At 50.8% G+C, this 130575-nt stretch overlaps 2 protein-coding genes across 9 annotated transcripts; both read right to left on the bottom strand.

The window, feature by feature from the left end:
* Window positions 1-18684: 18684 nt before the first annotated feature.
* TEF (TEF transcription factor, PAR bZIP family member) lies at window positions 18685-44503 on the bottom strand. 7 transcript variants are annotated; one of them, XM_043965721.1, is made up of 5 exons: window positions 44316-44503; window positions 25006-25323; window positions 22473-22693; window positions 21350-21561; window positions 18685-21019 (listed from the first exon to the last, which is right to left on the bottom strand). In XM_043965721.1, the coding sequence occupies exons 1-5, from the start codon at window positions 44416-44418 to the stop codon at window positions 20863-20865; spliced, it is 1011 nt and encodes a 336-aa protein (XP_043821656.1). In that variant the 5' UTR covers window positions 44419-44503; the 3' UTR covers window positions 18685-20862. The 7 variants fall into 7 exon arrangements, with proteins under 7 accessions (XP_043821656.1, XP_043821654.1, XP_043821660.1 ...); XM_043965719.1 differs by lacking the exon at window positions 44316-44503 and adding an exon at window positions 29627-29885; XM_043965725.1 differs by lacking the exon at window positions 44316-44503 and adding an exon at window positions 29003-29122.
* A 5767-nt stretch (window positions 44504-50270) lies between these two features.
* ZC3H7B (zinc finger CCCH-type containing 7B) lies at window positions 50271-129895 on the bottom strand. 2 transcript variants are annotated; one of them, XM_043965404.1, is made up of 23 exons: window positions 129636-129895; window positions 105770-105828; window positions 100904-100937; window positions 100434-100631; window positions 96679-96837; window positions 92203-92283; window positions 90986-91042; window positions 86569-86611; window positions 83437-83663; window positions 82331-82661; window positions 81305-81363; window positions 80376-80538; window positions 78877-79038; window positions 76330-76535; window positions 74179-74279; window positions 69540-69721; window positions 67950-68035; window positions 62697-62830; window positions 61967-62072; window positions 59747-59855; window positions 58580-58713; window positions 56860-57023; window positions 50271-54890 (listed from the first exon to the last, which is right to left on the bottom strand). In XM_043965404.1, exons 2-23 carry the CDS (start codon window positions 105820-105822, stop codon window positions 54698-54700), a joined length of 2982 nt encoding a protein of 993 aa, XP_043821339.1. In that variant the 5' UTR covers window positions 105823-105828; window positions 129636-129895; the 3' UTR covers window positions 50271-54697. The 2 variants fall into 2 exon arrangements, with proteins under 2 accessions (XP_043821339.1, XP_043821340.1); XM_043965405.1 differs by lacking the exon at window positions 56860-57023.
* Window positions 129896-130575: the final 680 nt, after the last annotated feature.

Here is a 130575-nt window from a genome sequence, read left to right as displayed (position 1 = left end):
CAACCACCTTGTGTTCATTTTGCTGCCCCACTCTGGCCTTTCTATGCCCAGGGATAAAAGGGCCTCACAGACCAAGTGCCCAATCAATACTTCTTGGTTGACTGGTTGATTTCCAAGCTTCTTCCCAGGCCTAAATCTGTGATCCAATGGGAGGAAGACAAAGTAGACAGAAGGTTTCAGTCAGAAATATGAAGACAAAGGGGGGCTCAAAGAGATGGGGAAGTGGAAAAAGGGCTAAATTTGGAGGACTCAGAGAGGACCTGAGTTCAAATCCAGCCTCAGACACTTACAAGCTGTGCGACTCTGGACAAGTCATTTCACTCTGTTTGCCTCAGTTCCTCATCTGCACAGTGGGAGGATTGGGCTACAAGATCTCAGGGTCAGAGCTTTTGGAGCTGACCCTGGAAGGGGCCTCAGAGATCATCTGGTCCTCCCAGGGAGGTAACAGCAGAGGAGCAAAGAGGGAAGTTACAGAGGAAGGAAGATGTGCTCTGGAAGAGTCCACAGTAGAAGGAAAGAAGGAAACAAACATTTATTAAGCATTACTATTTGTCAGGCACTGTGCTAAGCGTTTTATAGAAATGACCTCATTTGAGCCCTATAAGAACCCTGGGACCTAGGTGCAATTATTACATGACAGAAGCCAAGTGACTTGACAGATAGCAATTGGCTGAGGCTGGATTTGAACTCAGGTCTTCCTGACTACGGGCCCAGATCTATAGGCACTTAGCTCTGGCTTGGGAGTAGGGACACCTGTGGCCCCTTCTTTAGCATCTCTGGGGCCTTGGTCTGTCGCAGAGAACAGCCTTTCTCTCCGGGCCCAGGGGGCAGACACTGAGTTCTGGGAGCTGTGGAGTGCTCTTGTTCTCTGGGGTAAGGTGATGGGACCACAGTGAAAATGATTTTCCAGTTTGTCAGAGATGGAGGAGGCCTTCTTGAGAACTTCTTCCCATTTTACAGGTAGACAAACTGAGGCCACACGACTGGCCGAGATTCATCACTCCGACAAAACCACAGGTCTAAAGCTGGGGCTTTAGGGATCATCTGGACCAATCTTTTCATTGCCCCAAAGTAGACATTGGAATCCAGAGAGGAAAAGGGGGCTGGTCCTTGTAAGTTGTGGGGACCCACTTGCTCCCAGCGGGGAGGACCTGGTCATCAGACCTCCATGCTTCCTTCTCCCGGTCCTTGACCCAAAGCCTTGGAGTTGCATAATCACAACGGGTGGGGGTGGGGAGAGCTAACAGATCTGTGCCCAGGGTGAGCGGGTTGCCTCAGCACTGACTTGGGGGAGGAGGAAAGAAGGCTCCCTGGGGGACCGGTGCCAATAAGGAAGCCCAGGAGGGCACTCTTCCTTCCTGAGCCTTCTGGTTCCCTGCTTTCTCCTCCCAGGAAGGGCTGCTGCCCCTGGCCCTTAACCCTCACTCTGCCCAGGCCCGGGACCCAAGGAAAGCCCACTAGATCTTGGTTCCCAAGCTTGACGGAGCCTTCGGGATCACCCAGGCCTGGGCCCTTCTCCCTCCTCCCACCCTCTGTTCTCATCTGTGTGTGAACCTATTGGTTCCCCAGGAAAGTAAGACAGGGATTCGTTCCCTTTTTTGTCTGTTTCCCAGGGCTCAGTGCACAGTAGGTGCTCCTCCAGAACGGCTATGCTTTGACTCTCTGGGGCCCTTTCTCCTAGCACTATGGTGCCCTCAGTGACAGGACCAGTCACGTGCTCTAGCCCCTGTCCCCTCAGGGCCTTCCTCCTAGCAAGACCAGGTCACTCATCTCTGAGAATTCCAGTCCTGGTGACTTCTGGGGAAACGCTCTATTTCCCAAAACCCTGCAGGAGAAATTTGCCTACCATGTGAGAAGAGTGGGGGGTTGGGCCTCCCAGCTCCAAGGCAGCAAACCGGCCTGAGCTGAGAGAGAAGCAATTAAAGTAAATCTCCCCTTGATGGAATCTCTGTCCCCCAAATTGGGAGGACAGAGGGGAAAGAGCTTCCTGGGAGACCCTGGGAGCTTCCTGGAAGTGATGTGTTCCTGGGACAGCCCTTGAGATACCAGGTTTGGGCATCCATTGGCCAGCTGGCCTTGAGCTTTCCAACCTGCTTTCACACATTCCCTGATTTGAGCCTCCCCAGGCCCTGGTGAGGGAGGCAGGAAGGAGGTGAACGTGCCTATTTAACAGGAGAGCAGCCGAGTCCCAGAGAGGCAATCCCCAAAGCATCTTTATACCCACTGGATTTCAAAACTTCAGTGCCATCCTTCACTACTTACTCTCCCTAACCCCAATATCCAAGAAACTGCCAGATGTCATCATTTCTTCCTCAATATCTCTCCAAGTCCTTCTCTTTACTCCACTCACAGACACCACCCCAATTTAAGTTCTTATTACCTCTTGGCTGGATATTACAATGGATTCATTCCTAACTGGTCTCCCTGCCTCAGATGCCTCTCTTCAGTGAATGAATGCATCCACCACCCAGCTGTCAGGGTTGTTTTCTTATAGCACAGGTCTGGCCATGTCACCCCCCCCCAAAAAAAAAAAAAAAAAACCTCAGGGCCCCCGTTCCCTCTAGGAGCAAATATAAATTCCTGTTAGGCATTCCAAGCTCCTCAGGATCTGACCCATCCCACCTTTCAGTTAGTCAATCAACATTTATTAAGCATGTGTCAATCACTGTACAAAAAGAGGAAAAAGACAGGCCCTGCCCTCAAGAAGCTTATAATCTAATTTTCCTAGACTCCTCTCTCTCTCTCTTTCTTTCTCTCCCTTTTTTTATTTTTATGGGGCAATGAGGGTTAAGTGACTTGCCCAGGGTCACACAGCTAGTACTTGTCAAGTATCTGAGGTCGGATTTGAACTCAGGTCCTCCTGAATCTAGGGCCAGTGCTTTATCCACTTCGCCATCTAGCTGCCTCCTTTAGCAGTGCTTCTTATCACCTTAGGCAAATCACATTCACTCCCTAGAACTCAGGCTCTTCAACCATAAAATGGGTGGGCCGGGCTACTTTCCTGTGGGTGCTTTCTAGTTTATCAATGTTCCCCCCACCACCACCAAAAAAAGTCACCTAGAACTGACCACAATCTTCCAGATGACGTCTAAGGCAGAGAAGAGTTGGAGTGTTCACTCTGGCTCTTAATGTAGCACAAGATTGCTTGTGGTCCACTAAAACCCTCAGATCTTTTTCTGATGACCTGCAGTCTAGCCGTACCTTTCACACTTTGTACTTGCAATATTGTTTTTTTTAAACCACGTGTAAAACTTTAACATTTATGCCTATTAAATTGCATCTTAAGGGGCAGCTAGGTGGCAGTGGATAAAGCACCAGCTGTGAATTCAGGAGGACCTGAGTTCAAATCTAGCTTCAGACACTTGACACTTACTAGCTGTGTGACCCTGGGCAAGTCACTTAATTTTCATTGTTCTGCCAAAAAAAATATTCATCTCATTAGATTCAGCCCATTGTTCTCTGTATTTATTGTTCTAGCCTATTAGGGCAATGATTATGGGTTGATTATGGATCCAGAGCTAGAGGAACCTCAGGGTTCATTAAATCCAGCCTTCTTGTTTTACACATAAGAGAACTGAGATCCAGAGAAGGGGGTCATGTAGGTAGTAAGTGGAAAATCTAGGATTATAATCCATGACTCAAATTTAGGGTATCATCATATTGATCTCACCAAAGACAATCTATTCAGATCTTTTTGAATTTTGATTCTGTCCTTCAGTGTTTTTGCTTTCCTTCCCCAGCCTTGTGGTCATCTGAAAACTGGATAAGCATGTTGCCTCTTCTTTTATCCAGGTCATTGGTAAAAATGTGAAACACAAACAGAGACAAGCACAGATGCCTGTGGCATTCCACTGGAGACCTCCTTCCAAACTGACATCAAACCATGAGTCACTATTGAGGACAAAGAAGTTGGCATCTCTTTGAAAGTCACCAATGGATATGCTCAAAGGGCTATAAAACTGTGCATCCCCTTTGACCCAGCAATACCACGGCTAGGTCTGTATCCCCAAGAGATCAAAGGAAAAGGACCCACACGAACAAAATATTTACAGCGATTCTTTTTATAGTGGCAAAGAAATGGAAATTCAGGAGATGCCCATCAACTGGGGAATGGCTGAACAAGTTGTGGTATATGAATGTAATGGAATACTATTGTGCTACAAGAAATGATGAACAGGCAGATTCCAGAAAAACTTGAGATGACTTACATCAACTGATACAAAGTGAGGTGAGCAGAACCAGGAGAACATTATACATAGTAGCAGCAATATTGTGTGATCAGCTGTGAGTGATTTGACTACCATTGGTCCAAGACAATTCCAAAGGACCCATGATAGAAAATGCTATCCACCTCCAGAGAAAGATCTAATGGCGTCTGAATGCATATCGAAGCCTATTTTTTCACTTTATTTTTCTTACTTTGTTTTTGCAGCATGGCTAATATGGAAATATGTTTTGTACAATTTCAAACTGGTATCACATTTCTTGCCTTCTCAATGGATGGGAGAGGAGCCGGAGGAAGAAAACTGGGAACTCAAAAATTCTTTTAAATGAATGTTAAAAATGAATAAATGGGGGCAGCTAGGTGGCGCAGTGGATAAAGCACCGGCCCTGGATTCAGGAGTACCTGAGTTCAAATCCAGCCTCAGACACTTGACACTTACTAGCTGTGTGACCCTGGGCAAGTCACTTAACCCCCATTGCCCCGCAAACAAACAACAAACAAATGAATAAATGCTCAACAACACAATGATCCAAGACAATCCCAAAGGACTAATGATGAAGCATACTATCCACCTCCAAAGAAAGAACTGATATTGATGGAACACAGATTGAAGCAGGCTATTTTTAACTTTCTTTCATTTTTTTCTTTTATTCAAGTTTTCTTATAGAAAATGACTAATATGGTCATGTTTTATATAAAAATGAATAAATTATAACTTTACTTCTTTAAAAAGTCTAGGGTAAGCAGTTCCCAGGTACCTCTGACTGCACCAAACAGGAGTAGGCTAGGTAAGGACAAATGAGGGCTTAACAAAATTCCTTTGGTGTTAGGGATCAAACCATGGATTCCTCGGCCATTGTCATTTTCCTGTCTCCCTGCCCCCCTTCTTCTAGGGGAAGGATTCTGTTTAACCAGACTGCATCAAGCACCTACGAGGTGCAAAGCCCTAGGCTCCATTCTTCAGTCCCCACAGTCCCTGCCCTCAAGGAGTTTACTGTCAATGGGGGGAGGGGGAGAGTACTCCCCAAGTAAGGATGATGCTAGATAGTGTGGGATGTGATTATGGGAGAGGTAGATCCGTGCTTCTGCCCAGTTAACTATCCCTACCCTTCCCCCCCCCCCCCCTCGGGTTCAAGTGACACAGGTGTAAGCCAAAGGAAAGAGTGTCTAGTAGAGGAATTTCAGGCACTGCCCAATCAGTGAGCAAGAGTTATTTTGGGTACATCACAGGCAGTCTCCGAAGGCAGCCTGTCCCGCGAAAAGCCAACCCTGGTGTCCTGGCAAGGTCACAGGGCTGTCCCAGACAAGAAAGACGAGGAATCCCCTTCCCGGGTCACTGGTCTCACAGTCTCTGCCCTCCAACCCCACAGGGTCTAGCCCTGGGTCTATATTAGTTCCGAAATCTGAGCATGGGGTGAAAAGAGCACAGCAGTGACAGACCCTTGGCAACCTAGCTTCTGGTTTCTCCATCCACTCACTCTCTTTGAGACCTTGGCCATGTCCCATAAACTTTGGGGGACTCATTTTTCTTGTTTGTTTAAAAAAATGGGTCGGATTAAACGATCCCGAGCTTTCTAGCTCCGGTGTTCTGCTGTCGGCGGTGTCTCCACGGTAGCCCCCTCCCTGGGCACCTGCTCCTGAAAAACCTGTCCTCCACCAAGGATCCCCTAGCGGGTCCCTCCGGAGCCCAGGGAAGCCCTGTTTTTAGGAGTCAGGGAAGAGGTGAGTGTGTGAGTGTGTGTGTGTGTGTGTGTGTGTGTGTGTGTGTGTGCGCGCGCGCGCAGGGGGGCAGGGCAAACAGGGAGCGTCCCTTCCTCCCCACCCCCCTCAGCTGTGTTCCTTCTGGCTTCTCCCTCCTCCCCCATCCCCTACCAGCCAGGGACACCCAGTGATTTCCATGACGTCATTCTCAGGACCTAAGTGGGGAAGGGGGTGGGGTGGGCAGGCATCTAGTGTGAAGACCGACTGACTAGGACAACATCCAGGAGTATTTTTAAATCCCGTCTCGGCTTCAGGCTCTGCCCTTGCCAATGGCTCTCTCCGGCTTCTTGGCTCCTCTTGCCCCAGTCGATCCCCCTTCCCCACCCCCATCTAGGCAGCTGCCGGCTCAGTCTGAGAACAGAATGTGCTTCCCTTACAGGACAGCCCCCACCCCATCATGCACCGAGACTCTCAGCTATCCCCAGGATCAGGTGGGCAGAGGCCAGGGCACCAGCCAAGTCTCCAGAAAAGTCCCGAATCCCAGAACCCCAAAGTCGGCGAAGCGTAGTCTTCCATTCACAGAATGGGGGGATTTACTGGAGAGGAGATTCTTAGATCTAAGGAGGGAGCTGCCCTGGAAAGTCCACCCGCTCCGAGTCCCAGGGCTTGGGTTCTAATGTGCACTTGGTTACTTTCTGCCTGCAAGACCTTGGTGAAGTCCTTAAACTCACGGGGCCTCCTTTTCTCATCTGTACAATATGAACGCTGGGCTAGATGGGTTCTTTGGGCCCTGCCAGGTCTACATCTTTGCCCCAAAACATTCACACCTCTCTCTCTCTCTCTCTGTCTCTCTCTCTCCCCCTCCCTTCTCTCTCCTCTCTCTCACTTCCTCTCATAAAAATCTCTATGTATCAAGTGCCTAATCTCCTAGACTTAAGTAAACATCAGAGTTAATGGCTATATAATGTATCAATAATGTAAGAAACCAAAGCAAAGACAACCACGGCAGACTTAGAACGACCCTGGGAGGCTTCCTCTCCTTCCTTCCCTCAGCACCCTTTCCCTTGAGGCACCATCCTCCTGGGCTCCCAGGGTCCCAGCCTCAGGACCATCTCTTCACTCCCCCCACTATCTGAACAGTGGCCAAGGCTCATATTGTACCTTCTGGACGAGCCTCGAGTGTGCCCCCTTTTCTCCACCCCCACAATCACGACCAAAGCTCTGGTCCCAATGGAACGTCCAGCAGTAGCCTCCTCCCTGTCTCCCTCCCTCCAGTCTCTCCCCACTCCAGCCCACCCTCCAGTCAGCTGCCACAGTCATTTTCCTAGAACACAAATCCATGTCACTCCCCTGCTCAAACGCTTGCTGAGGCTCCCAATTGTTTCTAGGATAAAATACCAACCTCTGAGCCTGGCATCGAAGACTGCCTGTGATTTGGCTCCACAGAGTCTTTTCAGCCTCATTCCAGGGCAGTGCTGAAATCAGCTGGAATGGGGCCGAGAGCAGATTGTTAAATTTTCAGTATGAGCATTTATACCTGGTGTAAGGTTGGTTGTTAAATATTTACCAGCACACCTTCGCTTATTTCACATTACTCCTTCTCACGCTTGATATATTTTGGCCAAACTGGAATTCTGGTCAGTCTCTCTGACCTTGGCAAGCCATTGCTTTGGCTCAGGCTTGCAATGTTTCTCATCCCCAGTTTTTGTCATTTTGTTGTGTTCAACTCTTCATGACCCCATATAGGGTTTTCTTGGCAAAGATATTGGAGTGGGGCAGCTAGGTGGCACAGTGAATAAAGCATCAGCCCTGAATTCAGGACTCCCTGAGTTCAAATCCTGCCTAAGACACTTGACACTTAACTAGCTGTGTGACCCTGGGCAAGTCACTTAACCCTCATTGCCCTACAAAAAAAAAAAAAGATATTGGAGTGGTTTGCCATTTCCTTCTCCAGTGGATTAAGGCAAACAGAGGTTAAGTGACTTGCCCAGGGTCACATACCTAGTAAGTGTCCAGGGCTGGATTTGAATTCAGGTCTTCCTGACTCCAGGCCCAGTGCTTTATTCACTGAGCCATCTAGCTGCCCCCCTCATCTCCCATAATTCTAACAAGACTGAAGCATGCTATTTTCCACTTTCTTTCATTTTTTTCTTTTATCTGAGTCTTCTTGTACAAAATGACTAATATTGAAATGTTTTCTGTGATGATTATCTCAGGGAGGGAGGGATAGAATTTGGAACTCAAAACTTAAAGAAAAAAATGTAAAAGATCGTTTTAACATTAATTGAGGAAATAAATACAATATATTAAATTAAAACAGTCATTAGATTCTTCTGAGGCCCACCTCAGGCTCTTTATCCTCCATGAAGTCCTCCTTGGTCCCCACCCCCACCCCAGCCTCCCCCTCAAATGATTTTGTAGTTCCTTATTTAGGTTCGTGTCTCTCCAGTCCAGTAAAATGTAAGCACTTCTTGCCTTTTGTCACTTTGGCCCAAGTCTACCACCGGACATAGCAGGTGCTTCATAAATGTTGAATTGAGCTTTAATCATGATAGAGAAGATGGGGGCTTTCAGTGAGTGAATGAATGGTGCATTCAGCCCAACCCCCTTTGGGTAGGATTCCCTCTGCAAATTCCCAACGAGTGGTCATCTACTCTCTCTATGTAAATCACTTCCCTGGTGATGGGGAGCTCACTACCTGTTTAATTTTTGGACTTCACTGATTGCACACGAAACCCGATCCCCTTCCTCGATTGCACTGCAGCTTGTCTCGGCTCCCGAAGGGAACATGGTGTTCCAGTTGAGGTCGCCCCAGGGCAAAGTAGGACTGTCATTGTCTTGTGCCCCTGGCACACTCCTCGGCTACCCGGATTTCCTTTTCTTGTCCTTCGGTCGTGGGGAACCGTGAAGACAGAGCCACGCCCATGGATCAGGAAAAGGAGGTAGGCTCCCCGGGGAAGGCCCCATCCTCTCCTCCCGCTGCCCCACACCCTGGGCCTCCTCTGGGTCTCATCTCTGAGCTATGGTTTGAAGATCTCAGAGCACCAGGACTCATTGCTTAGCTTTTATATGAACCTCATTTCCAGGGAGATGAGGCCTCGCAATTAATTAACTGCTGAGCCTGGGCCTTGAACCTGGGCCTTTTGGCTTTGGCCTGATAAAACTGCTTCTTGTCTGAGCTAGCGCTGTTTTCTCTCCTGATTCGGGCCCCCTGATTTCCATATGCAAATATATGCCAACCATACACAAATGGGTTTGCTGCCAGGTGCAGACCAGGGAGGGTCCCTGCTCAGGAGCTTAGCCGCAGGCCAGCAGCTCCCATTCGGGAAAGGCACTAGAATCTAGAAAGAAGGCACTAGAAACTAGAATCCCCTGTTTGTTTCAAAGCCCAGCTCAGCCCCACCTCCTCCAGGAAGCCCTCCATTTTGCCCCCAGGTGAACTCCATCTTTCCCTTGGTTCACTGTGGAGAGGGGAGGGGTGGCATTGAGGGAAGAAGGTGCACTCCTGAGCAGTGACTGTGATGTAAAGACAAGAGGCATCAATAAAACACATTTTAAAAAATAAATAAGCAGGGGCGGCTAGGTGGTGCAGTGGATAAGCACCGGCCCTGGATTCAGGAGGACCTGAGTTCAAATCCGATCTCAGACACTTGACAACTACTAGCTGTGTGACCCTGGGCAAGTCACTTAACCCCCATTGCCCCGCCAAAAACAAAAACAAAAATAAAATAAAATAAATAAAATAAATAAGCAAATAAATAAATAAATACGCTGTTCACTCCCTCCCTCCCCTCCTCGGATTTCTCTTCTGCGCCTGCCTGGATCTCTCCTTCGCACTTATCTCAGTCTCTCTTGTATCATAGTTATTTGTGTCCATGTTTCTTCTCCCCTTTTAGGTTGTACACTCCTCCCTCGTGAGGTGAGTGTATGTCAGAGCTATCTTTGTAGCTGTCCTGGCCAGAGGGGGCACAGGGCCTGCCTGGGGCATTCCCAGAAATGGTGCTGAATTTGGGGGGGTTGACTAGACACAGACACAGATGGCCTTAGATGTTGGAGCTGGAAAGGACGTCAGAGATGCCATTTTATGCCTGGATTTGGAAGGAATCCGAATACTCTTAAGAGCTACCTGGCATTTATCTGGGGTTGGGAGATTGGCCAAGTTCTTTACATACATGTAGAAATCGGAGGTTTAGAGCTAAAAGTGTCCTGAGGTTCCATCTAGTCCAGTCCATCATTTTATGGTGGAGGAAGCTGAGGCCCCAAAACATCGTAGGCTCAGAGATCCAGAGCTGGAGTCCCCCACCCCCACCCCAGGCCATCTCATCTAACCTGCTCATTTTACAAAGGAGGAGCCAAGGTGCAGGGATTTGGCCAAGGTCACCCGTAGCTCTGGGGCTGGAACGCACCTCAGAGGCATCTAGTCTAACCCTTTCTTCTTACAGATGAGGAAACAGCATAACAAGGTTAAAGGCCATGTCCAAGATCAGGGGACAGCTATGTGGAGCAGTGGTTGGAGCACTGGGTCTGGAGTCAGGAGGACCTGAGTTCAAATCAGATCTCGGACACTTCCTAGCTGTGTGACCCTGGGCAAGTCACTTCACCCTGTTTGCCTTAGTTTCTTCTTCTGTAAAATGAGCTGGAGAAGGAAATGGCAAAACACTCTGGTATCTTTGCCAAGAAAACCCCAGACTTGGCTGAAAGAACTGAACAACAATAACCAAAATCACAGGGGCGGGTTAAGAGACAGGATTTGAACACAGACACAGACAGACACACACACACTAGCTCTCCACACACCAACCACTCCATACCAGGCCTTGGTGCACACAGGTCTACTGGAAAGAGCTTTGGCATCAAAAGAACTGAGTTCAAACCTAATCCTTACTCCGTCTTTAAGCAAGTCAGTCTAGACCTCAGCTTTCCTATTTGATGGGTCGCTAGCTCTTATTCCTACTGCTTTTCCCACCTCTCCACCTTAGCCTGCCTCCAGGGCCTGGGACTGGGTGATGAGGTGGAAAGGGGGGAGGGGAAGCCCTCTCTGTTCTGGTGATGAAACCTGCTCCTTCCTGCCTCAGATGGGTCCCACTAAGCTGGGTGTAGCTCAGGGCAGTCCCACAGCCGCGCCAGGGCCAGCCCAGGAACATCTGCCCCAGCACATCCTTCCAAGTCTGACTTGTGGCTGTCCTATCCCGTGTACTGGGACTCACTGCCAAATTCAGTCCCATCCGGCCCCGAGGTACCATTCGCACAAAATGAGCTTATGGCGCCACCTTGTGGTAGCTCTTAGGTATTGCCTCAGGTACCATCTGGTCTAGCCCCCTGCCTTCCTTAGGGAAATTCCTGCACTTTCATTCTCCTTGAGTGAGTTTTTTGGGCTTCATGACCTCAAGGGATCCTCTATTTCCCACCTCCTTAAATTTGTCCTCCATTTATTGAGTCTGCTGGCCTCTCCCTTTCTTCTCACGGACTATTCCCATTTCACAGCTAGAGAAACGGAGACAAATCAATAGCTTGCTCTGTAGCCTTGACGGATACAATTGCCCTTTCTGGGCTGCTGTTTTCATGCCGAGACCCTCTCGGTTCTGACATTCTGGGTTATCAGGACCCTTTGGGCCCTGACAGGTCATGGTATAAGACTCTTCTAATTCTGACAAGCTATGTTCTATGGCCAACACCTCACGCGGATAAAAGTACAGATCACAAGATCTAGCAGGCTGGACTCGGAAAAGACCTTACAAATAATCTAGCCATAGGGTCACGGATACGAGGTTGGAGGGGACTGGAGAAGCCGTGGAGTTCAACCCCTTTATAATACAGATGAAGAACCTGAGCCCTGGGGTGGCAAGAATCCAAGGTCCCACAGGCAGGAAATAGCAGCATTTGGATTGGAACCTAGATTTTCTGTTACTAGAGCTGGTACTCTCCCCACTGAACCACACTGCCTCCAACTGCCACATTTACAGATGGAGACATCAAAGCCCAGAGAAGGGGAAATGACTTTCCCCAAGGTCTCATAGGTATTTTTGGAAGGAGCAGAATTGGTACCTCACGATGATTTCACCTGACTCAGAGACAGTGGACTAAATTGGAATTGTTTTTTCATCATAAAAGAATTTAATTTTTTTGTGTGTTGCTTTGCTATTATTTTCTAGTTACATGTAGAGATAGTTTTCAACATTTGTTTTTATAAGATTTCTAGTTTCAAATTTTTCTCCCTCCCTCCTCTCCCTTCCCCTCCCCAAGACAGCAAGCGATCTGATATAGGTTATATATGTACAATCACATTAAACATATTTCTGCAATAGTCATGCTGTGAAAGAAGAATTAGAGGCAAAGGGAAAAACCTCAAAAAACAACAAAAATAGAAACAGTATAGTATGGTTCAATCTGCATCTAGATTCCACAGGATTTTTTTTTTCTTTCTGGATTTGGAGAGAATTTTCCATCATGATGAGTCCTTTGGAACTATCCTGGACCATTGTATTGCTGAAAAGAGTCAAGTCTCTCACAGTTGATCAACACACAATGTTGTTGATACTGTCTACAATGTTCTCCTGGTTCTGCTCATCTCACTCAGCATCCGTTCATGTAAGTCCTTCCAGGTTTCTCTGAAATCCACCTGCTCATCGTTTCTTACAGCACAATAGATAAATTGGAATTTCTAGAAACAGCAAGGCTAGACAAGGAGGAGAAGAAATATTGAGTTGTTTGAGTGGGGGATGCATTCCTATTGTCCTCTCTTGTGTTGTGTCTCCATTAGACTATAATCTCCTTAAGGAGAGAGACTGTCTTGCTTGCTTTTTGGATCCCCAGTGCTTTGCAGTTCCTGGAACACAGTGAGTAGTTAATAAATTATCCATCCATCTATTCATCTTTCTATCCATTCACCCATCTAGCTCTCCATCCATTCATTCATCTATCTAGTCACATATCTAACCATCTCTCTATTTGCCTATCTATCCATCCAGTTATTCAGTTATCTGTCCATCCACCTATCCATTCATGTATCCATCCATTTGTTTATCCATCCATCTATCCCTTTCTATCCATCCCTTCTAGCCATTCACCTATCTCTCATCTATTTCTCCATCTCTCTCTACCTCTCCATCCACCCACCCACCCATCCATCTATCCATCCATCCATCATCTATCTATCTGTCTGTCTATCATTTATCTATCCATCCATCCATCTATCATCTATCTATCTAATCTATCTTTGTGTTCCCTGGACTCTGCCTGACCTTTCTCACATCTGCATGTTGGTGCACGATGCTCCCTGGTGCCTGAAATGTGGTCCCTCTTCTTCTTTGTCCCTGGAAAGCTTTCTCCTCCTTTCTAAGCTCAGCTCATTGTGTGCCCTCTCCAGTTGGGACTGCTCCCTCCCTCCCTCCTACCTCCCTCCTTCCTCTGTGACCACGTTGTATCTCCCTATAGAATAGAAGCTCCTTGGGGTTGTGGCTGCCTTGCTGCCTTCACATCCCCAGGTTCAGCGCAGTATCTTGCATGAGCTGGGAGGGATCAGATGTGGGGGCTCCCTCCCTTAGTGCATATATAGGCCGGCCCTGCATGCCCCCTTTTCCTCTTTGTCCTTCCATAAATCCTCTATGGAGTACACATTCCAGTGCTCTGGGGCTTTCTCTGCATTCTCCCCCTTGCATGGAGATGGCCGGGTGGGCTGGCCACATGTCATCATCCCTTCCTCTTGCTTCAGCATCAGCCCACGATGACCTCACACATTCCTTTTTTTTTTTTTTTTTTGGATCACTCCTGTGATTTTATTGCCTTAGGTAACGCCCAGTGAGAAAACTCCCTTGACCAATGTAGACGTGCACCTGCGTCTGGGCCCCTGGAGAAGGTCAGTGCCTATTGTAGGTGTTTCTCTCCTCTGCCAGCTGCGAGGACTAGATTCAGCTCAAACTCCTGTGATCAAACTTCCCTGAGACTTGGTTTTCTCTTCTGTAAAATGAGAGCCTTAGACCTTTGTAAGGGAGTTCTACGATCCTTCCTAAGGGTTTTAGGGAAGGACTTAGGTCAAAACTCAAAGGCCATCAGGGAGCTTCTAGTCTAACTCCTGGAATGAAGCCAGAATCCTTTGTGTAATTTTTCCAACCAAAGAGCTTGCCCTGCCCCTGCTGCTCGAATACTTCTAGTGACAGGAAACTTACTACCTACTGTGACAGTTCATTCTACTTTTTGGGGGGTGGGTGGGCAATGGGGGTTAAGTGACTTGCCCACGGTCACGCAGTTAGTAAGTGTCAAGTGTCTGAGCCTGGATTTGAACTCAGGTCCTCCTGAATCCAGGGCCAGTGCTCCATCCACTTCGCCACCTAGCTGCCCCTGACTCCATTTTTCAAATGAGGAAATTGAGGCTGAGAGGATTTGAACCAGGGTCTTTCTCTTGCCAAACTTGGTGTTCTTTCCCCCACCACACAGTGCTCTGTTTTAAGATTTGTTTTATTTTTTAAATCTATGAAAAGGAATTCCATTTCGATTTACCTTGGGCCAGTCACCTCTCGTCAGACCTCAGATTCTTTATCTGTAGAATTAGGGGTTCATTAACTCATCTCTGTGGTCCCTCCATTGCTCTAACTCCTGGAAAAAGTGAAGTGGGCTGGAGCCCTCGCTTGGGCCTGGGAGATGGGGAGCAGGAGGTAGGCATGAGACTGAGACAGGGAGAGGCTTGAGCCCGCTGGACATAGGGAGGAGACAGATTCAGATATCCTGACTTTCCTCCCACTGCGGGAGGGGTGTTTGCTCCTGGGGAGGGAGAGGGGAGAGTCCTTGGGCAAAGGTTAACCCAGGACTACAGTGAGCCCTAGGCTTTGGAGGGTGGGGCTCTGGGTTCTGTTTCCAGGACCCTCTGTGCTCTCCCCCAGACCCCACCCCCACCCCAGACAGGTGGACCCTGGCACTCACTGGCTGGAGCTGGCAGGCTTTGCTGGACTCTGCCCTTTGGGCTCTGGAGGGTGTTCAGTGACAGCGAGCAGGGTGGTGACCTCTCCTCTCTCTGGCTCTGAAGCCTCACTGGTCTTTACCCCAGTCCTGGGCCCCTAGAACTCTCACGGGCTGCCTTCTGCCAGGGAAGTCACTTATTACAGGCCTCGGTTCCCTTCTCTGTAAAATGAAGGGGGCTGGACCAGTGGATCTCAAGATAAAAATCAAAAGTCCTAGACTAGGAAGCAGGAGATCCAGGCATACGCTCAAGGTGTACTCAGTTTCCCATTCAGCCAAATGGGGATAGTAAGTCCTGTCCTGCCTCCTTCCCAGAGGTTTCCTGATGGTCAGAGAGGCATCATAACCCCCGGCTCCACCCCATCCCTTCTCCTTCCTCAACAGGAAAAGCAGAATTTTCCTTATTTTCAGAGATTCTTAGAACTTCACACTTGCAGGGATTCTCAGAGCGCTCCTAACCTAACCCTCTACCAGAATGGAGAATTATCTTAACCTGTCGGATCATTTGGTTAGGGAGTTTTTCCCTAAATCAAGCTGGGATCTATCTCCAGGCATCTTTTTTTTTTTAGGGAGGCAATTGTGACTTGCCCAGGGTCACACAGATAGTAAGTATTAAGTGTCTGAGGCCGGATTTGAACTCAGGTACTCCTGACTCCAGGGCTGGTGCTCTATCCACTGCGCCACCTAGCTGCCCCTTTTGTTTGTTTTTTAGCGGGACAATGGGGGTTAAGTGACTTGCCCAGGGTCACACAGCTAGTAAGTGTCAAGTGTCTGAGGCCGGATTTGAACTCAGGTACCCCTGAATCCAGGGACAGTGCTCTATCCACTGAGCCACCTAGCTGCCCCCTATCTCCAGGCATCTTCTCCTCACCCACTCTCCTTTCTGAAGCCAAGAAAACAGACCTAATCCCATTTCCACTCCAGTAAACCTTCAGATTTTTGAAATGATCATTGCCCTTTTCTGTCCCCCTCCCCCACTCTGTGAATGGGGTCATTGAGGAGCTGGAGAGCAGGGAGGAAAGAGGCCGTCATCCCTATGATATCTTGTCCTAGGGCTGCTCTTCAGATTAATTGGGGGGGGGCAGATGGAGGCTCAACAAGCAAGCTCCCTTGCCCCCACCAGGGAAGGGGTACCAGATTAGGCTAGGGACCCCACTTAGAACAAAGGCAGATTGAGGGCCTCGGTAGAAAGCTAAAGTGATCCCAGGGCTAGTCAATAGAAAGAAGCCTAGGGTTCAGAGGGAGGGAGGTCATGGTCAGGCCTGGGAGCCACCACTGATTTTACTTTAGGGCTAGGCCTATGAATTTGAATCAAATAGCTCAACTGAGATAATAGATGGACAGTACTTTGCAAACTGGATAGCACCATATACATGGTAGCTAGTATTACTATTAATTTCATTGTATTGGGAACCCCCCTGTCCCCAGGCAGATTAGCACCTCACTCATTAATGCCCATGGGAGGAAGGGCCTTCCCTCCTTGCCTACCTGCATCAAAGGGGGTCAGCTCATGCCCTGCCCAGTGAGGCTCACCCCTGTGGGAGTTGGCCTTGAACTCAGTCCAGCTTTGGCATGGGCGGTGAGGGGGTGGGGTGCTGGGCATCACCCTCAGGTTAAGGGAGGACATTTCCTTTTTCCTTTTTGTTGTTGTTGTTGTCGTTGAGGCAATTAGGCTTAAGTGACTTGCCCAGGGTCACACAGCTAATAAGTTTCAAGTGTCTGAGGCTGGATTTGAACTCAGGTCCTCCTGAATCCAAGGCTGGTGCTTTATCCACTGTGCCACCTAGCTGCCCCCCTTTTTAAAAATCATTTTTTATCTTTTTTTTCTTTTTTCCTTTTTTAAAAAAATCTTAATAGTATTTTATCCCCCCTACCTCCCCACCAATTACATGAAAATAGAGTTTTCAATGTTCTGGCTAATTCGTTTTCGGGGATGGGGGGGCAGGGGAAGGCAGCAGGAGCCCTTCAAGCCCTCCCTTATCGTTTGGCAGCTGCAGCTGTGCCCATCAGGCCAAGAAGTGGGCCGGCCCCCAAGGGAACTGTCCACTCAGTGGACTGGATGGAAAGCCAGGCGTCAGGCCTGCCATCCCCGCTGTGGCTGTCACTGCTTCATGGACACAAAGTACTGACGGTCAGGCCCCAGAAGCAGCTCATCAGCCTGCTCAGGGACAGCCACCTGGCGTGGCTGGGAGAGTGCTAAGGGAACGTCGCTAAAAGCTTACACTTTGAATGAAGAGAACTATTGAGAATAGATTTTAGAGGCTTTTATGGAGTTGCAGAACATCAGGGCTGGGAGGGGCTTTAGGAGAGGGAAGGTCAGGGCTGGGAGGGGCCTTCAACATTTTATAATTGAGAGGTCATTTTCTATAGCAGAGAACAATGTTCTAAAGTAGGGGGTTCTTAACCTGGGGTGCACAGATGCCCCAGAGGTCTATGTACATGTATGAGAAACAAAATCACGTCTTAATTTCAATAGAATTGCTTTCCACTGGAAGCAAACGTATTCCACTCTATGCATTTAAAACCACGATTCTGTGAAGTCCAGCACACAGACCAGGTGAAGAACTCCATCCTAAAGAGGGACTGAGGTCCCAGAACCTCCCACACCAACTGCAGGGAGTAGACCAACCCAGCAGTGTTGTTAGCGGGTCTAGGAGATGAAAGGCCCACGGAGGTGCCGAGACAAGACCCCCCCCCTTCAGCAGCACTGCCTGTGGGGAACGCAGGCTGGGCAGGGACACCAGGACCCCATTTCCTTTCCTAGGTACCCACAAGGCCCCCATTGTCTGGGGAGGACGCGTGATGAAGAGGGTGAGGAAGGGGTGCTTCCAGGAGGAGGTAGGAACAGGGCCTTTGCTTTGGTGGGGAAGGGAGGCAGGTCTTCCCCAGAGCTGGGGAGCCTGTGGGAGCCAGGACAGTCATCCATGCAGCCTGGGTTGGGTGTGTCCCAGCCTAATCAAGCGAGCAGGCTTCGCCCTTGGCTGGATGACTGTAACTCACTTTCTAGGACATGCCTACCTGTCCATGATCCCATCTAACCCTGGCGAGGAGGGTGTGTCTATCCGCACAGGGCAGATGCAGAAAGGAGATAATACAGGTCAAGGGTTAGGGCTTAGGTCACTGTGGGCAGGCCCCACCCCTGGGGGCCTCTTGTTCTGGCAGCACCCCTGGGGGCCTCTTGGTCAGCCATCCCCATGCTCCAGCTGCTCTGACAAATCCCTCAGGAGGTTCTGCCAGAGCCGTGGCAGTGCCGGCTGGAGCGAGGAGCAAGGAGCAGCCACTGAAGGAATCTGGGTCTAGGTAGAATGCCTGGCCCTTCGGGTCAACAAGCAGGGAAGGGAAAGCAGTAATACCGAAGACAAAAGAGGCAGACCAAAAATTCTCTCAAAATATTTAATTCCTTGGGTTTTTTGGAAGGTCACATGCCCACTTCCCTCCCCTCTCCCAGTCCATCCCTCTCGCCCCACAACAAGCATTAACACACACATACGAGGACACACGAGGTCAGTGGACTATCGCATTGGAAGGTCTGAGCTGGTGCCTTCTTGGGCTGAGAAGTCTTGGCTTCCTTCCTGGCTTGTCCTCAAAACCTCATGCAGAGACATGCCCACCAAACAGGGCCATCTCCCCTTTACTTGCCATCCCAGCATCCCCCAGACACTCCCAGAGGGAAGACGGGAAGCATCCTTTTCCATCCCTGCCCCAAACTCTCCAACATAGAAAAATAAACATCACGCAGCCTTCTGGCACCATAAACACAGTAAGAACAACTGCTGTCTTACAATTCTTTTTTTTTTTCTTTCCCATTTTCTAGAAAATTTCTTGTGCTACATCAGCAGAAATACGAGCAAAGTGCCCATGGGGGCGCTGCAGGGTGGTCCATGTGAGAGTAACCAGGGTGGCCCAACAAGCAGACAGCTGAGGCCAGAGGGCCCAAGCCCCCTCAGGCAACCCCTCAGCTGGCAGGGCCTCGGTGAGCTCTCTGGGCTGCAGCCTCCTCTCCCCACAGGCCACATGTCTATTTTACGTACATGCTTCTAACCCTCGAGCTCCTCCATGATTTTTCAGTTTGGAAGTATCCAAAGAGGTGCAGCTCCTCCTGAGGAAACTGGGAAACAAACAGGAGAGCCACTCCCCGCGCCCCCCCCCAGCCTCCAGTTGTCAGGCTGCCTTTGCTCTCGACTCTTCGCAGAAGATATAATTAGCCTCGTACCTCTCATGTCCTTGTCGTCAGCCCAGCAGCAGAAGGGGGACCCCTCCTGTCTCTATGAAGGACATGCCACAGCCTCCTCCTCCCTTTGGCCACAGCCAGCAGAGGTCCTATTCCTGCTGCTGGCTTGTCACAGAGCCCCTCCCTCTCAAGAAAGCTTTGGGGGATGGGGGCCCTGACCCCCCACTGTCTGAGGAGAGTGGGAGAGAAGACGACGTGAAAAGATGTCGACAACACTGTCCCACCAACCAGAATCAGAACATAAATGGTGACCAGACCCCGAGCATTAAAAAATGGTTAGCAGTGCTTACTCTTTAAAAACAAGTAGATATATACATATATACACACACAGACACACAGACACAGACACACACACACACACACACATCTATCTATGTGCCTATATATAAACCACACTGTATCTGGTCAAAGAAAACGAAGACACATTATGCTAACGCCCCCCCCCATTTCTGTCTCCCCCACCTAGAACAGCAGGATGAGACCTGCCCTGGTGGTGGGTGGCCAAGGCCGGGAGGGAAGCCCCAGAAAGGCTGCCTGCCCAGGTCAGGGAACTGACCGAACGCAACGCTCTCAAGTCCAGGGTTCTCTTAGAGGGAGAAGCCGTGTGTGTGTCTGTTGGGTTTTCAACCTCCAACCACAAGCCCCAAGACACACTGTCCTCCAGCCTCCCACAGAGGCGGGCAAGTGGGTCATTGTCACCAGACGTGGCAGGCCTCCTGGACGTCACTGTCCACTGGTTTCACGTGTGGTTTTTACCATTCAGGTTTGTTAAAAGTCTTTAGAGTGACGTTACTCGGGATCTGACAGGTCACTTTAAATAAAGCAAAGTGTTAAGTGTGACAATTGTGTCCGTCCGCTCGTTTTTCTTCAGACACATGCACCTTCCCTTTCCTCTTCCCACCCTTGAAAGAATCCCAGACGATTCGAGGGTTTGCTCAAGGGCCTCTGAAGGGTCTCATCGGTGCAGAGAAAACAGACAAACCTGCTTAGAAGGGTGAGCACCAGCTACAAAGTCAAGGGTCCCCAGGACAGCCCCAAGACAGTGGGGCTCGAGGCTACTCCACCTTGGGACAGACTTGCAAACTGCCCACGGCCTCCTGCCTCACAAGCTGTTCTTCTCTTCCAATCTGTCCGTCTCTAGCAGCCTCAGTCCCTATACTTGCACTTTTCCCATTGCTGGCCAAGAAGACAGCACTGGAAGGAGATGGTGCTGAGAGCTGATGCTCACAGCTCTTGGCAGAGATGGGCAAAGCCCTCATATGGATCACCAAGACAAGAACTAGATTTGCTCCATCCACCCAGTGTCCCTAGACCACTAACCTCAGCCTGCTTCCAAGCGGGGAGGCCTCATTTTCTAAACCAAACCACAGGCTCTGCACACCAGGACCACCTAGAAAGAAAATTCCTTCCTCCCCTGTTTATCTAAAACATCTGGAATTGGTCACAGCAGGCACCATGAATAAGTGAGTGCAATCTTAGGTGGCAAACACCTCTGACAGCCACAGGCCTTCCTGGTCCCACTGGCCATGGTGACAATGGCCAGCAGCTTCACCTAAGACAGTGGCGATTCCTAAGCCCTGGCTGCCTCAGTTTCCCCACCTCCTCCTACAATCATGCTTGGTTCTGGTTCTAATGCAGGCATTAAAGGACACACTCACAGGCTGTTGACAGCGAGGTGCCAGGAAACACCAGGCTCTGTGTTGTGCCGCTGATGGACCGCCACCTCTCTGGGGAGGATGGAAAGAGGCCTGTCCTACTCCACCAGGTCCTTCCCTTTTTCCTGGGCGGAGCTGGACAACAAGGATATCCTACCTGGCCAACACACCCTGCTATCTGATGGGATGTGAGGGCAGGAAAAACCCGGGACCATTCCAAGATGCCACAGAGAGGCAGCCCTTGTTAGCCCAGATCTAAAATGGAAGGAAAGTCAAAGAGAGAGTGAGCACTCAGTGAAAGGAGGCTGTGCGCTCCTCCAATCCAACCAGGATGTCCAAGGGTAGAGTGGAGCCCCAGGCACCCATCTCAAGAGTCCCTCCATGTCCCCACCAGCGAGGGTCAGGGGTTACCAAGTCCTCCAGATGTGCCCTCCGGGACCCCCGTGGGCAGAAGGGCCCTGGCACGAGCCAGGCAGAGAGCAGCGGACCTCCTGCTAGCTGTGGTGAGCCCCAACGCCTCCCCACACACTCGCTCTGGGAGTCCCTCGGCAGAGATGTCTAACACGGAGAGGGGGTGGTGCTTACAAGGGTCCGTATTTCGTCTCGTACTTGGAGACGATGCTCTTGCATTTGCCCACTTCCTTGCGCAACTCGGCGACCTCTGTTCTGAGGGCTGTGTTCTCTTTCTCCAGGAAGGCAGCACGGATGGTGATCTGATTCTCCTTCAGCCTGCGGGCATCCCGGGAACGCTTGGCGGCCACATTGTTCTTCTTCCGGCGCGTCCAATATTTTTCATCCTGGGTGAAACGGTTGAGAGATCTTAATGGTCTCCAGCAGAGAAGGGGCCTTCCCCCTTCCTCTGCTCCACACCTTGGCAGGCCCCCAGCCAGGGCACAGCATCGAGGGAGAGAGGCCCCTAAGCACCCAGGCTAACATGGGGAGACACTGAGACTGAAGTGACTGGCCAAGTATCCCAGGCAGTATTAAGCCACGGTCTGACCCCAGGGCCTCAGACTGGTAACCCTTAAGATACTCATGAGGATGCCTGGCTAAGGTGGCCCCCGGGGTCATAAGATAGCTTGACTGGCCTGGGGGACCAGTGGGTGATGAGTCCTCCCCATGGACCAGATGGTGGCTCGGAGGGGGTGGAATAGTCCCTCGGGGCCAAAGGCTCCAGGGCCTCTGATCTAAGGGAAGCCACCACCACATTCCGCGGGGCCATCCAGAAAGGGCTAACTCTAAGTAAGGGGGCTCAGCTTGCTGGCTATTAGAGAAGCAAGGCACAGAATCAGGAAGAGAAAAGGAAGTGGACCAGGAGCCAGGACACGGCACCTCTTAACGGCATCTCTGCCATGAACTTTACCTGGGCGACTTGACAAGTCACTTGGGCCTCCTCCGTAAAAGGAGAGGACCAGATGGCACCATCTCTGAGGTCCCTTCTGGCACTAAAAGTCCTCCTCTAATCGATCGGCCCAGGACCCAGAGAGAGCACAGACTTCCAAACCTGGGAGTCTGCCGGCTTCTCCCTCCCACTTTCTCCAGTTTTGCCTGACAGGGTACCTGTCACTGCTTACATCTTACTCCAGTGTGTCTATAAAGTGGAAGGGTCCTCCCAGCTACAAACGAACATCCCTGTGTCACTCACAGGTTACTGGCCGCACTCGGAGACTAGCCAGTCACCAGGGTCCTGTAATGGAAGCCAAATTACCTTCTGTTCATCAGGGACAAAGACCTTCTTGGCCTTTTTGATCATTGGTTGTGGTTTCAGGTCCTCTTCGGCAAACTTGTGCTTTCGAGGGTTGAAGAGTTCACCCCCTGGCACGCTGGAGAGGACCAGGTCTGCAGGATCAGGGTTAAAGTTCACATCGACCTCCACACAGTTGGGGTCAATGGGGCTGGGGGTCTCTCTCTCATTTTCCACAGAGGATTCTGAAAAAGACACACGAGGTAGGGCTCAATCAATCCTACAGATGGGAGCTCCTGCTATTCCCAAAGATGCAGGTTTTATCCCCAGACACCTAGCTCCCCACTCCTAAACACAAGGTTCTTTTCTTTTTCAAAAATGCAACATCCTGGCTCTGTAAGAACATAAAATATTGCACAAACCACTGCTGCTTGGCAAAAAAGAAAAACAAAAAAAACAACCTCCCCTAACACACCCCAACCAGTCAATGCCACGACACAGAGAGAATGAAAAAGCACAAAGCATCAGAGGGATTTTCTATTTGATGTTTTCCATAAAGCTGAGCCAAGTTCACAGTCAATGTAGCCCTGAGCTTCCTTCTGTTCTGTGGAATTCTGAAGGGATCAGGGGGGTTGATGCGCAGGACTGGCCCCAGAGCCACCCTGGCCATCCAGTCCCCCGGCTGAGATCACTAGCGAGACCAGGGGAAAACCAAGTGCCGCCTACCTGGGAGAATCACTGGTGCCTAAACAGCAGAAACCTAAACTCAGGCACATACTGCTAGAAAACATGGTGGGGGCTAACAGGGACGGCTCCAGGATGGGGAAATGTCTTGTGGGAAGTGCCTCAAGGATGGGCAAGGGATGGCTGTCTCGAAGGAGGCTACAGGCTGACCTATAGCGGGAGGAAGACGGCCAAGGTTCAAAGCCTGTCTCTGCCCCATCTCCCCCCAGGGGGCGTCTCCCCAAAGAGCTAGCCCATTTCCCCATCAGACAGCGCTCTCAGAGAGGCTCCTCTCACCATGGGCCTCAGCTGGCCTCTCTGCTCTTAGCTCTGCCCTCAGGGAGGAGCCAAACAACAGAGGCTCTCCCTGCTCCCCAGGACTTGCCCACCGCTGCCAGCTCTTCAGCATCTCCTCCCGCTCTGGCCCTGGTTGCCCTCAAGAATGATGCCCAGATGGGAAGAGACTCCTTCGTACGGGAGGTGACCAGGGTGGACCCTGTTCTGCCCATCAGCCTCTCAGCTACTTCAGCCAAACCTGGACTGTGTCCTTTTCGGTATGCTCACTAACCATCCCTTTAATAACTCATTCTAGAATTTCCCAGAAAATTCCATTGCACTTGCTGGCCTACAGTTTGCAGCTCCATTCTCTTCCCTTTTTTGAAAACCAGGGCATCTGCCCTCCGATCCACAATGCCTCTCCTCTTCGTGATCTTTCAAAACTTGTAGTGGGCTCCTCGTTACAGAAATCATTTAAGCAGGTACTAGATGTGCATTTGCCAGATGTTACTATAGGGATTTTCTTCATCCAAGCCCTGATTATTGCCTACCGTGTGCCAGGCACTGTGCTAGACAGGGCCAAACAGGGAACAGTCCCTTACCTCAAGGAGCTTTCATCCTACTGAGTGAGGACTTATACACAGAGAAGTAAATAGGAAGCAGATGCCAAGGAAGCTGACGTGGGAGGCTGAGCTAGCTAACCCACCTGAGGTCCCACAATGCTAAGCTGAGGTACAAGTGTTTGCCTCCCTTAGCCTCCCCATCAATGGCTCTTGAAGCAAGGCCACTTTCCCCAAGTCTGCAGAAGCTCCCTACATTTACAAGGGGCTTACTTCTAAATGAGATGAAGAAACAGGACAGTACCATGAACATGAAGTTTTAAAAAACTGTGAAGGGAAGGCTTCCGAATTTGCTTGTTTTCAGAGGATGTGCTTAATAAATGTTGATCGACTATGAAATTGGGAATATTTCATGCCTGTTTATGGCTCCTACTCATCCACTATCTCTGCAAAAATGCCTCATGAGGATCATGAGTGAGCTTCCAGTGAAAGACAGACAAAGTGTTTTTTTACTAAGCAAAGGCTCAGGGTAGTTCTGCTTTTCCCTATATTGTTCTGGCCATCTGTAGCACTATCAACCAACAGCAAGACTTCCATAGGGCCTAGGCGGCTACTATTTTTATCCCTTGCTGGAAGGGGATCATTCTGAAGGGTGTGAAGAAGCAGAGAAGAGAGTCCTTCTCTTAACTGAAGCTCTCCTAGGATCTTCGAGATGGAGAAAGACACTAAGGAGTGAGCAGAGCAGTGTGTAGGGGTCCCTCCAGCTCTGTTCAAGAACCCTGCTGAGGGGCAGCTAGATGGTGCAGTGGATAGAGCACCGGCCCTGGATTCAGGAGGACCTGAGTTCAAATCTGGCCTCAGACACTTAACACTTACTAGCTGTGTGACCCTGGGCAAGTCACTTAACCCCAACTGCCTTACTATAAAAAAGAAGAAGAAGAAGAAGAACCCTGCTGAGATGGGCAGGTTCGGGAGTCCCCGCCTCTCCCATGACCCACCTGTGCTGGAGGCGGTCTCCGAGGGCTGAAAGACCACAGTGGAAGAGGATGACGGGGAGGCTGTGGAGGAGCTAGTTGACTCCTTCCCCTCCAGCTCCGTCACAGGCAGCAGTGCGTTCTGAATCAGGTGAGTGGGGCTGGCAGGGATCCCGTTCTCCAGCAGGAACTCGTCCAGGTCCATGTACTCGAGGTGGAAGGATTCGCCATCGTATGGGATCGTCTTGTCCCAGATCGGGGGCATGAGAGAGGCGGACACCGCCATGGTGCTGGCGGCAGCTGACTCATCTTCTTCGAGCTTCTCCTTTTCCTTTTCTTTATCTACAGACACAAAGTTCCCTGAATGAGACACCTTGGTCACAGAGAGGGTCCGTGCATTGTACCCTACCCCTGACCCCATCCAGAAGGCCCCAGCTGATCCACCCATGTTCCACTGCTGCCCAGTGCAAACTCACATGGTTTTGAGTCTGAGGGGTGGGCCCCGTGAGCAGCACACCTCCTGGGCTGTCAGAGACAAGAAGTATGGACACCTGGTGTGGTGGCTGTGATTCTCCCACTCCCTGGATCAGTGCTCTGAACCCAGGAGGAGCTAAAGAAAACATCTGCTGAACTCAACTGAATGATGGGGTCTTTCTGAATGTCCCCAGCAACTCCTAAGACTCAGAACCATTGCACTAATCTATGACTCGGGAGCTGTTCTGGCTATACAGAGGCTTGGTGGGGAATGAGAAAATTCTGAAACATTGAAGTCAAGGGAGGAAAGATGATTCGAATCATTTTAGCACCCTTAGGGAGCAAGTGCCTTGACACTAAGAACCTCAGGATCTTCTCTACTCCCTGACTCTATCCTGGCAGCTGCTGGATGGGAAAGGCTTAGTTTTAAATGGTCCCAACGGCCCCTACCCCCATGAGAAGAAGGTGGAGCTGTTGTTTCCAAACTTTTTTTTTCTTTTCAGGGCAGTGAGGGTTAAGTGACTTGTCCAGGGTCACACAGCTAGTAAGTGTCAAGTGTCTGAGGCTGGATTTGAACTCAGGTCCTCATGAATCCAGGGCCGGTGCTTTATCCACTATACCACCTAGCTGCCCCCCAAACTTTGTAAAACTAGCACTCAGTTCAAATCGTTCTGAAGCTAGATCACCAGAAGAAGAAGTTCCAAAGAAGGGACCCTGGAGTTGGGCCAGGGAGGTTGGGGGCAGAGCTGAGGAGGAAGAGCCCTCAATCAGGGACGATTTCAGCCACACAGTGAGCCGGGGCCAGGCAGGAGGCTCAGTGTCAGAAACGAGAGGCAGACAACCCGGTCCTTCGAGATCCCCAAGTTCACCACCTCAGCCTCACCTGTGATTCCTTCCTGTCTCCACCCCCATACATAGCCAGCTGCCAAGACTTCTCTTGCCTACCTGGACACCCTTCTCACCACTGGCCTTCCTTGATTGTTTCAACCCTCTTCCAGTCTCAGGCCCATTGTCATCATCTCCTCCCTGGTCTCCCAGCCTCCAACTCACCCCCTTACCCTCACCCCCTCACAGCTGCCAAATTAATATTCCTAAAACACATTAATTACCTACTCCTCAAAAAATGTCCAAAGTCTCCCTTCTGCCTTCCACTTCAAGCCTTCCCCAATCTGGTTATCACCTAACTTTCCGGTCTTCTCATATTCCTTCCCTTCATGCACTCTGTTATAACCAAACTAGGCTGCTCAAAGTCCTGTTTGTGCCTCTCCTTTTCTGGCTACCAGCTCCTTAGCCAGAGTGTCTGCCAGGTCTGGAACGCCCTCCCACATCAACTCTACCTCTCAGAACCCCTAGCTCCTTTCAGAACCCAGTCCAGGGCCACCTCTTGGGACCTCATTAACATTAACATTCCCTCCTTGAATTATTTTTGCCTATCTGCACATGTGATGGATGTAATGCCCCAGGAAGAGGTACATTTCTTGAGAGAAGGGATCATTTTGTGGTCTTTTTATTTCCAGCAACCAGGACAGTGCTTAGTACACAGCAGGTGTTTAATAAATGTTTGTTTCATTGAATTAAGAAGGAAAGCCACAGGAACATAATCAGGGCAAAAAGGAGGTAAAATGATGGAAAATTCCCAATAGGATTTAAGATCTGAGGGAGAGAATTCCAAACCGGATCCTCTAACGAAAGGGGAAAACGAATGTGATTACACTGGAAAGAAAACTGGCCCCTAGTGGCCTAGACAACAGACAGCAGGAAAACAAATCTGTTGGCTCACTGTATACTTGCCTAGCAAGTGAGGTGGGCGGAGGTTCCTGCAAACACAGTTTGGTGTGATCAGAGGTAATTTAACGCCCAGCAAATACCTCCTCTGCTGGGTCGGTCTGAAGAACACCTATGGAAGGCTCTGCTCAGACAAGCTGCCTGCCCACGGGCAGTGAGGTCACCTGGGCCAGAAAGGAGCGGTTCTAGAGCCAGGGGCCAGGAGTCAGGGGCAAGGTGCTAGGCACAGGAAGGGCCAGCCTTGGCCTGGCCGAAGGTCAGACTAGCAGTAGGGGAAAAGAAATGGATGAGATCAAAGGAGCCCGAGTGTAGAAGGTCCCAGGCCATAGGCCCAGGGCTTCCCTTCCAGGCCTACGTCCTGCCACCCTGGGCCCGCCATCCAGGAGGCAGACAGCCCACATGTCAGTCCCTCGGGCCCAGGGGCAGCTTCGAGCCTGGCTAATCTCCAAAGCCAGCAGCCTCTCTCTACTGCCTGAGGTTCAGGATGGCCAGCCACTGGACACAGTCTCAATGAGGGATGAGGAATATTATTATTAATGTCATTATTGGCTCATGACCACCTCTGTTAGGAGGGAAAGGGACAACTGGGAAGCCTCTTCACTTCTTTTGCAAGCCTAACCAGGATGTTCACTGCCAGCGTCTGACCGGCCTGCAGCTAAACCACCTCCTAAAAACAAACCAAAGCAGTTCCTGGCCCATTTGGTATAGAGACAAAAGGAAGAGCAGGCCTCACCTGACAAGCCTGGGGTATTTATAATTCAGGAATGACAGCCATCACCGGAGGAGGAGAGGGGGCCCTCGCCCCATTGCTGATGGCATGTGGGCTTTTGGAGGCTTAAATCTGAAGTAGACCTGAAAGGACCCAAACCCCACGGCTGCCAACTTGACTTCCTACCCCACAGGATAAGCTTTTGGGGGGCAGTGGAGAACCCACTCATGGAGCCCAGGAATAGTGTCAGAACCCAGGGTTTCTCAGCCCCAGAAGAGCGGTTCACTGCAGATGCTAATTCCCAGAATTCAGCCCCCCAACCCTGAGATCCTAGAGACAAGAAGTGTCCCCCTACCCATTCTCCTTCCTCATTGACTCATACCATTAATACTGTCGACATTTAATTGAGAGATCATTCTGTGTAGGACACAATGGTCAGGCACTGGAGATACAAAGAAGTGGAAGACATCACCTCTCATTCAATCCATAAATATATTTTATGTGTAAGGGCCAGGAATAAAAGCACCTACTATGTGTCAAGTCCAGGGATAAAAACAGGCAAGTGAGACTATTCTCTGCAATCAAGGAAATGACATTTTTCTGATCACTTGCAAAAGTTTGTCATTTCTTTCAACACAGATTTATACATACCAAGAAAATTAAGAGCCCATCCCTGACGCTGGCTCACTCTCTCACCAGCTCCAGTATTATTGCTCCCTGACACCCCCCCAACCCCTGCCCCAGACCCCATTCCTCCCGTCCCTTCTAAGAAGCTTCCACTGACTCCCCACATCCCCCTCCGCACTGTACCCCCATTCTATCTTCCCACTCGATGATCCTTCCACCTATTCTACCACTAATCCTCACTGACTACCCTGAACATCTCCCCTTACTGAGCTCACCCCCAAGTTCCCTCTCCAGTGACCCCCCAAGACCCACCTCAATGCCATTTGTCACCCCACACCTTGGCTATATATGGTTAAGAGCAAGTGACTCCAATTCTCCAAGCCCCCATGTCCTCATCTGCAAAATGGGCGTAGAAATAGCTCCTACCTAGCTCAGAGACGCCAGGAGGACCAAAGGACCGTCTCGAAGGGCGCAGGGACCTAAGCTATGCTTCTCCTCTGGGGTTCTGCGACCCTCGAGGAGCCACACAGGTGAGAGCCGTCACCTGAACCCCCCCACGTGGCCCGGGAGGCCTTCGGGCCCCCTCCCCCTGCTCTTCACTGACTCTCCCACTCACCCCGCCATCCCCTCCTCCTCGGCACTCTTCCCCCCCGACCCTCTCCCCATCCCACCCACATCCTCCTCCCCAAAGTCCCACCGAGCCCCATCCTGCCGACCGCCCCCCTGCTCCTTCCCTCCCCATACTTCAAGGGGTCCCCCCATTCCCAACTGATCCCCTCTTCCCCCTCCTCTCCTCGGAGCTCCTTGCCCTCCCCCATCCCTTCCCTCTTCTCCTCTCCCCTGGTCATCCCACCCCTCTCCGTCCTCCCTCTACCTTCCCCCCATCCTATCCCCCTCCCCCTCCTCCCCATTGGTCTCCTCTAACCCCGCCCCTCTTCATCCCCTTCCCCAGTGATCCTACCTCACTCCACCCCTCCCCCACTGAGTTCCCCCCTCCCCTCTGCGCAGGCGCACTGCCGCCCCCTCCCCGTCCTGCCCCGCCCCCCTCACCGAGCCTCGCCTCGCGCGGCGGGTTCTCCATCAGCTTCTTCAGCACCAGTGGAAAGGACCCCGGTGGGCCCCGCTCTGTAGCCGCCTCCCGCCCCGACCCCGCCTCGGCCTCCAGCGGAGGCTTCTTCTCGGCCCCGCCGCTGTCGGACATGGTGGCCCGCGCCGTGCTCGGCTGCAGCTCCCGGCCGAGAGCGCCGTGAGAAGCCGCCGCTGCTGCCGTGAGGGTCTACTGCGCAGGCGCAGACAGCCCCTCTCCCCTCCCCCGGCTCCCTGAACGCTGGGGCGCATTCATTATTCAGAAGGAGAACCCCCGCGGCCCGCGGCCTGGCCTCGTGATGGGCCCGCCCCCGGAGGGAGGAACGAGCGCCGCTCGGCGCTCCGATTGGTGCAGAGGCGGGGGGGGCCGCAAGGCACGTGCGGGGCCGGGTGAGCGGCGCCTCCGGAGGCCCCGCCTCCGACCCCCGATTGGGCCACATAGACGCGGGCGTCACCAGCTGTAGCTTTCTCGGCTCCCTCCCCTCCCGCGCTCTCCTCTCCTCCCCCACTACGGTGCCTAAAGCTCCAGCCTCATAACCCTCGGGCCTCACCGCGACAGGAGAGCCGGGCAGGTCGGAGGGGGAGGAGTCGGGCTCGGGACGGGAGCCAATCAGCGAGCCCGCCGTACGGAGAGCCGCCCGGTTGGGTCACGTGGAGCTGCAGTTGTCCTCAAGAGCGCGGGTCAGGGGGGAGGAGGAAAAGAACCAGGAGCAGCCAATGGAAAGCGGGGGCGGGGCCAGGGAGCTCGTGGCGCTGCACGTGCACGAGGGGGCGGGGCGGAGGAAAGAACCGCACCCACGTGCTCCCAGCCCGAGGGGGACTGTGTTCGGCTCCGCCCCAAGGTTGAGGCCGTGGCCCCGTGCCCCGCGTGCGCCGCGCGTGCAGGCTTCCGGGAGGGCAACTAATAATAATAATTGTTAATCATTATAGCGGCGAGCATTGAATAATAATGGCTACCATTTACTGCGCTCTAAGGGTCGCTGAGCCCTCTCCATACGTTATCTCGTCCAATTCCCGAGATAACCCAATAAGCAGAGACTATACTCCCATTTCACCGAGGAGGTTGAGAATACAACTTTAAAGCGCCTCATAAACCTGGTATTGTTATGGTCGCGCTGTCCCTGCAGTCCCTTCCTGAGCCCCAGGTCCCGTTGGCTGCTGGACGTGCCCACCTGGACGCCCCATGGGCATCTCCAAAGCCACGTGGCCCAATGCCGCTCATGGACCTCCCCCGCCCTTCCGCAGACTTCTGTGTTGCTGCGGAGACCACCCACCCTCGGCTCCGCACGCTGCCATCGTTGGCTCTCCCCTCCGGCCCCCTTCCCCCCAATCCATCCCAGTGATCCATGCACCATCCCCCCCGAAGGCCGTGGCTCTGCAAGTCCGCACAGCCCGAGTCTGAGCCGCTCCTCCTAGTCTGTCATCTGCCGGTCCTCCGTCCTCTTTCATTAGCTACCACCACACACCCCAAGTCAATATGCCCCACGTGGAGCCCAGCCTCTCAGACGCGCACACCTGACGCCTACAGCGCTCCACAGCCCGTCCTGTCCTGTCCTCTTTCATTGCTGATTACTTCCTATTCCTCTTACCCATCTTACCCATCTCTCGCCTTCATGCTTTTGGTGCTAGTGGCTTCCCGGGTCTGCAAAGCAGCCCTTGCTCACGGGCCCGCGTAGGCCCTCTGACCTGCTTCCAAGCCCAGCTCAGGCTGGGCTAGCAGGGACTGTTCCGACTCTGTATCTCCAGTGGCTAGCCCAGGACCCGGCCACTGGGTAGGTGCAATTTGTAACGAAAGAGTGAATAGCGGAAATACGGTCCTAGAGGACTTGAAGGGGGGCTGCAGAGAAACCAGTGGAGGATGGACCCATGGCTCAGGATCCAGACTATGGAGAGGAGGAAGAGCAAGCGGCCCGCAACGGGGCCCATCCCTAAGGCCAGCACTCCCCCGGGGAAGCACGGAATACCACTGATGTCAAAAAAGAATTGGAAGGCCGTTGGGGAGCGGCATGGCCTGTGCTAAGTAGGCAGTGGGCAACATCAGGGCCGACTTGTAACAAGAGCCGGTGGGGGGCAGCTAGGTGGCGCAGTGGATAGAGCACCGGCCCTGGATTCAGGAGTACCTGAGTTCAAATACGGCCTCAGAAACTTAACACTTACTAGCTGTGTGACCCTGGGCAAGTCACTTAACCCCAATTGCCTCACTAAAAAAAATTAAAATAAATTAAAAAAAAATAAAAAAAATAAAGAGCCGGTGGAACAAATGTCATCTAGGAAGTAGGAAAAGGATGCCCCCCCCAACACACACACAATGGGGTGGTAAGAACTGAGGCTGACCGAGCACTGCCCGGAGAGGAAGCCAGCCCACAGGGTAGACTCTCCCCCAGAGGACCTATGGGAGGACTTGGCCAAGACTCCTGCAAGAATGCTGCCTATTGTTAACTGCCCAAGATGCTTTGCCCTCTAGAGAGAGGCAGCCCGGCTCAGACTCAGATGCTTGGAGGAGGGAGTTACTGAAGGAAGCACTCGGCCTTTGCTGCATAGCTGTAGCATAGCTGTGCCCCTGTCCTGGGCACCCCTGATCCAAGCTTTGGCCCTCTCCCTGGACTTCCTGGGCCTCTAACCCAGGTCCTTTGCCTCGGAGGCCTGTGCTCTCCTCACTGCAGGTAGAGCCAAGTCTATGGAGGCATGCTCTGTAGGAGAGATGAAAAGAAATAAACAACAACTCCTGACCTCGAGGCAGGAGACCTGGGTTCAAATCTCTCCTGTGTTGCTAGTCTGAGCAAGTCACTTCATATCTGCATCCCAGTCACATCTGTCAAAATGGGGAAAATTTAAATACTGTTTGCACTGCTTACCTCACAGGATATGTTTCTCAGGCTGCTAATAAATGCATTACTGATATTTTCCCTTCAGGATGTTACCACCCCACAAAGGTGGAACAGAGAGCCCTGAAAATCAGAATATTTGACAGCTGGAAAGCACCTTAGAAATCTAGGGGAAGAAAGGCCTAGATGGAGCGAGGTCAAGAAGTGGAATGGTGAGGTAGTTTGACTGGAAATTATCACCCTGACTGTAGGAGAGAAACAGAGACAGACAGAGAGAGAGAGAGAGAGAGAGAGAGAGAGAGAGAGAGAGAGAGAGAGAGAGAGAGAGAGAGAGAAGAGAGAGAGAGGAGAGAGAGAGAGGAGAGAGAGAGAGAGAGAGAGAGAGAGAGAGAGAGAGAGAGAGAGAAGAGAAGAGGAGAGAGAGTGAGAGAGAGTGAGAGTGAGAGAGAGAGAGAGAGAGAGAGAGAGAGAGAGAGAGAGAGAGAGAGAGAGAGAGAAAGAGAAATAGACTTTGTGTTTATGTGCCAGGCACCTTCCTAGCCTGGAGTTACAAATACAAAACAGTACCTGCCCTCGAGGGATTTACATGTACACGTGACTCCCCATGGAACTATGGGCCAATCCTTGCCCAGTGTACCTCCCCTGTACAAGGTGTCAAGGTGGGCAGGGGCGGTGGTCAGACTTGGTCTCTTCGGGCTCCGTGCAACCCTCTATCCCGTGCTTCTATGCATTGTCTCATTTCTCAGTGACCTCCTCGAGCACGCAGGTTGGGAGTTCAGCTGAGCTGAGGGAGATCTGGGCAGGGAATGCCATCCTGATTCCATTAGCAGGCCCAAGCTACACACTCGGACTAATGCCTGGCCTGGCATTGTAGTCATATAGGTCCCAGGATCGCTCACAGAGCCATCATAACAGAGAGTGGGTAGTTGACCTGACAATTAGCCACCAATGGCATCCAAGTGTCCTCAAGACTGGCAGTCTACTCCCTCCTGAATGGAGACAAAGCCAGGAAATACGCTCCACTAGGTAATAATAAGGCCAACCCGCTACAATAATCAAGCTTCCATTTGGCGATAAAGGCAGCCAATTACCTACGGCCTCTGTGCCCACAGAAAACCATGCTTTGCCCACAGTAGGGAGCTTGGAAAATATTTGTAGAAAATGTTAGTGGGAGAGTCCACAAATTAAAACTTCTCTTGTTCCAAGCCACAGGCGTTCAGCCTGCTGCAATATTAAACACAAATCTGTCTACTTGCTTTACCCTGGAAACGCCGAATAAGAGCCCCAGGCTTCTGAGGAGCAGGCCCAGCACAGTGCTGCTGGTGCAATAGCTGCCTTAGTCAGTCAGTCAATAAGCATTTGTGAAATGTCTACTATGAACAGGTCACTGAGGATACAGAGAAAAGCTGGGCAGTGCCTGGCCTCAAGGAGCTTAAATTAGGCCTTTTTAGATCCAGAACTCTAAGGGACTTCAGAAGCCATCTAATCTAAACCTCTTATATTACAGATAAGGAAACTGAGGCACATGGAGTCAGATGACTAAGCACCTCAGGTAAGATTTGAACCCAGGTTATCTGACTCCAGAACCTTCCCTGCCCCCATACTACTTCTTGGCAAAAGGTCTATGGCTATAAGGCAATCAGGTGGCACCGTAGCCAGTGTTGGACTTGGAATCAGGAAGACCTCAGTTCAAATCCTGCCTCAGACACTTAAGTGGTGTGACCTTGGGCAAGTCACTTCGCCCTGTTTTCCTCAGTTTCCTCATCTGTAAAATGAGCTGGAGAAGGAAATGACGAACCACTCCAGTGTCTCTGCCAAGGAAACCCCAGATGACATGAATGCAAAGACAAAACCAACTGGCTCCTGGCTCTGAGAAGCTTATGGTCTACCAGATAGATCTCTGGAGTCTTTAGCTGGGCACTAAATGTGAGGTTGCTTCAGGGTTTCCCTGGAAAAGGGAGCACCACTGACTCCCTCTTACTGCTTCAGCCCGATCCTAGCTTCAGTTCCATCCCCTCCCAGGGCCCCAAGTGTTCTGATGGAGTGCCGCCTTGGCACGCCAGTGCCATCCCCTAGGGCTGTTTCAAAATGGGCAGAGCTCCTTCTATGTCCCCTGCCCCTACTTGCCTTCTCTCTCCTTTGTGCCCGTGAAAGCCTCCAGGCTTACCCTGTTCTCCTCCCTGGGCTTCTCCATTTCCCCCTCCACCCTCAATGGAGTGCAGAGGGTGGGCAGGAGTCCCCCAAGGCTCTGTCCTGGCTCTCTCTCCTCACACTATGGCTACCTCATTAGCCTCCCACGGCTTCTCTTGCCATTGATGCAGAGAACATCCAGCAGGGATGTGCTGGAGCCAGCTCCTCCCGGCTCACAGAGCCTGCTGTTAAATTGTCAGCATGAATATTTACACCTTGGGATTCTGCAAATGCTTCAAATCAGGGCTTGATTTATTGTTGTGTTGGTTGTCTAGACTTAAGAAAATCATGGAGAAAATGCTACTAATGTAGGTTCAGCTTTAGAGTATGTGAGCCTGTTGTTAAACATTCACCAGGTTGTTAAACATTCACCAGGATACTCCTGCTCCCAGGTCTATAGTTTTAGCCACATCTCCTTCCTGAGCTGTAGTCCCCTGTGCCAGCTGCTTGCCAGACATTTCCACTTGGTTTTCCCATCAGTATGTCCATCTTCACATGTCTAAAATGGAACACATCGTCTTTCCAAATTTTACTACCATCTTTATACTATTCACCTACCACACCAACCTCACAGTCACCCTGGGATCCTTCCTTTCCCCCCTCACTTTCAGCATCAGAATATTGTGGGTTTGACTTCCACCACATCTCTAGTCTGTCCACCCCACGAGGACAGGCACCTCGTCACCTTTAGTTCATTACCACAGCCTCCTAATAGGTCTCTCTCCAGTCCTTCCTCTCTCCAACCAGTTAGCGAGCATGATTAAACAAACACCTAATCCAGGCACTCCCCAGAGCTGCCAAATCAACATTCCTGAGACAGAGGTCTGACCATGTCAACTATCTTCAGTAGCTCCCAGTTGCCTCTGAAATAAAATTCGAACTCTTTAGCTCAGCTTTAAAAATATTTTTCAAGGGCAGCTAGGTGGTGCAGTGGATAAGCACCAGCCCTGGATTCAGGAGGACCTGAGTCCAAATCCAGCCTCAGACACTTGACACTAGCTGTGTGACCCTGGGCAAGTCACTTAACCCTCATTGTCTTGCAAAAAACAAACAAACAAAAAAAAAAAAAATAACAAAAACAAAAAATTTTTCCGGTTGGATAACACTTTTTTTTCCCATTCCAAGCACTCTCACTTTTACTTTTTCAGACTTAATACCTTACCCCCACTCTTTGTTCCAGACAACCTGGGCAGCTCCAAACTCTGCATTTCCTCCTTGCTCCTTGCCTTTCCCAAGGATGTCCCCATACCTAGAACATGCCCCCTCTCCTCCACCCCCTCTTAGAATCAATTCCTAAGTACTTTCAAGGCTTATCTCCCGTGAAGGCTTTTTGGTCCCTCCCCCATTCTCCTCAAATCACCCGATTTGTATTTCGAAGTGGAATTGAATTCCCATTTGGGCAGGTCTAGTCTTCTTGCCTCTTTCCTACCCTAATTTGGGGTTTATTTCTCATACAGTAGGGGGGACTAACAGGACCCTCCTCAACCCTGTAGAGTGTACTTGGAAGGCTAGCCTGGCTTCAGAAGCACTCTTACCTCCCTCCCCCCCCCCCCATAACTGGTGCCTGAACATGCATACTTAGAGCTTAAGTCTTTTAGCTTAAGACTTTGCCAGCCCTGCTAACATAAAACTGAAGCCTTGTCTTTGTTCAGTGAAGACATATCAGTCGTTTCTTTTGGTTTCTCACGATAGTTCCCAGACTGGGCTAACAGGAGGAGGGATTATCGTCCTCATTTTACAGGTAGGAAACTAGAGCTCAGTCAAAGGTAGTGCCGGCTCCAAGGTCACCCAAGAAGAGCAGGTGGCGGGTCCCAGCCTGGACCTACACAAGTGGCCCTGGGATGGAAAGGTTTAGTGTGGTTAGCAATCCCTTCCACTGGAATGGTCCTTTCCTGAGAGTAGGTCCTTCCAGAGCTTCTCCTGAGGGGGGAAAGGAAGGAGAAAACATGGGTGGGTGAGGTCACAAAATGGGCGGGGGGGGGGGGGGCGGGGAGCCAAGCTTCATTTCACTCCCATTTGTGCTTTTGGCCAGCCCTAGGGAGTCGGTATCCCAGAGGAGTGAGTCACTGGCAGGGTCAGAAGGGAGATCAGAGGTCATCCAGTCCAAACAGAACTCTTCTCTGCCCTCCTTCCCCAAAGAACATTAAATATAGACTCAGAGAACTTGGGTTCAGATCCCAGCCCTGTTCCTTACTGGCTGTGCGACTTTAGAGAAGTCACTATTCTCTGGGTCTCACTTTCCTCATTTGTAAAATAAGGGGGTTGGACTCCTTTAAGTGCCTTTTAAGTGCTCAGATCCTGGGTTGTAGGGTTAGTTCTGGATTCAGGACTTTAAGGAAGACATTGACGAGCTGAAGCAAGACCACACAGCAGTTACTAGGATGGAAAGGAGAGATGGAGGTTGTCGATCAACAAGCATTTACTGAGTACCTACTATGTACCAGGCACTGTGCTAAGCACTGGACCAGGCTATAAGGGGACTATCTGAAGAAACTGCAAATATTTAGACTGGAGAAGAGAAAACTCAGGTGGGGATATGGCAGCCGTCTTCAAATATTTGAAGAGCTGTTCTGTAGAAGTGGGATTGAATATATAGTATGATAGATCATCGATTTAGAGCTTGGAGGGGCTTTAGAAGACACTGGGTCCCAGTCTTTCAAGTCAAGCCAACAAACATTTATTAAATCCCTACTATGCTAAGCTTTCGTTTTACTGAGGAAACTGAGGCCCAGAGACAATAATAGCCAGCATTTATATAATAACACTTCTCTGACGATTTTGAAGCGTCATACATACATTATCTCATCTGATTCTCACACCAAACCTATGAAGTAGGTGAGGATAAGTGACTTGTCTAAGGTCCCTAGCTGGTAGGTGGCTATGGGGGGATTTGGAACCAGGCCTTCTTGGCTCCAAGTCTAATTCTCCACACTGCTTCCAACTTGTTCTGTTTGTTCCCAGCGTGCAGAATCAGGAGCAACAGCTTGATATAAAGAAAAAAAAATGTCTATGACTAGAGGTAGTGAGTTCCCCGTGTCTTCAAGTAGAGTCTGGATGACAAATTGCCGGGGATTTTTTAGTAGGGATTCCTGCTCTGGCAGGGGCTGGGCTAGACTCCCTCTGAGGTCCTTTCTGGCTCTGAGATTCGAGCATCTCTCCCAAGGGGTCCTCAGCGCTAGGATCTGCATCTCTTTCTGAGACACTCTGTTTGCCTTTGGGGCTGCTGTGATCCTCAAGAAGTTTCTTCTACCATGAAGTGACCTCAGATCCTCTGCAGCTTCCCCCTGGCGCCCCTCTCCAAGCTGGGTTCCTTCCCTGTGCTTTACCCAAAGAGGCTCAATCCTTCTCCAGAAATGAAGTTCCCCGGGGCTGCTGACAGATGTCAGCTTGCTGCTTTCCCGGGCCCCAGGGGCTTCTGGGGCTCATTATCCCCACGATGGACCCCTCCATTTAACACACCTTCAGCCATGGAGGTGGCCAAGCAGGAATTCCCAGCACCCTAGACCTTTCTACTAAGATCCTTTAATGGGTCTCTTTCACTCCCCCTCCGTAAATTTTGTGTTTATCTTCTAAATACTTACCTCAAATATGTTGATGTTCTCAATATTGCATGGTAGCTAGAGCTCTGAATTTGGGGTCAGGATGACCTGAGTTAAGCCACTCACTCGCTGTGTGACTCCTCCCTCCGTCATCTCTTTACCTCTTTAGCTTCAGTTTCCTCATTTGTAAAATGAGCATAATAGCAACACCTGCCCCGCAGTGTTGGTGTGAGGACCAAATGAGCATTGTTATATTCTTCAAGAGGTGGCATGAGAGCAAGCTGGCCTTGAAGGGGGGAAGACTTGGACACTTCTGACACATAAGGACTGTATGACCCTGGACAAGTCACTTAACCCAGTGCTGTTAAGTAACTGCTTCCTAAGACCGTAAGTCGCACAGGAGGCAGTGGCCTACACCAGTAGAGAGAGTTTTTTTACATCTGGGAATTTTCTATGCTTAGTGGCTCTGAAAGCATGGTCTGGGACCCCAGGGGGTCCCACAAGATCAAAGCTATTTCCTAGTAATACTAAGACATTTTAACTTCTAATATGGTCAGTATTGGTAGCTATAACCCAAATAAACAAAAGCTCTTTGGGAGAGGGGTCTCCAATAATTTTAAGATTGTTAAGGGGTCCTGAGACCCAAAAGGTTGAGAACCATTGATCTTTGCTAATGAAACCATAGGTCTTCATTCTATTTCCTATGGGCTGCTTAACTGAACTGAATTGAGAAGATAAAAAATTCACCAGAAACCCAGGTTGGAAGGGAACAGAACCTGGGAAAAGCTGATGGAGAAGGGAGACTCAACTAGGCGAGGTTGGGGAAGGAGACTGAGGTCCCAGAATTAGGAAGCTGCCTGGTGGGGCAGAGGGAGCCTAGCGGAATGTCTCCAGCAGGTTGGTGGATCAGGTGACTTGCTGGGCAGCAGTTCTGACCTGGAGCCAAAGGGCCTGGGGTGGGTGGGTGGTGTCTGCCTAGAAGAGACGCCCCCTCTTTAGGGGCCTGGCAAATGGACTGAGAGCCCAGCCTGGGCTTGGAGATGGAAGTTGGGGAGACATTGGAGAGAGGGCAGACTCTAGCCTAGGAAAGGGGATTGACCCCAGGGAGTGCCCAGAAAGCAAACCTGTGCCAGGGTAACTGGGGGACGCTTGGCAGCACCTGCTCCTTATCTCAGTCACACATGGCTATGACCCTGGCCTTCCCTCACATGGCAGGAAAGCTCTGCTGTTTACTTGTCCCCACTGAGAAGACTTGGGGAGTGGACTGGGGTCAAAAGGGAAGCCGGCCACTTGCTCTCTCTGCAGTGGGAACCTATCCCCTCTTTCCTTCTGGTGGGGGGTGGGCAGCAGGGGAGAGAGGGCTCAGATGGGAGGAGCCAGAAGATTCTCCTTAATGAGTGGTCTGAGTCAGCCCAGGGATCAGTCCTCACCATCTCGGCTAGTCTTGCCCACTTTGAGTTCATGGGTCTTTGCTTGTTTACCATGCCTGTTTTAAAGATGGTAGGACCTTGGGGGCAGCTAGATGGCGCAGTGGATAGAGCACCAGCCCTGGATTCAGGAGTACCTGAGTTCAAATCCGGCCTCAGACACTTAACACTTACTAGCTGTGTGACTCTGGGCAAGTCACTTAACCCCAATTGCCCCTCAAACAAAACAAAACAAAAACAAAAGATGGTAGGACCTTGGACAAGTCATCAGAATGAGGAGGAACGAGGTCTAGATTCGGAGTCAAAGGACCTAGATTTGAACCCTGACTCAGTTTCCTCTTCTGTAGAACGAGAGAGCTGGACTGGAAGGCTTCTGAGGTTCCTAAGGCACGTCTCCTCTCGGCTTTGGGGGCCAGACTACATGAGCTCTGAGGTCTCGGGCCAAAGCTTGAAGATGAGGAGGGAGGGCTAGATGATGGGTTTTGTTGGCTTGTTCTGGAATTGTAGGAATCTGGGGCGGCCACAGCGAGCACCAGCTTGGGGTGTGCATATACTGGGCATGGGAGGAAGGGGTAAGGATCCTGATTCCAGCCCAGAGCTGCCTTTTTTTTTTCTTTTGGTGAGGCAATTGGGGTTAAGTGACTTGCCCAGGGTCACACAGCTAGTGTCAAGTGTCTGAGGTCAGATTTGAACTCAGGTCCTCCTGAATCCAGGGCTGGTGTGCCTGTGCCACCTAGCGGCCCCCAGAGCTGACTTTTGACTCAGTCACGATGCTTTTCAGGTTCGTGTTTTAATTCTTAGAAGTGGTTGTTGGGAAGTCTGGGCAATAGTAAAGTGAGAAGCAGCAGGAACAGAGCGGGGCTCCTGGGCCCCAAGTTTTCCCATCCCATTTACGCTGTGGTACAAAGTTGTTTGCATATGGTCTCCTCAATTGGAGCATAAGCCCTCAGAGAGCAAGGGTTGTGTTCCTACCTTTTGTTGTATCACTAAAGCTTAGCACAGTTCTGGGCACATAAGGGTTTAATAAATGCTTGTTGACTGACTCTCCATCAGAGTCCAATATGCCTATCTCTGGGTGATTTCCCATCCTTGGGCCTGTCCAGTGGACACAAGTGAGACTTCATGCTAGGAAAGGACTCACCAGAGCCTCAGATGCTTACTGACCGTGTGACCCTGGACCTCTGTTTGCCATAGCTTCTTTATCTGTAGAATTCAAGGGTTGGACACAGTGACCTTCAAGGTCATCTCTAGTTTTGATTAAACCAGTGATCCTAAGTTGCCAAGCAGACACCATTCTGTATTGGTGGAGACTTTCCTCATCACCCTCCACCCCAAAGAATTTATTTACGCGCACAAATATTTTCCCCCAATAGAAGGGAATCACCCAGAGGCAGGGGCTATTTCAAGTGGAGTTTCCTCATCAGGAGCATCACGAAGTAACATGGTAGATCCAGTCTCCATACCTTTTGTCTCACTACCATCCAGCAGGGTGCCTGGTATACAGTAGGCATCCAATGCATGCTTATTGAATTGAATTAGCCCATTTTATAGAGAAGGAAACTAAGGCTCAGCATGATAAACTAACAACTCACCTGAAGCTGAAGAGACAGTTAAACAGCCAAAGCGGGATAGGAAGCTTTGTCTCCTGCCATGGCCCAGGGCCCTTTCCCCTAAGGGCAATCATCTCAGCTAGGTACTCTAAAAGGGAGAGTGGTTCAAGTGTCTCTCAGTCCTGGGAAAAAGGAGGCTCCCACAAAGCACCCCATGAGGTTTGCTCAATAGCCAGAAGGAAGCGAGGCCAAATCACTGTTCTCCCTTGGGTACACAAGTGCCCATCACTGCTGGTGCGGACACAGTGGTTCCTAAATGATCCCACGGAGTCCCTTGTCCTGCCTAGTTGGGAGCAGCCTCGGGGGCCTCTAAGGGGAGCATCCTGGCACATACGTCCTTCTCCTCTTCTCCCCAGAATCCCAGCCCCTCACAGGGCATCTAGTCCAACCTGTCCCTGAACAAGTAATCCCTGGAGCAAACTCCTCAACAGAGGCCCATCCAAGCCTCGCCTCGGGGGCCTCCGGGGACAAAGAATGCGCTATCTGCCAAGCCACCCGTGCTATGCTGGGGCAGCTCTCCCTGTTAGCAGGGTCCCATTTCAAACTTGCCCAGAATTCCTCACCTGCCTTTCGGCAGATCACTCCAATGGGTCTGGAGTGCAGAAGGTGCTGACCTCTAGCCACTGGACACAGACCTTGGGGTTTCCCCCTTGGGCTGGTTTTTCCTTCTCTACAGGGACGTCTCTATGTTGGGGAGGAGACCTTCGCCTTCCTCCTTTCCCCACTCAGTTAATGGCGCCCCCCCCACCAGTTTCAGATGCCAGTTGGGTTGACAGAATCTGCCATTAGGGACACTGAGCCTGCGCCAGGTGAGAATCTGCTCAGGAGCAGGTTTGTCCCAACTTCCAGGACCCATGGGTGAGACTAGAGACAAAGACTAGTCAGATGCAATTGAGGTTAGCGCTATTGGTGGAAGAGAAGCAACAGGTACTGCCCAGATGGGTGAGGGATGGAATCCTGAGAACACTGATACAGATTTCAGAGGACCAATAACAAAGTACTGCCTGTGCTCTGGACAGGCAGGCAAGGTCAATGTTTGGCTCAACTGGACATTTTGTCACAAGGGAGGATACTTTTGGAAGCAGGGTGGTATATGACAGAGACGCTAAAAAAAAATGGTAAACTTTTTTAAAAGAAAGATTAGGGGGCAGCTAGGTGGCGCAGTGGATAGAGCACCGACCCTGGAGTCAGGAATAGCTGAGTTCAAATCCGGCCTCAGACACTTGACACTTACTAGCTGTGTGACCCTGGGCAAGTCACTTAATCCCAATTGCCTCACAAAAAGAAAGAAAGAAAGAAAGAAAGAAAGAAAGAAAGAAAGAAAGAAAGAAAGAAAGAAAGAAAGAAAGAAAGAAAGAAAGAAAGAAAGAAAGAAAGAAAGAAAAGAAAAGAAAAGAAAGATTAGGGAGGGGCAACTAGGTGGCGTGGTGGATAAAGCACCGGCCCTGGATTCAGGAGGACCTGAGTTCAAATCCAGCCTCAGACACTTGACACTCACTAGCTGTGTGACCCTGGGCAAGTCACTTAACCCTCATTGCCCCCCCCCACACACAAAAAAGAGCGAGAGAGAAAGAAAGATTAGGCCTAGATGTACAGATTGGAGAGTCATAGACCAATCAACAAGCATTTATTAAGCATCAGCTGTGTGGCAGACACTGTGCTAAGTGTTGGGGATACAAAGAAAGGCAAAAAACTTGGGCCCTGCCCTCATGGAGCTTACAGTCTAATGGGGGAGACAACTCTATTATCCATCCACCCATCATCTATCTACATGTATACATTTAAATATGTATGTGTATATGACATATATGCATTATATATATATATATAATATTGTATTAGACAAATACAAGGGGGCAGCTAGGTGGCACAGTGGATAAAACACTGGCCTTGGATTCAGGAGGACCTGAGTTCAAATTCAGCCTCAGACACTTGACACTTACTAGCTTTGTGACCCTGGGCAAGTCACTTAACCCCCATTGCCCTGCAAAAACAAATACATATCCACAGTGTCCCAAAAGTCTTAGTGTCATTTTAAACTTGAGTAGCATAGGGATGGTGATTGAGCTCACGGGACATGAGGACCTTGGGGGTCCAGGCTGCACCAGGCTAGGTTTTCTACTCTAGTATCAGCCAATAATAAGTCCCATTTCTCTGACACTGAAGGTTTGCACAGTTTGCCTCCCCCTCCCTCCGACCCTCTGAGGCAGCCTGTGGTGCTAGGAGGAGACCCACTTTACAGATGAGAAGGCTGAGATTCAGAGGGAGGGGGTTGTGCCTAGAGTCTCCCCAGCTGCTGAACTTTCCAAAGTGGGATTCTGACTCAGAGCCCTCCCGTCTCCACGGCCAAGCCTCTTTCTGATAAGCCACAATAGCCCTCAGATGCCCTGGGACTGGGGTCCTGGGAGCCCCACTCACTGACATCTCCTTACCCAGGGTGGGGTACTTGAACAGGCGCATTCTCCGGGTCACTGAGAAAGCTCTAGCTGGTCTCCAATTGGTTTCAGAGCCAGGGCTGGGCAGGCCCCTCGGGGCTGGCACTGGCCAGTGAGGCTGCGTCTCTTCCTCTCTGGCTCCCGCCCTCCCTTTTGCCCCCTCCCTCAGCCCTGTGTTTGGCTGTGGTCTCCTAGGAACGGGTACCCCAGTCCTTATGGCTCTGTTACATAACATTTATCCCATGCAGAAGTGGAGCCCATCCGAAGAGCAGGGGGCTAGGCTCAGGCACTGGGCTGCGCCCCCCCCTTCCCAACCGTCTGTGTCCAGAGGAAGAGGCCTGGCCGCCGGCTTTCCCAAGCCGGGCTTGTCTCAGCAGGGGGCCTCCCGTGCCCACTCCGGGCTCTTGTCCCCCTCTCTGATGGTGCCCCATGCCAGCAGCCCCAGGTAGCTGGTACCTCCCCAGCCTTCCTCTCTTCCCTCTTGCCAACAGAGCCGAAGTCAGGTGGGCAGTGCCAAGCAGCCAGGCAGCTCCTGCTCAGCAGTTATGCACCTGGGTACCCGCCCACCTCCTGGCACATGGCTGCAAGATGCCAGGAGACAAACGGGGGGCTCTCCAGGACTCCTACCTGTCCTCCGGTCAGCCCAGGGCAGGGAATGCTCCAGTAGCGATTTCAGGACCTCAGGCATGTCCATGGCAGGACCCACCCCAATCCGCTCACAGCTCGCCATGGTCCTCCTGGGGGGAGCAGGAGAGAGCAGCTTTCGAGAGGCAGCCCAGCCAGCCAGAGACTCAGGGTGACAGGGAGAGGGAGAGGGAGCAGGCGAGGCAGCCAATAAGCCGCAGAGGCTGCTCAGCCCTCGCCTTCCCACCCCCGCGCCAGCTTGGGCTGCCTGGCGGGCCTGGGCACTGTGCCAGGAGCAGCACGTGGCGCTAGCCATGGCCAATCCCACCGAGGAGAACAGGGCCTGTTATCTAACTTTGCAAAAGGAAGTTTGGCTGCTCACAGGTCAGAGAGCTTGGAAGCAACTCAGTCTCACACACACATACAAACACACACACACGTGCACACACACATGCACACGCTTGCACATGCACAGACACAAACACACACGCGCACACGCGTATAGATGCAAAAGTACCTGAATGCACAGCATGAATGCTCACCCACCTCACCCACTGAGTGAAAACATGCCTAGACTCACACCAGCCAAGCACACATGTGTGCCAAGGACCCCAGGGAAGCAGTTCTGACTCACACAAGGAGAAGAATTCCAGGCAAGACCCGGCACACCAGGCAACTCACAGAAGAATGAGAGACAAGTTTGCAGCCCCCCTGGGAAATTTTTGTGGCTTCCTAGTCCAAACCATTCATTTTACAGACAGGGAAACGGAAGCCCAGAAAAAGGAAAGGACTTCCCCAGGGTCCTACTGCCTTTAAGTGTCTGAAGCAGGATTAGGTTGATGATGGGGCGGCTGGGTGGCACAGTGGATAAAGTGCTGGCCCTGAAGTCGGGAGGACCTGAGTTCAAATTTCACTTCAGCCACTTACTTGCTGTGTGACCCTGGACAAGTCACTTAACCTCTGGAGACTTCAGTTCCCTCATCTGTAAAATGAAGATGACTCAGATGATTTCTGAGGTCCTTTCCAGCTCTGTGCCTCAGTTTCCCCCTCTGTAAAATGAGAAGGTTGGACTAGATGACTTCTGAGGGCACTTCTAGCTCTCACTCTCGGACTCTGGGACCTCTGGACATCACACAGCTGACTCACCTTGTGCCTAGAGTCACTTAAAATCCAGGTTGTTTTTCCCACTAACCTCCCCGTGGCCTTGTCTCCATTCCCTTGTACCCTAAAGTTGATTTCTGAAAAACAGGATTTGACGCATAAAATGCCATCTCTCTGACTTCAGGTCATCATTTCCGCCTCTCGGGTCCCGATTCTGTCCTCCAAAGTACCGGTGATCCCACCTGCCATGAACAGCTTTGTCCGAGTCATTGCTATGACTGTGGACCCCACTGGGCAGCCCCCAAGTCGCATGGGAGGGCGTAACGGAGAGGATGCTGGAGTGGCACCTGGGAGGATCTCCCTACTCCCACCGTGTCCCAAGCTCCAAAGTGGCTTCAGGAAACTCTCTCAGTGCCGTGTGACCAGGGTCTGGTCAGTTGTCTGACTGCACCTCAGTCTCCCCATCTGCAAAGTGGGGAGAACATGACTGGCCACTGCCCTGTCTTCAGGGGCCACAGTGGGACGGTTACCTCCAGAGAGGATTGTGGTGCTGGGGAGCAGAGGGGATCTCTGGGAAAGAGCAGTACCCGCTTGGGGAATGCTGCCTCTTCCCCACATCCTGCGTCCCACCATCATCACCATTGTCCAGAGAGGTCGGTTTGACATTTGGTGGCAACTTCTCCCCTCGGGGCTCTCTGGCAGAGACACTGAGACAACTGCAGGAACCGAGCTGCGGGCGTGGGAGAACAGGGCTCCAACACCCAGCACAAGGAGCTTACCCACCTGGTGGTTCTCCCGACCAAAGTGGATGGTCAGAGCCACGGCTAGGAATGTTGTGCCCCGAGTACAGTGCAGACTGTACCTCAGGTGTCCTCATCAAGGAAAGGAGGGGCAGACACCACTCTGAGGGATTGAGGCAGACACCAGAGGCTGTTGTTGGGCCAGGGGTGGGCAGTGGGGCAGGAATTGGGGGGAGCTCATTGCAGCCAACTGGTTGCTAAGTGTGTTAACAAATGATTAGGTGCTAAATTATCATTTATAACACTGTGGGAGATCCAGAAGCACCTTAAGGGTCCCTCAAGTTCAGCATTCTGGGGCAAAGTTCTTACCACTCCACTTTAGTTATGACTAACATACAGGGTGCAAACTATGCTTAAATTTCCATCTTGTGCAGGGGTTTATAATTCTTCATAAGAAACTCCAACTCCGGGGGCAGCTAGGTGGTGCAGTGGATAGAGCACCAGCCCTGGATTCAGGAGGACCTGAGTTCAAATCCGACCTCGAACCCTGTGACCCTGGGCAAGTCACTTAACCCCAATTGCCTCACCAAAAAAAACGAAAAGAAAAGAAAAGAAACTCCTTCTGTTCTTTGGGGGAATGGGGAGGGGCAGGTAGCACTGTTGCCTGAACACTGGCTCTCAAGGATGATTCTTCTGGGGAGATGAGTAGGGAGGAGGCCTCTGACTCTTAAGATAGGGACTGAGGCAGCACTGGAATAGTAGAAAAGGCACTGGGCATGGTCAGGTGAGACCTGGCTTTGAACCCCTACTTATTAGCTGTATGGCCACCATTTCATTTAACTTTTCAGAGCCTCAGTTTCTTCATCTATAAAAGAGTGATATTATCCCTACACCTCCCTCTTGGGGGGTTGTGGGAAAAGAACTTTCTTTATAGCCCTGAAAGAAGCTGATTTGTATAAAGTTTCTTAAATGCATATATATATTAGCAAACTTAAAGGTGTTAGAAAAATGTTAGCAGCCAAAGAGAAGCAAACCACAAGATTTTAACAATGTAAATGGAGAGACAAAAAAAAAAAAAAGAGGACCAGAACACTGTGGAATTCTAATGATCAGCCCTAAAGGAGAGAGAAGACAGAAGAAAGTCCTGACTTCTTGGCCCAGGTGGAGGACCATGGGTGAGGAGCACAGCATTTACTGTCTCAGGCTGGTTAATTTTGCTGAAGAGATTTTTTTCCTTCTTTTCGTTACAAGTTCTCTGGGGAGGGGGGGGGGGATAGCTTTCTTTCTTTCTTTTTTTTTTTTTTTGCGGGGCAATGGGGGTTAAGTGACTTGCCCAGGGTCACACAGCTAGTAAGTGTCAAGTGTCTGAGGCCGGATTTGAACTCAGGAATTCCTGGATCCAGGGCTGGTGCTTTATCCACTGTGCCACCTAGCTGCCCCCAGGGATAGATTTCTAAATGAGGAAAATAGAAAACAAAATAGATTGCTTGAAGGCTGATGGGAAGGATTGTAATGGTCTTCAGCTTTAGACTCTGAAATCCAAATTCAGGGTTGGGACCCCCAAACCGCCAAGCTATTCATGGACAGGCAAGGTGGAGAGCAAGGGGAGATGTGTGTTTACGTATGTGTGTACATGCAGCCGTGTACATATAAATGAATATGTGCAACCCCCCATTCAGTATAAGCCCACATGGACTGCTGGGGCAACATGTCGAATGGATTGTTTAAAAGAGATAAAGAAATTCACTGAGGGGCACCTAGGTGGCGCAGTGGATAGAGCACTGGCCCTGGAGTCAGGAGGACCTGAGTTCAAATCTGGCCTCAGACACTTAACACTTACTAGCTGTGTGACCCTGGGCAAGTCACTTAACCCCAATTGCCTCACCAAAAAAAAGAAAGAAAGGAAGAAAGAAAGAAAGAAATTCACTACTCCCTCCCCTACCCCTCCCTCCATCACTCAGTAACCTCTCCTCTGAGGTCCATGCTATTCATCCCTTCTGCCCAATCAAAATCCTGGTATCTCTTGTCTACAGACCCCCAGCTCACAACCCTCCCTCCTTCCCGCAGCGAGTTCAGTACTTGGCTCACCATTTTTCTCTCCTCCCTAATTCCTGTTCTCAGTGTTCATGTTAACTCTCCTCCCAGCACCCAAACCACTCAGCTCCTCAGCCTCCTCACTTCCCTAGAGCCGCTCCTACACCCCATCTCAGCCACACACAAAGATGGTCCCACCCTGGATTTCAAGAATTCCCGGATCCCCTTATCAGACCATCTATAAATCGTTGGCTTTCCACCTTGGCCTCTGTATTCTCTGCTCTTCAACCACATTATCACCCTCTGTTCTCTTCCCAAATACATGCTGTTGAATGAAGGTGGAGAAAATCACTCAGCCGGTTCTGACTGGGTCCAGTACAAATGCGTTGTTACTCAGCCTCAACTGGGCCCTCTCTGCTGCTTGGCAATCCTTCTCTATCTCCCTTATCAACTCCATGGGCCCCTCTGCATGGCAGCTCCTCCAAACCTTGTCATCCCTCCTCAAACCACCCAGGGCTCCCTTCCCTCACCCCCTCAGCTGAAAACGTGGCCTCACATTTTACAGAAAACAATGAGGCCATTCACCGGGAGCTCCCTCTTCTTGCCCCTGCCTCACCTCCTATCACGCCAGTGCCTTCTGCCCCTCTCTCCTCCCTTTCCTGTCTCCCATGAGGAGGTCATTCTCCCCCTCTCTAAGGCCAACCCCTCTGCCTGCACAAGCAATCGAGTTCCCTTCCCATCTCCTCCAACAGACGACCCCTTTAGTCATTCCCACTCTATCCATTATCATTAATCGCTCCCTGTCTACTGGATCCTGTCCTACCGCCTACAAAACATCCATGTCTCTCCCATCCTGAAAAACCCTCAGTTGGTCCATCCATCCCCTTTCATTTCTATGTTTATCAAGGTGTAGCTTCCGTTGGAGAGAAGCACAAGGACCTTAGAACAGGGGATGGTAGAGCTGGGGAGGAGCTAAGAAACTATCTGGTCCAAGCTCACTTTTTTACTGAGGGTAAAGCTGATTCTCAGAGTGAGGCAAACGTAGGAGTGTTACTCAGTGGAATGGAAGGCCTTGGTGGGAAGTGAGTTTCACTTCTTTTGTCTAACCCTAATGCCTGTCAGCCCTATTCTGGTGTCCAGCCTGGCCCCTGGTGGGGGCTTCCATCCTAGGAAAGCCTCCTGCCCTTTGGGCGGCTGTCCTATGCAGAATCGATGGAGGGACATTTGCAGGGGATGGTTGGATGTCTGCAGGCACCTGTGGTGAAAAGCCCCCAGTCAGTAAGACCAGCCAAAGTCTCTGGAAGCTTCATGTGCAACCACGGTGCAGTGAAGCAGCTCAATAGGCCAGGCCCTCGGGCAGCACCAGGCACTGTGTCCAGAACGCCCTTGTGAAAGGCGGTCCGCAGGAGAGAGCCCACATTTTAGGCAGGACAATGACCGGGTGGAGCACAGCAGGCAGGGGCCAGACGGGGGGGGGGGCAGAGGACACACACACACACAGATGATGAGAATAAGGCACTGAGAATATTCAGCCTGGAGAAGATTTAGAAGAGCACGGTGATCATCATCTTTAAGGACTCACAGGGCCGTCGTGTGGAAGATGCATCACCTTGTTCTTCTCGGTCTTAGAGGAAGAGCCTGGACACTCAACTTCCTAACTTAGTTCTATCCCAAAGTGGGTAGTGAGCTCCCTGTCGCCAGAGGTCTTCAAAGAGACAGGGTGCCCACTCTTCAGAAGGCAGTAGAGGGGATTGTTATTCAGGTGCTGGGTGCGGTAAGAAGCCCTCTGAGTTCCCTTCCAACAGGAGCCTGGATCGTGAAGCAGCCCTAGTGCCCAGCTCAAGGCCTGGCACATAGTAGGGACTTTATTCAGGGCTGCTGAAATGTTTGTTGAGCACACAAACTGATGGACCTCGGCAGCGTCTGGCCTTGTTTACAGTGTCCCTCGGCCTCCCTGGGCCCTTTGCCCTGGGAGGGACCATCCTTAACCCGTCTCTGCTCCCAAGAGGTGGCCACTCCAGGGGACTCAGACCGTGACCCCAGCACTTCCAGAGCTATCGAGCATACAAACAAACCACGGGGACCAGGGTTAAAGTGCACTTTTATTTTCTAGTACAAAGGCTAAAAGATGCAAGTTCTGTCTGCTTTATTTTTAAGAAGGACCAAAAAATTGTTATTAAAACATCTACAATATTATCCAGATACTAGGGTCTTATGAATATTTAATATTAAAGTGTGGTATTCTTAAAATTTTTAATACACAAACATTTTAAAGGACTATTAACCCCATCATTACCTGGCTGTGAAATGCGACATTTCCCCTCTTCATTCATTTTGAACATGTTGCCCCAGCAGTCCATGCAGACTTATACTGCTTCGGGGAGAAGGTGTGACTCCACACACGTGGGCATGTATATATACATATATGCACACACTTGTATGTACACATATATGCAGACATGCATCTCCCCTTGGTCTCACTCTTGCCTGTCTGGGAGCAGCCTGGTGGTTTTGGTTCTAACCCTGAGCTTGGATTTCAGAAACTAAAACTGAAGACCATTGCAATCCTTTCCATCACCTTCAAATTACCCTCTCGTTTATTCCTCTCCATTTACAGTTCTTTTCTGTCCAATCTTTTTCTCTCTGATCTGTATCTACCTGCTTTCTAGGTGGGTGCAAACGGCCACCCCAGGGAAGAGGCACCCCTGGCCCAAGGGGGACGTGGCCTCCTTTGGGTTGGTTTTCTTTTTTCCCATGCACGGGGGTAGGTCTGGGGCTGGGAGAGATCTCAGAGCCTGGCGGCTGGTCCAATGTCTTTGTTTGGCAGACGAGGAACCCGGCCTAGGGAGGTTTTATAATCAGCCACATGTGATAAACAGTCCAGCTAGGACTCAAACCCAAATCCTGGGCCTCTTCTCAGGACACCCATGGGCAGGATCACTTCTCTAAAGGAGACAGGCAGAGTCGGACCTCTAGGTTTCAGAAGCTTGGCAGCTCCAGCTAAACTGGGCCCTGTCCCTTTGGTTAAGAACACCTTTTCTCCACTCTTCTGCCTCCCTCAAGCTGAGTAGAGAAGGAAGACAATGGACAGAGCCAGCTACACCACCCAAATCCTGCCGGTTCCATGACCTCCAACCCTCCCCGCTGGTCTAAGGGGGCAGCAGCTCCCCCTCCCCCTGCTCCCAGAGAGAGAAGACAAATAAAACCCAGGGGTCCTGCTGCATTTCCCAGTCAAGTCCTTTATCCTTCTCCTTCCATACAAGCAATTCCTTGGATACCACACACATATGTAATATTATATAGAGTGATATATTTAATACCTGTGTATATATGCATCACGGGGCCGACATATATACACACTGAAACAAGGCTGGTGACAAGAGACAGTAATACCACAGGTCAGGTTATCGTAGCAGGGGAAACAAGTATCTACGTTCACAGCAATCCTTCCCATAGGCCCCCACTTCTGGTTTCATCCCCCAAATCAAATACCCTTCAATTCCTCTCTCCTCCCCAGGCCCCATCATCCTGGTTCACTGGGGGGAGGGGGATAGGGCAGGCTGCATGCCATAATCATAGAATAAGGGGTGGGCGGGGCTCCCAGGAGTGGGTGGTGGAGGAAAGACCCTTACCCTCTCCAGTTTCTGCGTCATTAACACTGACTTTCAAGAGGCCTGAGGAACAAAGACATCCTAGGAGCCAACACTTCCACACAGACTGAGCCCTTCCCCCTTTCCCCAAAGCCTCAGCCCCCCGCCGAGGTCCCGATCCAGTGGTGTGAAGCTTTTTGGAATGTCTGGGGGACCAATCCTGAATCTGGCAGGGCCGGACAAGGTGGGGGAGGTGGGCATAGAGAAAGGCTAAACTGAGGTGTCAGAGAAAAGGTGAAGTCTGGCGAGGCTGAAGTGGGGGTGGGGCCAGAACAGCCCACTCTGGACCCAGGGTTTTTCCAATTAGAGGAGTAAGTGCAAATTGAGTGACTCTTGTCTGCTACTATAGTGGGGGGGGGGCAACAGTTCCCCTTGGCCAGAAGGATCATGTTTTTTTTTTTTTTTATATCCTTGATTTTGTTGTTGTATTAAGTCTTTGCATTTTCTTTTCTTTTCTTTTCTTTTTTTTTTATTGAGGCAATTGGGGTTAAGTGACTTGCCCAAGGTCACACAGCTAGTAAGTGTTAAGCGTCTGAGGCCGGATTTGAACTCAGGTCCTCCTGACTCCAGGGCTGGTGCTCTATCCACTGTGCCACCTAGCTGCCCCAGGATCATGTTTTTTGAGCTGACTTGAGAGGAGGTCTAGTCCCACCCCCTCATTTTACAGATAAGGAAACTGAGGTCCAGAAAAGGGGAGGGACCGCAGACGACAGGGTCATAGATTTAAAGCTGCAAGTGCCCTGAGAGGCCATCTCGTCCAAACCCCAGATTTTACAGAGGAGGAAGCTGAGGGCCAGAACAGGGAAGTGACTTACTGAAGGTCACACAGCAAGTTTGGCAGAGGTGGGTTCAGAACTCATGTTTGTCTGTGGGGTCCTGGTGCTGCTGTCCATGGTCCCGGGAAAGGTCCTGGCTGGCTAGCAGCAGAGATGCCCGGGGAATCAAAGTGCTTTCATATTTGCTAGCTGTGTGACCAGGTGAGGGTGACTCAGTTTCTTCCTCTGTGAAATGTCCAGAATACCGCCCCACCCCCCTCACTGGGAGCGCTTCATAAATTTGAACAGGGCTGGAGAAATTGGGGCGATTTCTGTCAGAAGTGGCCCAGGAGGGTGACAGGAGAGGGGCCCCCTCACACACCAGCCCCCCCTCCATTTATGCTCAGCAGGGTCCCTTTCCCCAACTGATATCAGAGTTGTGGGTAGGGGCAGGAGTGGGAGGGGCTATATCACTCTGCCTGAGTTATTCGGACATTCAGACATCCAATGAAATCTCTTTGAACTCTGGGCAAGGCTGGCCCTGGTTAGGAAGATGTCCTGGGGATCCAGGTAAGAAAGAGCTGTCTAGGACAAGCCTGCCCTCAGCTGGCTTTCCATCTCCACTCCCCTAAACCAGGTCTAGCTCATAATCTGGGGGATTCGTGGGCTGGGGCAGGGAGAACTCAGGGTCAGTCTGCATGGTCCTGCCTCTGGAGAAGCCCCCTAACACGTCCTGGATTGGGATCACCACCCACCCCTCTTGCCCCCTGCTCCATCTGCCACCTGTCTCTTGGATTCCTGAAGGGGGAGAGAGATAGGGGACAAGAGTCAGGTTAGGAGGAGGGACAGCGGGGGCGGCTAGGTGGCGCAGTGGATTCAGGACACTTACTAGCTGTGTGACCCTGGGCAAGTCACTTAATCCCCATTGCCCCGCAAAAAAAAAAAAAAAAAAAAAAAAAGAGGAGGGACAGGAAGAGCCATAAGTTTCACAGCTGTGCAGACCCCGGGTAGGGCACAGAAGGAAAACAGAGCCACGAGAAAGGTGGGAGGGGTGTCTCCAGCCAAAAGGACAAAGGGCTGAGGGAAAGACCAGAGAAGCCGGTCTCCTTTGGCAGCAAGGGAGTGACGCCTAAGGGAACACTGAGCTCCGCCGTGTGGGCCGGGAAGGATGTCTGGGGCTTAAAGCTAAACGGGGCAGCTGGGCTCTCTGAGGTTTCCAGCTGGGCTCTGTCCCCATCTCCTGCATCCCAGAGAGAAGGGCTGAGATTAGGAGCCCAGAGGAGTGGGGAAAACCAATTCAGCCAAACCCCAGGGGGACTACCCTGGAGGGTCCCTGACGCCAGTGACCCAGGGTTTTGGAAACAAAACACAAAACTTTGGGTTGAAGCCACTAGACAGTGTCTGTCTGCCCTGTACCACCCTACTCTGGGAGACAATAGACCTACCCAATACCACAGAAGGACAATAATGACCCGGGACATGTCTAACTGATCTGGGCAGAGAGAGAGAGAGAGAGAGAGAGAGAGAGAGAGAGAGAGAGAGAGAGAGAGAGAGAGTCTGTATGTGTGTGTGTGTGTGTGTGTGTGAGCGTGTGTGCCCTCTGTCTCCAAACACTGACTGGCTGTGTAACTGTGGCCGAGCCACTTTGTCCTCTCTAAATCTCAGTTTCCCCATCTGCAAAATGGGGATGCTAATACTTAAGCTATCTACCTCCCAGGGTCACTGTGGGAAAACACTATAGAGATGTGAGCTACTGTTATTATCATTATTATTATTCTGATTATGTGCATGTATGTAGGTGCACTCCTGCCCCCACTCAGAGGGGAATGTGCATAGAGAAATGCAGGGAGAGAAAAGGTTTGTCCCAAGATCTACTTCCCAAGTCCTTCTCCATCCCCTCTGCTTTCCCCAGCCTGTTTTTTCTGATACTCATTTGAGAAGAAGGAACAAAGCCATAAGTATCAGAGGGAGCCAAAGAGCCGAGGAGGTCTCGCCCTTTGGCCCCTGGAGCAGGGATGTCTAACAAAAGGGGGACCCAAGAGGCCGCCGGGGAGGCCACGGGAACCTCATCTCACCCTCCCACCCGGAGCGCCGTCCCCGGTCCCCTATACGCCGTCCTGCCATAGGAAGTTGTATTTGCCAAAGTCATTGTCCGTCGGGCAGAGCAGCATGTCCTTGCGAGCCTTGGCCAGTTTCTGTCTCAACACCTCCCGTCGATCCAGCCACTCAGTCAGCTCCTCCTGCCCGTGGGCACAGCGACACTTCTCCCCATCTGGACAGGCCTTTTTTTTCTGGAACCTATGTGGGGGTGGAAGCAGAGAGGATGACAAACTCAGTGTGGTCCCTCAGGGGCCCATGGACTGCCCAGGCCGCCAGCCCACCCGCCCGCCTAGGAGGAAGCCCTCAGAAATCGTCAAAGACCAAAGGAGCTGAGTCTGGAGTCGGAAGGTACTTCAGAGGAGGCCTCATTGCCCTCCCAGCCCTTTGGCAAAGGCTGCCGTGCCCTAAGACTTCCAGCCGCCTGCAGTCGAGTTCTTGCAGGAGGCTCTACCTGGGAACACGGGTCCCTTAGCAGACTGCCACCCGAGGAAAGCCGTCTCGGACCTAGACGCCCCAAGGGCGCCCACCTAACCTCTTTCTTGCCCTTGCTCCTGCTCCTGACAATGCACTTGGCTCTGCGGCATGAGGACCGGTGCGAAAACACCAGTCCCCAAGTCCAGGCAAGGTGTGCCTTTGTGAGCTCGTTAGCAGCCGGTGCCCTTGTCGGGATCCTTCCTGGCCACAGCCGCTGCCTTCCTCATATCAACTGTCCAGCCTCCAGGACTGATCCAAAGCTTCGACGGCCCGGAGGTGAGAGAGCCAGCCCGGTTGGAGAGTGAAAAGGGCACTGGCTTGGGTGGCAGGGGAGCTGGCCTCCAGGTGCGGCCAGCACACGCACTAGCGGCATGACCTCGGACTAGTCCCATCCCGGAGTCTCAATTTCTCCAACTGCCAGAGAGGGAGGGACGCACCTGCCCTGCCCGCCTCCTGGGGTGTGTGGTGAGATGACGGAGGGAGAGTTTTTGGTAAGCATGAACGTCATACTTCCAGAGGCTACGGGGACCGCTGTGCCCTGCTCTGCCACAGATCCCGGCCTCACTGGGCCTGCTGCTGTGGCCGAAAGAAATCGTTATTCAGTGGCTACAGCCCTCAAGAGCCCAAGGCCCCCGCTACTCCATAAGCACACACTGCAGGAGGATTTCAGTGGGGTGGGGGCCACAATGGCCCAGTAGACCGGAAGTTCCTTAAGAGTAAGAACGGTTTCCATTGTCTTTGTCTCTCTAGCGCCTAGCGCACTTTGGCTGCTCAGCCGTCTCAGTCGTGTCTGACTCTTCGAGACCCCCTTTGGGGTTTTCTTGGTGAGATACTGGAATGGTTTGCCATTTCCTTCTCCAGCTCATCTGACAGATGAGGAAACTGAGGCAGACAGGGTGAAGTGACTTGCCCAGGGTCACACAGCTAGGAAATGGCTGAGGCTGAATTTGAACTCAGGTCTTCCAGACTCCAGCTCCACGCTCTAACCACTGCAGCGCCACCTAGTTGCCCCAGCTTAGAGGTTCGTTGAATTGGCTAGAGCATTGACGCTGTGTAGGAGAAAGGGCATCGGCCTCCCAGTCTGGACACCTTGGTCCAGGTCCTCCCTCCTACACTTAAGAGGACTTGGGCCTGGAGGGGCCCTTAGTCCATCCCTCTCCTTTCCCAGGTAGGCGGCCCTAGGCCCAGAGAAGGCCAGTGACTTGCCAAGGTCACACAGGCACTAGTTGTATGATCACAAGCAGTCACTAACTTTCTCTGAGCTCGGTTTCCTGTCCAGGGCTTTCTTTGGAAGGGGTGGGGGAGTCCTTAAGACTTGCCCCAGAGATCTGTCTCACAGGGTTATCTGCCACTTGTTCCTCCCTCTGGAGAACAGGAAGCTCCCTCAGGGCCTGGGGGCACACAGTTGGTGCTCAATGAAGGAGGAAGAGGAAGAGGAGGAGGAGGAGGAGGAGGAGGAGGAGGAGAGAGGGGGAAATCAAGGAGGAGAGAAAAGGAAGAGGAGAAAATGATGATGAAGGGAAGGACTTTGCCACATGAAAGCGAAAGCGGGATGCGCCCCAGAACCGGGATGCCATTGCCAAGGCCTGCCGTCCTCAGGGAAGTCGCCCCCGGCCTCCTGGGCATCTGCGGCCAGCCAGGGGAACCCCACGGGCTCGGAGCCCCCACCCCCGACCCGCTCCGGGAGTGGCACCTTTCACACAGCCGGAACTCGCCCATGGGGAAGCGGAAGGTCCAACAGGTGGAGTCGCTATCTGATGTGAAGACCTTCTCTTTGTGCTTCTCCGACTGGATGTGCTGCTGCCACTGCTTCTTGCTGTTGCTGTTTTTGCCACAGAGCCAGCAGTGGAATCCCATCTGTGGGGAGCGGGGGGAGGGTGCTGGGCGCGCCTTCTGAGCACTCCCACGGGCTCCAAGGCCCGGCTCTGCGGCTCTCCTTCCCAGGCGGAGGAGCTACCCACCTGGCCCCCTCTGCTTTCTGCCTAGCCTTCTCCACCCTGAGGTCCCTGAGGCAGAGGTGGCAAAGGTGATCCCCCCACCCCCACCCTGCCCCTCTCACCCAGCCTCCAGCCCCCACACTCAGCCACTCAGCATCTGTCCCGCTGGACCCCAACCCTTCCCAGCTACTTGGAGGGAGGAAGCAGGTAATGGGATGGAAGAGATGGGGGGTGGGGGAAGGAGAACAGGACACCACACAAGGCCCACAGTCGTGAAAAGGGAGACAGCATTCAAAGACTTCAGGGGTCTGATCAACGCAGATCGAATTAATGCTAATGATGAATTCCATGAAGTGGTCCCGCTTTTTTAACCTGCCCTGCTCGTTTCTATCAGGCTGGAACCAATGACCAAGTTTCCCCGAACAGCGTGAATCTGAATAGATCAGACCATTTCAAGCGATTCATTATCTGTACCCGTCAGGACCTGGTGGTAGCTAATTGTGACTTCAGAGGATTGAGAGGTGGGCTACATGTGCAGAATGAGGCAAACACTTTCAGATATGGCCAATGTGTTGATTTGTTTTTCTTAACTGTACTTATTTGTTACAAAGAAGGACTTTCGTGTTGATGGGGGTTGGAGGGATACTCATTGGGAACAAGGATGATGTTTTTAAAAGGAAAGTAAATGAAATGAAGCACGTTTTAGAAGAGAGAGAAGAGTAGGGTAGGGAAGAGGAATCGAAGAATTTAAGAACTGGAAAGAACCTCAGGGACATCTATTAAAACCCCTATACATTAAGTCCAAGGACTGAATCCCCTGCCAATATGCCCCTCCCCATAGCAGCTATCCTGCTTCTCGAATTCCTCCAGGGCTGGGGAGCTCATTACCTCTGGAGACAGCCCATTCCACTGTGGGACACTTCTGATGTTTAGGAAAGTCTACTCTCAGAAAAAGGCTCCCAGCAACTGTGCCATGAGCTCTGCTCCTCAAAAGAAAGATAAAGCCAATGCCAGGCACTTGCAGACGGGGATCACGCTGGACTCCCCTGCCCTAAATCCTTCCTTTGCAAGTCTAAGCACTTCTCTAAGTTCTTTCTATTGTTTCATAGACTTTGAAATTCCTGACCCTACCCAGAGGATAGGGGCCAGTCTGTCAATCTCCTTCCTCCAGATATGTGGCCTGCCACGTTAGGACTGCCCTGCTCCTTGCTGTGACCATCGTAACTCTCTCGCTGAGTTCCCTTTTCCTGGCTCCCCGTCCCGTATCTGTGCGGCTGGCTTTTGGTTTTTGTGGGGTTTCGTGGTGAACGGCAAGCTCAGAACTTGATAACTTTGCCATTCTATGGAACCCTGCTGGGTTTCTCTAATTGTGTTGTCCACCATACGCTCGGGGTCACCTACGAGTCAAACACTCCAGCTCTCCGTCTAAGTCACGCCTATGAGGCTTGGAAGGTGGGGCTGGGAAGGTGTCATTACCATGATGTCCGCATAGTCGGTGGGCATCTGGATCTGCTTCTCGCCCTCCCGAGAGGCCACCTGAGTGCCTTCCCCAGGCTTCCCCGAGTTGTGCTTTTTCAGCCACATGTCATAGGTCTGCTGCATGTCTAGGACTGGGAAGATCAGGGGCAGAGAAGAGAGGGAGAGGCAGACATGGGGGGCTAGAAGTCACATCCATACATACAGTCCCACTCTAGACCCCCTCCCTGTCCAAGGCTTGCCCCATCTACTTGCTAGATAGGAGAAAGGGCAGTTATTGTTGCCCTAGACACAAAGGAAGACCAGGGACCCAACACTAGTGGGGAAGTGCCTGGCTATCAATGCCCTCCTGCAAGACCTTGACCGCTGGGCAGCTTAATCCCAGCCAAAAGGCCGCACCATCCCTCCTGGTCTGGCTGAAGGTGCTTCACAGCCTCTAGCCTGGGGGTGACGAGTCCAGGACCCTCCTGACTGCTGACTGTGGAGCTGGCCTGCCCCGGAAGGTTCTGAATGAGGGGCTACCCCGCCTGTCCCAAGCATCGCCATCATGGGCACCACTCCTTCCCCTGTCCCTGGGCCACTCCCGGCAGGGGGCTAAACTGACCCTATTGGAAACATCTCATCATCCCTGGTAAGGAGTGGTCCAGCCTTTGTTGGACAGCCTCCAATGATGGGGAGCTCACTATCTCTCAAGGCTCCTTCCTTATTCCTCCTCCCGACCAAACTTAGCCTTGTGGCAGCTTCCCCCCAGGTGCCTGGTTCTGCCCTCGGGCCAAGCAGGACAAAGCTAATCCCTCTTCCACAAGAGTCCCCCCAGGACCCAAAGGGAAGGAGGCTGGGCAACTTCCTGTTCTTCAAGCAGAGAGGGAGGGAGCGGAGCCAGACGACAGCCCAGGCCATGAGAATTATGGGTAAAACTGGAAATGGGGGGGGGCGGAGGGAGAGACATCCTCTGCTCCCTCCAGCTCGGACCCGGGACATCTGAGCCCCAAACAAGCAATTCCATTCATTTCTCTTTGTTTCCTTGGAAACGGCATCTTTTGGGACCATGTCAGTTCTACCTCAGGGGTACCGTTTTCCTCAGGGTGACCCTGGCTCTGGGCTCTGAATGGAGACTCCCATTTCCTCCCCTCCCGCCCCCTCCCAAGGCACCATGGACACACTCACTCTTATTCTCTTTCATGAAGGTCCACATGTCTCTCTCCTCTGGGCTGTGGGCGAAGGAGCAGTTCCCCACATACTGACACTTGCGGCCATTCTGGGCGTGGATGCAGAGCTGTGGCACAAGGGGAGGGCCCCTGAGTCACCCCTGCCCCGGGCATCGCCCGCTGAGAGCGAGGGAGGCGCTTTCACAGTCTTTGGCCCCAGAGCCCCATCCCGGGGGCTCGGCCTGAGCCTCCTTGCCCAGACACTAGTCAGGTCTCCCTCCCCCCATCTTCCATGGCTCCCTATCGCCTCGAGGAAAAGCCCCCGGATCTGCAGCCTGGCACCTACGGCTTTCTACAATCTGACTCCCGCCCACCTTCCCAGGCTCCTCTCATCTAGCTCCCCTCACGTACTCTCTGTTCCCATCAAACCTGCCTACCCGCTCTTCCCTGCACACAGCAGCCAACTCCCACCCCCGGGCCTTTGCTTAGGCCGTCCCCCATCCCCATGCCCTCCCTCTCCAAAGCCCGGCTCAGCAGGAGCCTCCTGCTCAGGGCCTTCCCTCGAGAAACGCCTTTACAGTTTGTTTCTTTCCCTCTGAGGTCCCACACAACAGAGGCTCTTTGAGGGCAGGGCCTGGGGCTGCCCAGGCATCCCCGAGCTCACGGCAGAGCGCTCCTGGACCGGCTCTATGACCCTTTCCCAATGAGCCCTGAAGAGCTGCCCAGCGCCCCAGGATGGCCACCGGTCCTGGTCCCACAGCCCGGAGGGGTCCCCAACAGGCAGTTCCACCTCCTGGGACAGCCGGCTCCCATGGGGGTTTGCTCAGTTTGTTAACCTAACTGACAGCCTTGGACACCCTAGCCCCATCAGTATATGTGCCCCATGAGCCTAGAATGACAGTCCATTATAGGCCCCATCCTGAGAGCCTGTCCAGCTGGGCGGGGCCTGCCAGAGCTTATACTTGGCTAGCAGAGCCTTTGAGAGGTCATCTACACCAAGTGCCAAGTGAGCGGCCCAGACAAGGGAGTTCAGAGGAGGGAAGGGGTCACAGACCTCAGGGCCAGAAGGGAGCAGAAAGATTCTAACCTCTAAACTGCTCATGGGACAGAGGAGAGAACAGGGCAAGTGACTTGCTTAAGGTCACACAGTGCAACTGGATGCAACGCGTCTATTATATTTCTACTATGTGCCCAGCACTGAGCTAGGTACGAGGGATATATGGCCCCGATCTCGAGGTCCTTGCGTTCTCTTGGGGGAGATACAGAAAAATGAAACAAAGCTCTGTACAAAGAATTGGGGGGGCCCGAGGAGCTGGTGAGATAGCCCATGTGCTGAGTACCAAAGGGAGTGCACTGTGGGCCTGGGCAACAGTTGGGGTAAAGACACGGAGGTGGGAAATGGGGAAATGGCCATCTGGGGACGGTGAGCCACAAGCTGACCGCTGCAGCTGGAGTGAAGAGCATGAGAAGGGGAGGTCAGGCTTAGCTGAACTGGGATAGTCAGCAAAGATTTTATGGAGGGGGGGGGCAGTGACAGAAGGGGAAGGATTTGGGGGGCTGGTGTGAGGGGAGAGGGAAGGGGAGAGGCCAACTGGACTAAAGCTGGCTCAAACTCATGGGCTCCAGTGTCAAAGGGCTCGAGTTCAGATGCCACCACGGAGACCTGCTCCATGTGTGACCTTGGGCCAGTCACTTCCTCTCCCAAGGCTTTGGTCTCCTCTCGTGTAGAATGATGGGGTTGGACTAGACTAAATCAATGAACTGTAAGCCACTTGACCTCTCTGGACTTCAATTTCCTCATCTGTAAAATAGAGGCCTCGAGGGTCTCTCCCAGCTCTGGCCCTATGACCCCATGCTTCCATGCCTGCCTGGTGCAGACCCCAGAAGAGGCTGCCCACTCCTAATGGCAGGGAGGCTGGACCTTTCTGATAAGCAGCACACTCTCTCCCATCCCGCGGGGGTGGAAGGAAGGCCAATGCCTAGGATTTGAAATAAGAGGGATCTGAGAGCTGCGGGGTGGTCCCTAGGCCACAAGTCCCTCAACCTAACTGAGCCTCAGTTCCCTAAGCTACAAAATGGGGCAATACCCCTTACACCTGCCCTTCCTCACAGGGTTACCTGGAGCTGTTATTCGGGCATCCAGGAGCATGGATCAGAGCCCCAGGCCCGCCTGCTCTGAAGGCTCAAACGCACCCCACCACGTGTGCCCCCCCTTGCCCTGTCCCTCCCCGCTACTTACATCATACTGCTGAGGGAAGCTGCGGATGGATGGGAGCGGTCGGACGGACACCCACTTCCTCTTGACTTTGGACATCACCAGCAGGACTCGCCGCTCCTTGGTCCAGCTGCAGGCCAGAGCAGAAAAGCCAAGAGTGAGGGGGAGGGAAGAGATGAGGCTGCAGATTGGACGCAGGTTCAGGGACAGGAGCGGGACTTCAATGCACTGGAGCTCATCCCGCTTCTTCTCTTCCCAGCCCCAAAGCCTTGCTCACCACCTCCCTGTCTACCTGGCAGGGCCGCAGACGACCCTTCAGGCCAGCCCTGCCCCTCTGTGATCTGTGTGGGTCAGTCTCCGTCCAGCATAGACTGGAGGCTTTTTGAAGGCAGGGCTTTGTGCCCGAAAGAGATAGGCTTGACACTAAGGAGCTGTGGGACCACAGATGGTCTATCCCATTTTTCTGAGCCTCAGTTTCCTCATTTCACCCGGGCTCGAATGAGAAAATGGACGAAAAAGCACTTTGGAACCTTGGAAGGACCGAGAGAGACAGTGTCATTTAGTGGGTTCAGGAGTTGTGTGACCCTGAGCAAGTCACCAAAACTCTCCAGTCCTCAGTTTAGTCAGAAGGCCCCTTCCAACTCTCGGTCTATGATTCTCCGTCTGAGCCTGGGATGTGAAGGCCAGACCAGCTGCCCTCCCTGCTGGCCTCCCCCGCCCCCCCAGCCACAGACCTCTGCCCCTCCTTCCTCACCAGTGTGGGGCTTTGGCACTGCAATATTTGAGATCCTTGTCGGGCTCCACCACCTGCCCATTCCTCCAGCACTGGCCACACACAAACTTCATCTGTAGGTCAAAGGTGCTGGGTGGGGGGATCCGAGAGCTGGCCTATCGTGGGGCAAGAGGGACAGGCTCAGGCATGGAGGGAAACTCGGAAGGTTGGGAGAATGGGAAGACTCAGGGCCTTGGGGTCAGGGAAGAGCTGAGTCCCAATCCTGCCCTTGACACTTAGTACCTGTGTGAGCCCAAGAGAAGTCACAACCTCTCTGAGCCTTAGTGTGCCTACCTGTAGAAGGAAAGATTTTATAGAGGGGTAGCTGGGCATAGTGCATAGAAAACAGGTCTGGTTGCCCAGAAGCCTTGGGTTCAGGTCCTGGTTCTGATACCCCTGGTTATGTGAGTAGAAAAGGGCATTGGTTCTGGAGTCAAAGGACTTGGGATTCAATGCTGCCTGTGTGACCTTGGGCAAGTCTTGTTACCTCGCTGGGTCTCAATCTCCCCCCTGTAAAATGAGGGAGTTGGGTTTGATGGCTTCTGAAGTTCCCAGAATGGGAAGCCTCTTCACTTCTCATGGTCCACCCCCAGACGACTCTCTAAGACTTTACATCAGCAAGGAGGGGCTGCGGAGGGAGTTTCCACACCAGGACTTTCTTATTCTGATGAAATGCTATCCATTATCTACATGGGGCTCACAACAACCCTGAGAGGCAAGTACTGTGGATGCTCGTGTCCTCTGCAGCCTTAAAGAACCACAGCACAGAGGGGAGTTATCATTAGTTATCTGTGAGACTTGAGTTCAAATCTTGCCTGGCACTTACTAGCTAGCTTTGTGATTGAGTTGGAACCTCAGCCCTGCCACTTCCTACTTCTATGACCTTGGGCAAGCCCCTTCTGCTCTTGGAGCCTCAGTTTCCCCTCTGTAAAGTGAGGGGGTTGGGCTAGATGGTCTCGGAGGTATCAGGGGTGTAACAGACCCAGGCGCCCTGCTTCTGGCCCCCTCGGCCATTACTGTTGGGAGCCATTTGGCGGGCGGCCAGGGTTCACTGTGAGCAGCCAGGCCCTGGCTCCCCACTTCTAGCCCCATGTGCTCCCTGTCTGACCTCGGGCAAGGCCCCTCCCCTCTCTGGGCCTCCATTTCCTCCATTCAAGAAAGGGGGGTAGGTTAGGGCATCTCAAAGGTCCCTCCAGCCTGGGTCATGTGACTCCCCCTCCCCCTCCCCCTCCCCCAGCCTCGGCCAGATGGAACATTTTGTCCTGGAAGGAGGAAACCGCTACCCCCTTCCCCCGTTCCCCGCCCGTTCCTACCCCTCCTTGTTCCAGTGACACCCAGGCGGGGCACGGGGGCCTCATACCAAGAGGAGGGGGATAAGGTGAAAAATGGGGGGGCTGGGGCCCCCCATGGCCTCCTGGAGCCCTGAGCTCCCAGCCTGAAATCCCTGAGGGATTGGCCTCCACCTTGTCCTCAGGTGACCCAAGAGCCTGTGGGAAGGAATGGGGGGGGGCAGGGAACAGGCGAGGCGGGAGGAACTCAATGTTCTCTCAGAAAAGCAGCTTTAGATTACAGTGCTGGGAGGGCTGCGGCCCTCCTGTTACTCCCGGCTGGGCTCAGGGCCAGGAACAAAAATAAACAACATACCAGGGAAAGAGAGGAGGGAGGGAGGAGGGAGGAGAGGGAGGGGGGAGAGGGAGGAGGAGAGGAGGGGGTGGGGAGGAGGGAGGAGGAGAGGAGAGAGGGAGGGGGGAGGGGGAGAGGAGAGAGGGAGGGGGGAGGGGGAGGAGAAGAGGAGAGAGGGAGGGGGGAGGAGGAGAGGAGAGAGGGAGGGGGGAGGGGGAGAGGAGAGGAGAGAGGGAGGGGGGAGGGGGAGAGGAGAGGAGAGAGGGAGGGGGGAGGGGGAGAGGAGAGAGGGAGGGGGGAGGGGGAGAGGAGAGGAGAGAGGGAGGGGGAGGGGGAGAGGAGAGGAGAGAGGGAGGGGGGAGAGGGAGGGGGAGAGGAGAGAGGGAGGGGGGAGGGGGAGAGGAGAGGAGAGAGGGAGGGGGAGGGGGAGAGGAGAGGAGAGAGGGAGGGGGGAGAGGGAGGGGGAGAGGAGAGAGGGAGGGGGGAGGGGGAGAGGAGAGAGGGAGGGGGGAGGGGGAGAGGAGAGGAGAGAGGGAGGGGGAGGGGGAGAGGAGAGGAGAGAGGGAGGGGGGAGAGGGAGGGGGAGAGGAGAGAGGGAGGGGGGAGGGGGAGAGGAGAGGAGAGAGGGAGGGGGAGGGGGAGAGGAGAGGAGAGAGGGAGGGGGGAGAGGGAGGGGGAGAGGAGAGAGGGAGGGGGGAGGGGGAGAGGAGAGGAGAGAGGGAGGGGGGAGGGGGAGAGGAGAGAGGGAGGGGGGAGGGGGAGAGGAGAGGAGAGAGGGAGGGGGAGAGGAGAGGAGAGAGGGAGGGGGAGGGGGAGAGGAGAGGAGAGAGGGAGGGGGAGGGGAGAGGAGAGGAGAGAGGGAGGGGGAGGGGGAGACACTGGGAGAGACGAGAAGAGGGATGGAAGGGGGAGAAAGTGGAGGACAGGACTGGAAAGACAAAAGGGGGGTAGGTAGGAAGTTTTCCTCTGACAGCCACTTTCAGGCCAGAATGCAGGGAAACCAAGCGCTCTCCGCTCACTTCCTCTTCCAGCCCTCCCCCCACTCTGCCTGGAGCCTCGAGGGTTCTGGGGTTACTCTCCAGGGCCCGGGATGCAGGCCTGCCACTCCCAACTCCCAAGCCCAGAGTGACTCCGTCTCCCCAGTGCCCTTCTTGAGCCGGATGAGGCAGTGTCACTTCAGCCTCCGGAGGGAATGGAGGGCAGGGGCAGGGGATGAGGGGAGAGCTGGCTCATCCGGTCCAAAGTCTTGGCTCCGCAGAGGAGCGGGCCAAGGCCCCAGGAGGAGCCAGAGAGGAAGAGCAAACACTTCCCTGGCACTTCGGGGCTGGCCTTTGCAAACCTCCACATGCCTCGTTATCTCATGTGGATCCTCAGGACAGCCTCGGGAGGTGGGACTATTATTCTTCCCATTTGACAGATGATGAAACTGAGAATACAGGGCCCGTAGGTCCCCATCTGAGGCAGGCTTGCTGGCGCAGGATCCAAAGCATACAGGGCACAGAGTCAGGAGCTTCCAGTCCTGGCCCTGCCGAGGCAGCCTTCAGGCCTCGGGCCTCATTGGTGGTGGGAGGGTGGCCAAGAGCCAAAGGATCTGCATTCCTCTAGCACTTTCCCTCCAACCACTCCGAGAAGGTGGGAATGTGACAGCTCCATTTAATAGATGGGGAAACTGAGGCTTGGAAAAGTGAATTAACTGGTGCAGGGGTCACACGGCTGGTCACCATGAGACTGGCATCTAGCACCACTGACCGTATCACCCTGGGGCACCGCACCCACATTTCAGCTTCCTCACAACTCAATGAGGTACCTCAGGATAATGCCATGGGTGTGCCTGGGATCTGAGACGATCCAAGACCCTTCCCTTCGCTCACGAGCCCAGAGAGGGTGGGGGATCGCCCAAGGTCACACAGATGGGAAGTGGGGACCTGAACATGGAGCTGGTGAAGGGGCGGGGGGGGGGGAGCAGCTGGCAGGAAATCGAGTAGAAAGAGAGCCCGATTAGCCTGGATTGGAGTTCCAATTGGCTGCGGCCTTGGGTGACTCACTTCTCTCCTTTGAACCTTAGTTTCTCTAATTGAAAAATGGGGCACTTTTCCTGACTTCACAGGGTTGTTTCATTTATAGATAATATCTATATTAGATTATAAAATATAATATATTGATATGTGATATTATTATCATTTGGGGGGGCAATGGGGGTTAAGTGACTTGCCCCAGGTCACACAGCTAGTAAGTATCAAGTGTCTGAGGCAGGATTTGAACTCAGGTTCTCCTGAACCCAGAACCGGTGCTCTATCCACTATAGCACCACCTAGCTGCCCCTTGATGTTATTTATATCATATGAAATAATACATACATGCACAACAGCCCTATGAAGTCAGGAGAATACATGCCCTCCATTTTCTCAAACTGAGAAACTGAGGCTCTGAGGAGAGAAATGATTTCTCTATGGGTACATGTGGAGTCACACACACACACACACACACACACACACACACACACACACACACAGAATCTCTATGTATAGATATCATCTTCCTTTACTTTGGTCTTGCTATTTCCAAAGTTTCGTACAGTGCGCCTGGCACCTGCTAAATGTTGATTGATTTTTGCAAGTAAAACTCTTCAAACCTTAAAATGACTTAGGAATGATGATGATAATAATACTAATTCATAATACAATAATAACAATTATTAATATTTGTCTGGTCTGTCCAGTTGTGCTCCCAGTCTTCATTCTGACTGTGAAATCACTTACTAGCTGTGTGAACTTGGACAGATCCCTATCCCTCTAGGAGTCTCAGCTTCTGCCTCTGTACAAAATGGGACTAATAATTCCTGCCCTGTCTCTGAAACATCACATAGATGGGAGGTAGTGAGCAATCCATGCGACAAGTTTGAGGGTGGGAATGTTTCCCTACCCTTTTCAGCACCTCGCCCAGCACCAGGTGAAGGCTTGTGGATAGATGGGATGAGTGAATGAATGAATGAACGAATGAATGAACAAACGAATGAATGAGGACGGGGTGTCAGGATCAAGCTTTGATGGACACAGCCTGTCACCTTCTCTAAGTCCACAAGGAGGCAGTGTACTACAGTGGGAAGAGCTGGGTTCAAATCTTCCCTTTGATACTTGCTGTGAGACTTTAGGCAAGTCATTAAACCTCTCTCTGCCTCAGTTTCTTCTGTGAAAAGCGGGGGTTGGACTAGCTGGCTTCTGAGGTCTCTTCCAGCTCTAGATAGAGGATCCTATGGGTCTACATATTCCTTGGTGATTCTTTCCACTTCACATTCACAATATGTGCCTGCACCCACACATGCACACATGCGCACCCACACACACACATGCACACATACACACATGACACATGTTCAGAACAAGGCATGAGAGGACTTTGGGATTTAGAAGGAGGAGGAACCTAAGAGGCATCTGACCCAACCTCCTCCTTCTAAAGGCTTTTGGAAGGGCTGAAGGACTTGTCCAAGGTCTCACAGGCCGCAAGCATCAGAGGCTGGCTGGAATCTGGAGGCCTGGACCCCAGCTCCCGGTTCTCTCCCCCCCGAACCACCGAGTGGCCCTGTCCTCCCCTTGCCCTGGGCTGGCTCCTCACCAAACTGTTGGCAGCTTTGCCCGCGTGGGCCTCCATCTGCTGCCAGCATTTATTGGACTCTTGGACGATGTCCTCGTGGGTCATACCTGGGGAGTGCAAGGAAACAAAGCGGAGCATGATTAATGGACTCTGGGGGCCGGGGGCCTGTGTGGGGCTCCCGGCTGGACTGGAGCTGCTCCCCATGCAGGGTGGGGCTGGGGGGGTGGAGCGCTGAGCAGAGGGGCTGCAAGGTCTAGGTTTGTATCCTAGCTCTGCTCCTCACTCCCTGATGACCAGGGCAAGTCACCAGCCTTCTAGCGGGCTCTGTGTCCTCCTCTGTCAGAGGAGATGACTGCTAACGTCATCTTTGAGCTCTTGATTCATTCAACCACAATCTCCACTCATAAGAGCGCTTTGGGAACGGCACAACTTTGCACAAATATATAATAAGCTAAATTTTTTTTAGATCGTAATCTCCTTGAGGGCAGGAATTCTATTATTATTATTTTTTTTAGTAAGGCAATTGGGGTTAAGTGACTTGCCCAGGGTTACACAGCTAGTAAGTGTTAAGTGTCTGAGGCCGGATTTGAACTCAGGTCCTCCTGAATCCAGGGCCGGTGCTCTATCCACTGCGCCACCTAGCTGCCCCCAGGAATTCTATTATTATTAATTATTATTATTACTACTATTACTATCTTAATCATCATTCTTTTATTAGGGGTTCTCTGTAGAACTAGAGTCAGAGGTTCTAAACCTAACTCTGATACTTAGTGGGGCAACTAGGTGGCACAGTGGATAGAGCATGGAGTCTAGAAGACCTGAGTTCAAGTCCATCCTCAGACACTTACTAGCTTTGTGACCCTGGGTGAGTCACTTCACCCTTTTTGCCTCACTTTCCTCATTTGTAAGCCAGAGAAGGAAATGGCAAACCCCTCCAGTATCTTTGTCAAGAAAAAGCCCCAAATGGGGTCATGAAGAGTTGGACATGACTGAAAAATAACTGAACGACTGATATTTAGTGGGTGTGGGACTCCTGGGCAAATGTCTTTGCCTTTCTCCGCCTCAGTTTCTTGTTCTGTAAAACGGGAACCTTTTTGGGTTCCTGACTGGATGGTGGTGGCGGCAGAGGACTTCACAGGAAATTTGAGGAAAGATAGGAATGCCAGGCTGTTGGAATTCTGTTCTCAATCTTTTTCTTTCTATTTTCCAATAAACCCTTAAAAACCTAAACTCGTTTTATCAGTGATTTTAGTCAGTTTCCCCCAAAACTGGGGGAACAGATTAGAATCCACATTTAGAATCTTAAATTACACAGGAACCCAAAAAGTTCAAAGACTCTACATCCCATGGGGATGTTGTGAGGAAAACAGTTTGCAAACCTCAAGGTACGACAGAAATGAGAGTTATTCTTGCTTCCCTCGAAGTGCTGTGACATAGAAGGTCCTTGGATTAAAGGATGGGTAGAAAGGGGCACCAGCTGTGGCCTGGTCTTGCCTGGGCATGGAGTAAGGGAGAAACTGTCCAGTATGGAAAAGAGGAGCGGCTGCAGAAAGGGGTCCCCTCCTTCTCCCCCGCCCTGCCCCCACCCCGCCTTCTCCTTCACATCCTCACCTGAATATTGCTGCAATAACCAGACTCGGAGTTCGATGAAACTGTGGGCAAAGTGGCAGCTGTCCTCTCGCAGACAGCCGTAGCGCACCTCGTGTCGGCACACGTCGAACTGGAAGTGCTCTTGGAACTGGCGGATCTTCGAGTACTTCAGGGCCGTGGAGCGCACGATGTGGACCAGACACCTGGCAGGAGGAGGCAGGCAAAGTGATCTCGGTGCCTTCTCTTTTCGAGGCTCAGACATTCCTCCGACGTAACAAAGAAAATGAGTGAAGCAAAACAGATTGAAAGGATGACTACAGCAGGCAGTGTATGCCACATCCGGCACCTGTAGTTCCCACCTCTCTGCTAAGACAAGGCAGGTGTGTTTCCTTCCTTGTCCATAGGACCAAGATTGCTCATGGCATTTGATGTCGAATTCAGCTGCCTTTCAGCGTTGTTTTCAATCACGATCTGGCCCACTGTCCACACTGCTTTTGTGGTCCTACCTACCAGGGTTCTGCATCGAGGCACAGAACCACAGATTGGAAGGGAACTTAGAATTCATCCAGCCCAGTGGTGGCAGATTACTGCCACTGCGCAGGGACTTAGAAAGCCACAATTTAACATTATTTATGCTGTATCCTAATTTTATCTTGTTAAACATTTCCTAATTACATTTTACTCTGGTTCGGAGCACTTGGGCGTGGTGTGGGCCACATGCGGACTGTGAGTAGCACCTCTGATTTAGATGAGGTCACAGATGAGAAAACTGAGGCCTTGGAGGGCCGGAGCAGCAGCTGCTGAAGGCCACACACAGGCGAGGAGAAAAGAGAAGAACCAGAATTTGCACCCAGGCCTTGAGACTCCAAATCTCCCCAACCTCCCCTACATTCCTTGTATTTGTCATTTCTTATGGAAATTGCATTCATTCCATCCATGTCCCATAATCTGTTCCCCACGGATAGAACCCCATTTTGTTTACAGTTTGGGTTTTTTTGGGGGGTCCCAGCCCCTCTTCTGGAATGGCAGCTCCCCCAAGGGCACAGTGTCCGGGTCTGACGTTTCATGTTCTGCATCCTCGTTCTGATGCTTGCTGGCGATGTGGCCTTGGGCAAGTGCCTTTTCCTCTTGGTCTTAGCTTCCTCGTCTCTAAAATGGGCCTCCTCACCCTCGCTCTAAACGCCTCAGGGGGCTCTTTCTAGGAAAAGCCCTTTTTGAACCTTCCAGCACTGTAGGAATAGAAATGATCACACAGACAGGGATGGAGTGAAGCAGAACAGACGCTGTGCGTGGAGTCAGGAGGTGTGGAGTCAGGAGGTCCGGATTCTAGTCCCGGCTCAGACCCTTAGGAGCTGTGTGGCCCTGGGCTGGTGATGCACTGTCCCTGAGGCTCAGTTTCCCTGGCTGTTACCGTCACAAGCTGAGCCCTCCCTCCCAGTGCTGGCTGACTTTGAAGAGCTCTGGGAAAGGGAGAAGAGAGGTGGGTGGGGACCCACAGTATTGAGAAGAAGCCACCCTGACGGAAGGATTGCCCACGTCCTAGGTCTAAAAGCAGAAGAGACTTTCAAAATCACCCTTCCCAACCCCCTCCTTCAACAGAGGAGGAAACTGAGGCTCAGGCAGGTCAAACGGCCTGTCCTAGGTCCTCCAGCTAGTAAGTTCTGGAGGTAAGATGGGGACCCAGGGAGTGGCCCTGACTTCGAGGGCCCATTCTCTGTCTCTTCTCTATCACAGATGTATCATTGTGGGGGTGGAAAGGCAGAACTGGGCACAGGTGATCCAAACAGGCAGAGGACCCAAGAGAGCCAGTCTGCTGGAATAAAGGGCGGGAAGCCACCAGGGCAAAATGTCCCCTCGCCTTGCTGCTTCCTCCAGGGAAAGCCTTTGAAAGCACCTGCTGGTTCCCAGCCCTTTGGTCTCAGGACCCTTCCCCCCAAGAGTATTATTATGAAAATGACCTCACGGTCCCCCTGAAAGGGTCCCGGGGAATCTGGCCCTTGGCCAGTTCTGCTGTCCCAGACCAGTTGGGAGGGGGAGCCAGGAAGTGCCCACTGACTGGCAGGCCCAGCCAGCCAGAAGGAGGACAGGGTCCCCGTTAGGGGCAAGACCCCTCCAGGGTTAGGAATCGGGCTTTCAGAGTAGACAGTGACCTCCCTGGGAGCATAACCTTGGGCAACCACCTCTCCTCTCCAGGCCTCAATCCCCCCAGGGAATGGCCTCCCTCCCTGGGGGTGCTGGGAGGACCCCCTGAGGGTAACCTCAGAACCGCCTGGGAAAGTGGAAAGGGCCAGGAACCCAAGTGCTAACTTAGTGAGGGGCAGGACGGGAGAGGGACAAGGGTGCGGGGCCGGGAGCCCGAGGCCCACAGACTTAGAGCTGGGAGGGACCAACTGGTCTAGTCCAACCCCCTTGTTGGACAGAAGAGGAAACTGAGGCTCAGACGTCTGATGGGCCTTAGCCGATGCGGGTAGCGGACTTGCTCGATCCTGTGCCGCCTTCCTGTATACCACACTGCCTCCTACAGGACGGCTCTGGTTTGACAGCCCGCCGGGGACACCAGCCGCGGCTCGGGGGCCTTTAGCCTCAGCGTCCTCACCCCCAAAACGGGGACGGTGACACCCATAGCACCTGCCTCACAGGCTCAAAGGAGAAAACTCTGGGTATCCCCAAAGTCTTAGTGCAGCGTAAAGAAATCAAGGCCTAAGGGAGATCAAAGCCTTAATCTACAGGAAGGCTTGGCAAACCTGAAAGTACTAACAAAATGACAGTTAGTAGTAGTAGTACTAGTGCTACGGGGCAGCTAGGTGGCGCCATCTGTCGGCTGGAAGACTCATCTTCCTGAGTTCAAATCTGGTCTCAGACACTTAATAGCTGTACGACCCTGGGCAAGTCACTTAACCCCAATTGCCTCACCAAAAAAAAAAAAAGCTGTTCTCAAGTTTTTTCTGGGTCAATAGCACGGCCCTGTGATTTGGGGTAGGGGTTCTGTATGTGACAGCAGTCTGGTCCCAGGCCAGTTCAGGCACTGAGTTCTCCAGGGGATTTTGAGGAAATGCTTAATAAATTCAATGAAATCACAGGCCCAGTTCCCCAATCCTGTTGTTGTTATTATTGTTGTCGTCATCATCATCATTAACTGGACTGCTCTGAGTTCAACTCTAGCCTCAGACACTTACAAGCTGTGTAACCCTGGGTGAGTGACGCAAACCATCAGCCTCAGTTTCCCCACCTGTTTAACAGGGATAATAAGAGCACCTACTCCCAGGGTTGTTGTAAAGATTAAATTATATATTTGTAAAGTGATTAGCACAGTGATTGGCATATAGTAGGTATTTAATAAATGCTTGTTTTCTTCCTTTCCTTCCTATGGGGCACTAGACCCAGAGTCAGGAAGACCCAAGTTCAAATCCATCCTCAGACACTTAGTGTGTGCACTCTACCTCAGTTTCCTTATCTGTACAATGACAATAGCATCTACCACGAAGGGTTGTTGTGAGGCTCAAATGAAACGCTATTTTTAAAGTACGTTGTCAACCTAAAAGTACAATAAGTACTATATAAATGCTAGCTTTTCTTGTTGTTCTTGCTATTTGACCAAGGTGAAATGGAGGACTGGGAAGATTGCTAGTCTGGGAACCAAGTGAGCTAAGTTTTCATTCCAGCTCTGTCCATCCCTCTGTGACCTCAGAAAACATTGCTTAGCCTCTCTAAGCCTCAGTTTCCTCCTCTGTGAAATGGACAGCATGACCCTTAAGCCCCTGGTCCCTCAGAGGTGTTATGAGAAAGAAACACCAAAATGCCTAAAATTCCCTTCTGTGGAAGGGAAGCTGTCATTAGGAGCTGCTTTCTTGGAGAGCAAGGCCCATGAGCGTCTCCAGTGAAGAAACCAGTGATCTCCCGAGAGCCACCAGTGCTCCCTGGAGAGCAGGAACAACCTCGCGAGGGAGAAATAAAGACTAGACACCCACGTACCTCTGGGCCGAGCGGAGTCCAAATGAACAGGCTGGGAGTGGGAAGTGTGAACGTGTGTGTGCTCACACACGTGTGTGTGCGTGTGACGGCCAAGAGGAGATATCAGTGAGGCTAGGAGGAGTCAGAAGACCTGGATTCAAATCCTCACTGATCCTCACCAACGCTGTGACTATGGGCAAGTCCCTCTATTTCCTCACCCAGAGAATGGGGAGGACCTTCCTCACGGGACCGTTATGGGGACAGCGCTAGGCAACCTTCCAACAGTGTTGTCAAGATGGGGGCTATTAAAGACCCTCCCCTACTCTGCTACACACTCCCTGGGTGACCTCACTGACCTCTCTGGGTCTCAGATGACTGCTGAGGGGTCATCTAGCTTCAGACTGTTCATTCGAGGGATGGTGCAAAGAACCACCCACAAGGGCCATGGGTACTTTGGGGGTCTTTCCCCAGAGCAGGGACACCTGCGGAAGGTTCCTCCATCCCCCAGCTGAGTCACGGTGGAGTGACTCTTGGTACCTTACCTATGCTAGTCCAGTCTCAGGAGGACAGAGTCAATGCTCACTGTTCTCCCCATTTGATAGATGGGAATACTAGAGGCCCAAGGGCACACAGCATGTCAGTGGACAAGCCAGGAAGAGAACAAAGAGTAGGGGGTTTCCGAGGCTAGGCCAGGCCCCGGGCCACTCACTTGTTGTCATGGAATCTATGCTTGGCAGCCAGGTTGGAGCAGACAGCAGGAGAGTCCTTGGTCTCCTTGCTAATGATCCGGGGTTTACTGTCGAAACAAATCTGTTCAACAAAGGAGCGGGAAACAGCAAGGTTAGGGCCCAGGAGAGGATGAGGTCCCTGCCGCCCCGTGGGTAATGTTGGAGAACCTTCTGGGTCCCTTGATAAATAAGATTCCAAGAAAGGACCGTGGCTGCTTCCTGGACAGTTGTCCAGCGTGGGTTCATCACAGAGCCCGAGATTTGGAAGGAGCCTCAGAGGCCACCCGGTGCAACCCTGGCAGATCGGGAATCCCCTGAACTGTGCTCCTGAAGAGGGCCGTGCTTAAAGCTCTCTGGGGACAGGGAACTCACTACCTTCTAAGGCATCCCTTTTCACACTGGGATGGGTCTCATTGTCAGAATGATTCTTCTGACATTGAGCTGATGTCGACCTCTGGCCTACTTCCCTGGATTGTTTCTAGTTCTGTCCTCAGGGCCAAGCAGAGTAAGTGCAATATCTCTTCCATATGTCAGCCCTTCCAACCCCTGATGTGCGCCATTGCTCTCCCTCTCCCTGAGTTCTCCCTTCTCCTGCCTAAACACCCCACTTCCTTCATCCCCTTCTCATATGCTATGATCTGGGCCTGATATTTTATGCCCAGAACCAAACCCACTATTCCAGATGTGATCAGACTGGGGCAGGGGCAGCAGGAAGGTTACCTCCCTCACTGTGATATAGTAGACTGGGAATCGAGAAAAACGGGGTTCAAATCCTGCCTCGGTCACCTCGAGCTGTGTGACCCTGGACAAGTCTTACCCACTTAACTGAAAAATGAAGATCAGAAGAGCACCTGCCTCACCGGGTGGTGTAAAGATCAAATGGCACAATATGTGTCAAGCATTTAGCAGAGTGCCTGGCACACAGTAGGTGCTACCGAAATGTTAGCCATCGTTGTTACTGTTATTAGTATTAACTTCTCTGTGACTTAGTTTCCTCATCTGTAAAATAAGAAGGTTGGACACCACGGCTTTTAGGGCGCCTTCTAGCTCTGAATCTATGCTTCCGGGCCTCTCTCAAGACAGACGGACATTACATTAGCTTGCTTTCTTTTGTCTTCCTCTTTTTTTCTTACGTTCCATATCCTAATGCATTCTTCCCCACTGCCCCTCTCAGAGTAGGGGAAGGGGCAGGAAAATCCTGGCCCTGGAATTCTCTAACACTTCCCAAACCTCTGCCCCGGGTGTGTGTGAGCCCCAAAGACTCAGGGACCACAAAGGACTTTGCCTGGAGGGTTTCATCCTCAGTGACCGCCTCAGCTTGATTTGATCTGGACTCTGAGGGCAGGGACCATCTCTAGCCTGTATCTCTTCCCCAATCCCTCTGCTCTGCAAGGAGCAGCAGTGCTGGGCACACTGGAGGTGCGCAGTAAAAAGAGCCGGCCAGAGCCAGGGGACCCAGGGTGAAGCCCTGACTCTGGTCCCGGGCCTCAATGGTTATGGGAATTCCTTCAACATCTGAGACTCGGCTCTGAATGGCAGGCATCCCTTCAGCAGGACGAGCAGCAGACGTCCTAGATGCTAGAGCCAGGGTTCCCACTAACTCGCTGTGTGAGTGGGGGCAGACGACAGGACCTCTCCGGGCCAAAACCTTCCCATTTAATAAGACTAGGGGTTAGATCAGACGATCCCTAATTCTGACATTCTGTGTTCTAAGGGCCCGCTGAGTTCTAATCTCTGTTCTAAGAGACTTCTGACATTCCATGTTCTTTGGTCATTTCCACTTTTGATATTTTGGGTTCTAAGGATCCTCCCTACCTGACCCAGTGCTGATATTCCATGTTCTGGGTTCCAGTCTGTTCTAGCTCTGATATTCTAGATTCTGAGGCCCATCCAGCTCTGACCTTTGCTCCTAGCTCTGAGATTCCTTCTCTCTTCTCAGGTCCCTTGCCGCTCCGACATTCTCTGTTCTACACTGCAGTTCCTTTCTTGATTGCCACTCTAGGATTCTAGGAGGAATGAATGGCATTCATCCTAGGCATATGCTAATGGGGGTGTGCCCTGATGCCATTTCCCGTTCAGGACACCGTCTGCACACCCAGAACTCCCAGCCGGGAGAGCAGAGGGGGCCCTACCTCGCAGAGGAAGGTGAAGATTCCCTGGTGCTCTTTGAGGAGCTTGGCAATGGTGAGGTTGCCCCGCTTGACTCCCCCAAGGGGATCAAAGAGGAGGTCTCTGTTGAGGGTCCCCTTCCTCTCCTCAGTCCACACGTCGATCTCCTCCTGATGGTAGGCGAAGGTGCAGTTATCTCCGTACTTACAGTCTTGCTTGTTCAGCATGTCTGCGGAGAGGCAACAGGGACACACATGTTCCGCCACGGGAAGCCATGGCCCAGTCACCCACTGCTCCTGAACCCTGAGGCTCCTGCTAGCGGGACTACCTTCCTCTGGTCACCAAAATGAAGGGGTCGGATGAGAAGGCTTCTGGAGGGCCTTCGAGCCTTTGTCTGACTCAAGTCAAAAGAACTTTTTTTTACTCTGAATTTATTAAGTGTATCCAAACACTTAGCATGGTGCCTGGCACAAAGCAGGCACTTAATGAATGTCTACTGCACTGGATGATTGGATTAGGAACACCTGGAAAAGGAATTACCACGTATACTGTAGAACCCCAAAGGAAGAGTCAAGAGGAAGTCAGGAACCCCCAGGATGCATTGCTGGCTTCCTTTACCTGGGCCTTGTTTTCCTCATTTGTAAAATGAGATGGCCTGAGGTGCCTTCTAGGCATCTGGAAGGGTCATCCCCAGACCTTCAATAATGATGCCTCCTCTTTTCAGGGCTCCTGGGGAGGAGAGCCCTTCACAAAATGTGAAACCTCATGGAGAGAAGGGTGATTGTCATGTTTTATTACCCGGGGTGGGGAGGAAACTAACGAACACTCGGTGGGCTGCTGCGTCCAGGTGGGGCTCGGTTCCCGTGATATTTGGACGCTGCATTTCTTCAAGTCTCCCTCAGACGCCTCCGAGGCTTAGAGAGCTGGAAGGGACCCCAGCGGCCACCTTATCCCGCTCACCCATCAACAGACAAGGGGAACTAAGGCCAGGGAGGAGCGGGGGTGGGGCTCACCAAGGCCTCACAGGGAGTTGGCACAAGAGACGGGGAGTGACCCCAGGAGCAGAGCAAGAGCTCACGTGGGCCCCAGGGAGCCGGGAGATCTCTGTGACTAGACCATGAGCAGCCGAGATGGATGCCCCTCTCTCTCTCACCCCTCAAGCCTCGGTCAGGGGCCTTCCGGCCCCCCCATCCCCTGAAACTCCTCTCTATAGTTCCCAGTGTTCTCCTAATGGTCAAATCTGAGGGCCTTGGGCCAAGCCTCAACCTTGGGGCCTTTCCTTTGACACGATCCTCCTCTCCCTCCTCCTCCTGCCCTTTCTCCCTCCCCTCTTCCTTCTCTCCCTTTTCCTCTTCCTCCTTTTCTTTTTCCTCTTCTTCCTCCTCTTCCTCTCCCTCCTCCTCCTCTTCCCCCTGCTCTTCCTCTTCCTCCTTCTGTTTCTCTCCCTCCTCCTTTTCCTGAATTCCCATACTTACTCTCCAGAAAATAAAAGGAGGTGGCCCTGGTTCCAGGGCTCCCCCAGTGGCCAGTCCGTGTGACTCCCCAAAGAAGCAAACCTCCCTTCTGGAGAATGTCACACATGAACATGCTTTACTGTTTCCAAATTCACAGACTACTCATTAATTTGAGAATATTCCTCAGGACCTAAGGATCCTCTGTCACGTGACTTTTCAATTACTAAGGGTACAAATACTCTCCTCTGGGAAGGTCTTCCTGCTCAAAATGCTTGGGATGCAGTAGGTGTGATGGTCTCTGAGACCCTGGGTCTCCTAGCCTCCAGCTTCTCAGCCCTCCAACCCAACCTCCACACAGCTCAAAATGCAGATGTGACCAGGTCACTCCCTTGCTCAAATGCCTGCAGTGGCTCCCTGTTGCTGTGACGTCAAATACAGTCTTCTCACTGGCATTTAAACCCCTCTGTTCTAGAACTCTGTGTTCCAGACAAACAGTTTTACTGTTCTTCCTCCCAAATGAGGTTCCGAGTCCTAGCCCTGGTCCTTCATACAGACTGACCCCCAGACCTGAGTGTGCATTCCCTTCATCTCCACCTCTGGGAATCCTGGTTTCCTTCCGAGTCCAGCTCCAATGCCACTTCCACTGAGGCCTTTGCTGATCCCCCAAAAACTAGAACCTCCCCCCAAAGAGTCCTGGGACTGTGCGTTTACATGCCCCTGTTGTTCTCCAATAGAATGTAAGTTTTGGAGGGCGTGAACAGTTTCTATCGTTGTCTGGCACATACTAGGAATTTAATAAATGCTTGTCCATTGATCGATTGATTGATCAATTGATTAATGTCTTCAAACTCTAACATTTTAGGGTCTAAGCTCCCACCCAGCTCTGACATTCCCTGTATTAAGCTCCCACCCAGCTCTGACATTCCCTGTATTAAGCTCCCTCCCAGCTCTGACAATCTCTGTTCTAAAACTGTTCTAGAGCTCCCAGGGCTCTAGACTTTATAAATCCATGACCAAGGCCAGAGAGGGCTCTTCTACCCATAGTGAGACTGCAAGATGCTCCCTGGAACAGTGCACTCCTCCCTCCCCATCCCCCTCTGCTGGCCGCCAGCTCACCTTTGCACAGATAGTAGGAGCCTATAAAGCTGGTCTTGGTGGGCCGAGGCCGGATCCGCTTCCATGTCTTGTCCTCAGAGTTTCGGATCCTCCCCAGCAGGACATCCCGTTTACACTTGTGCTCAAGGTCTTCCCGGTACGTATAGTCACCAGCCCTGGGACCTGTCAGAATGCAAGGAGGGATCCTGGGGTCATATATGGGGAGGAGGAGCCACAGAGGCAACAAAGGCCAATGGGAGGCCAAGAAGCAAACAGGTCTAAAAGAGATCAGCGGGTCCTAAAGATCTGCTTCTCTTCTATGATTCAAAGCGCTACAGAAACCCCTCCTCCTCCACAAAGTCTTCCCAGATTGCCTTCATCCAAATGGGAAACTGGCTCCTGAGTGCTCTTTGCTCACATCCTCTATGTGGCATAGCCTGAATTCCACTGGAGGGGCGCAGACACAAAATGATGCACACTGACTTCAAGAGGCTTACAATTTAATGGGGGGCGGGATTGGAGCGTGAGGACTAGGAGAAACAGACACCAATAACTGCCCTGTAAGGGGAATAGGAATAAGGCAAAGGAGAGCCACCAGCCAAGTCCTCTGAGAAGGCAGAAGAGGGTGGGTCAAGGCAGGCTTCCTGGAGGAGGTGGCCCCAAAGCTGGCTCTGAAAGGCAGTAAGGGTGGGGAGCACAAGTCAAGAGACGGAGAGGCGTCTCCCAGTCATCTCCAGTGCTCATGTCCAGCCCTCAGCAGAGTGTGCTCAGCGAGGCCTTTCCGCAGGCACGAAAAGGGTTGCTGTAACTTATCTGTACTCCCTCGGCTGGTTCCTGTCTCCTTCAACCTCTCTTGGTGACCAGCACCCATGCCATGAGATGGTGGGCAGGCAATAATGACGCGGCCCAGGCTCCCAGACTGACCAAAGGCAACTGTCTAAGCAGGAATCCGATGCAGGACCCTCGTTTCCGTTGCCTTGGATGCTAACGACTTGAACAAAGGAGGCACGTGCTGAGAGAGCCTCTTAATAAATTCCTCCGGAGGAATAAAGTGTGGGTGACACAGGGAAATAAGTTTCAGTTCAACGAAATGAAGATCTCAGCAGAGAGAGCAGTGGACAAGTAATGTTGGGAGGCAATGAGTTCCCTGTCCCTGGAAGTATCCAAGCAGAGGGTAGATGGCATAATCCATGCCTGGGAAGGGGGACTGAGCTAGGTCACCTCTAATAGCTCTTCCACATTTGCGATTCTTTGACCCTGAAATGCTATCTAACAGTCTATGATCGCAAGCTTCCCAGATTCTGAGTTGGTTTCTAAGATTCCAGGTCTATGACTATGAAATCTAAGACTCCCTAAGCCTATGGCTCCATGATCCCAGGATTCTCGCATTGTCTGAGTTGATTATTTTAGGTTCTGAAGATCTGCTAAGTCGATGGGTCCAAGTGCTTCCCCGTGGCTCTGATTCTATGCCGCTACAGTGGCAGGAGGGGACTCTGGAGGTGGACAGGCTATCATGTTACCTGTTTTGGGGTAGCAGAGGGTGCAGGCCTGCTTGAAGACATGGGTAGAAGCCAGGGGGTTCTTGACAAGCAGGGCGGTATTGGGCGTGGCCGACTCTTGCTGGGGGGGCACATCGACCGCTTTGGGTAGAGGCGAGTGACTTGTGCTGCTGAGGCTGGCTGGCTAGATATAGGATGGGGAAGAAAATGAGTGCTTCGCCTTGGCTGTAACCTGCCGGCCCAACTACAGACTCGGGACCTTTGCTTCCTTCCCTCTTTCCCAGCCCAGACCCTTTCTCTGATAATGAAGCCCATCTAATGGAAAGAGCTGGGGAGGGCCAAGCAGCCCAACCCTCTCCTCTCATGGAAGAGGAGCCTGGGGCACAGAAATGGAGAAATGTGTGCCCCCAGCTGTGTCTGAGAAGTGGTAGGATGTTGTCGCCAGAGAGTGGCTGACGGTGTGACTCTAGGCAAGTCATTTGACTCTTCTGGGCCACAGGCCACTCTCCAAGATAACAAATTATACTGAGTGCCGAGCTGCTTTGGCGGAGGGAGTTACCTCATCTGGGATTTCCCTGTATCAGAGAGATCCCAGGCAATCCTATCTCTATCCCTAAGTTCAAATGAGTACCCATGATTCCCAAGACAATTCTCTTTTGTTAGGGTCCTGGGTACTGCTTTTCTCTGCGGACTGTTAGGGTGCTTGGCTCCTTAGACAACCCTGGACCAGCCCTAGGCTTCAGTCTTCCCATGTGGAAGTGAGGGCGTTAGCGCTCCAGGCTCCAGCATCTGGACGTTCTCTGCTCATCTAGATGGTAACTGCCTTCAAAGGACCAGAACTCTTGTTCTTCCTTCCTACTCCAGCCCCCCTCACTGCCGGAGGGGCAAGACCTCCTCTAAAAACCAGCCCCTCCCCAGCCCCCAAATGTCCCCAGGGGAACATCACTCACTGCAGGGGGTGGCTTCTGGGTGCTGCTTGGTGGTCGTGCGTCCTGAGAGGAGGTGTCCTCTACGTGGGGGAAAGAGAAATGGGCATTACTTTCCATTGGCAGGAGGGGCAGCTGAGGTGAGGCATGGCACATGGGCTAGTCCCGGCTCATTTGTGACCCCGCCTCACCCCAGTCCCCAAGAGGCCACACCCAGATTCTGACACTGAAGGGAAAGAGGACGAGGTCCGAGGAGCAGTGTTCGAATCTCTCCTCTGATGTTCACTGCCTGTGTGAGCTTGGCATGTCACTCCGTGTCTGTGGACCTCAGTTTCCTCATTTGTAAAATGAGGGAGTTGGATCTGATGGTCTTTGAGAACGTTAAGTCTGAGGCTAAAATCCCATCTTTTCCTTACACTGCATTGCCAAAGGGCAGGGACACAGATGGTCTTGCTGAATTCTTCTATTAGTCTGAAAATAGGTCTGAATTTACCCCAGACATTGACTTTGCTTAAAGCCCAAGCACACTTTATAACCAAGGCTATTCTAAGGGGGTGGTCTATGTTGGCTGGGTGATATTCAGACTAAGAGGGTGAGGTGAAATAAGTGACTGATTTCCAGGTCTTTATTCCTCCCTATGGGTCCTCTCACTCACTCACACACACACACACACACACAGGCAGAATGGGGGTAAGAGCCCTGCCCTGAGAGCTCAACAGACCTGGGTACAGACCAGGCTTTGCCACTAACTCACTGTGTGTGACCTTCCCTAACAAAGGGGCCTCAGGTTCCTACCCTAAAAATTCAGGAGATTGGACTCCACCATCTCCAACGTCCTCCCATCACTGACGTTCTGTCCTAAGGTTCTCCCCAGATCTGACGTTCTCTGTGCTAAGGGCCCTCCTGGCTCGGAAATCCCATCTTCTAAATCCCCTCCAAAAACAAACATTCCATGTTCTACGGTCCCTCCCAGCTCTGAAATTCTGGGGTCTAAGTTTCTGCCCAACTTTGACACCCCATATTCCAGGTTCTCTTCCCAAGAGCACTTACCTACTACGAATGAATCAAGGGTGTCCAGGGAGCCCCGGGCAGGCCCGAAGCTGTCCAGGGCTTCAAGCTGACTGTCTGCATATGGAAGCAAGTTCAGAGGATCCAAGGTGTCCCGTGAGGAGGCTGGAGAGTCGAAGGCTTCCAGCACAGAAGAGGCCATCTTCTTGGTGGGGTCCATGACGAGGCCAAAGGATGCAGGGGGGAGTGGATTGGAGACAGGGATGGTGCCACTCACCACAGCGGGCAACAGGGGCGCCCCGCCCGGGAACACAGGGATGCGTTGGGGCATTTCGCTGGGTACAGTCGCTGGAATGGGGCCTTGTACCAGAGACTACGAGGAAGTTGGCAGCAAGTAAGAGGAAGGGCAGTATAGGACATGAGAAAGAAGAGGGAGGGAGAAATTGAGAGGAAAGGAAGAAGGGGAAAAGAGAGAGAATAGAGAAGGAAAGAGAAAAAGAATGGACAACAAGAAATAAGGAAAGAAGGGTCAAAAGAAACAGAATGAAGAGAAATAGGAGAAGAAAGGGATTAAGAAAATAGGGGAGGGAGAAAGAAGGGAAAAGAAAGAAGAAAAAGAGAATGGAGACAAAAGGGGAAAGGTAGAGAGAGAAGGGGGAAAAGAGAAAAGCGGAGGAACAAATAGATGGTTGAGTTCTAAAGAGCCTTTAAATTAATTATTAATTAACTGTTGTTAAATAGAAATCATTATAATTAATTATAGTTATTCATCTACATGGCTTAGCTACCCACTCGCCCCTGCCCTTTCCCCTGGCACATAATCTTAACCAGAAGCCAGGAAACTGGGGTGTCAGTGCCAAGCACCCCACTGGTGAGGGATATTCTTAAACACCCCCTCTGTAGGCTTTAGTTTCCCAAGTAGAGACAGTGTGAGGACTGATGAGATAACAGACGGGGACATAGGTTGGCAGCGAAATCGATTATAAACTTCTTGTTTTATTTTTGTGATTATTCTGCTCTATCTTTGCGTGTGGGCTTGCACCAACCAGACACAGGGGAAGCTGGGCACGCCAGGGTACTAAGGGACATGGAGGGGGTGCCTGGCTCCCCCTGGTGGACAGAGGAGGGGAACAAGAGACCAGTCTCACCAATGAATCCAGGAGGGAGTCCAGTTCTGGCCCAAAGACATCACCATCGGAGAAGTCCTCCACGCTCTCGGGTCCAGCCCCTTCTGGAGGGGCCAGCAGGTCAGTGGTGGGAGGGAAAAGGGTTGTGGTGGAGCCCTTGGCCTCAGGGTCAGAGAGGAGGGTGAGATCACAGCCAGGGATGGAAGCGGTCGTTGGGGCCGTGAGACATCTTAGGTCCATGGAGCAGTCTGAGGAAGGGAAAGAGAAGGCTTGGCATCCTCTGGGGAAGGGGGTAGAAAACTCAGTTCACTTCAATTCGGCAAGCATTTATCAATCAGCTCCTGTGGGCCCAGCACTGTCCTCGGTGATGACGATACAAAACGGTCAGCATTCTAGGCTACTTCCCCAAGCTGGAGAAGTGACTGCTGGTGTGAGTTCTAAGGATACCCTGTGGCCCTGTACTTGAAACACTGTGGTCATGGGCTACCACCAGTGTGCTCCGCATTAACAATCAGCCAACAGACACAGACAGTTCTTAGCAAAGGCATTTCCTAAGATAGTACAGTAAAAAGAGTAACAACAGCATAGGGCTAAGTTATTTAAAACCTCAGGTAGATGTATCACATTTTTGCTTGTCCAATGAGGCTGTTCTCTTTAATTTGTTCAGATAAAGGTGTGAAGATATTAGATAATGGACAAACCTCTGCATCTGGTTTCACACCTAGTCATGGCTTTAGCATTCCAATCTTGGCCTTCTGGGTTGGGGGATTGGTCAAAGATCAACTCCTTTATGTAGTGGCAGTGAAAACAAAGGGATTTCATGTGGGGAGGGTGGAGTGCTAATAACGGGGTGGGATTAGAGAAGACTTCCACTGAAGAAACAGGCAGTGAGCTTGAGCCTTGAAGGGAGCTGCTTGAGATTTGAGATGTAAAGGTGAGGAAGGAGAACGTAGAGAAATGGGATGCAGAACGTTGGGAAAGGGCACGTGGACAAGCTTGGCTAAAACTCCAGCACAGAAAGGAAAAGAACGTGAAATTGATCAAGGGGGGAAAGGGCAGAACCAGACTGCGAAGGACATTAAATATCAAAAAGCATCATTTTCACCAGGGCGGTTTCCTCAGCTTTAGGAGACTCATTTTGACCGTGGTGTGAGAGATGAACCGGACACCTTGAAATGGTTCAGGCAGGAGGGGACGGGGACCTGAACCATGGTGATCGATGTGTGAGACGAAAGGAGAAGAATCGCTAAGACGGGGTGAAGACAGAATCCATAAGACTGGATCCAATGACGGAGGTGAGGGAGTGGGAGAAGTTAGGGAGGACACTGAGGTTTCCAGCCCGGGAAGCCTTCTCGGATGCCCCTAGTAAATAATGACTTTCCTCCTCGGGCCTCAGCTAGGACTTTTTTTTTTTTAAACATAAGGCCTCCTTTGGACCAACGATATTATTTTTATTGATTAGTTACCACAATTTGTGTTAACCCCACAGGGTATTTGGGGGAAAGGACTGGGACCACGTCTTTTCTAGCAGAGAACTTTGAGTGCAACAGCAGCTACTTAATAAGCATTTTTTTAATAAATGAATGAATGAAGGGTCAGTGGATTAATATTCCAATTTCCTGCCCTTGAGGGGTTGAGGAAAACATTCACTAGGACAGGAGAAGGGGGCAGCTAGGTGGCACAGTGGGTAAAGCACCAGCCCTGGATTCAGGAGGACCTGAGTTCAAATCTGGCCTCAGGCACTTGACACTTACTAGCTATGTGACTCTGGGCAAGTCACTTAACCCTCATTGCCCCACCAAAAAAAAAAAAAAAGGAAAGGAGCAGCTCAGGGGGTCCTTGGTTCTCTCATAATCAACAATCTCTTAAAAATATTTTATCGATATTGTCATTTCCTAACGACTCTTCCCCATTTTTGTTATTGTTGTTGCTGGTGAGTCATCTTCTACTCTTTATGGTCCTGTGGGCTCTACTGAATCTGACCAAAGATACTGGAGGGGTTTGCCATTTCATTTTCCAGTGGGTTAAGGTAAAGAGAGGGTAAGTGATTTGCCCAGGGTCACTCAGCTAGTAAGTGTCTGAGGCCTTATCTGAACCTAGGGCTCCCTGACTCCAAGCCCAGTGCTCTGTCCGCTGAGCCACCCAGCCACCTCCAAATGACTTCTCCCTACCTCCCAGCGAATAGAAGCCCTCCTTGCAAAACACTGACCATGACAAGGTATGCCTCATTCCCCACCTGAAGGCCACCCCACCTCTGTCAGAGGCAGAACACAGAGAATCAACATTCTCTGCCTGAGCTCTTGCCTCTTTTTTGCTGTCTCTCTCCCTTTGCTAGGGTGAAGCAGACCAGATGGGCAAGCAGGAAGGGTGGAAAGGGGAGGCAAGACCAAGGCTGGGAGAGCCAGAGAGCTGGGGCTTCTGGGTAAGAGTTAACATTTACATAAAACGTGTGTGTGTGTGTATTATATATATATACATATATATATATATATATATATAAATTTCATTTGGGCCTCACAACAACTCTGGCAGGTAAGGAAATTGAGGCACAGAGAGATGAAGCAGTTTGCCCAGGGTCTAATAAATATCTGAGGCAGGACTAGAACTCAGATCCTTTCTGATTCCAGGTCTAGCACTCTATCTGCTCTACCACCTAGCTGGGTATCAGGGTTGGAGCTTATTTTTGTTTTGTTTTTTGTGGGGCAAAGAGGGTTAAGTGACTTGCCCAGGGTCACACAGCTAGTAAGTGTCAAGTGTCTGAGGCCGGATTTCAACTCAGGTCCTCCTGAATCCAAGGCCGGTGCTTTATCCACTGCACCACCTAACTGCTCCTAGGGATGGAGCTTTTGATTAAGAAGGTAGGGGGACATCAAATACTTCCTCTTCCCTTGGGGACCCCAGTGGAAAAATATAAGGAACACTGAAGAGCTGGTAAAAATTGAGTGACTTCCTGAAATCAAGCAGAGGGTCTAGGTTTCCTAATAGTGGGACCCCTGCCAAGGGAAGGCTCTAGATGGTCCTGGGTCTACTTCTCTTGGCCCATCCCTTTAGACTTCCCTGCTCCTGGGACAGAATAACCACCCACCTCCCCCACCCCCAGCCCTGCCCACTGCCACCATCCACTCATCTCCCAGACAAGGATGGGGACTCTACCTGTTTCAATGTCATCTACAGAGCCAAGTCCATTGGATGTTCCCTGTGGAGAGAAAGAGATCAGGATATCAGGGGAGGTGTGGGTGGCCACAATTGGCCTTCCCTCGACTCTGTATACAGTATCTTGTATATACATGAATGTCTTCCCTCATCAGATCATAAGATACTTGAGGGCAGGGATTATTTTTGCCACATCATGCCGCAGGAGGCTAGACCCAAAGAACAGTCATTAGTGAGGGAGGTCTCTAGTGGAGGGCCCTAGGCCTCTGTCCTTAAACAAATGACAGATGACACACAAGCCACGAAGGAAGGCTAGCAGGCTGCCCAAACTAGGACCTCTAGCTAGAACACCGGGCCAAACGGAGGGCAAAGAATCGTAACCAAAAAAACCTAGTCCTGGACTTGAGTTCTTAAAAACCATCCAAGTAAAAGAGAAGGGAGGTGTGGCCAAGTCCCATTTGAAAGAAACATCTATCGACAAACCTTTATAAAGTACCTCCTGTATACTGTGCACTGCGTGAGGTGTTGACTGCAAGCTTTGCCCAAGCCTGAAGCTGCTCAGCTTCCCGTGGCGATAATGCCAGTGTGACTGGGACTGTCTGGGACTTAAGCATCACCTGGGGCACTGAGAAGTGTCATGACTTGCCCAAGGGCACACAGCTAGGACAGGTCAGAGGGAGGATGTGAACCCAGGCCTTGCTGTGCCTAAGCTGGTCTAACCAATCCACTACACTGCCTCTCTGCCTTGGTCTTCAGGTAGGTAAAGAGAACTGTAGAGTGCAGAACAGGACAGGGGATCGTTCTGTTGGCCCCTACCCAGGTCAGGCCACATCTAGCTCCTATGGAGCATGGTGCCCACCAGGTACAGAGTGAGCTTGGCTTAGGTTGTGCTTGGTTCTGGATACTGCATTCTGGGGGGGGGGGACTCGGAGTAATTTCAGAGGAAGGGCACTCAGAGGGCAAAGAAGAAGATCCCACCAAATGCTGACTGACAGAAGGAATCGAGGATATTCAGCCAAGATGACTTGTAACGAAGGGCTGTCCAAGGGAAGGGGGCAGACTGTCCACTTGGCCCCGGAGGGCAGAACAAGGAGCAGTGGAGGGGCTGGGGGTGGAAGAAGGAGATGAAGATGTGCACATTTCCTATCAAGACAGAGGAAAAACTTCTTAACGACGTTGTTCAGTCATATCCAACCCTTCATGACCCCATCTGGGGTTTTCCATGTCCTTCTCCAGCTCATGGTACAGATGAAGAAAGTGAGGCAGGCAGGGTGAAGTGACTTGCCCGGCGGGGAAGTGTCCAAGGCTGGATCTGCCCCCTAACAATGACAGTTATCCAAAGTGTGATGGGCCATCTCCAGGAGCACTGGAGACTTGCCAAGGATGTTCAGCAGGTCTGGATTAGACTCCATGGCCTCAGAAAGTCTGATTCTCTGGCTAATGTTTAACCTCTGGTTGTGCAGACTCCCTTCCTGGGTGTGGGTCCCCAGTTTAGGGAAGATAAACGACTTTATCAGGAGTTCCAACAGTGTAATTAGAAAGGGGGGAGCCACAAGTTCAAGGCTTTAAACAACCTTGGATAATACACTTTAACCCACACCTTTCTCTCCAGACTCCTCCCTGTCCCACCCTGAACCAAACTCACTCCTGCCTCTGCACCTTTGGCTCTGTTGATCTGCCCCTCCCTCCCCTGCTCCCTGGGCCAGGGAGGAGCAGCCCAGAAGGCCAAGGCAAGGGGTGACACCGGCTGGCTTTGAGTCCCCTCCAAGGTCTGGATCTCGGCTCCCGTGACCCACGGGAGCTTCACTGTCCTTATTTGTGAAACGAGGGGGTCCGGCTAACTGGCCTCCGAGGTCCTTCCAGCTCTGGTCCCCTTCTCCGACCTTCAGTTGTCCATGGAGGGCAGAGGAAGCCAGCCTCCGTGCTGCTTGCCTCCGCTTCCTGTCCTCAGGTCTTTTGAACATCCCTAAACCAAGTCATTTTTCCCATGGTCTCTCCTCCCCAAACCTTTTTTTCCTCTTTCTGTTGAAGGTATGATCCACCAGCCTTCTAGGCTCCCACATGCATAACCTCAGCATTAGCCTGGACGCTCCACAGAATCTCTCCCATTTGGACCCTTGTTGGGAAGGAGGGGGCAGCTAGGTGGCACAGCAGATAGAGCACTGGGCCTGGAGTCAGGAAAACCTGAGTTCAAATCCAGCTTCAGACACTTACTAGCTGTGTGACCCTGGGCAAGTCACTTCACCCTGTTTGCCTCAGTTTCCTCATCTGGAAAAAGAGCTAGAGAAGAAAATAGCAAACCACTCCAGGATCTCTGCCAAGAAAACCCCAAGTTGGGTCACGAAGACCTGGATGGGACTGAGCAGCAATAACAAAAATTGGGGGTGGAGGGGAAAGCTGTGTTCTAATAGGTGTGGGGCTGACAGCCTCAAAGAGGGAGTCCCCTTTCCCCTGTGTGGTCCCAGGGAGAAGAACTGGAAGAAATGGGTAGGAGTTAGAGGCAGGCAGATTTTAGCTTGATGCACTTTTTGCCTTTTTCTTTTTTGGAGGAGGTGATGGGGAAGATCTGTAAATTCACCACCCCTACAGGGAATGCCTGGTGTGGAAACTTCCTTCACTGAGACAAATCGCAGCTCCTCCTTCCCATAAAGTCCTAGGGATGTCTCTGGGGCACTGAGCCGTTATCAGAGGCAGGATCTGAACTTGGTTCATCCAGATTCCAAGGCCAGCCCGGCCCCTGTCTATGCCCCAAGGACTCTATAATGGTTTAAGAGTCACAGAACAGCAACCTCTTGTGTTAGCCCGTGTGCGGCTAATTCCCATTTTACAGATGAGAAAACAGGCTCTGAGAGGGGAAGGGAATTTGTCCATGACCCCATTTCATTTGATCCTCCGGAGAACACGATCAAACATTGCTCCAAGTTGTTGCCTTTCTAATACACTCAAGAGACAACGTCTCGAAGTGATTCACTGAATTCTACAGCGAGCAAGAGCCTATTTTTGCTACCTTCTCATTCCCATTTTACGGATCAGGAAGGTGAGTCATCTGCCCAGTCAATCAGAGACCGGACGGCCCTTCGTCGGGGAGGTTGGTGGGGGGATCCCTGCTCAGTGATAGGCTGCACTAGACAGCCGCTCAGGTTCTTTTCCGGGGTTCTCCCGCAGACAGCAAGCTCTCCTGCACTGGCCACTACTTCAAAACTACCGTCATGTCACAGGCGGCCACAGTCTTCCTGTTGCAGGCTGCATTTCAATGTAGCGAACCTCTTTCCTCGGTAATCCTCCATATTTAATTAATTTTACGCATTTAATTACAGTTTGGTTGCTCGGTCGTCTAACTTCTCGTGACCCCCGCACCCCGGCACGCCAGGCCGTCTGTCCTCCACGATCTCTCAAAGCCTGTGCCAGCTCATGCCATTGTGTCCACGGCACCATTCCTCGATCCCTCTCCTCCTCTGCCGTCCCCGCTCCTTCTGCCCTCAATCTTCCCAATGTCAGGGTCTTTCCCATGAGTCCCATCTTCTCGTTACGTGGCCAGAGTATCTAAGCTTCATTATATTATAATATATTATAAGAATTTTAATTACATAATTATTATTCTATTATGATAGTAAAAGCTAGTATTTATAGAGCGCTTTAAGGGTTGCAAAGAGCTTTTCAAATATTATTTCACTTGTTCCTCAGAATAACCCTGGGAAGTAGGTACTATTGCTATCTCCACTCTGCAGTTAAAGCAACTATGGCAGGACTAAGGTCAACTTGTCCGGGGTCACACAGCTAGTAAGTATTTGAGGCAAGATTTGAACTCAGATCTTCTCACCCAGCTACATTCCCTGACATTCCCTGTTCTAAGGCCCCTCCCTGCCTGGACAGTTTATATTCTGTGTTCTAGGATCTTTCCCAGCTGTGTTCTAGCACTGTGAAGAATGAGCACAGAAACCTGGACGAGGGAAACCAGTGACTGCTAGGATTCCCCCAGCACCACCAAGGCAGGGCCTGAGGTGAATCCCAGGAAATCCCGGGAAGGCTTTGGGCACACTCTCCTCAGAGCCCTGGGGATCCCAAGTGCCCTATTTAAAGCAGCTCAGGCTGGGGCGGGGCCAACATTACCCTCATTGTACAGAAGAGGAAATAGGCTCAGATGGGGGAAATGACTGGCCCATAGTCTCCTGGCAAGTAAGCAGAAGAGCAGATCTTGAACCCGGATCTTCTGACTCCAAATGTGCTCTTTCCCACCAGTGGACAAATGTGGGGGGCAGGGGGGCGGGGCACAAAGGCATTGGCCAGAATGCCCTGAAGGCCTGGGAGGAATCACAATTTGCTTTCCTTTTTGAGTCTGCCCAATGACAGGGGGCCCAAAGCATGTGCACACACTGTGCACACCCGCTCAGAGGCAAAGGTATAGGGTCCAACCTACCTGATCTGCTAAGGGAGCCGAGGTACCGTTACTGAGCAGTGAGAAGGTTTCCAATTCCTGTGGGGGGAGGGGGGAAGAGAGGGAGGGAAGGAAGGAGAGAGACAGAGACAGAGAAGGGGGGGGGGAGGAGAGGAGAGGGGAGAGATGAGGATTATGGACAATATCGCCATGACCATGCCATGCACTTTTTAGCATGTGGACATCTCCAAGCACAGACATCCACCCTCAATCCTCAAGAATTCACGTCCATTCTGCCCCTGTGGGGACCCTCTTGGCTCCTCCACCAGCCTGTTGTATTTGCCCAGGGCATTTCTGGAAGGCCCTTGTCCTTGTGAATTCTACAGTATATGTAGAATTAGGCCATGCTGTGTACACTCAAGCGGTCATCACCATCAGGGGCCCCCACCCCCAGAAGCCTGGCCTCTGCCCTTGGGGTCCCAGGCCCTGACAGGTGACCTTTTACCTTCTCCTGCCCAGAACCAGGCCTCCCTGGCTCCTTCCTGGCCACCCTCCATTGTGGTTCCTCCTGGCCACCCTCCCCCCTCCACTTCTAGCTTCCCTCTCTGTACTCTCTTCCCTCCTTAGAAAGTAAGCTCATTGGAGGCAGCTAAGTAGCACAGTGGATAGAGCACCGGCCCTGGACTTGAGTTCAAATCTGACCTCAGACACTTAACACTTACTAGCTGTGTGACCCTGGGCAAGTCACTTAATCCCAATTGCCTCACTAAAAAAAAAAAAAAAGTAAGCTCATTGAGGGCAGGGGCTGTCTTGGTTGTTTGTATTTGTATACCAAGCATTCAGCCCAGAAGCACATGGGAAGTGCTTAAGTTCCTGCTCCCTCCCTCTCTCCCTCCCCGTGTCTTCCTCTATCTCTGTCTGTCTCTCTGTGTGCTGAGGAAAACTGAGTCTGTCTCTGGTTTAGTATTTGTACCTATGCCGAGGTCTGGCAAATCTCTTGCTCCCTGTGAGTCTTATCTCCCTGGAAAATGATCCCGTCCCTAAGCCTTTTCTGTCCCAACCAGTCCCAGAGCCAGCCCTGGAGGGCCCCTCAATGACTGAGGCTGGGAGATTCTCTACCACCCAGCCATCTCGGGCTCAGACTGGACCAACCCCAGGAAACCACCCGGCGGGGCTGAGTCTGGCAGCAAACTGGCCTGCCTGCTCAAAGGCAGTCCCAGCGCCCACTCCCCCCGCCCTGCTCCAGGGTTCCTGCCCACCTGAGGCCTCTTATAGGCTTTTCTGCACGGCAACCTCAGCTTCTGGGCCAGCTCCCGACTGAGCTGAGTGACGCTTTCATCCTGGGGGAGGCAAGAGGGAGAAAAGAGGTTGGGCTGCTTGGGCCCCAAAGGTAGAAGTGATGAAATCTGGACCCCCCCCTTCCCCGCCTCCCCCTGAGCCTGCCTCTTTGTCCCCCTCACCTGGACCTTCTCCCTGGCTAGTTCAGGTTCTTCCCCAACCCCTCCCTCCCCTGCCTCTGAAAACCCTACAAGCATAGCAACTTGTGAGAGCTGATTGTTAAATTTTCAGTGTGAGCATTTACACCTCAGAAATCAGCACACGATACAGGTGAGGGTTTGAGTTATTTTGTTGTTTATCTGGAATCAAGTGATGGAGAAGATGTTATTAATAATGCAGATTAAATTTTAAAGCGTGTCCTGCTTTTCAGAGAGCCGGTTGTTAAACACTTATCAGCCCACCCCCTGATTACAAGCATCAGGTAGATGGACTTTGGAGCTTTTTTAGGGGTTAAAAAAAGGCACACTTTCCCCCCCACCCCCCACCCCAGCCCAACCTCCCTGGCTCTTCTGTTTCCATGAGACGTCAGGGGCCACAACCCCGAGGAAGTAGTGATCTGGAGACACCTTTTACCCATTCCTGTCAGAAGGAAAGCTCCCCAAGGACAGACTTGGCATCCTCAGAACCTGGCACAGTGCTAGGCACACACTAGGCATTTAGTAAGTGCTTATTAATTGATTGACTGACTGATCCAAGGCGGACCTCCATGACCCCTCCCTCCTCTCCAATCGGCCGTGAGTTCTATTTTTATCACTGCCTGAAGCAGATAGCCCAAAAAGGGGACGTCCAAAGGAAGGGATGGAAAAAATCCAAGCCAGCACATCAGCTCACGCATGGTGTGGTGGGGAAGACTGGGCCGGGAGATCCGAGATCTGGGTTCTGCCCCTCCCTCTGCCACTTTATGCTATGTGGCCTTTAGTCGGGACCCTTTATCCCTCTGGGCCTCAGTTTCCTTCTCTGTAAAATGAGGGGAATGGAACGGATGATCTCCAAAGCCCCTCCCAGCCCTGACCTTCCCTGTTCTAAGGCCCCTCCCAGCTCTGATATTCCCTAGTTCTAAGGCCCCTCCCAGCCCTGACCTTCCCTGTTCTAAGGCCCCTCCCAGCCCTGACATCTCCTGTTCTGAGTTATCATCATGATGGTTAATAACAGCATTACTAAAACATTAAATAATGTAGTGCTAAATATGGCTGAGCTAAGACCTCCAGAAGCCTGGGATTCTTTCTGATCAAGTGAGGTAACGTTCATGATGTTCAGTCACGTCCAACCCTTCACGACCCCATGTGGAGTTTTCTTGGCAAAGATAACGAAGCTGTTTGCCATTCCAACTCCAGATCATTTGAGAGATGAAGAAACAGAGGCAAACAGGGTGGAGTGACTTTCCCAGGGTCACACAGCTAGGAAGGGTCTGAGGCTAGATTTGAACTCAAGAAGGTCCGGATTCTAGGCCCCCACAGCTCTATGCACCAAGGTGTCCTCCAAGCCGCCCCATAACATTTACAAAGCACTTTGAAAATCTGAAAGTACCATACTAGTGCTGTTATTTGTCCATCGGTAAATGGAGACAACAGCCCCTAACAGCCTTAAAGAGAGGCTGTCTGAAGATCAAGGAGACAGCAGGTGGCTAAGGGTATATAAGAAGGCAAGATGGACACAGACTATTTAAACAGCAGGGCAAACAACACCTTCCTGCCTCAAACAACCGAGAGAAGGCAGAACTGCTTAGTTCTCATTGGGCTCACGTCTCTGTCCAAACTGGAAAGGGAGGCACCAACACGGTTAAAGGGAAACTGAAGACAGATTAGGAGATAGGAAGAAAGCTCCTTTTAGTGGAGGAGTTCTTGACCTGGAGCCCATGAATTAGTTTGCTTTTTTATTTTTATTTATTTATTTTTTTTTAGTGAGGCAATTGGGGTTAAGTGACTTGCCCAGGGTCACACAGCTAGTAAGTGTTAAGTGTCTGAGGCCAAATTTGAACTCAGGTCCTCCTGATTCCAGGGCCGGTGCTCTATCCACTGCGCCACCTAGCTGCCCCATTAGTTTGCTTTTTAAAGAAATATTTAGATAATCATATCTAAATAGAATTGGCCTCCTTCGTAATCCTATGTATTTTATTTTATGCATTCAAAAACATTATTTGGAGGAGTTCATATGCTTCACTAAAGGAGCCAGGATACAAAAAAGAAGACTGTCTCTCCTAATGGCTCAAAATGAATTTAAATCCCCCCCCCATCCTGCATCTCCCACCTCCACACAGGTGCGTGCAGTGCCCACCTCACCCTCACCCTTCAGGATCTTTATCTCCTTTCAAGGCTCAGTTGGGGTATCGCTGTCTCCATGAATCTTTCCCTAATTCATTTCTTCCTTGCTTCCCAGATGAAAGTCTTCTCTCCCTACTCAAATTTCCCTAAAGCACTTTGCATGGCTCTCTCTTTTGTTCCCATCACTCCCTACCTCGTATTATAATTATAATTTTGTCTGTGGGAAATGCCCAGCATTTTCTACTATCTAAAAAGTAATCTCTCCTTAATGTTTTTTATCATTCAGGGGAAAGTCAGGCTGTGTTTTGCTGACATCTTTTCCAAAGTCAGCTATGAGCATCTTAACTCTATTTTAAAAAACAACAAAACACTCCGAAGTGATTGCGGTTGCGGTTTTAAATGAAGACCAGGGTCTTAACAAGGGAGTTTACTGAGATGCCCGAGGCAGCCTGGGAGAGAAGGTCATATCCCCATCTTCTCCATCTAGACACATTCTCCCCACCCAATCTGGTATCATGGCCCTATTTATGACAGTCCCATAAATCTAGGACCGGAAGAAGCCGAAAGGTCATTCAGCCCAACTCTCTCCTTTTACAGCTGGGGAAACTGAGGCCCAGAGAGCAGAGCCTGGCAAGGTTTGCAAAGTTCCTGCCAATGCTTTTTCTTTTCTTTTCTTTTTTTTTGGGGGGGGGGTGAGGCAATTGGGGTTAAGTGACTTGCCCAGGGTCACACAGCTAGTAAGTGTTGTGTCTAAGGTTGGATTTGAACTCAGGTCCTCCTGAATCCAGGGCCGGTGCTCCTGCCATGCTTTTTCTTGATCCTGCTACAACCCTGTGAAGCGGGGTGCCTTCATTATCCCCATTTCACAGATGAGGAAACAGGAAAGTTGTGACTTACCAGAATTAGAGGGAAGAGGACAACTCTCAATGCAATTTTTTGGGGGGGGGGAGCAGGGCAATGAGGATTAAGTGACTTGCCCAGGGTCACACAGTTAGTGTCAAGTGTCTGAAGCCAGATTTGAACTCAGGTCCTCCTGATTCCAGGGCTGGTGCTTTATCCACTGCATCACCTACCTGCCCCGAGGCCAACTCTTAGAGAGGAGTACAGAGACTATCCATTTGCCCCACTTTTATTTTTTGGAGGCAATGGGATTAAACTAAGTGCCGGGAGTCACACGGCTACTAAGTATCTGCATTTGAACTCAGATCCTCTTGCCTCCAGGGCCTAACTGCCTCACACTTCTCACTTCTTAAAGGGCTTTCTCATTCATTACCTCATTTGATCTTTGCCGGCCTGGTGAGGCAGGCAAACTAAGCATTATTATTTCCATTTCCCAAAGGGAGAAGGAAGGCTAAGCAGAGTTACATGGCCACTGTGCAGCAGAGCTGGGAACGGGCTCACCTCTTCCTAGCATCCTTCACTGGAACCCCAGCCCAGGGCTAGGTGCACAGCAACTGCTCACTAGGCACTGAACAGATGAACGAACCGATGCATCTGGAGGCAGCGTGACCAGCGGGCCGAACGACGTGTGTCAAGGCGACCCACTTCCCATATCGGCCCACTTTATGCCTGGCCACTGACTCCCTTGGACCTTTCCTTTCCATACTGCCCCTCCCTAAGTCCAGTGGAGGCTGGACCAAGCAGGGCAGGAAGGACAAGGGCACCCCGCAGTGGGAGACCGGGAGCTGGAAGGGACTTCTGAGGTCTTCTAGTCTGCTTAGCCCCCTTTACAGATGAAGAAACTGAGGCCCAAGTGGTTCCCAGGCAGGAAGTGTCAGGGCTAGGATCTGAACCCCAGTGCTCCCGTTCCAAAGCCTGCTCTTTCCACTGTGCTCCGGGGGATCCAGAGCAAATGGAAGAGAGAACAGTTCTGGGCAGAGAACATGCCCAGCGTGTGATCACTGTGGAAGACCTGCCTTCACTGACAACCACACAAGGGAAATTGTCACAGGCTGACCTACTGGGTGCTGCCCTGCTCCCGACTTGGCCTAGGCCACTTCATGGCTCCCCCTCAGTTTCTCTGCCTGGACCACACTTGGGTGCCACCCGGCACCACCCCCTTCTCAGCAAGGCAACCTCCAATCCCCCTCCCCCATCCGCCCTGACCACTGGGTCATCCGGCCCCAACACACTCACGTGGGGGAGAGAGATGGAGCACGTTTTACTGCACTCGTAGGCTTCCTTGTGGCGCCCCAGCTCATTCAGGGAACTGGCTTTCCGGAACAAGGCTCGGATGTTCTCTGGGTCTAGCCCCAGAGCCTTTTCACTGTCTTCCAGTGCCTTCTCATACAGGCCCTGTAAGCACAAGGGGTCACTCGATCCCACCCCTCCTCCCTCCCCAGCCCAGGCTACAGCCCCTGCCCCCACCCAGAGGGCTGGGTTGGAGAGAGGTTAAAGGCTTGGGCAGAAGAGAGGTTGGGGCTTGGGGAGATTTGGAAGGAGGGCTGGAGAGGGGGCTGAGAGCTTGGAATGGAGACAATGGGAAATCCAGCAGGACCGCCAAAGAGAGAGAAGACAGACTAGCTCTTGTCTACTTTGGGGGCCCTCCACCGGGCTGCTGGGTGACAACAGCCACTGGGTCACCTTAGCAGGGAACGGGGGCAGGGAGACAAAGAACACAGCATACCCAGTATTGCCGAGGTGTTCACCCCTAGGTCCAACATCTCACCTGTGTCTACACCCCCATTAGCCAAAATAATCACAGCAATGTCCACGTCTACAGGGCCTCCCTCTTCAAACAGGAAGAGATTGTCTGTAGTCCCCAGCACTTAGCACAGAGCCTATCACTCAGTAGGCACTTTATAAACGTTTATTGACTGACTGACTGACCACTGAAGGCTTACAAAGCTTCTTCCCACAGCCTTGGAAAGCAGATAATATAAGAATGACCACCCCCTTTTTAAGGAAGAAGCTGAGGTTTCCAGAGAAGCTGCACCCGCCTGGGGCCACAATGTACTGAGCACAGAAAGCAGGACTCGAACCCAGGCCTTCTAACACTGAAGTTGGTGCTCTGCCCACTCCCCTCCACTCTCTCTCTTACACCGGGAAATAATGGTGGAGGCCCCACAGAAATGCCTAAGCATCCTTGGAGACGAACAAAATCACCAAGTGGAAAGATGGCTGGAGCGAGAGTCCAGAGAACCGAGTTCAAATCCAGCCTCTGAGAAGCTGTGGAGGTCAGCCAATCCAAACCTTGCTTTTACAGATAGGAAACTGAGGCTCAGAGGGCTCATGTGCCTTGCTCATGATCACACCCACACCCTGTGTGACCTTGAGCAAGTCATTTCACCTCAGCATGCTTCAGTTTCCTCACCATAAAGAGAGGGTTGTGCCCAGCCATCTCTAACTCTAGAATTCTAGGTCACTTCACCTCACCTCCCTCAGTTTTCTCATTTGTAAAATGGGGGTGATCATCTTTGCAGGCCAGCCGCCACAGGGTTTGGAGAAGGCTTTGAAAACCTTAAGGTGCTTTAGACAAGTGAGTTGCCTTTCTCAGCTCATTCTTCTCTTTTGCAGCGGAGTCCAGATAGAAACCGTCGCCATCATGCCCTTTTGTTTTCTATCGAACGTTATGTCGACAAAAACATTTGTTGTCGCTGAGTGGTTTTTCAGTCGTGTCTGACTCTCTGTGACCCCATCTGTGGTTTTCTTGGCACAGATACTGGAGTGGTTGGCCATGTCCTTCTCCAGCTCATTTTACAGGTGAGGGAACTGAGGCAAACAGGGTAAAGTGACTTGCCTAGGGTCACACAGCCAGTAAGTGTCTGAGGCCAGATTTGAATCCAGGAAGATGAGACTTCCTGATTTCAAGCCCAATGCTCTATCCACTACAGCATCGCCTAGCTGCCCTTGGACAAAAATAATGGGGGGGGGGTAGGGTTTGGTTGATTCAAAATAGTAGCTCATTATGTCTAAATTCACTTGGAGCATCCTTGGGATGGCTCTAGGTGCAAAGAGATCGACAGGGTTGCCATACACCTTACCCTGTTCCCATATGATTTAGTCTTTGCTTGGTCCTTCCATTTTAAAAGACTTTTGTCACACGGAGCTTGGGGAGTACAGACATCTGGGTGGAGATCATGATTAAAAAGAGCATGCTTATTTGGAATTATGCCCAAAGGGCGGTAAAGCTGTGCATGCCCTTTGACCCAGCAATCCCACTTTTAGGTCTTTTTCCCAAAGAGATCATGGAAAGGGGAAAGGGACCCACATGTACAAAAATACTTATAGCTGCTCTTTATGTGGTAGCAAGGAATTGGAAGTTGAGGGGGTGCCCATCCATTGGGGAATGGCTGGACAAGTTGTGGTATATGAATACAATGGAATACTATTGTGCTGTAAGAAACGATGAGCAGGAGGAGTTCAGAGAAACCTGGAAGGTCTTATGTGGGCTGATGATGAGTGAGATGAGCAGAACCAGAAGAACATTGTACACGGTATCATCAACATTGAGTATTGACCTACTGTGATGGACTATATTCTTCTCACCAATGCAATGGTACATAAGAGTTCCAGGGAACTCGTGATAGAAGAGGATCTCCAAATCCAAGAAAAAAAAAAACCAAACTGTGGAGTATAGATGCTGAATGAACCATACTATTTCTTTTGTTTTTGGTGCTGTTGTTTTTTTTCTATTTTGAGATTTTTCATCATTGCTCTGATTTTTTCTCTTATAACAGGACTAATGCAGAAATAGGATTAATGTTATTATGTGTATATATATGTATATGTATATAGATATATAGATATAACCTATATCAGATTACCTGCTGTCTAGGGGAGGCGGGAGGGAGGGGAGGGAGGGAGAAAAATCTGAAATTGTAAAGCTTGTATAAACAAAAGTTGAGAACTATCTTTACATGTAACGGAAAAAATAAAATACCTTATATGTAAAATTAAAAAAATTTTAAATTAAAAAAAAAAAGAGCATGCTTTGCTTTTACTAGTTGTGGACAACATTCTTACCCAGGACACTGGTCAGCACCTTCATTGGCTGAGTTCACCAGGATATTTTTAGTTTATTACTAGTATTACATTGTTGCTATTGTGCCATCCATTTTTGAGAGCTTCCCATAAAAGAAAAATTAAAATGGAAACACTGGGTTGTAAAGGGTTTAGCCCTCAGTTATTGGGGAAGTTCCCAAATCCTGGACAGCACAAATTCTGATCCTGGGTTAATAGTTTTAAGGAATCTTCCCTAGTGCCTAGAACATGAAGGCATGAAGGTATGAATGAATGAATAAAGGTGCGAATGAATGAAGGTGTGAAGGTGTGAGTGAATGAATGAATGAATGAATGAATGAATGAATGAATGAATGAATGAACGAATGGAGTCCCATTTTGAGGGATGGCCAAAGGGCAGTTTCCCATCAGCCAAATCATTTGAACCTCTGATGCTCCCAACTTTGGGCTTTTAGCAGGGTGCCAGTGGGCTTACCGAGAGAGAGAGAGAGAGAGAGAGAGAGAGAGAGAGAGAGAGAGAGAGAGAGAGAGAGGGAGAGAATCCAGGGTCTAAACAAAGACTCATTGCCCTGTAGACTCATCAAAATGGTGGGAGGAAGCACTCCTCTGATCACCGCCCCCTTCCAAAAGAATGTCAGGGATTCAGAGAGAGTGGATGGAAGACTTTGGAAGCTGTTGGACAGAAGGGGGCCAGAACTCAATTGGAGGCTGTAGGACTGGAAGGAGATTTGAGGCAGCTGGAGGATATGGAGGCTATAATAATGAAAGGGGGTTGGAAGAAGTAGAAGCAGTGGAGGCAGGAGGAGTTGGGAGCTGTGCATGGAGGCCGGGGGAGGCTGGGGACAGAGGATGCTGGAGGCTGAAGGAGCAGCAGAGCAGAGCAGGCTGGGAGAAGGCTGATGGCCCTGCTGGGCAGCCGGGGTCCTCACCATGTTGAAATAGCAGGCAGCTCGGTTGACGTGTAGCTTACAGAGGAGCTCTCGGGGCAGGGTCACCTCGTCGGAGGCAGCATAGTCAGCCACATTCAGCCCCTCCACATACTGCACCAACGCCTGCTTGAAGTCCTTCTCCCGGAACAAGTCATTCCCCTCGGCAAACAGGTTCCAAACCAACTTGTGGAGGAAGGCCTGGGCTCCCACAGAGGGGCAAGAGAGAGACATCCAGATGTGGGGAGAACAGGTGGGAAGCTCCACCACCCTCCAACAGCCAACCCCTGGAAGCACATCTGCTCCCCAAGGACCAATCCTTGCCCTGCCCCTGTGGCCTCCAGCAGGGAGGGGAGCGGTTCCCACCCCGGGCCCATGTCCTCCTGGAGATGGAGCCTGGAGGGCTGGGGAAGAGGCTGACTATTCTGTGCCCCTCTTCAGGGTCACCCCTTTTCCAGGGGGAGTTCACCTACCTCATAATCTTCTTGCTTTAGTGATATCGTGGACCTAAGGACATAAGGAAATATGTGCCAGGTAAGACCTGGGTCCAAGCATCCGCCTGGGGGCAGGCGGGGAGATAAGATCCCTCTAGATGGGGTTCTGTGTAGCCTGCTAGGCCCAATTCTTCCAATCTTTCCCCATTATTGCCATTGTCCACAGTCAACATTTATTATCTAGCTGCCAGCTAAGTGGCTCATTAGACAGAGCACCAGGCCTGAGTTCAAATCCAACCTCTGACATGTATCAGTGACCCTGGACAAGTCACTTAACAGCTATCTGCCTCAGTTTCCTCATCTTTTAAACCAGGGTAATAATAGCACTTACCTCCCAGGGTTATGGTGAGAATTGGATGAAATATTTGTAAAGCATTTTGTAAACCTTAAAACACTACATAAATGCTAGCAGTAGTCGTGGTCATAGTCATAGTAGCAGTCGCAACAGCAGGTGGTAGTAGTGGTAGTGGTGGTGGTGATGGCGGTGACGACGCACAGAATTTTAGCTGGGCTACATGATAACTAGATTTTCCCCAGGGGTGGACAACAAATGGGACAAATCAGCGAATTACACTTTTTCTATAAAAATAGAATTCCTCATACTGAATGACAGTATAAATTCTGGCAAGCCTTTAACCTATTAGTTAAAGCAGTAGGGTGGCTTACTCAGGTCTTCTGAGTCACTGGGCACTCCTTTCTCACCTCTGAAATCCATCCCTTTCTTCAAGGCCCAACTCAGGTATAATCTCTGAAATTTTCCCTGAGGGAACAGAAGCCTGGATGTGCACCTGGCCTTTATAGAGATTCCTCTCTCCCTTTTATCTTCACTATTTGTCCTTCATCCTTCTCCCCTTTTCAAATGTAAGTGCCCGGAACATAGGGCCAGGGGTCATATCTCTCTCTTCCCACACACAATCAGTGATTAATAAATATATTTTGAATAAATGAATGGATGGATGGTAGAAGATGGATGGATAGATGGATGGATGGAGGGAAGGATGAATGAATGGATGGAAGGAGGGAGGGATGAATGGTTGGACGGATGGGTGGGTGGGTAGACTACACTCATCACCCTCTCTCATTGGGCCAACAGAATGGCCTTGTCCTTTCATTGGCATTTGAGGCTCTTCTCTCCTATGGCCACAGAATGTTGACTCCCAGAATACTCAGCTCGAGGATCTTAGAGCCAAGCCCAGAGGACCCTTAAGATATCATGTAGTCTGAAACTTCCCCGATAGTGCCACTCCCATATTGTTGAGTTGCTGCAGTCGTGTCTGACTCTTCATGACCCCATTGGGGGTTTTCTTGGCAGAGATCCTGGAGTAGTTTGCCACTTCTTTCTCCAGCTCATTTTACAGAGGAGGAAACTGAGTCAAACGAGGTTAAATAAGTGACTTGCCCAGGGTCACACAGCTAGTGAGTGTCTGAGGCCAGACTTGGACTCGGGAAGAGAAGTCTTCCTCACTCCAAGCCTAAGGGCACAATCTGCCCCCAACCTAATAATAATGAAGTTCTACAGAACGCTAAGGTTTACAAAGAGCTCTGGTGTTTGGTCTTCACCTAACTCTATGAGATGGGTCCCACAGGCGCTACAATTCCCATTTTGAAGAGAAAGAAGTGGAGATCCACAGAACTGAGATGATGTGTCCAGGGTCACTTAGCTGGATTGGCATCAGGAAGGCCTCCGTTCAAATCCTGCTGGAGCTCCATTTCCTCATCTGTAAAATGGGGGCAGCAATATCACCTCCCTCGCAGGGCTGTGAGCTCAGAAGAGAGCATTGGTAAAGTGCTTTGTGACTCCTAAAGCAGGATGGGAGGCAGGATTCCAAGCGGAATCCCCTGCCTGGCTCCCTTCCCACCACACTTCCTCCTGTGCCCTAGGGTCAAGAAATCAAAGGACTTGGACCCAGAGCTGGAAGGGGCCTCAGGGGACCTGGAGACCAACCCTCAGAGAGAGGAAAGCACTTACCTAAGCTACCCAGGCAGTGACCAAGGCAGGATATACACCCAGGTCCTCTGACTTCGAATCTGGCGCTCGGGCTCAGTCCCCTGCTGTCTCTGAGGTCTAGCCAGGCCAGACTCCTCACTGCTTTAACCACACATTTGGGAAGAAGCTTTCAAATATTTCATTGAATGAATCCAGTCCAATCGACGGAGTCACAAACATATAATAAACAAGCACGGGCTACGCGGAGGCCCGGCATTGGCATCATGGGCTCTGGAAAGACTTCCAGAGATCAGCCCCCTCGACAGGGATCGTTCCCCCTCACCCGGAGCTTCTCAAATCAGGACCTCATTGCATCCAGACTGAGGATGGACTTCAGAGGCCTCACTGTCGAGCCCTCTCACTTTTCAGAAAAGGAAACTGAGGCTAGAGAGGGCAGGCCGTTGGCACAGGGCCACACAGCTGCCAAAACCAGATCTGAACGGGAGTTTTCGACTCCCAACCTAGGGCCCTTTCCATTGTTTCCTAGCGCACCTGACGCCACATCCTGCTAATACATTCTCATGCTGGTGACTCCTTAAATTCCCACCCTGATCACAAGCCCGCTGAGGGTCAGAATGACATCTCATCTGTCCTTGCGACTCCCACAGCTCAGAGCCTCACACACCAGAGTCACTAAAATATTTACAAAGAGATTGTATGAGAAATGGGTCCACGCCCGGCTAAGAAAGGAGAAGGACCACTTGTAGAAGAAATAGATGAGCTCATGTGCAGTCCTGGCCTAGGGAGTGCGCTAGAAGGCTCATTCCTGGGTTGCAGTCTTCATTGCTCAAAGCTTTGTAACCTTGGATAAGTCATGTCACTCTCTGAGCCTCAGTGTTCTCATCTGTAAAAAGAGTAAGTTGGGGGGCAGCTAGGTGGCACAGTGGATAGAGCACTAGCCCTGGATTCAGGAGGACCTGAGTTCAAATCCGACCTCAGACACTTAACACTTACTAGCTGTGTGACCCTGGGCAAGTCACTTAACCCCAACTGCCTCACCCCCCCCAAAAAAAGAGTAAGTTGGACTACGATGATCTCTGAGCTCCCTCCCAGCCCCAACATTCCTGGTTCTAAGCCCTCTCCAAGTCCTGATGTTCTCTGATGATTTTTCAATTAACAAGCATTTCTCTACTCTCCTTCTCTGCCCTCCTCCCCAGGGGGAAAAAGGAAAAGAAAAAAAAAATGAAATCTTTGTAGCAAATATATCTAGTCAAACAAAGCAAATTCCCACATTGGTCATGTTCTTCTCTGTTCTAAGGCCCTCTCCCAGCCTTGCCATTTCCTGTTCTAAGCTCCCTCCCAGCCCTGCCATTCCCTGTCCTAAGCTCCCTCCCAGCTCTGACATCCCCTATTCTAAGGTCATTCTCCTGATCTCGGCACAGCCCAAGCAGCTTCACCCTGACTTCCTAAGATCACAGATTTAGGGGTGAAAAGGCCCTTGGAAGTCATCGAGTCCAACCCTCTCATTTTACAGATAAAGAAAGTGAGGCACAGAGTGAGTAAGTGACTCATCAACACCAAGCAGCTACCAGCAGCAGAGCACCTTAAGTCAGCAGACTAGCCTGCCCGCAGGGAGCTCCCAGTCCAGTCCATAGATTCCTTCCATCCGTATATAGCATTGCCCGATGGCGACACTTGAGAGAAGCAGCCCCTCAAGTGGACAGAGCCGGCTTCAGAGTCAGGAAGACCCGGGTCCAAGCCTCACACCTGGCACTTCCTGCTCCCGTGACCCTGGATAAGCCATTCATCTCAGCACCCTGGCAATGCTCAGAGACCAGAAGCTGCCAAGCGAGCAGGTGCCCATCCACATGAACAGATTTACTCTTTGGGGTCCCCTGCCAGTAAAGTCACTGGTCCACTCAAAAACCAAACGCGTAAACCAAAACTCGCCCGCCTGAGTGACTGCAGTAGGCAGGCCCTCCCCCTCCGCCCCGCCCCCCAGTGCTCTTGAGCTCAGGAGTTGGGCGCTCTCTGACGGGGAAGCTCAGGGGGTCATCTGGGCAGAGAGAGGGGGAGGAGCTCCTCGGATGACCAGAGGCAGGGGCAGTCTGCAGGCGGTTCTGCCCAGGGCGTGCGGGAGCGGGAGGGTGCTGCTGGGTAATTCTCCATAACCAAAGCTCTTGGGCTTTCCTTTTGGGGGCATCCTGCCCTAATCTGTCCCCGTGGAAGGAAGCCTCTCCCTGCTCGGTGGCAGCAGCGAGTGGGGCCAGCCACAAAATGTCGGCAGGGCCGAGGAATCACTGGACAAATCAGGGATATCTCTGAGGGGCCGGGGCTCACCACCTCCTGGGGAATGGGAGAGGGGGGATGCAGGGAGAGCAGAAAACAGCTCCTCCCCGGCCCTGGCTACCCCGGAAGTCCGACATAGCGTGCTTCACCTTAACACGGGGTGGCATGATCCATCAAGGCCTTGGGGCAGTAGACAGAGGGAAAGGTTTGGATCTCACGAAGACCTGGGTTTAAGTCCCACCTTGGACACATCCTGGCTGTGGAACCCTGGACAAGGGGGGGGGCGGGGCTTTCAGTGTCCCAGACAACTCTGCTTTAGGGGAGAGAGGTTCCATGCTGGAAGTTACCTATTCTTCTGAAAGCAAAGGTCTAGACACACACAACAAATGAAACCCATAACATAGGCTGGAGTGTCTGTAAATTGTTTAAGATAATAAGGTGTCTTATGTGTATGGGGGGGAAAGTCTACGTATGAGTGCAGGTAAACACTTGTGTAGCCCCACAGCTGCACGCTCACTCAGAATCAGTCTCACACACACACATACACACACCCCATTGTCCCACCCAATGAAGGGGCTGCCAACAAACCAAGTTCCCAGCCCCCGAAGTCCTAAAAAAAAAAGACTTACTGAATGAACTGAAGTCCTTTTTCTATTTCTTCCTTTCTTTTCTGCCTCTCCATTAGTCTCTGAGGAGGAAAGAAAAGGTCATTCCGGATGTCCCTGGGCCTCCCCAGCAGACCCCCCCCCCCAGCTCCAGGACCTTTGTGACCAGGGCCGGGCTGCTTAGCCCTCAGGATCAGAGCATCCAGAGCTGGGATGGCCCGTGGGCCTGATTCTGAGTGGACAGCACTTGCAGGGAGAGTACCTGAATTCACCAAACATATCCGGCCCACCTGTCTCCCTTCCACACCCCCGGTCTCAGGGACTCAGTGGAAGACATCAGTACTTTTTGTCTACTAGTGGTACAGCTGGATCTCAGTGTCACAGAATCTTAAGAACTAGAAGTGGAAAGTCAGAAGGCAGTCAGGGACAGTGGAAAAGGTCTGGGATTGGGAATCAAAGGACCAGGGTTCAAATCCCCATGCTTTGCACTGGGTACCTGTGTGACCTTGGGCACATACGCTTCACCTCTCTGGGCCTCAGTTCTCTCTTCTGTAAAATGGGGGAGTTGAACTGGATGATCTCTGAGATTCCTTCTGGCTCTAAATCTAGGAGCCTACAAAGGCACCTCAGAGATGGGTTGGTCTTCCTCATCGTGCCGGAAAAGGAATCTCCCCTACATCGGCCCCGGACAGTGTTCAAAGGGCTCTGACGGAAGATTTCTAGTGACGGGGAACTCACTACTTTCCATAGCAGTCCACTCCACTTCCGGCCAGCTCTTGCTATTAGAAAGCACTATTTGCTTATGTCGAAACAATACCTGCCTCCCTGTAACTTCTATTCCTTGTCCCTTGTGCCTCCCCTCTCTCACCCCCACCTTCCAACAAGTCAAATTCACCTGCCCCGACTGAAGGAGTGGCCATCAGTTAAAGAAGGGTCGAAAAAGTTATGCATGCAATGGAATGCTGCTATGCTTTAAGAACTGATGAAGGGGATGGCTTCAGAGAAACCTAGGAGATTGGTCTGCACTGAGGCAGAGCGAGGTGGCAGAACTGAGAGAATGATGCGATAATGACATCATCAGGGCAAACCGCTAAGAAAAGACTAGTCAACGCAATGACCTTTCCAGAGGACAGATGAAGAAGACTACGACCCACCTCCTGACTGAGGTGAGGAGGGGGCGGGGGCGGACGCAAGATACAGAACAAGACCTTCCTTACTGGACTTCACCAGTGTGGGAACTGCTCTGTCTGGACAAGTCAAGTTTAGATGGCTCCTTGAGGAGATGCTGTAGGAACCAGCCCCCTTCCACTCCTTGGAATCCCTCGAACAAGCCCAACCCTAGGACCACAGACTTTGGAGATGAAAGGGCCCTGAGAAAACGTCTAAGTCACAAGGTCACAGACTTGGAGTCTGAAGGGATCTCAGTCTCAATTTACAAATGAGCCACGGTAGCCCAGAGCTATTCATTGGTCACAGATGGTAAGTGGCAGAAGCAGGATTTGAACCCAGGATCTTGGAGCTGGATCTTAGAACCGGTACAATACAACCCTTTCCTTTTACAGATGATGAAACTGAGGCCCACAGAGTCTCACAGGTCACATGGCTAATAAGTAACAAAGGTAAGATTCACACCCAGGTCCTTGGATTCCAGACCCGGCAGACTTTCCACCAAATCACATTTCCTAAGAGCCCAGAAATCCCCAGGCAGCTCATGGAGAACATCAGACCAGTTCACAGAGTATGGGAATGTAAGGGGCCATACAGGAAAATCTCTGAGTTGAGCAAACATTCTTTTTCCCACTGTTCCATAGTTAACACCAATTCTACAGGCCAGTAGAGGGGAGAAGCGACAGCTATACAGAAGCAGCCAATAACAGAAATCACTTCTCCTTGGTCGTCAGAGAGATACAAACACATGAGCACAGACACTAGGACAGGGTTTAGCATTGATCCCCTTGCACACGTTCATTCTCAGCCCAGGGTCAGGCTAGGGAGAGGAGACCCCAAGGAGGTTAGGCCTGAAAGGTGGGAACAATGTCAAGGAGAGGATGGGAAAAGTGAGATCCATGAGGTCAGAGGAAAATCAGAGCATGTGTCTATGGAGTGATTCAGTTTTCAAAGTCATTTCCTCGTATCAATATGACCCTTTTCAGATCATAGTGTCCTAGATGGGATTTTAGCCCAACTCTCTCACTTTATTATTTTAAATAATATATATTGGTGCTATTCTTTTCAGATTGCTTTCACTCCCCAGTGACTCTCCCAACACCCAACAGACCAGTCCCTTATATCAAAGAAGTATAATTAAGCAAAACAAATCAATACATCGGCCACAACTGACAAGGTATGCCTCATTCTGCACCCCTAGTCCCCCACCTCCCTAGAGAGAGAAAGGAATCTGGTTTCCCCGTCAGTTCTCTAAAGGCAGGGCTGGTCAGCACATCAATCAATTCAAGTTCTGAAGCTTTTCAACGTCGGTTTCCTTTACATGAGGTTTCCTTGCTTCACTCAGCACTCTATCCTTCAAGAGCCTTCCCAAGTTTGTTTGTTTTTTTCTGAATTCTTCATCTTCACCATTTCTTATAGTATAATAATAATACGTCCTGGTAACAGACCACCCCTTGTTCAGTCATTCCCCACACAATGGGCACCCGCCTTCCTTAGAGTTTGTGCCTGCCACAAAGTGCCACTCAAACTGTTTTGGCTTGTGTCCTTTCCCTGTCTTTGGCCTCACTGAGGTTTTGGGAGGCCTACTGAGTTTCCTCCCAGGGTTGTTGGGAGAAACAAGTGAGATAATCACTATAAAGTGCTCAGCACAGTGTCTAGCGCACAGTAGGTGCTATATAAATGTTAGCTATCATTATTCATTATTATTATGTGCTAATCTGTGGCACTTCTGCAGCCCCCATTTTACAGATGGGAAAACTAAACCCCAGAGGTTAAGTTACATAGCTTCCCCAGATTACATAGCTGTTTAAGAGGCAGACTGTGGCTCAGTAAGTGGGAAGAGCTCTTAATAATTCATCATTCCAACCATGGAATGGGCTGTTTGGTGAGCAATGAACGAGTGAAAGGAAAAGCATTTAGGTAAGCATGTACTATGTGCACAACTGTACTACATACCAGGGATACAAAAAGGGAAAGCAAGCCGGTCCCTTCCCTCATTCTAACGGGGGACATACATCCTATGGTCTCTATTTTAAAGCTAATGGGGAAGGAACAGCTTGGGAAGGTGGGTGATGTCTACTCAGCAAGTCTTTTCAGAAGGGTCTCCCCTCACTCAAGGTCTTGAAGCAGGACCTGGATGATCAATGGTCATCCTGGAGACAGGATTCTTGTCCAGGTACAGGTTGGACAAAACGACTCTGAGGTCTTTGCTAGCTCTGGGATTCTGTAAAAACGATTTCCCCTCTTGAGGCCTCAGTTTCCCCAACTGTGAAGTTTGGCATAGGGCAGGTAGGTGGTGAAGTGGATAGGGTGCCCAGCCTGGAGTCAGAAATATTCATCTTCCTGAGTTCAAATCTGGTCTCAAACTCTTATTAGCTGTGTGACCCTGGGCAAGTCACTTCACCCTGTTTGCCTCAGTTTCCTCATCTGGAAAATGAGCTGGAGAAGGAGATGGCCAAGCCCTCCAGGATCTCTGCCAAATGAAGAAGACACAACTAGAACAACAAAGTTTGGGTGACAGTGCCAGCCCTGCTTCCCTCACAGGGTCATTCTTTGATTCAAATGAGAAAGTCAACGGGAAGAGTTCACAGTCATAAAGTGAGCCGTAACTGCATTATTCTGTTGCTCCTCATCTCATCTCACCAACAGGACTGCCAGCTCTCAAAGGGCAGAGTCCGAGTCTCCTATCTCTCTGTCTCAACTTCCTAGCCTAAACAAGACCTTGAACATAGTAGGGACTTTGTCAAGGTTGGGCGAATGACAAAATCTGCTACAATTGGTGACTGGGGAGCAAAAGGTAAATGTACAACTTTTGTGCTTGTGAAGGGGGAAGAGAAGGCCAAGTAAGTACACGTGGAAGGAAGGTTTTTGAAAGAGGACAGACTCAAGATGTTCAATGAGACGACTGGTATCAGATACAGCAAACGCAGAGGTTGGTTTTGCGAGACATATTTGTTACATGGATTTTTCTTTAGGAGAGCTGGGTGTGAGGTAGGGACATGGGAGCCGAGAGAGAGAGAGAGAGAGAGAGAGAGAGAGAGAGAGAGAGAGAGAGAGAGAGAGAGAGAGAGAGAGAGAAGGAAGGAAGGAAGGAAGGAAGGAAGGAAGGAAGAGGAGGAGAAGCATCAGCACCAGGAAGAAAAAGAAGAAGTTGTTGTTACTGAGGCACCTTTTTTTTATTTTTAATGCAGAGAGGAAAAGTCCAGGGAAAAAAGGACAGAGGAGTACGAGAACCTTGAAACCTGCAAGCTAAACTTTGTAAACGTTGACAAAGAAAACTGGGCTGTGCAGAGGAGAGTTCCCTGCAGAATGCTCTTTTGCTGTTCTGCTATGGACATGGAGATGCCCATCTTATTTGGGCTGTCTCAGTGTGGAATAAGAGTAAAGAAGAGGGGCAGCTAGATGGCGCAGTGGATAGAGCACCGGCCCTGGAGTCAGGAGGACCTGAGTTCAAATCTAGCCTCAGACACTTAACACTTACTAGCTGTGTAACCCTAGGCAAGTCACTTAACCCCAATTGCCTCACTAAAAAAAAAAAAAAAGAGTAAAGAAGAAGGCAGGCATCTCTCTAGGCTTCCCTTTCACAAAAGCTGGAGGACCCAGCAAACCCTCAGAGACTGTCCAGTCCAGCCAGTGCCAGTCTAGGAGTCTCCTTCCCATACAATGAACAAATGGTCTTGCTTCGAGCCCTTCGAGGCGAGGGTCCCCTCCCCGACCCCAGCCAGCGCATTCCCATGAAGTTTCCCTTTAAATCTAGCCTAAACCTTCCTCGTCTGAGCTCTCATCCAAGAGAGATGATACACCAGAGGAGAAGTGGAAAGAGATTTGGACTAGGAGACAGAAGAGAAATGGGTTTGAACCCATCTCCAACCGTTAATGGTTCACTGCTTTGAGCCTCGGCAGCTCTATCTGTAAAATGGAGACATCGATACCTCGCCAGATTTTTACAAAGAAAGCATTTGTGAAAACTCCAGAGCGCCTTAGAAATGTGAGGCATCGTTCACCCGTTCATTCGTTTGTGCCACACAACAGCGATAAGTCCCTTCTTCTCGAGTGACTAGATGGGGGAGCACCCCCTAGATGGGCCCCCTCGTCTTTAGAACTGAGGCACAGAGCAGCAGGCGAGCGAGGATGAGAGGGAATGGGAGCTGGTGACCCATATCAGAGACACACGAGGAAAGAAAAACTTTCAGAGCTGAAGAAGTAATGGAATCAGTGTAGACCTTTCTCCTCCTAGGGAAAGGGGGTGGTGGCATGGAGAGCTGGGCTATCCAAGAGGGCAGGGCAGGGCAGGGCAGAAAGGAGAGCCAGCCCCATTCCCAGAGTGCACAAAGAACTGAAATTAAAGGGGGAGAGGGACAGATATGGCAACCAGAGTTTGCCATTGACCAAGGCAAGCCCTTACCCTTTCCCACAGTGAACCTGCACCCTTTTCCTCATAGGGCCAGTGAGGAAAACATTTTGGAAATGGTAGAAACTCTGAAACACGAGTTCTTCCTTTATCATCATCTCCATCTTCCTCCTCCTCGCCATTGTAACCACCCCAGAACCAAAGACAATACTTGTTGCCGTGGGAGAGCTAACATTTGGGGCCCACCCCATATCCCCTCAAATCATGACTGTATCTAATGCGGGCCATAACCCTGCCTATCTTCCAATCTTGACCGGGCACTCGTAAGCCAATCCCACTACTGGTAGGCATGGGAGCTTGGGCCTGCTCCACTCCCCACCTGGCTCTTCGGGTCACCTCTCCTTAGAGAGCGACTCGCCATATTGGTGCTGGGCTGAGCACAGACACCCAAGTGGCCTAGCCCACTTGAGCTCAGAACACCCGAGCTCAAGCCATTGATCAGCCTCACATCCCGGGTAGCAGGGAAGCCAGGCCGGCACGCTCTGACAGTCCCTTGGGACTGCCCCCACGGATCTGGCTCCAGACCGTAATGACAAGAAGTAACAATCAACATTCGCACAGTACTTTACACTTACAACAGGCTTTACAGGTATGAACTCAGCTGATCCTCATAGGACAGCCCCAGGAGAGAACCGGGCTGACTCGCCACACGCTTCTGTCGTTCAAGGACCGACCTTGCTAAGGATGGAGAGGTTCATCACCAGAAAGTTGATCACTGGGCAATGATCCTTTTCAGCCATAGCAATGCAGGGGTTCGAGACGGGCTGGTCGTGCGGCGAGAGAGAAGAATCGACGACGGACATCTCTGTGCTCCACCGGGGTCCTTGTGACGTCCTGAGAAGTACAGGAAGGCCTTCATCTTGCCGTGTGGACAGACGCCCTGTGGAAAACTGGTGGAAGGACATGGATGGGCATCGCCCTGGGTGGGCTACAGCCAGCATCTTTGCAGCAAATACCCACATGGACAAGATCCAGAGCCTTTGGGGGTTCAGTCAAATGAAACAATATAAAGTGCTCAGCAACTTTAAAATATAAATCTTGGCTGTTTTGTTACACTTACTATTACAATTAATTATATTAATAATCGAGGAAGACTTACTAGCCATAAGATGATAGTTTTGTATGTCAAACTCTGAGGTCATAGAGTCCAACCTCATTTGACAGAGGAGGAAGCTGAGGTGACTTGGCCAAGGTCACCCAAGTAGTTAGAGGCGGTGTCACAGAATCCAGGATCTAGACTTAGATCCAACCCCTATGCTTTACAGATGAGGAAAGGAAGGGCCAGGGAGCCTCCTGGCTGGGGAACTCCAGTGGTCACTTTGCAGGTGCAAAACTGGGACCCAGGGAGAGGAAGCAGCTTGCCTGGGGTCCCACAGCTGGTAAATATCCTTGGCAGGGATCTGACTCCAGACTGAGCCAGGGCTCTCCCCTGCACCCTGCGTCAGAAATAAATGACCTGTGAAATCCTCCCACAAGCCCGTCCAGGCCACCACCACGATCATCATAACAGCTAACATTTATAGAGCACCTACTGTGTGCTTAACCCTTTACAAATATCATGTCATGTGATCCTCACAACAACCCTGGGAGGCAAGTGCCTTTTATACATGAGGAAACAGAGACAAACAGAAGCGACCTGCCCAGGCTCCGCCCAGTCGGTTAAGTGTCTGAGTCTGGATCAGAACTCAGGTCTTCCTGACTCCAGCCCCTGCACTTTATCCACTGTGCCCCTGGCTGCTCCTAGAAAACCTCCGAGGTTCCTTCCACCTCTAGACCGAACCAATTCATTACACCCTGACTGTATTCAGTAGTTCTTGGGGAGATGCAGAGATGAATGGAAAAAGAGGCGGCCTACTTAAGGAAGCCCAGAGCCAACCTGCCAACCATTGGTGCTGTTTACAAATGGAACCTGCCGCCCTGCCAGACAGGGCGTTCTCCATCACCGGTGGTATGCAAGCGGTCTCCTTGTTGGGAAGGTTTCTCTTAAGGCGGGAGGCCTCCTCAGTTGCTTCTGAGATTGAGGAGTGGTCTCTGCCGATCTGGGGCTAATAAAAGCTAACAATGTGCCCTGCCCTCCCCCTGTTAAAGGGCTGATGGGAGGCCCTTCCTTATTCCCTCCCTCGGAGAGGGCTCCCATTCACCATCCTTGGGCAGATGGGATGACGTGAACACACAACTCCAGGGGGTTCATCTGGCACTCGATGCTCCTGACCTCTCATGGTACTGACCATCTGTGCCAGGGGCCCTCGAGTCAAGGGATCTTAGATCTGGAGCTGAAAGGAACCTTAGGAGTCATCCTCGCTCCTTTTACAGATGAGAAAGGCAAGGCTAAAGTGGAGAGACTTGCCCAGGGTCTTCTGGCCAGGCAGTGTCTGAAGGTGCATTTGGCCCCAGGTCTTCCCAAGCCCAGTCTCACTGCCCTGTCCCCTATACCCATTGTCCTGTCTTTCAGGGAGTGAGGGCCTCATCTCTCCAGAGAGACTACAAGGGCAGGGATCAGGTCTCATCTCCCCTACAGCCCCTAGCACTGGTCTGTGCGCTCAAAGACACCAGTGACATTGTAATACTTCCCACTAGTATGGATGCTGACATTATCCCCATTTCATAGGGGAAGAGAAGTGCCTGAGCCATGATCCTAGTTAACAGAATCCAGCGCCAAAACTTCAGACTCCGTTCAACAGACTTTACTCCACACCCATGACGATACAGTAAATGCAGGTCAAATGGAATTGGCCCTGAGCTAAAAACAAGGGGCTGGGAGGCAGCGGCTTTCTGTGAATCCTGTCCTGTTAACTTGGTAATGGGAGGGCCCAGTCTGAGAATGAGAGGAGACCGGAGCTCAGAGAATGAATGAGGGTGACTAGCTAAAGAAGCCTGCTGGCTCTGGAAAAGTTATCAGGAGAATGGGCCTGGGGCTGGTCCCTCGCTTGATTAGCAAGCAGAGTGCTTGTATGGTTCTTTTCATGTAAAAAATGTAACTGAAAGAACAAAGGAAGGAAGGAAGGAAGGAAGGAAGGAAGGAAGGAAGGAAGGAAGGAAGGAAGGAAGGAAGGAAGGAAGGGAAGGAGGGAGGGAAGAAGGGAAGGAGGGAGGGAGGGAGGAGGGAAGGAGGGAAGGTAGGAAGGAAGGGAAGGAAGGGAAGGAGGGAGAGAGGAAGGAAGGAGGGAAGGAAAGAAGGGAGGAAGGAAAGGAGGGAGGAAGGGAGGAAGGAAGGAAGGGAAGGAGGGAGGGAGGAAGGAAGGAGGGAAGGAAGGAAGGAAGGGAAGGAGGGAGGGAGGAAGGAAGGAAGGAGGGAAAGGAGGGAGGAAGGAAAGGAGGGAGGGAGGAAGGGAGGAAGGAAAGGAGGGAAGAAGGGAAGAAGGAAGGAAAGGAGGGAAGAAGGGAGGAAGGAAGGAAAGGAGGGAAGAAGGGAGGAAGGAAGGAAAGGAGGGAAGGAAGGAAGGAAGGAAAGGAGCAAAGGAGGGAAGGAAGGGAGGGAGGGAGGAAGGGAGGAAGGAAGGAAGGAAAGGAGGGAGGAGGGGAGGAAGGAAGGAAGGAAGGAAAGGAGCAAAGGAGGGAAGGAAGGGAGGGAGGGAGGAAGGGAGGAAAGGAGGGAAGAAGGGAGGAAGGAAGGAAAGGAGGGAAGAAGGGAGGAAGGAAGGAAAGGAGGGAAGGAAGGAAAGGAGCAAAGGAGGGAAGGAAGGGAGGGAGGGAGGAAGGGAGGAAGGAAGGAAGGAAAGGAGGGAGGAGGGGAGGAAGGAAGGAAGGAAAGGAGCAAAGGAGGGAAGGAAGGGAGGGAGGGAGGAAGGGAGGAAGGAAGGAAGGAAAGGAGGGAGGGAGGAAGGAAGGAAGGAAGGAAGGAAAGGAGCAAAGGAGGGAAGGAAGGGAGGGAGGGAGGAAGGGAGGAAGGAAGGGAAGAAAAAAGGAGAGAAAGAAAAAAGTTAAGAGAATAGAAGAAAGGAAAAGGAAAGAAAAGGGGAAAGGGAAAGAAAGGGAAGGGACGGGAGACCCTGGGTTCCAACTGAACTTCAGGGTCCCTAACTCTTGGAGTTGTTGTGAGGATCAAAAGGAAGAAAAAAAAAAAACCCTTAAAGTGCTATGTAAACATTAGCTGTTGTTGTTACACTTCTTTAATCTCCTCTGTCCTGCCCCCAGGGCCTAGCACAGGCCCCCAATAAACACCCTGGTTTGTCAGCCCAGCATCCCAGAGGGAGGGCTGAGTTTGGTGTCAGGAAGACCGGGCATTGAGACCAGACTTTCTCTGCCTCACGTATTGCAGCTTTTACAAGACACATTTAAATTTGCGTCAGAGCAAATCAAATTAAAGTGAGAGCTAATGCAAATTAAAATAGGCCTTTCAAAACACACAATATCAGAGACCCAGAGGAAGGCCACTGGAAGTGAGCGAGATCATTTTTCAAATAAATACCGTATGGATGTCTCCTTCCCACAACGCCCCACCCTCCTCTCACCTCGGAACAAAGAAGCAACACAGACTAGCACACAGGCCACTTCTCACAATGCATCCCCCATCCAGTCCCAGCAGCCCACCTGTCTCTGAGAAAGCGCGATTCACCTATTCACCAATTCTCCGAATTCATTAAAGATTGATAGATCAAAGTTCTGAACTCTTTCCATGTTGTAAAAGAGGGGTTATTTCTGACAGGGGTGATAAGGGAGTGGGTGTTTCTTGGAACTGATTAATATCACTTTCATTTGCCAATGGATTCTACCCTCACCCCTTCCCTTATGCAGAGAGACATCTTCTCTTGTTAGCATCTCTAACAGCCAGTGTGGAAAGAGTGCTAGCTCGGGAGTCGGAGGCACTGGGTTCGAATCCTGTCTCAGCCACTTAACACCCATGTGACCCAGAACAAATCCCTCAGCCTCCATGTCCTCACCTGGAAAATGAAGGGTTTAGGCCTAGACGGTGCCTAAGCTCAAGGGCAGGGACCCTGTCAATACCCAGTCACTGGGCATTTAACACGTTTTTGTTACTATTCCATCTCGATAACTCATCTCTCCAGGACTATCTCCCCTCACGAGCCCTGGAGTAGTGCTTCCCACACCATTGACCCTCCCAGCCCTCCTAAAGGGACGTGGCCCATGGGGAGAATGAAACTGCTAGCTTGCCCCCACCACCATCTGCCACCAAGCAGGGAAGCCCCAAAGAAAGCCCTGCTCCCAGCCTGTCCCCACCCCGCTCTGCCACCAGAGTCCTTGTCGCTATCTAATGGTTCAACATCAGAAACTGATGCAGCTTCACAAAGGGAAACACCACGAAAGTGTCGCCTTGCCATTGCCTGGGCACCAAGGCCCACTGGGGTTCTGCCATCTGCCCTGTGGCTGAAACTTCTGACACGCCTTACTCTCCCATAAGAAGGTGAGCTCAGGGTTAGAGAATAACAATGTTGGAAAGACAAACAACTAGGAAAGACTTTGGAATGCCGATCAACACACTCCCAGAGGCCTCCTGATGAAACCTGCAGCCCACCCCCTGATGGAGAGCGGATGGACTGAGCGTGGGGCTGGAGGTGTGGGGGGAGGGGGAGGCAGCCGCAGGGAAGGCGGGGTATGGCCAATTCCATTCAGGAATTCATTTTGCTCGACTATAATATTTAGAATACGTTTTATTTTTCTTGCTTTCTCAAAGGAGAGAGGGTGTGTAAGGTGGGAAGAGAAGGTGGGAGGGAGACAATATAGACCTGAAAATAAAACAATTTAAAAAGAAAAAAGAGTGTGAGTTCCTTAAGAACAGAGCAGGCTTGCTTTTCTGTTGGTATCCCTAGTGCTTAGCACAGCGCTTTAGACATAAAAAACAGTGCCCATTTGTTCATGCATGCATTCATTCATTCACAGATTTAAAGAATCTTGGTGATGCCAACCCGGCAAAGACGTGGTTACCCCCATTCTACAGATAAGGAGACTCACTACTTACCCTCCACATCCTCTCTAGCAAACCACCCGCCAGCAGAGACCACTCCGCTGCACTCCTATGTGCTCACTATCCTCTGTCTTCCATGGGAGAGGAGGGCGGCAGTGGCAGCCCACCCTCCAGGAGCTATTTGCACCCGGGCTTGCCCGCGGCTGTTTTCTGTTCCCAGCCTGGTTGCCTAGAGCTTTTAATCCAGCTCCTCGGCCTTCCCAGAGCCTGCCTCAGATCACCAGGTCACAGGGAGAGGCCGTCCAAAGGTGGAAGGAAACAGATCCCTGAGGGACTTGTGGGCGAAGCTCGCCTCCTGCTGTCAGCACAGAGGTGGGAAACCACAGGTGAGTAATGGGGCATTCCTTGTCAGAGGTGGCTGAAGTATTGATTCATTTACTAAGCAAAGGAGGGCGTGCGAGCGTGCATGTGTGTGTGTGTGTGTGTGTGTGTATAGACACAGGGCAGTGAAAAGGGGGGAGCAAGAGCATCAGATGTAAGACATTTAATTTTATAACAATTCAAGAGAGCTGAGGCAGGGGAGGGGAGGAGTAAGATGGGTTCACGGCAGTGACCTTGGCTGAGGCACTCCCCCTCTCTTGGCCTGTTTTCTCATTTAGTCAGATCTGGAAGATAACCCTTGTTCTACTCCATCACAGGGTTGTTGGGGGATCAAATGAGAGTCTGCATATAAATGCTTTGCGAGCACAAAATACCACAGAGGCAGCCTGGTGCTGTGGAGAGGGTTCTGGACTTAAGAGACCCAGCCCTGACATTAATCACTATGTAACCACAGACCAGTCACAACAGTGACTTACCCTGAACCCTGGAACCTCAGTTTCCTCATCTGTTAAGCGGGAATAACACCTGCAGCACCAAGTTCACAGGGTGACTGTGAGGTCCGCATGAGACAACAGACGGCCCTTAAAGCACTATAGAAAGAGGGATCCCTTCTGGCCCTCAGTTTCCCACTTAGTAAAACAAGGAAATCTGGCCTGTCTACCTCACAGGGTTCTTAACCCACGCATGGAGAGAAAAATGGATTGGGTTCATTTCACCCACTGCTATAACACAATATATATTATACCCACTCAGATATGGCACCATAATAAAAACTCGAATTTCTTTCAGGCCTTAAGATAAGGTGGGGAGGGTTTTGTTTTGTTGTTTTTTGCCACGGCAACTGCTGAAAACAGCCTACTAAATTCCCCCCGGAGTCTGGATGACCCGGGTTCAAATACCGCCTCTGACACATTCTAGTTGTAGGATCCTGCCTCAAGTAATATTTGAAGATTCTAAATGACATGCAAATTGACAATCCACATTCGTGCACAGAGTTCCTTATACTGATGAAATCCTAGGTCTGAGTCAAAAAAAGAGAAATCTCCAACATCTTTACCACCCAGGATGCACAGAAATAAATGTTTGCTGACACTTGACCTTAGAGAAGAAAACCATTTGGAATCATATGAGAACAGTGACTAAACTGTTCGTCCGTTGGTCCTGAGGTTCCACGGCTGGACAGGGAGGTCAGTGATAGAAAGAAAGGTCCTGTGTACAATAAAATATTATGGGAGCAAAGTGGACATAACACGGATGCCCGTCAACTGGAGGAGGGCTAAGTAAAATGGTAGGCAGCTAGCTGGCACAATGGTTAGAGCTCTGGGCCTGGAGTCAGAAAGACCTGAGTTCAAATCCAGACTGGGACACTGAGTAGTTGAGCGAGTCATTGAATTACTCTGAGCCTTAGCTTCTTCATCTGTAAAACGAGGATAATAAGAATGACACCCATCACACAGAGAAGATAACATGTGCAGTGCTTTGCAAACCTTAAAGTGTTGCATGAAGACTAGTCTTATGACTATTACTAATAACAAAGACCACTCACCCTCTGCTTGAAAACAGCTCTGCAGTTTTGCAGAATTATATATGGAACATTGCATGTACTGTCAGACATGACTGATAGGTTGATCAGTTTTGAACTGCTTTTTCCCCTCTTTTAAAATTCTCTGTGATTTTTTTTTTTTACACCAAAGTACCTATCTATGGTTGGGTTCTTTTCCTTTTGATCACTCATTTAAAGATTTATTTTATTTATATAGATATATATCAGCTTATTATTATAATTAGTATTATTATAATAAAGGGGGTTTTTTGGTTTGGGTTTTTTGGGGTTTTTTTGCAGGGCAGTGAGGGTTAAGTGACTTGCCCAGGGTCACACAGCCAGTAAGTTTCAAGTGTCTGAGGCTGGATTTGAACTCAGGTCCTCCTGAATCCAGGGCTGTATAATCAAGTTTTAATCCCAAATTGTGGGTAATGTTGCCCTAGGCCTCAGGTCCTCCTTACTATTTTTTTTCAGTTTCATATGCAATCATGTTTTTATTATATTATATTATGCAAATGCTTGTTTTATCTCATATATTAAAATTAAATACATTTTTAGAAAACTGTTATGAGGGACAGCTAATTTGGGTGGGGAGGTGGAGAGCTTTATTACATTATTTCTTTTTTCCTTTTTTTTTTTTGTGAGGCAATTGGGGTTAAGTGACTTGCCCAGGGTCACACAGCTAGTAAGTGTCAAGTGTCTGATGCCGGGTTTGAACTCAGGTCCTCCTGAATCCAGGGCTGGTGCTTTATCCACTGAACCACCTAGCTGCCCCCAGAAAGCCACTTATTTTAAAAAATCATTCTACTAGGGGGCAGCTAGATGGTGCAGTGGATAAAGCACCAGCCCTGGATTCAGGAGGACCTGAGTTCAAATCCGACCTCAGACACTTGACACTTACTAGCTGTGTGACCCTGGGCAAGTCACTTAACCCTCACTGCCCCGCCCCCCCAATCAGTCTACTAACTAACCTCTTTCTGCCTCAGTTTCCTCATTTATATAATGGGGATAATTCTAGCACCTACTTCATAGGATCGCTGGGGGAGAGGGGGGTGTATGAACAAATGAGATAATAACATAAATCCCAAGAAAAGTATCCATACTAATTGTCTAGGCCATTCTGGCCATGGAACTCTCTTATTTAAATTTAAGTGGCTCTGGGGTGGTGAGGTGTCACAGTGGATAGAGCAGCAGCCTAGGAGTTAAGAGGACCTGAGTTCAAATTGGGCCTCAGACACTTACTGGTTGTGTGACCCTGGGCAAGTCACAGAATATCAATTGCCGCTCTCCTCTTCCCCCACTCTGCCTTGCATAAAAATTGATAAAATACAGTCACCTTGGCTTGATTTTTAAAACCATTCCCAGTCTGGTCCCACACTGTCTTTCCAGCTTCACTGCTTGTTATTCCTCCTGGCCTTCTCTCTTCTTCATAAACAGCCTCTGCACGGGCCACTTCTGTCTCACTTCCTTCAAAACTCAGCTCAGGCACTGTCTTTGACAGGAAACCCTTCCTTGTCTATTCCTACTCTCCCAAACTACCTTGTATTTCTATAATTTTGTATCCATACACATTTTCTCCCCCAAGAGAACATAAACTTCTGAGAGCAGAGATTGGTTGTCTTTTTATCCCTAGGAATAAGCAGAGTCTGGCATACAGCAGGCGCTTAACACAGGATGAATAATTGATTGACAAAGTAGATCCAGGCTTGATCCATCCTCTAAGTCATTTACCCCATCCGACCTTTGATTTCCTTCTCTGTAAAATGAGGCTGATAGCACTTACACTGCTTACCTCTCAGACTCATTGAGGGGGAAGCACTTTGAGAATTGTCAAGGCCTACAGAAACATGAAATATATCCTTACTTTGAGTCTCCTCTCTGGTAGGAGTCTACACTGTAAAATGGAGGGACTTGGGCCAGATGGTCTGCACTCCGATTGGTCATTGAGGGCCGTTTCATCTCCATGTCCCTTCTGTGAAAAGGCCCACATCCTCCATTCCTTCTACACTTTTAAACAGGCTTAACATGAGGAAGGGCTCTCCCCCCATTCAGTAAACAGAAGGCACAAGGTAGCCATGCTTGAGCACCAAAACATTAAAATAAAATGGTTTTGTACAAGAGTAGGAAAAAATGACTAAAAGAAAAATAACATATTGGGAAAGATGTTTATGATGAAAAAAACCCATAAGACGCTATTAAAAATTGTGCAGTGCTAAGTCCCAGTCCACAATGTGTAATTATTTAAAGGATGTGAACAACTTTCAAGAGAAAACAAATGGAATGCTTTGAAACAGTGTTCAGCCTCATTAATCATCTGAGGGCCTGAGTTCATATCCTATTTATCTTAAACTCCCTCATCTTCAGTTTCCTCCTATGTAAAATGGAGGGGGTTTGTTAAATGGCCTCTGAAATCCCTTCTAGCTTTAGATACATGAAATGTAAATTAAAACAGCTCTCAGGTACCATCTCATACCCACCAAACTAGCAAAAATAATTAAAACCAAGCTAGTGGTATTATGGAGAAACAGGAACACTTATACATTACTGGTAGAACTGCAAACTTGTAAACAATCCTTTCTGAAAAGCAATCCAATAGGATGAAGTAAAAGTTAGAAAACTGACCATGCTTTTTGGTCCAGTGATTCCATAATCGGCAATACACCCTGAAAGAGTTTTCATGAACAAATAAGCCTCCCAAAAGAGCTATCCATTTAAAGATGTTCATGGCAGCATAATTTGTAATTTAAAATACTGGAAGTCAACTAAATATCCAGCAGTAGGGGGATGATCAAGTTAATCATTATACATGAAGAGAATGAAATACCATAATAGATTAAAATGGACAGATATGAGGAACACAGAAATCTAAAAAGACTTTTTTATGAAAAAACACAAAATGAAAAAAGCAGATGGAGAAGAAAATCCATGTGAACTCTGGCCATTGAAAAGTGGCTAAAAGGAAGGGGCAGCTAGGTGGCTCAGTGGATAGAGCACCAGCCCTGGAGTCAGGAGTACCTGAGTTTAAATCTGACCTCAGACACTTAACACTTACTAGCTGTGTGACCCTGGGCAAGTCACTTAACCCCCATTGCCTGACCAAAAAAAAAAAAAAAGCCTGGGAAAAGTGGCTAAAAGGAATGAACAAAGAACCATCATGAATGAAAACATAAGAAAAAGTTGGGATTTTTGAGTTGAATTTAATTAACTTAAATGCAAGTAGTTACTAAATAAATTTAATTAAGTGTGTTGATGTTCAGTATTTTTTTTTTTGTCAAAGCATTTACATCTTTTAAAAAACAGCATTGGGGGCAGTTGGTGGTGCAGTGGATAAAGCACTAAGCACCGGCCCTGGATTCAGGAGGACCTGAGTTCAAATCCAGCCTTAGACACTTGACACTTATTAGCTGTGTGACCCTGGGCAAGTCACTTAAACCTTCATTTCCCTGCCCCCCCCCCAATAGCACTCTACTACAGAACCCTCAGGTCTGGGACCAGGTCCATAGTGAGAGATTTAAACTTTCTGTGCCTCAGTTTACTCATCTATAATAGCACAGGGTCTGACACACAGTAAGCACTTAATAAACGATTATCTATCTTTCTCTCAAATGAGGGGGTTCAGTTCATTCCCACAAACATATTTTAAGCACCCACTATTTGCAGAGTACTGGGAAGTGTGTTGGAAACATGAATCTTACAGTCCTATCCAGGGATATCATACAACCACAGGTGACATGCAGTGCTTCAGAGTATGCATGAAGTATTCATGACTGAGGAGACAAAGAGAAAAGGCCTGGAGAGCCCTCAGGGAGCTTATGGTCAGATGGACTTGAATAGATACCCAGAGAGAAGAGCGCCTTGGATGGGGAGGTGCTGGGAAGGCCTCCATGGGACCACGGAGGGAAAGGGGGAGGGGCTTCATTCTTTTCATTTCCCAGAAGAAGGGAAGTGAGCTGCAGGAAGTTATAGAGTCGGCACACCCCAAATCCTTGTGGTAGCTCTTCCTTCTGATTCTCCATCCCACAGGCCTCCTGGTGCCTTCCCTTGGGTGACTCAGTGAGGGATTCTATGACTCAGCACAGGCCTCATGACTGGCTAAAAGTGGCCTGGATGGCTGTGTGACTTCTCCTTACCGGGCCGGAAGGAATGCTAGATTAGGATTCCAGAGAGCCTGAGATCAAATCCAGCTCCAACACTCACCACCTTCTATGGGTCTCAGTTTCCCCAACTCTAAGGTCCCTTTGGATTCTTAGTTTTCATACTCGGTGTCTGATACTACCCAGCTAGGGAACAGATAGAGACCTAGGTCTGGATTCAGGAGGACCTGAGTTCAAATCTGGCCTCAGACACTTAACACTTACTAGCTATGTGACCCTGGGCAAGTCACTTAACTCCAATTGCCTCACCAAAAAACCAAAACAAAACAAAACAGATACAGACTAGCTGTGTGACCCTGGACAAGTCACTTAACCCTGTTTGTCTCAGTTTCCTCATCTGGAAAATGAGCTGGAGAAGGAAAAGGCAAACCACTTCAGTATCTTTGCCAAGAAAGCCCCAAATAGGGTCACAAAGAGTCAGACATGACTGAACACATTATGAGTAGTAGCAGTAGTCACCCCCCCAATGATCTATGAGTTCAGTTTCTCAACTGAGTGGAAATTGTACCTTTTTTGGAATCAGAAAACCTGAGTCTGGGGCAGCTAGGTGGTACAGTGGATAAAGCACTGTCTGTGGATTCAGGAGGACCTGAGTTCAAATCCGGCCTCAGACACTTAACACTTACTAGCTGTGTGACCCTGGGCAAGTCACCTAACCCCAATTGCCTCACTAAAAAAACAAAAAAACCAAACAAACAAACAGAAAACCTGAGTCTGAAATGCATTTCTCTTATTTTATTGCCAATGTGACCCTGAGAAAAGCCCCTGACCCTGCTGGGCCTCCCTTCCTCCCCTCTGAAAGGAGCAGGGTCCCATGGATGAAGCCCACCAGATGAGAGCGCTACGGCCAAAGGGACCTCAGAGATCATCGAGCTAAGTCATCTGGGGATCCCTGAGATCCTTTCAGGGGGTCCAAAAGGTTAAAACTTTTTTCATAATAATAGCCAGACATTTTAATTTCTTTTCTTTTTTCTTTTTCTTTCTTTCTTTCTTTTTTTGTGAGGCAATTGGGGTTAAGTGACTTGCCCAGGGTCACACAGCTAGTAAGTGTCAAGTGTCTAAGGCTGGATTTGAACTCAGGTCCTGCTGAATCCAGGGCCGGTGCTCTATACACTGTGCTACCTAGCTGCCCTGACATTTTAATTTCTAGCTGTGACCCACATAAACAAAAGTTCTTGGGAGAGGGACCTTCAATACTTTTAAGAGTGCAAAAGAGTCTCGAGACCAAAAAAAATTGAGAAGTACTGAATTCTAATCCAATCTCCTTCTTTTACAGAGGAAGAAACTGAGACCCATTGTCACCCAGGGATCACAGGAAGGATCTGAACCCATGTCCTGAGACTCCACAGTTAGTGGCATTTCTACTGAGCCAAGATCTTTAAGGCTTCTTCTAAGGCCCAAAGGCTGTGATGAGAGAAGAGCCCAAATTCCACCTTATTTGGCAGTCAATTATAATAGGCATCTTTATGTTGTCGCCCTGCCCTGTCTTTAATTCGCAGCATCCTGGGATCCTCAGGGCTTCCTCTCCTATTGGTCTTCAGTTCCTCCTTCTTGGCCTGGGGGGCACCCCCCAGACTGCCTGCCTCTCCCCTTCTGCCCATGCCTGGCTTGGCCTCCAGAGCTACTGGAGGGAGGGGAGAAGAGCTTGGGTATCAGGAAAGAGAAAACTGATGGGGACGGGGGGGGGCCCCCCCGCAGTGTGCTGTCTTGGTGGAGAAGGTGAAGATTCCTGGTGGGGCTGCGTCCAACACAGTGGCCAAGTGTCCTCTAGTCAGCTTAGCTGTGTGAGTGAAGAGTGAGTCTGGACCTGGCTATTTTCATCATGTTTGCTGCAATACAATCACAAAGCAGAATTGAGAGTGACAGAGACACAGAGAGTCAGAGACAGAGGGAGACAGAGACAGAGATAAAGAGAGACAGAAACACAGAGACAAAGAGACACACAGAGACAGAAAAAGACAGAGAGTCACAGAGACAGAGATAAAGAGAGACAGAAAGACAGAGAGACAGAGACAGAAAGACAAAGAAAGAGACAGAGACAGATTCACAGAGACAAAGAGAGACACAGAAAAACAGAGACAGAGACACACAGAGACAGAGAAAAAGACAGAGTCAGAGACAGAAAGACAGAGACAAAGATAGACACAGAGACACAGAGACAGAAAGAGACACAGACAGAAGACAGAGACAAAGAGAGACAGAGAGAGAGATTTACAGAGACACAGAGATAGAAACACAGACACAAAGAGACAAAGACAGAGTCAGAGACAGAAAGAGACAGAGACAAAAAGACAGAGAGACAGAAAGTGAGACAGATACAGAGACACAGAGAGACAAAGACAGAGACGGGGCTGGGGCTAGCACCCCAAAACGCAACACTGCCCTTCTGTTTCTAGGCCCTGGAAATGAGGCTCTGCCTTAGAAAACCCCTGGAGCTCTGAGGCAACTTACAAAACCCACGAATGTACCCTTTCAGTAAGAAAATAACAAGTGAGGGGAAAGGCGGAACACAGACCCTGAAGTCAAAAAATCTGGATTCAAATCCTGGTTCTCTCCGTTAACCCTGGACAAGACACTTCACTGCCTCATTCCTGAGTTTTCTTGCTGCAAAGTAAGCAGGAGGACCGGATTATCTCTAAGGTCATAAAATTAAAGATTTAGATGGAAAGAACCTTGGCGATCATCTAGCCAATCAATCAACAAGCATTTATTAAATACCTACTACATACCTGGCTCTGTGGTAGCTGAGGAAACACCAGTCCGTGCTCTCAACCCTCTCATTTTACAATGAGGAAACTTAGGCCCAGAGGGGTAAAGTGACTCACCCAAGATGATGTAGGTAGTAAATACCATAAGCAGGGACTCAAGCCCAAGTTCTCTGTCTCCACATAATTGTTTCCCTGCAGCGCCAAGCTGCCTGCCCAGGTCTAAGGCTACTAACAAGTCTTCCACTTGGTTTTAACAAATTGATTTCAAAAAGACAACGTGGAGAGGCATGGCGAGGCAGAGGTTCATTTGAAAAAGATCTGAGGGCTTTAGGAGATCACAAGCTTGATACGAGAACAATGCATAGCATCCAAGAAAGCTAATGCTGAATTAAGAAGCAAATTGTCCATAATGCTGGAGTTGGGAGAATGGAGTCAGTCAGTGACTCGACGAATAGTCCTCTGTCCTAGCCAGACCACTTTTGGAAGACTGTGCTCATTTCTAGGCACCCCATCTTAGGAAAGCCATTGGGAAGCAGGAAGGGTCCAGAGGAAGGTATTTGGGATGTGGAAGGGTTGATGTTCATGCCACACTGTGATCAGCTGAATGAATTTCTGACATTTACCCTGGAGAGGGCATGATAGCTGACTTCTGGAATTTACTGAGAGAAGAAAAGACTAAGGGAAGACATGGAGGTGTCTGTAGGTAGGCATGGGAAGTTCTGTGGAGTGACGGAGGACCTGGATGGATAGATACTTCAAAGAAGCAAATTGGGGCTTAATGGGAGGGAACTGCAAGGAATGGCTTCGCCAAAATGAGAGGACGATCCACACGTGGGAGGAGCCACCTCCAGAGGGAACCGGGTTCCCCATCAGGGGAGGTCCTCCAACAAAGAGCAGGTGCTCACTTGTTGGGTGTGATCCCTTTGGCCAGGAATGGATTAGACTAGAGACCCTTCAAGGTCCTTCCTAACTCTGAGATTCTGAGGTCCTCCAAAAACCTGGGTTTGAGTCCAAGTCCTGGCTTAATTTCTTTAGGCCTGTTTCTTCTTTTGCAAAAAAAAAAAAAAAAAAAAAAAGGGGAGGACATCTAAGGGGCAGCTAGATGGTGAACTGGATAAAGCACTGGCCCTGGATTCAGGAGGACCTGAGTTCAAATCCGACCTCAGACACTTGACACTTACTAGCTGTGTGACCCTGGGCAAGTCACTTAACCCTCACTGCCCTGCAAAAAAACAAAACAAAACCAAAATGGGGACATCTAGACAGATCTATTTAAGCACAGGGAAGAAAAGGGTACAGAGGGACAATGGTAGAATGATGAGAATAATGGCGATGATGAGAATGGTCTCAAGCTGACAGTTTGGAGGGCTTTCTGGTAGCCAAAGTAGCAGAGGGAATACCTACCCTAGTGAAAAAAGCAATGTCTGAATGGGGAAATAGAAAGAGCACTGGATGGGGAGTCATGAAGACCTGAGTTCCAATCCCACCTCTGATACTGTCTAGTTGTGTGATCTTGGGTAAGTCCCTTCACCTCTCTGGGCCTCTGAAATCTTCCAAATTTAGATCCTATGAGACAAGTTCAGGGTGAACCCCAAACTCTTTACATCCTTACCTAGAATGACTAGCTGTGTGACCATCCCCATGGCTCCTCCTCACTGGCCTCAGTCTTCCCACCTGCTATACTTGTTGTGTCTGTACCCACATATCTCCTCTGCCTTTGCACCGGCCATCCCCCAGACTGTTCCTCTACATCTCTGATCCCAGAAGATTCTGCTCAAGTACCTGCTTTTAGGCGGCCCCACAGCTATCTGCCCCTTCTCTTCTAAAGTTATCTTTCCTTTGTATATACCTATTTATACATATACCTCTTGTCTCCTCCATTTGAATGGGAGTTCCTCTAGGGCAGGGATGCCTTCTTTGCCCAATGCCAGTCACACAGAAGGCACTTAATAAATGCTCGTTGATTCTATACACCCTTATTCTGTATACACTTGTATATGTTCATGTTATTTCCCCATAGATTGTAAGCTTCTTGAGGGCAGGAACCTGGTTTTTGCCTCTCTTTGCATCCCCTGGTGCAGAACAAATGCTTGATAAATATTTGGTGATGGATGGATTGGTCTGTAACAATGGGAACCACGCAGTCAGTCTTTATTAAGCGTCTGCTATGTGCTCCCAAGGAATTCTAATGGAAGAAAGAGGGCAGGGATCAGGATGTGCAGAATTAATAGCAGAAAAGAGATAGGAGTCAGTACAAGGGTACAACCCTCGCTCTGATTCCTCCAACCCATCTCCTCCAGGCAAGCCTTCCCACTGGACTTCCCTCTATGGATTATTTCCCACTTGTTCCGGATATCACTTCCTTTGTATATATTTGCGGGCACGTTGTCTCCCCCTTTAGACAGTACACTCCTTGAGGGCAGGACAGGTCTTTTGCTTCTTTTTGCATCCCCAATGCTTAGCACAGTGCCTGCCACATAGTAGGTGTTTAATCCATGTTCACTGATCGTTTGGCCGTCTGCCCCACCTGGCTTTGGTTTGTATTTGTAAAATCTGGAGGCTTCTAGCTGGCTCAAAGTTTAATTTGATAACAATGGCCCATTTCTCCCGCCTGAGGTTTACAAAGTGCTTCCCTCCCAAACAGCCAAGTGTGACAGACCGTGCTAGGATTCTTATTCCCTTTACAGAAGAGGAAACTGAGGCCCTCTCAAAAGAGGAGGTGACTTGCCCAAGGTCACACAGTCAGAAATAGTCAGTCAGGGAGGGGATTCGAACCCAGGAACTACCCCCTCCAAATCGACCAGATCATCAATATCTTCAATGTGGTCCCAATGGAATTAGCATCAGGGGATGGCCATGGGCTCTGCTCCGGGGGGGAAGGGGGGCACCCATGTCTTCCAGGACTGACCCAGGCCCGAACCCATCCCCCCCCTCCCACGCGCCGGGCCTCGGATCCCCGGGCTCGAGTGCTGCCAGCAGCCGAAGAAGATCGCCCCTGCCAGGCCAAGGCCGGCGCTGGCCTCCGCGGCTGCCCAGCAGGGAGGGAGACAGCGGAAGGAAGGCAGGGGGACCGGAGGGGGGGGCGAGGGGATTTCTCGATCCTTCTCCCACCCTGGGCCAGGGGCCCCAAGCCATCCCCTCCCCCCAGCCGCCGATTTGCTAGCTTGCAAATCAGAGCTTGGAAACAGAGCGCCCCCCACTCCCAATTCCCTTCATCTCGCAGCTCCCCAAGTTTCAGTGGAAGAAGAGAAAGCCCCCCCCCCAAGCGGTCCCAGCCTCCCCCTTCCCCCAGGCCCGGGTCCCCTACCCCCACCCCAGCCAGGCTCAGCAATAACTTTGAAACTTCTCGGCCATTTGGGGCAGAAGGAGTGGGGATGGGGGGTGTTCGGCCCTTCCCCCGAGGGGGAGGGAAGATTCCAAGCCCATTTCCCCCCTGCACCCCGCGAAGAGCCGCCCCGCCCCACTGCCCCCACCCCCACCCCGATCCGGGCTTCCTGGGCCCGAGATGCCTCATACCCCTCCCCGCCAGGCCCCTTGGGGCCGCACCCCGCCTCCAGCTTCGATCCCCCCGCCCGCCCGCCGGGCCCCCAGCCGCGCCCTCCGCGCCGCGCCCGGGTGAATTTCAGTGTTTGGCTGCGGGGGGAAAAAGCCTCCCGGACTCACCTTTCCCAGCTTGGCAGTCCCCCCACCGCGCCTCCAACGGGCCTCGATAAGTGCTATAGTATTACTAGAGGTATGATTAGATTATTATTATTAGTAATAATAAGAGTAAGTGCTATTTAATTATGGAAGGAAGCATTGTGCCCCCGGAACTGCTGCCGGGCAGCTCCCTCCATGTGGCCGCTCAGCCCTTCACTTTCATTTCCGCGGCTCGCTCTGGCTCGCTCGCGCTCGCTCCCTCGCTCGCTCTGCCCCCCCCCCTTATTCTTTCTGTGTCTCGATCAGAGCAGCCCCAACTGGAGAAAACGCTTCCCTGCAGTTTTCCCCCCGAGCCCTGGAGGGGCCCGGGCAGCCTCATTGCGGGCCCCTGGGGATGGGCGAGGAGCGGTGCCTATTGTTGCTCTCCGTGGGCTCGGGGGGAAGGCGTGGGGAAGATTTCCCTTTCGGTTTCCACGAAAGTGGGGCCCCTTTGTGTTTTTTTTTTATATTTTTCTTTTTAAATGCAAGGAGGTTTTTTTTTTTTTTTAATGGGATTGCCTTTTTAACACCTCGGCTTTTCAGATCTGAAGTTTCCGAAGATGTTCCCATTCTTCCTAAACACCTACAGGGGTTCTTAACCTTTTCGGGGGCCTGGGCCACTAGGGCAACCTGATCAAGCCTTAAGGACCGGTTTTTAAAGCATCTCATAAAATACTTAAAATGAGAAAGGAAACCAATTATCTCGTAATGAAGATGGAAATGTCCCTTTCACCCAAGTTCACCCCAGATTAGGGGCCCCTGCTCTAAGTGTCCCAGGGGTCAGAGCTCCCAGGGGTCCTTTCAGGTAGCCCCTTATTTTATAAAGAAACTGAAGCCTAGGGAGAGGAAGACATTGGAACATATGAGTATTTAGTTCCATTCAACAAATTCTTATTTAGTACCAATTAAAGAAAACGGTCTATTG

This window comes from Dromiciops gliroides, chromosome 5 (genome assembly GCF_019393635.1).
Source record: "Dromiciops gliroides isolate mDroGli1 chromosome 5, mDroGli1.pri, whole genome shotgun sequence".
NCBI classification, from domain to species: Eukaryota; Metazoa; Chordata; class Mammalia; order Microbiotheria; family Microbiotheriidae; genus Dromiciops; species Dromiciops gliroides.
Note: the sequence above shows the minus strand (reverse complement) of the source record. Positions and strands in the feature narration are given on the sequence as shown.

What these genes read in the sequence shown, in the direction of transcription:
- TEF (XM_043965718.1), bottom strand. Translation starts at nt 30,102, where the DNA reads ATGTGGCCCAATCGGGGGTCGGAGGCGGGGCCTCCGGAGGCGCCGCTC. An exon ending in TGGAGAACCCGCCGCGCGAG is followed by an intron (nt 25,324 to 29,636) that starts GCGAGGCTCGGT and finishes TTGTGTCTGTAG; the next exon opens with ATAAAGAAAAGGAAAAGGAG. An exon ending in GGAGACCGCCTCCAGCACAG is followed by an intron (nt 22,694 to 25,005) that starts GTGGGTCATGGG and finishes TGTCTTTTTCAG; the next exon opens with AATCCTCTGTGGAAAATGAG.
- ZC3H7B (XM_043965404.1), bottom strand. Translation starts at nt 105,822, where the DNA reads ATGGAGAGGCAGAAAAGAAAGGAAGAAATAGAAAAAGGACTTCAGTTC. An exon ending in TGTAGATGACATTGAAACAG is followed by an intron (nt 83,664 to 86,568) that starts GTAGAGTCCCCA and finishes TCCCTTCCTCAG; the next exon opens with ACTGCTCCATGGACCTAAGA. An exon ending in CCTTGATTCATTCGTAGTAG is followed by an intron (nt 81,364 to 82,330) that starts GTAAGTGCTCTT and finishes TCCCCCACGTAG; the next exon opens with AGGACACCTCCTCTCAGGAC.